This window comes from Arvicola amphibius, chromosome 1 (genome assembly GCF_903992535.2).
Source record: "Arvicola amphibius chromosome 1, mArvAmp1.2, whole genome shotgun sequence".
Lineage (NCBI taxonomy): Eukaryota > Metazoa > Chordata > Mammalia > Rodentia > Cricetidae > Arvicola > Arvicola amphibius.
This window is the reverse complement of record NC_052047.1, coordinates 101,533,746-101,675,638: the sequence shown is the minus strand read 5'-3', so window position 1 is coordinate 101,675,638 and position 141,893 is coordinate 101,533,746. Positions and strand designations below refer to the sequence as shown.

Genomic DNA, 141,893 nt, shown 5'->3' with positions numbered 1-141,893 from the left:
TGGAATCCCTGATCCTGTGCACTGACATTCCATCTGAACTGGTGAGTAAATGCGGACCCTGGGGCAACCTGCCCTGGAAGAGAGCACAGACCCCCTACCCCCACTTCCCTCTGCAGGCTGGTGTCTGTTTCTCCCGTCCCTGTGTCTCCCAAGCTTTCCCTAATGTTCTCAGGTGTCCTGCTCCTGTTCTAAGGCCATCCACCCAAAGGGGTCAGACTCTGGCCTCCAGGCAGGTCTGAGGATTCCTGCAAGGGAGTGCGGGCTTCTTCAGATTGTGACGCAAGGAATAGGTCCTCCTCTGCCACTGGGGAGATCCAACCAGTTTCAGTCACAGCAAAGATTGGTCTAGGACACCAAACGCCTCTGGGCTCCTTTTGAAGGAAGAGATGGGCAGGCGCCAATGCAGGAGCTCCTCCAACAACACGAAAGGCAACATGACATCACCACAATCCAGACATCCCGAAACAACAAGAATTGAACACCCTTCCCCAGAAGATATAGAAGAAACCGACCTTAAACAGTACTTTATGAAAATAATAGAGGACCTTAAACAGGAGGTAAAAAACTTCCATAAAGAAATGGAGATGACAAACAAAAAGGTAGACGAAATAAATAAATCTCTCAAAGATACCCAAGAAAAACAAGAAAAACAAGAAAAAGCAATCAAACAGGTAAGGGAAACAGTACAAGACCTGATAAACGAAATGGAGGTATTGAAGAAAACACAATCTGAGGGACGACTGGAAATGGAAACTCTGAGTAAACGAACAGAAACTTCAGAGACAAGTATTTCCAACCGAATACAAGAGATGGAAGAAAGAATCTCGGACTCTGAAGATACAATAGAGGAAATAAACTCACAGATTAAAGAACTAAATAAATCTAACAAATTCTTAACACAAAATATTCAGGAAATCTGGGACACCATGAAAAGACCAAACCTAAGAATAATTGGGATAGAAGAAGGAGAAGAATTACAACTCAAAGGCCCAGAAAACATATTCAACAAAATTATAGAAGAAAACTTCCCCAACCTAAAGAAGGATGTTCCTATGAAGGTACAAGAAGCCTACAGAACACCAAATAGACTGGATCAAAAGAAAGCATCCCCACGCCATATAATAATCAAAACACAAAACATACAGAATAAAGAACAGATACTAAGAGCTGCAAAGGAAAAAGGTCAAGTAACATATAAAGGGAAACCTATCAGAATTACACCTGATTTCTCAATGGAAACCATGAAAGCCAGAAGAGCTTGGATAGATGTGCTACAGACACTAAGGGAACATGGATGCAAGCCTAGAATATTATACCCAGCAAAGCTTGCATTCACCATTGATGGAGAAAACAAGATATTCCAGGACAAAAACAGATTTAAACAATACGCAGCCACAAATCCAGCCTTGCAGAAAGTAATAGAAGGAAAATCACAAACCAAGGAGTCCAACAATGCCCACAATAACTCAGGCATCTAGCGACCCTTCACCAGCACAACTAGAAGAAGGGAAACACACAAACTCTACTACTAAAAATGACTGAAGTTAACAACCACTTAATTAATATCACTTAATATCAATGGACTCAATTCACCTATAAAAAGGCACAGGCTAAGAGACTGGATACGAAAACAGAATCCAACATTTTGCTGTTTACAAGAAACACACCTCAACCACAAAGACAGACATCTACTCAGAGTAAAGGGTTGGGAAAAGGTTTATCAAGCAAATGGCCCTAAGAAACAAGCGGGTGTGGCCATACTAATTTCCAACAAAGTTGACTTCAAACTAAAATCAATCAGAAGAGATGGAAAGGGACACTTTATACTCATAACAGGAAAAATCCATCAGAAGGAAGTCTCAATCCTGAATATCTATGCCCCTAATATAAAAGCTCCCACTTATGTAAAAGAAACACTTCTAGAACTCAAGGCAGCCATCAAACCACACACACTAATAGTTGGAGACTTCAACACTCCTCTCTCACCAATGGACAGGTCAATCAGACAGAAACCTAACAGAGAATTGAAAGACTTAATGGAGGTAATGAATCAAATGGACTTAACAGACATCTATAGAACATTCCACCCAAATAGGAAAGAATATACCTTCTTCTCTGCGGCTCATGGAACCTTTTCGAAAATTGACCATATACTTGGTAACAAAGCAAACTTCCACAGTTACAAAAAAATATTAGTAACCACCTGTGTCTTATTGGATCACCATGGATTAAAATTAGAATTCAACAACAATGCTACCCCCAGAAAACCCACAAACTACTGACCCACACCTGGGTCAAGGAAGAAATAAAGAAAGAAATTAAAGTCTTTCTTGAATTTAATGAAAACAAAGACACAACATACTCAAACCTATGGGACACAATGAAAGCAGTGCTAAGAGGAAAGTTCATAGCACTAGGTGCCCACTTAAAGAAAACGGAGAAAGCGCTCATTGGTGACTTAACAGCACACCTGAAAGCTCTGGAAAAAAAAGAAGCAGACTCACCTAGGAGAAGTAGAAGACTGGAAATAATCAAATTGAGGGCAGAAATCAACAAAATAGAAACACAGAAAACAATCCAAAGAATCAATGAAACAAGAAGCTGGTTCTTGGAGAAAATCAACAAGATTGACAAACCCTTAGCCAAACTAATCAAACGGGCAGAGGGAGAACACGCAAATTAATAAGATCAGAAATGAAAAGGGGGACATAATCACAGACACAGAGGAAATTCAGAGAATCATTAAATCTTACTACAAAAGCCTGTATGCCACAAAATTGGAAAATGTAAAAGAAATGGACACTTTTTTAGATAAATACCATATACCAAAGTTAAACCAGGACCAGGTAAATGCTCTAAATCGTCCTGTTAGTCGCGAAGAATTAGAAACTGTTATCAGAAACCTCCCTACCAAAAAGAGCCCAGGACCAGATGGTTTCAATGCGGAATTCTACCAGAACTTCCAAGAAGACCTAATATCTATACTCCTTAAGGTATTTCATAATATAGAAACACAAGAGTCATTGCCAAATTCCTTCTATGAAGCTACAGTTACCCTGATACCTAAACCACACAAAGACTCAACCAAGAAAGAGAATTACAGGCCAATCTCACTCATGAACATTGACGCAAAAATTCTCAATAAAATACTGGCAAACAGAATCCAAGAACACATTAGAAAAATTATCCATTACGATCAAGTAGGCTTCATCCCAGAGATGCAAGGCTGGTTCAACATACGAAAATCTATCAATGTAATCCATCATATAAATAAACTGAAGGAAAAAAACCATATGGTCATCTCATTAGATGCTGAAAAAGCATTTGACAAAATTCAGCACCCTTTTATGATAAAAGTTTTGGAGAGATTAGGGATACGAGGGTCATTCCTAAATATAATAAAAGCTATTTACAGCAAGCCGACAGCTAACATCAAATTAAATAGAGAGAAAATCAAGGCCATCCCACTAAATTCAGGAACACGACAAGGCTGTCCACTCTCTCCTTATCTCTTCAATATAGTGCTTGAAGTTCTAGCAATAGCAATAAGACAACATAAGGGAATCAAGGGGATTCAATTTGGAAAGGAAGAAGTTAAACTTTCATTATTTGCAGATGATATGATAGTATACATAAGCAACCCCAAAAACTCCACCAAAGAACTCCTACAGCTGATAAACTCCTTCAGTAACGTGGCAGGATACAAGATCAACTCCAAAAAATCAGTCGCCCTCCTATACACAAAGGATAAGGAAGCAGAGAGGGAAATCAGAGAAGTATCACCTTTCACAATAGCCACAAATAGCATATCTGCGAGTATCTCTAACCAAGGAAGTGAAGGATTTATTTGACAAGAACTTTAAGTCTTTGAAGAAAGAAATTGAAGACGATACCAGAAAATGGAAGAATCTCCCCTGCTCGTGGATTGGGAGGATCAACATAGTAAAAATGGCAATTCTACCAAAAGCAATCTATAGATTCAATGCAATCCCAATCAAGGTCCCATTAAAATTCTTCACAGAGATTGAGAGGACAATAATCAACTTTATATGGAAAAACAAGAAACCCAGGATAGCCAAAACAATCTTATACAATAAAGGTACTTCTGGAGGCATTACCATCCCTGACTTCAAACTCTATTACAAAGCTACAGAAAATAGCTTGGTATTGGCATAAAAACAGAGAAGTTGACCAATGGAATCGTATAGAAGACCCGGATCTTAAACCACAAACCTACGAACACCTGATTTTTGATAAAGGAGCCAAAAGTACACAATGGAAGAAAGAGGGCATCTTCAACAAATGGTGCTGGCATAACTGGATGTCAACCTGTAGAAGAATGAAAGTAGATCCATATCTATCACCATGCACAAAACTCAAGTCCAAATGGATTAGAGACCTCAATATTAATCTGAACACATTGAGCTTGATAGAGGAGAAAGTGGGAAGTACTCTACAACAAATGGGCACAGGGAACCGTTTCCTATGCATAACCCCAGCTGCACAGACATTAAGGGCAACATTGAATAAATGGGACCTCCTGAAGTTGAGCAGCTTCTGTAAAGCAAAGGACATTGTCACTAAGACACAAAGGCAGCCTACTGACTGGGAAAAGATCTTCACCAACCCTGCAACTGACAAAGGTTTGATCTCTAAAATATATAAGGAACTCAAGAGACTAGACGGTAAAATGCCAATTAACCCAATTAAAAAATGGGGCGCTGAACTGAACAGAGAATTCTCAACAGAAGAAGTTCGAATGGCCAAAAGACACTTAAGGTCATGCTCAACCTCCCTAGCTATCAGGGAAATGCAAAGCAAAACAACTTTGAGATATCATCTTACACCTGTAAGATTGGCTAAAATCTAAAACACCAATAATAACCTTTGCTGGAGAGGTTGTGGGGTAAGGGGTACACTCATCCATTGCTGGTGGGAATGCAAACTTGTGCAACCACTTTGGAAAGCAGTGTGGTGGTTTCTCAGGAAATTCGGGATCAACCTACCCCAGGACCCAGCAATTCCACTATTGGGAATCTACCCAAGAGATGCCCAATCATACAACAAAAGCATAGGCTCATCTATGTTCATAGCAGCATTATTTGTAATAGCCAGATCCTGGAAACAACCTAGATGCCCTTCAGTGGAAGAATGGATGAAGAAACTGTGGAATATATACATGCTAGAATACTACTCAGTGGTAAAAAACAATGACATCTTGAATTTTGCAGGCAAATGGATGGAAATAGAAAACACTATTCTGAGTGAGGTAACCCAGACCCAAAAAGATGAACATGGGATGTACTCACTCATAATCGGTTTCTAGCCATAATTAAAGGATATCGAGCATATAAATTTGGGATCCTTGAGAAGATAATAAGAAGGTGAACTCCCCAAAAAAAGATATAGTGATCCTCCTGGATATTGGAAGTAGACACGATCGCCAGGCAAAATTGGGAGCTTGAGGGTTGGGCGAGACTGGGCCAGGGGAAGATGGGGAGAGAAAAGTATGAAGGGGAGAACGGGGGGAGCTCGGAGGAATGCGGTGCTTGGGATATAGGAAGGGTGGATATGGGAGCAGGGAAGCATATATCTTAATTTAAGGAGCTACCTGAGGGTTGTCAAGAGACTTGACCCTAGAGGGGTTCCCAGGTTTCCAGGGAGACGCCCCCAGTTAGTTCCTTGGGCAGCTGAGGAGAGGGAGCCTGAGAAGGCCAGTTCCTATAGCCATACTGATGAATTTCTTGCATATCACCATAGAACCTCCACCTGACGATAGATGAAGAAAATGACAGAGCCCCACATTGGAGCGCCGGACTGAGCTCCCAAGGTCCTGATGAGGAGCAGAGGGAGAGAGAACATGAGAAGGAAAGTCAGGACCGTGAGGGAACCTCCAGCTGGCGACAGATGGGGAAGGTGACTGAGCCCCACATTGGAGCACTGGACTGAGCTCCCAAGGTCCTGATGAGGAGCAGAAGGAGCGAGAACATGAGGGAGAAGGTCAGGAACGTGAGGGGTGCGTTCGCTCATGGAGACGGTGGGACAGAACTAATGGGAGATCACCAACTCCAGTTGGAATGGGACTGATGGATCATGCGACCAAACCCGTCTCTCTGAATGTGGCCAACAGCGGGGGCTGACTGAGAAGCAAAGGACAATGGCGCTGGGCTCTGGTTCTTCTGCATGGACGGGCTCTGTGGGAGCCTTCTCAGCTTGGTCGATCACCTTCCTGGACCTGGGGGGAGTTGGGAGGACCTTGGTCTTGGCATAGAGTGGGGAACCCTGATGGCTCCTTGGCCTTGAGAGGGAGGGAGGGGAGGTATGGGTGGAGGGGAGGGGAGGGAAGGGGGAGAAGGAGGGGAGGGAAGGGGGAGGAGGAGGAGAGGGAGGGGGGAGGAGGAGGGAAGGAGATGGAAATTTTTAAATATAAAAAAAATAAACCATGAGGAAAAAAAAATTTGGAATTCTAGACACCTTTCTTAGTTTAGTCCTCTGGTGCATTTTGCAAAGTCCCGATATTGTATTTTTCCCCATGTTTTAAGGTGCCTTCTGTTCATTTGCCTTGTTTTTGAAAAATTTTGTATTCTTGTTTGTCTCCTGAACTACTGAAAAGGATGTATGACATATTGTTGGTTGCATGAAGGCTTCTTTAACTGATTTGGGGGTGTTTATTATTTCTCCCCCAACCTGCATGTAGCATGTTAAAAAGTACTTTTAATTCAGGAAAAGTGCCAACATCCTCCTGTGGTAATTATTGCTATAATTGAATTAATTGTCCTCAGAAGCTCTCCAGATGATTATTTTAAGAACTTATGGCAAGGTCTATAGTGTATAATGAGTAATAAACACTACAAAAAAAAAAAAACCTGCGGAGGAATCTCTTCAGAGTAAAACAAGTCTGATGAAATCATCATGACACTTTTGAGAATCAGCATCCAGAAACCAAGGACTTGAGCTTTCTCAAGGTCCCTACCATACACTGTTGTTGTTTTCCTTTGGCATTTGGTGTTGAACATTTTGATACAAGTATGGTTAATTATTTAAGGAGTGTGTGTTTACTCTCTGTTTTAAAATAGATTCCCCTTCGAGTGGTTTAACGCCAAAGAAGACTAGACTAATTTACATAACACTGCAAGAGCATCCTAACCCAAGAACACTTTTGTTTACAGAACTGTGAACCTAAGCCATGGTGGTTTATTTATGTAGCGAGTCTTTTTCTGTCCCATCACCGAATTCTCAAATCATGACATGGAAAGTTATTATTTATTATGAAAGCTAAGTGATAGCTTAGGCTTGTTTCTAACTCTTTCTTCTAATATAAATAAACCCATTTCTATGAATCAAAAAAAAAAAAAAAAAGATCTATGGCCAGGTGTGGTGGCGCACACCTTTGACCCCAGCACCCAGGAGGCAGATGCAGGTGGATCTCTGTAAGTTCTAGGCCTGAGGGCGTTAGTGAGATTCTGTCTCAAAGACCAAAAAGACGCAATGATTTGCTAAGACTCCGGAAGAGGAGTTCTTACCAGCCCTTGGGTGGGTCTTACTTTTTATGACTTTTCTTTGAGTAACCACACCCCCGTACTCCCAGGTGTGTCTTCCTGTTTTCTGGGTGTCTCTCTTCCTCTTAAGCCTCGTGTGTAAGCCTATATTAAGGCATCTTGGCTTTGTAGGCAAGCTGAATCCCTGGGCCCACCTAGTGGGAGACAGCTGATTCCTGAAAGTTGGGCTCTGGCCTCTACACACGTGCTATGGGATGAGCCATTGACACACTTAAACAAAATTTAAAATAAGTAAAATCTTTATATGTATACATTATTATATGTGTTCATTATTTTTACAGTGTGCAAGAGATGAGAGGCAGAAACAGAGAGGAGACAGAGAGGGAGTTAGGCATATTGAGGACAGCTCTGTAGAGTCTGTTCTTGCCTTCTCATTTTTTGAGGGTTCCAGGAATTGAACTCAGGAAGTCAGACCTGGCTACAAGTACCTTTACCAACTAAGGCAGCTCACAAGTCGTCCCCCCCCCCCCCACTTTTCTTTTATTAACTCCTAACTTTGCTTATAAATCAGCTAGTCCTAAAATTCTTTTTTGCTTTGCAGCCACAAATCCCAGTTTGGCCTAAGTGGAGGACCCTGAAGTCTGTAAGAACTCATCAGTCTGCTAAGGCCTCTGTCCCCCAAAACACTGACAGCTGGTCCTCTGATACTGGCCTGGGATTAACTGCTCCCTCATTTCCCCAGGTCGCTGCCTCAGCCTGACAGCCAGTCTCCTTGTAAGCACCGTACCAGCTCCTGTGCCTGTAGACTGACTCCCAGCCTCAGTCTTACACCAGCTTGCCAAGGAAAACGCCTGTCCAGCGTCCTCACACAGCCATTGACCTTGGGTGTCCTCAGCGAGATTTCCCCTGCTCTCAACAGCCTGTTTAGCTCTAAGCCAGTCATAACAGTCTTGGCTGTGTTATGCAAGAACTGTGCAAGTTTTTCCTGCCAGCGCTGGAATTCTTTGTCAGGCATGATCTTACTGGAGGAAGCTAAACAATGTCAGAACCCTTGGAACGGTGGGGTCTCAGGGAGGGCACTGTGTTTTGGAGGCATCATGGACTTGTAAGCAATCAGATGCATAAACAAGGCCGATCTAGGGGACAAATGAACAAACAGGGCTGGTTTCCCCCAAAATGGATGCCCCCTCAGGAATGGGCAGCAGGCAGGAACTCAAGCCAAGATGCAACCATGAGAACAGAGGCCCTGGGAATTCACAGACATCTCAGGGAGGGCACTGGGCTCCCGGCAGGCCATGGGAGAGAGGCAGGCGCCAAATCTCCTATTGACCCTGGCTTGACATCTGGGTAACATCTGTTATACAAAAGAGATGTCCCCAGCCAGAAAGCCACAACCTCAGCAAGTCTTTCAAACACCCAGCAGGAAAAGTGGGCGTTCAAGGGTGCTAGATTCTTTCCTGGAGTCCTGGGCTCCGCTACACATCAGACACACCCCAAAATACTCAAGTCTACCAGACATAATGATAACCTAATATTTAACGCTTTCTCAGTATATGCCAGTGAACCATCACTTCATTTTTTATTTATGTGGTGTGTGTGTGTGTGCATGTGTGTGTGTGTGTGTGCACGCGTGCACATGTATATACACATGCCACAGTGCATGGGGGAGGTCAGAGGACAGTGCAGGAAAGTTGGTTCTCTCCTTCCACCCTCTAGGTTCCAAGGATCCAACTCAGATCATTAGGTTTGGCAGCGTGCAGTCTATGTTGTGACTTTGCACAGGAGTTATAGCATAGCAACTTAGGGGATAAGAACTTGGATCCTGGGCCTATGAGACGGCGAACAGGTAAAGATGCTTGCCAGTAAGAGAGACAGATTTCCATAGCGACATTTTAAAAATATTTTATTTACTATGGCACATGTATGGCCTCCATATGCACATACAGACACACACATATGCACACACATACATGCACACACACACAAAAGCACTTATTGTCCTGAGTTGATCATTGCACAGTATATAATATATGCATGAATCAAACCACCACACTGCAACCCATAACCATGTGTGATTATTGCCACACCAATGAAATACAAGTGCACATGCCCTTCCATGGTCAGAGCACAGGAAAGGCTCCAAGAGCCATCATCATTGCTGCTAACAAACAAGTGAACAAAAAGGATTTTTTAACAGATTACAAATAGAGCTGGAGCATGGCTCTGACAGCAAAGTTCCTTCCACACAAACACGAAGACCCACTGTTGGATCCCCAGCACTCGTGTAAACGCTGGATACAGTGTCTGGAACCCCAGTAGTGGAGAGGTGGAGACAGGAGGATCCTTGGCATCAATGAGGTCCAAGTTCACTGAAGGACCCTGTCTCAAAAATATAAGATGGAGGACTAGAGAGACGGCTTAGGAGGTAAGGGCACTTACCACTCGGGCCGAGCACCCAGGTTCAGTTCTCAGCACCCACATGCTGACTGACACAACCATCCACACACCAGATCCAGGGGTCGGATGCCCTCTTTGTCCTCTCTGGCACTGCATACACATGGTACACAAACATATACTCTACACTCACATAAAATAAGCAAATATTAAATATATATAATATATACATATTATCTGTATATGCATATGTTACATATACATATATACTATATATAATAGGGAGCTAGAAAGATGGCTCAGCCATTCAAAACCAGGTTCAATAATTAATAATAATAATACTAATAATACTAATAATACTAATAATAATAATAATGATTATTTAAGAGGACACATGAAGTCGACCTCTGGACTCCACGTCCTTACACGCAAATACACAGACTGTCTTTGATAGGGTACTGATATGCTAAAACACAATGACCAAAAGCAACAGGACATATTTTATCTTACAACTCTCAGGTCCGTCACTGAGGGAAGTCAGGGCAGGGACTCAAGGCAGGAACCTGGAAGCAGGAACTGAAGCAGAGGACTTGGAAGAACACTGCTTACTGGTTTACTTCTTCTGCATTTCTTGCCCTACTTTCTTATACAACCCAGGACCAGTTGGCATTACCTAATTTGGGGTGAACCCTCCCACACCAATTATTAAAGAAAAAAATGCTCCACAGACTTGCATACAGGCCATCTGATGGAGGCAATTTTTTCTTTGAAGTTCCTCATAGAAACCTACACACACACACCCCATGCAGTTTTGGCCCAAGACAAAGAGTTGAAACCAGAGTAAGGAAAATACTCTTTAGAGCAAGAAGTTGATGCAGAATACCAGTTTCAGCATCATCAGAGGACACCACTGCATGGGAACATCCCAGGAAGCATGGAACATTAAGGGGAAATGGGAAGAGAAAGGAGTCCTTGCGCTGCAGTCTGATCCAAGCCTTTCCAGCTGGACTGTAAACATAGCCCAAAGACCATGGCTGAGGAGGTCGTGGATCCTAGGCAGAACTTACTACTGTTGTTTAGCTAAACTAACACGATGCCAAGTTGCCCCATAAGTATTTATATCTATAGATAAACGCTGCTCTCAGCCTCAGTCACAGAAGATTCTCGCAGCAAGGAACACAGAGAGATGCAGAGCTGCTCAAGGTTCTGAGAACAGATGGCAGTTTAAATAAATAAATATAAATAAAAGGTAGACGCTCTATCACTGTCACTCCGTACAGAGCTCAGGGAATGTCCTGGCTGGGTCTTTGTGGTCTTGGTGTGTACAAGACAGCAAGCTGAGCGAGTGACTCTGTGGCCTCTGCTTTCCTTCCTGCCCAACTGCCCTCAGGCATGAGGGCGACCTGAGACTTGTCAGTTGAAGTAAAAACCCTTTCCTCTCCATGTTGTCTTTGGTCATGGTGTTTCTCATAGCAATAGAAACCCTGACCAAGACAGGGACCGTCCAGGAAGCGGATGTGGGAGAATGTACACCTGGAAGGTGGAAAATAAGAGGCCCAGTGCTGCATTCTGGGTATAGCGCAGTTGTTGCGGACTTGACCTCAGAGCAGCCGCGGTCCTGCACTATACTGGGCCTGTCGCCTGTGAATTACGAACTGGGGAGAGGCCCGCAGGGCTATACCTCATCGTACTGAACATTCGTATATTGGCAAATTCTAGGGAAGTGGCAATTACTGTCTTCTGTTCCCTGTTGAACCCACCGGGATCTAATAGATACTTCAAAAGCCCTGATGAAACCGATGGTCCCAGTTAATCTCAGTGGGTCACAGGATACAAGAAAAAAACACAATGGGACTCGGAGGGAAGAGGGCTGCTAGGTTACAAAGGTGGCGGGGTGGGGGGCAGAAGAGTCGGTGTGGGTGAAAGCAACCAGCATGCATTGGACATGGATCAAACTGTCCGAAAAACAATTTAATGAAATTGTTTTTTAAACAAAGGGAGGAAGGAAGAGATTTTGAAGCTGGATAGATGATTCAGTGGTCAGAGTAATTACTGCTCTTGCGAGGACCCAGGTTTGCTTCTCCGTACAGATTACAACTCAACACCCTTTTCTGGCCTCCAAGGGCACCAGGCACCCTTACATACATGCAGGCAAATTTCTCATCTTCATAAAAAAATAAATGAATGTTTCTAAAAGGATAGAGGGAAAATATGCAACACAATTAACATTTTCTATACAGTTTGTCTTCATATGGACAGTATCTCTTATACAGAGTGATATCTCAGCTGGAAATGTCAAGAGAGCAATGAACCACTCCTAAGGCCTTTCTCCTTTTCCAGCTACAAACCTTCAGTTTTCTCGGAACCCCACCAGAAACTCTATTTTCAGCAAAACTTCTTAATCCCCTTGTGCAAGCAACCCTTTGAACAAGAATTACAATCCAAAGCACCTCTCATACCTTAATTTCTTGAAAAAAAGGAGTACTAAAGTGCCCTGTCAAACCTTTGAGATGTAAGTTGAAAACCACCAAAATCACAAGTATGACTGCTATAGTCTAAAACACTTACATTTGACTCTCCCTTAAGAAGCCCGTTAACACTTGGGTGTGTTTTCTCTCTTTCTCTCTCTCTCTCTCTCTCTCTCTCTCTCTCTCTCTCTCTCTCTCTCTCTCTCTTTCTCTCTCCTCCCTCTCTCTGTGTGTCTGTGTCTCTCTCTGTCTCTCTCTTTCGTTTCATTTGTTTGTTTGTTTGTTTTGTTCTTGGTTTTTAAGGGTGGTTTTTTGGTGCAGGGTTTCTCTGTACAACTCTGACTGTCCTGAAACTTGCTCTGTAGACCAGGCTGGTCTTGAACTCATAGAGATCACCTGCATTTGCCTCCTTAGTGCTGAGATTAAAGGCATGCACCACCACTGCCCAGTGACATCTCTCTTTTCTATTAAGCCCTTGCTTAAAACTTTGTTAAACTCTCTTCCAAATAAACTCATATTCTGCTTTTTACTACCTTGTCTTTTGTGGTGTTTTTAGAAAATGGTCCCCAAAGGGAGTGGCACTACTAGGAGATATGGCCTTTTTGGAGGAAGTACGTCACTGTGAGGGTGGACTTTGAGGGCTTTTCCTCAAGCCTCACTCTTTGTGACAGCTAGTTGACTTGCTGTTGCCTGCAAGATGTAGGACTCTCAGCTCCAGCACCACATCTGCCTGCATGCTGACATGTTCTCTGCCATGATGATAATGGATTGAACCTCTGAAACTGTAAGCCACCACCTCAATTAAACGTTTTCTCTTATAAGAGTGGCCAATGTCATGGTTCTCTTCACAGCAATAGTAACCCTAACTATAACAGTTCTGAAATTCTTTTCAGTGGTGATGTCAAGAATCTCATCTTCATCTAAGTGGAGTCTCTAAGAAGAACTATTTAGGTTACAGCAAGGTGTAGCATGGAGCTGTGTCTCTATGCCATCCATACTGGCAATCCCAACACTTAAGAAGCTGGGACAGGAGGGTCATGAACTCAATATCTGCCTGGACTCAAAATGAGAAAGAGGTAGCAGTGTAAAAAGAAGAGGAACAGGAGGAAAAGGAGGAGAAAGGACAGAAGGATGGGAGGAAGAGGAGGAGGAGGAAGCAGCACCCCTGGTCGTGTTCACTCAGCTTTTTCCCAGATTCCCTGCCATATTTCCAATAACAACAGCAATGGTGATAGCCACCACACCACATACTAAGGACAGAATGCCCTGCATTCTTCTCAGTATCCCTCTGTCTTTCTAGAATGTCCCCTGCATTCGTGAAGGTGAAGCCAGGACAGAGCAAATCCCCAGGGCCGCCTCCCTTCCTTCTCCACACCAAAGATGAGCAAATACCCAGCGGTGGGTGAACTGAAGGAGTCTGGGACACTGGAGTTCAGGGAGGGAGTGGGTGGGCAAACTGAAGGAGGCTGCGACACTGGAGCTCAAGGGGGAGTGGGGAGCCAGCACAGGACTGGCTGGCTGGAATGGATGGAAGGAAGCCAAGAAGAGGTGGCAGTGTGTTTACTTTCAAAAGAGTGGGGGGCTATCTGCCATCTCCCACTGTGACCCCAAACTGGGGAACGAGAGAGGTGCCGGAAGAGAAATCAAATATTTCTCTGCTGAGCAACCCCTGGACTTTATCCCAGGGGACTCCACAGCTTTCCCAGAAGATGTGCCTGTCTTGGGACACCCCACCCCCACCCCAGATCAAAGAATGTGATCCAAGGGCTGAAGCAGAACTCCAGTTAAGTGTCTTTCTCTCTGTCTCCATCGGCCCCTTCTTCCTCAGCCCAGACTCCATGCAGCTTGGCCTGATCCTGCAGTCTTCCCTGAAGTTCCTAATTTGGCCTGTCCAAAGTTTGCAACCCCACTGAGCCACCCCAGAGAGAGCTATGGGATGCTAGCCTTGTTTTCAGTGCCCAGGTCCTCAGAAGAGAATAACCAAGAAGAAACGTTTGATGCTTGACCAGACGTCTCTGCCTGCCTGAAATTCCATATTCAAGCCTCCCCTTTGGGTTTAGGCATCATTTCCAGTATTACTTGAAAAAAAATAAAAATAAAACTGCTCTGGAGATGATCCCAAGGAATTGGGGGGGGGGGGGGGGGCAGTACCAAGGGACAAATTGGAAAGCTGTGCAAAGCATGGGAGTATATTGGAAGCTCTGACAAGGGCTGCATGGGATAACCCTAGCCTCTCTTTTGACCACAGTTCCATGGAGCAACACCCTAACCAACCACAGCCCCAATAAATTGCTTGTGAAACCATAGAAGAGATGGGGGCAGTCAAACCCAGCCACACACACACACACACACCTACCTGGTGAAACCATCTCGGGCCTCTTCTTCATCCTTGTCTCTGTCATTTGGCCTAGGTATCTGGACACTTTCAGCTATTCCATGATGGCATCTGCCACCACATTCTACCCAGACATGCAAACTGCACATCCATATACTCACATAGACCCTGCAGAGGCTACGATTCATTAAGGTTATTGCTTATTTCATTGTTAAATTTGTTTGTTGGGTTTAGGGGGGTTGTTATTGTTTCAGGATTTTTTAAATTTTTTTTAAAATTATGTACCAAGGGTGTGTGTGTGTGTGTGTGTGCATGCGTGCATGCGTGAGTATGTGCGTGCATGTGTGTGTTCACGAATGCAGGTGCCTTCAGAGGCCAGAAGAGGGTGTTGAGTCCTCTGGTGACAGGCAGTTGTGAGCCATTCCTTGATGTACAGTCACACCAAGCTACTAGGCATATTTTTCATATGAGAAATAAATAATAGGAAAGGTGGGAGTCAAGTCCACAGCCTTCATTCTCATGTACTGTGATAAATGTATGACAGGAAAAATTTAAGGAAGCGAATCTTGTTTTGACTCAGTTTCTGTAGGTAGAGTCCACCATGGCAGAAGGAATATGAAGCAGCCACTTCACTTACATTGGAAGACCAGAATCAGAAGTGGGTAATTCCAACAAGGCTCACCCAGTGACCCTCTTTCACAAACTAAGCCATGGTCCCAAAGATTCCACAACCTCTTGAAACAGTACCAGCAGCTAGGGACCAAGTGTCCATATCCGTGAGATTGCGGGTAACAGTTCACATTCAAACTATGGCAGCAACGGAAACATGTATGTATCTTACACTCAAGACAATGTCTCAGAGCTGGGTGGTGGGGGCACACACCTTTAGTGGGTCCCTACAGTGGTAGCAAGCACTCACAAATGTTGAACCATCGCAGCAGACACACCTTATCGTTAGTGACAGGGTCTGTCGATGAAGCCAGAACACACCAGTTGGCTAGACTGCCAGTAAATTCTGGGGATCCATTCTCTCTGCTCCCCACCCTGCCCCCTTACCTTGGAACTACAGACATGAGCAACCATGTTCCAGCTCTTATGAGAACGAGTGCTACAGACTCAAATCCTGCCTCTCATGCTTGCACAGTTAATGTCTTACCAGTTCCATAGTCTCTCCAGTCCATGAAGAGTTCTTTTCAGAGATCGTTACTCAAGGGAAGGTGGAACTTATCATTTTGCTGCAGAAAAGAATTTCAGAGGCCAGGTGTGGTGGCACATGCCTATAAGCCCAGCACTCAGGAAGACAAAAGCAAGCAGATCTCTAAGATCGAGACCAGCCAGGGCTACACAGTGAGATGCTGTCTCAAACAAACAAACAACATTCAGGACAAATCAGTATGAAGCACAAAGGAAGTTTAGTAGGAAAAGGGCTTAACACAAATTTAAGACAGACTACTCAGAGAAAGATAAGGTACACCTATTGTGTTATATGAGAGGCCACCCAGACTCCCAAAATAACCACACAGAAACTGTATTAATTAAATCACTGCTTGGCCCATTAGCTCTGGATTCTTCTTGGCTAGCACTTACATATTAATTTAACCCATTTCTAGTAATCTGTGTATTGCCATGTGGCTGTGGCTGACTGGCAATATTCTGACTGGCCCTGTCTCTGGCAGGACTACGTGGCTTCTCTCTGACTCTGCCTCCTTTCTACCAGCATTCAGTTTAGTTTTCCCCACGCAGCTCTGCTCTACCCTATCACGGGTCCAAAACAGCTTCTTTATTAACCAATGATAGTCACAGCATACAGAGGAGAATCCCACATCATGGGTGTAGACTTCTCAAGGGAGAGCCAGTCTTAACATTAGCCATATATACAATTTCGTTGACTTAAAAGTTGCATCTCACCTTCATAGTTCTAGTTATAAAACTTTTCTGCTTCCTCCCACTATTTTGATAAATGAGATTATAGAGTGACTCTAAGGTGCCTGGGATAGGATTTTAATCTGGCAAAATAAAATCCTGGGTCATAGGATTGCACAAAGTGTTTAACATTTGTTCTTTCCTATATATGAAAGTGTTTGTGAAATTTCTAGAAAACCATGGGCTAACAGACAGCTGGGTCAAGAAAGGCCAGATCCATTTGGGCCTTAAGCATGGTGTTGTGGTCTGAATAAAAATGGCCTGCATAGGCCCACAGGGCGAGGCACTGTTAGGATGTGTGACCTTATTGGAGGAGGTATGGCCTTGTGGGAGGCATTGGGGTGGGTTCTGAGGTCTCAGATGCTCAAGTCATGCACAGAGTGCATTCACTTCCTGCTGCCTGCCTATCCAGATGTAGAACTCAGCTCCTTCTCCAGCACCATGTCTGCCTGCATGCTGCCATGCTCCCCACCATGATGTTAACTAAACCTATGGACTTTAAACCACCCAGTTAAATGTTTCCCTTTAAAGAGTTGCCATGGACATGGTGTCTCAGCAATAAAACCCTAAGGCACATGGCCCACAGCTATCCTGATATGGGGTGTCCTTCTGTATATGTGTTACTTTTATTTGGTTGATGAATAAAGCTGTTTGGGCCAATGGCTTAGCAGAGCAAAGCCAGGCAGGAAATCTGAACAGAGAAATAGAGAGTAGGCAGAGTCAAGGAGACGCCATATAGCTGCCAAAGGAGACAGACACCCAGAACCTTTCCAGTAGACCACAGCCTCATGGTGATACATAGATTAATGGAAATGGGTTAATTTAAGATGTAAGAGTTAGTTAATAAGAAGACTGAGCTAATGGGCCAAACAGTGTTGTAACTAATATAGTTTCTGTGTGATTATCAGGTATGGGTAGCTGGGAATGAAGAGCAGTCTCTGACTACACTATCCTGACATTCTTCTTTTTCTATTCTAAAGGAATATCTATATAAACAAACTTCACAGCAAACATGGGTCCTCTGCAAGAGCAGTGAGTGCTCTTACATTTTTATTTTTGAGTCTCATGTATCCCAGACATGACTATAACTCATTATGTAGTTGATGACTTTAATTGAACTTTAAAAATTATCTTACATTCATGTAGTGTGTGTGTGTGTGTGTGTATGTGTGTGTGTATGTGTGTGTGTGTGTGTGTGTGTGTGTGTATGCTCGAGAGCATGTGGAAGTCCCAGGACAACACTTTCAGGAACTGGTTCTCTCCTCCCATGATATGGGTTTTGGGACTTGAATTCAAGTCATCAGTTTCAGCAGCAAGCCTCTTTGCAAACTGAGCCATCACATAGGTTCACGATCTTGAGCTTTTAATCCGACCTCCACCTACCAAGGAAGGGATGGACCACAGCTGGGTGCAATCACGCCCAGTTCTATGCATTGTTGGGGAATCAAATCCAGAGAGTACTGCGTGCTAAGGAAAACACTCTCCCAATAGTCTCTCTCTGTTATTTTGTGAGACAAGCATCTCCTTGAACTTAGAGCTCACTGATTGGGCTATACTTCTCTCCAGTGAGCCCAAAGAATCCTCCTGCAGACTCTGTCTCCCCGGTGTGGGGGCCAGATCATAGATGTCACTACACTTGGCTTTTTTTACATTAAGTGCTGGAACCAAACTCAAATCTGATAAATACTTTCATATATATTCCACGCCACCATCTCTGTTCCTCTAGAGAGTCTAATACACTTCCACGCTCCTAGAGAATCCTCTAAATAGGGTGGCAGTATGGTTTTCTTTAAATGATTCACCTGATCCATTTAACAGATGCAATTTGTCTCAAGATTTAAGAGGCCTCTAAGTCATCTGGGAAAAACAACTAGCAAATGATCTAGGAAGAAATGGAAACACTGGTCATCAGAAAGGGGGTCACGTGGCTGGAGAGGTGGCTCAGCGGTTAAGTGAACTATTCTTCCAGAAGACCCAGGTTCAATTCCCAGCACCCATGGCAGCTTACAACAGCCTGTAGTTCCAGTACCAGGACATCTAACACCGTCACACAGACACACATTCAAACAAAACATCAATGTACATAAAATAAAAATAAATTTTAAAAAACTTTAAAGAAAAAAAGAAAGGGGGTTACTCCTAAGCAACTCACTTCCAGAGGCTTCTGGGATCTACTCCTACCCTGAAAGCAGTGTCTTCAGCATCAAAGCTCTCTCTCCTTTCCTCTGGGGGACCAGTCGGTAGCTTTTAGTTGTTCTTTTCTGGTTGTTCAACACTCTAGAAATGTGTGAGCACAATCATACTCAACTTCTTGTAACTGTTTCTCCATGTGGGAAATGGGCAATGTCTACTGCATAAAGCCGGTGTGACATTAAAACAGGTCTCAAGGCTGTGGTGTCTGTATAACCGTGGGGGTCTCAAGGCTGGGGTGTCTACATAACCATGAGGGTCTCAAGGCTGGAGTGTCTGCATAACCATGGGGGTCTCAAGGCTGGGGTGTCTGCATAGCCATGGGGGTCTCAAGGCTTGGATGTCTGCATAACCATGGGAGTCTGCAGTTGACTCTCAGTGCACACGCAAAAGACCAGGCATGGTGGCACACACTTGTAATCCTAGTACTGGGGAGCAGAGACTGAGGAATTCCTTGGGTCCCACTGGCCAGAGAGTCTAGCCTAATCAGTGAGCATCAGGTCCCAGTGATGGGGACCCTGTCTCAAAGCACAAGGTGGGGGCTAAGGTATAGTCCATGCATGAAGCCCTAGATTAGATTTCCAACACAGCTTAAACCAGTTATGGTGGTACATTCCTGTCATCCCAGCACTTGGAAGGTAGAGGCTGGAGAACCAAGATTCTAAAGTAATTGTTCACTACAAAGGGAGTTTGAGGCCAGTCTGGAATACATAAGACCTAGCCTTTAAAAAAAAATTTAAAAAATACGCCAGGTGGTGGTGGCACATACCTTTATTCCTAGCACTTGGGAGGCAGAGACAGGAAGATCTGGTCATCTTCAACTAAACAAGTTCAAGGCCAGCTTGGGTTATAGGGGACCCTGTGTCAAAAATCAAAACTCAACAAAACCACCGTGTCACCACCCTACCTTTCCTCACCTCATCCTTTCAATATTGCTATTCATTCAGCATGCGACTCTAGGGCATACTCCTGTGAACCACAGAGATGGAAACCACTGTCCCTCCCACAAATAAGGGTGGCCCTTGCCCCCATCAAGGAAACCTCTTCTTGCAACAGATAGAGATCATCCCACAAAAGCACAAGGGATCAAAATGCAGAGTTGTGAAGCCCTGTCCCAGTGGTTACACCTACCAAAACACTGCCACACCTAAGGCTCAGGGAACATTTTGGAGGAAGGGGCAGAAAGACAGTAAAAGCCAGAGCATCAGGGAGCTTGCTCTAAGATTGTGTCTCCTCGTATTGTAAGACGCTACATCCACAAAATCTCACCAGCATAGCTGCCTAAACATGACCTGAACAAGGACGAACATGGTAGGGGGACATCTCGTGGGCGTCAACCCCAGACAACTAAGGGATGCTGAGAACAGAAGGTCTGCTCCAGGGAAGAGCACACCAACTGATCACCTAATAACCTGATACCAAATGGTCAGACCTGAAAATATACATAGACTAACATATGGATGAGCAGGTTGAATTATTAATAAATACACACACATATGTGTGTATATATATATATGAAAAAGAGGCCATGAATTTCAGAAAGTGTGCTAGCAGGGAAGATGTTGGGAGAAGGGGGAAAATAATGTGATTTTATTATAATCCCCCAAATTAAAATATATATTTGAAAATAAATAAATGGAAGATGAAAAAATTCCTTCCCTCATGAAGCTGGTCTTTTGTGAATGAGATGGAATATCAATAAAAACAAACAAGCATTCTCTAAAGTATTTTCGATAGTAACTTCTGGCAAGAATAAAGTAAAGCAGGAAATGGGAAGGGGATGTGGCAGGGTGTGACACTGCAGTGTGAGGTCAGGACAGTGCTTGCTGAGGAAGGGTGGAAAGACAAAATGACTAGACACTCCTTGCGAACACAGCCAGAAGTGGAGAGAGCAAGTTCAAAGGCCCTGAGGCAGAATATGTCCCTATGGAATGGACACTTGCTCCTGGTCTTGTCCTCACAGTCCTAGTGGGGACATCTGGCACAAGTTAGAGATCAATAAAGATGGGGTGAATCAGAGCTCGAATAATGATGGCCCGATCGCACCGTCTTTCCCTGGTGACTACAGTGCCAGGACCTCTCAAATCCCATTCCATCCCGGCTCTGAGATGTGCAGCCCTTGTCCCAGGCTCTCAGGAGGATGAGGCAGGCATAATGGTTGGGCACAGAAGTTCCCAGCCAACATGGGCTATTAATAAATAAGTAGGGTTGGAAAGATGGCTCAGTGGTTTAAGAGCACTGGCTGCTCTTCTAGAGGATCTAGGGTTTGGCCCCCAGCACCCATATGGCAGCTCACAACCAACTGTAACTCCAATCCAGATATCAGATACCATCTTTTGGCCTCCCCAGACACTGCATGCATATGGTGCACAGCCATCAAAATCAGACAAAAGACACATACCGATAAAATAAAATTCAAATCTTTTTTTTTTTTTTGATACAGTGTTTTTCTGTGTAGCCCTGGCTGTTCTAGAACTGGCTCTGCAGACCAGGCTGGTCTCAAACTCACAGAGATTCGCCTGCCTCTGCCTCTCAGGTGCTGGGATAAAAACACTTTTGAAAATGAATAAAAGCAAATGGCAATGCCAGGAAGATGGTTCTGTGGATAAAGCACTGGCTGTGCTAACTCGAGAACGTGAGCTCAGGGCTTCAGGTTCCTGAGTGACCCGACCCCCCCCCCACACACACACACTCTGTCTGCGTGCCTTGCTGTGTATTTCCTCAGTCCCTGATAAGAAAGCCTTTCTTTATAAGGAGGTGGGGATGGGGTAAACTGAGCTCAGATCATCTGAACCCACATAAAAGCCAGACAGGCTACGCAAGAAACTGGGCAAAATGGCTAGATAGACTAAGTGAATCAAAGAGTTTACGTTCATTGAGAGAATCGCCTCAGTAAATAAACTGAAGAGTAATAGAGACACACTCATCAATCTTAGTCCACTACATGCCCCCAACACATGTACCCACGCCACAGACATATGTGTGTATGTATATATACGTATATGTATGTATATTACATACAGACATACATAAAAATACAAGTAATTAAGTTAAAAATCTATAAAAGTCCCAGAATTCCCTGCCAAAGTGCCAAAGGAGATCACTCAGGATAAGATATCATGTCCACCACCACCATCCAATCGATGAAACCACATGTTCCACCCTGGTGGGAAAAGGAGGCCACAAGAAAACACTGGGCCTGTAGTAAGAAAGGGGAAGATGGTTTGGGGGGGGAGCCAAGGTTTTGCATATTAATTAAGGGATGTGGTTTCAAAGCTGATAAGTAGCAGAACCTTGGATCACCTAGGTAGAAGCTACCCAGTTCAAAATAGTCCTGAAAACATCCCCACTGTGAGTCTAGAATCCATCCCCAGAGTCGGGATGGGGAGCTGGAGCAGCCTTAGGCACTGGGAGAACCTGAGGAAACAAAAGCAGTCGCCTGTTCTACAGAGCCAGAGGGTTAGGGAAGGCAAGCCAGGAAAGGGGCCCAGGGATGGATGAGGTTCCAGCTATTGTGGTATCTAAGAGTTAGTTGCCCCTCTGGTCTGGCATGGTGCCCATGCTGTATGCGTGAACCCTAACATTTCCAAGTTTAAGACGAAGTCGAGGTTAGACAGCACACCACCTGTATCCCTAGCTGAACCCAGCACAGAGGGAATGTTTGTGGTTGAAACTCCCCTGCTCCTGCCTGCAACCACCCCTCTTTCTCCCCTCCTCCCTACAAAGCCTGTCATTACCCCATTCTAAGGATAAGTAAACCTAGAATCAGAGACATGAAGTCCAAAGTTCTCTCTGGGGACCAGGCCTGGAATTCTGAGACCTTGGGTAACAGTTTAACACTCCCACAGTCTGGCCTGGGATGAAGCTGCCTGGAATCCCAGCCATGCTCCACTGAACTGCTGGTCCTCTCCTCCATGTAATGACTCCTCTTGGACTAAGCACTGTGTCCCAAAGATGACCACGACAACCCCTGGATGACCTTAGTTTTCACATCTGTAAAATGGAACTGGCTAGGCCCACTCCACTCCTGGAGAGTTAAAGAAGTAAACTCAAGGGCAAATCAAAGACCTCAGACAGGAGCTTTGTGAAGGCCGGGACTCAACTGAGATTTATTCACTCACCCTCGGGCACCGTGCCTGGCACACGGGGAGGTGCCCAATAAATGTTTGCTTGAGCAAGGACCAGCCCTCAATAAATAACAGCTGTTGTTGTCGCGACTAATGGAGACGAGACAATGGGCTCTCCCCTTGTTCCATCCCCTCGCTACCCTCCAACTCATTTTTGTCCCTTCCTTCATGCCCCCCGCAGCCTCCACCTCCCCCTATTCAAACTCTCCTCTCCGCAATCAACTCCCGCCTAACCCCCATCCAAGCAATTCGGGCTCCCCGCCCATCCCCCAACTGTGTGCGTCCTCTCCTCCTCCAACTCTCCATCTTATTCCCCTCACCCCCGCCTTCTATCACCGCCCCTAGCTCCCCACCCCCACTTTCCCCAACTTCCCATCCCAACCCCCACCCCAAGTTCCTCCCCAGCATTTCCACCCGCGCGGGGCGCCCTTCGCAGGGCGGGGTAACCCAGGCTCCGGGGTCTTTGGCTGGGGTCCAGCCTGAGGCCCTGGGCGGCGGCGGCCTCGGCAGCAGCAGCGGGCGGGGTTTGGGGGTTTTTTATAACCCTGGCAGGCTGCTCAGGAAGTGAGTGCCTTCCCGCGCCCCCTCCCCCGGCCACGCCGCCGCGCGCTAGCTCCCTCCCTTCCTGCGGCGAGACTGTGCGGCCACGGTGAACCAGAGGCCCCGGGCACACAGGTACAGACGATCGGGGACCCAGTTGGGCGGCGCAGCCCCCGGAGTGCAGTTACTATGAGTGACTCTGTGTGTGTCGGGGACGAGATGCGCTGCATGGATCCCGCTGTGCGTGTGTTATGTTGGTGCGGGATGTCCCCAAGTGTGCAGAGACAGAACGCCTGTGGGTTGGCTCAGGTTTGGGGCGGGAGAAGGGCGGGGGAGATCGGGGCCAACAGTGTATCCAAAAGGTTGTACTTCTGCGGGTTGTGTGTCCTGGTGACTGTCAGCATTTGGGAGCGACTCTGTGTGGGCAGATTGTTGAGGTGTGTTGAGTGTTTGCTTAACTGAGGTAAACTGGTGTTTATTCTCAGAAAAGTGACCGTGTCCGTGTCCGTGTCGTGTGTGTGTGTGTGTGTGTGTGTGTGTGTGTGGTGTGTAGGTATGTGTGTAGATGCTAAGTGTGTCTGTTTGAATATTTGCATTTCTCTGATGTGGGATTAGTGGAAATGCCTGTGTATATATGTGTCCGGGTTTATTGAATTCTAGTTTGTCTCCTCCTCAGTGAACGTGTAAACTTGTGTACATGTGTAGGGGGGTTGGGTTTCTGTGTTAAATGAGTATGTGTAGGCCTCTAGGCTTGTGAGTTGTCTTAGCTTGTGCACTTAGGCCTCTGATGTACATGTTTGTCCGGGCTTCTGGGTTGCCTGTGTTGTCTGGGTGTGCATGTGAAAATATGTGTTTCTGTATAGGTTTGGGAGTGTGTAGTTGTGTGTGTTTGGGTGTAGTGAACAAGGCTTTCCTGCTATACAGGTGTGGTTGCCCTATAGAATGTGAGTGTGTGCTTGTTTGTGTGTCTGGCTGGGGCTGCCACTTCCCTTCGAGTTGGTCATCTAGGCCACAGTACTCTTAGGCAGGACGTCTCCCTCCTATGTGGAGACTTTCAGACAGACTCTTTAATTAGCAGCTGGTTGGTGATAATGGGGCTGGTGACCAGCACAGCCCCCTCCCCCTCAGGCCTCCTCTCTGGCTGGGCCTTTGTCTGTCTGCTCACCACAGCCAGGCCAGATGTGCAATGCCTGAAGGAAGCCTGCTGCTCCCTGCTGATGGCTGCCTAGGCCCGGCCAAAGACACTTCATCCTCCATTGGGAAGCCTTTTCGGCTGGGTTTCCCAGGCAGCCTGGCCTACGGAGGCCTTGGTGTGCAGTGCTGGTCCCTGCAGGATCCAAGGGATGGGATGGAGCCATAGTTTCCAGGAGGCATTTCCTTCTCCAGACCTCGCCCCCTCCCCCAGGCTGATGGCCTCCCTCCAGCCTGTTAAAGGAGGGGTTTGGGGGGAAGGGACCAAGCCTAGGTGTACACACACACACACACTCACACAGTCATACAAGCACATACACACACTAGTGTAGATACCCCTCTGTGATCTTGTGCCCAGCCAAGCAGGAGACCCCTCTGAGGAACCCATCCTCAGATAGACCTTATCTTTCCCCAGACCTAGTGACTTCCCTTTGGTCTCCTCCATAGCCCCACCTTGGGATCTGGGAGCTGTGCCACTCCTAGCAGTAGTTATCACCCTGTGGACAGGTGACCTCCGCCACCACCTCCCTCAGTCACTCACCCAGCAGAGTCCTTCTACCCCGCCTCTGATCCCCACCTGAGTCAGAAACACTGGATAGCCTATGCAGTTATTGGGAGGGGTGGGAACTCAAAGGCACCACAAGTGGGTTCTACCCTGGTAGGACTAGAACGGGAAAAGGCAGAGGCTGGGAGGCTAGGTCCCTGTCTCATTGCATTGAGACTGCTGCTCCCATGAGTGGAAGTGGGGTAGTGAAGGCCAGAGGGGATCAGAATCAGAATCTTTTTAAAATTTAAATATATTTAAAATACACATTTACTTATATAAATGTGTGTGTGTGTATTTTGGCATGAATTTATATGTACCATGTTTATGTAGGTGCCCGTGGAGGCCAGAAGAGGGCACTAGACTTGGAACTGGTTGTACTCTGCCTAAAGTGGGCACTGGGAGGAAGCGAAACAAAAGTCCTCTGGAAGAGCATTAAGCGCTCTTAACTGCTGAGGCAGTTTCAGATTTAGTTGTCTCCACGGAAGGAGTGGCGAGAAAGAGGCAAGAGGAAAAAGATTTTGCTTTAGGAACTGAAAAAGAATGAAGGCCAAGAGGTAAAACCAGACCCAAGGAAGAGATGAGAAGACTCAGCAAACTTTGAACTCCAAACCTCATCTCAAGGGGCTTGAGATATAGCTCAGTTAGCAGAGGCTTCAGGCCTGGGTTCAGTCCCCAGCTCTGTGTAGACTGGGTATGGCTGCCTCCCAGCACATGAAACGTGGAAGCAAGAGAGTCAGAAATTCAAGTTCTTAGCTACATAGAAAGTCTGAGATGAACCTGGGGTATGTGAGATCCTTTCCTAAAAAATAAATAAACAAACAAATAAATAAACAAACAAACATAGCTCAGGTTAGGGCTGAAGATCAACCTGCCTCCTTCCCTTTGTGCTCCTCCAGCCTGGGTTCTCTGCCTAGTGCCAAACTGAACTGAAGAATCCATAGACAATGATTCCACATTATACTGACTAGTGAGGCCCCCAGAAATGGGGGTTGAGAGGAAGACAAAAAGAACCCACCACCAACTAAGGGTACACATTAGCCTGGCTGAACAAAACTGCAGAGTCTCAAAATATCTCTGAGAGAGCCTCCTATTACTAGAAGGACCCAAGCAGAAGTAGGGAATGTGGCTTTCTCCGCTAGCATCTTGGAGAAATTCCGGCTTCTCTCTCTGCTGCCAAACTGCCCTGTTTGGGGATCGACTCTCAGACTTGGCTGGAATGCAAAGAAAACAAGACAGTGTGTGATTAAGGGGGGGGGGGGGGTTGGATTTGTACAGAAGGGGAGGTGGAGGATGGAGACCAGAGGGCAGGGAAAGGGCTTGGCACAGAGTGGTTAGCCCAGAGAGGTGCCTGCTACAGACTAGCCTGGGGCAGATGCCTGAGAAACAGGCCTGCCATCTGAGAGACCAAGGCTAGAGGGCAACCGAGATGACTCAGTGGGTAAAGTCTGGTGACCTGAGATCGATCTTCTGCTCCCACATAGTGGAAGGAGAGAACCAGCTCCCGAGAGTTATCCCCTGACCTCCATACACACAAAATAAAGAAATGTAATTTTTAAAAATATTAAAGAGCAAAGCTAGGAATGTAGGTTGAAGGTAAAGCCTCTGGGAATACGTGACCACAATGTGGGACATTAACAACCTACCTTTAAGGCAGGTGTGGTGGTGCACATATTTCGTCCCAGCATTAGGGAGGCAGAGACAGGTGGATCTCCGAGCTCAAAGCCAGCCTGATCAAAAGAGTGAGTAGCAGGATAGCCAGGGCTATACCGAGAGGCCTTGCCTGGAAAAACCAGAAGGGGGACATACAAAGTACCTGTAGCCAGGGATCCAAAGCCAGATCCCAAGACAATGGGGGACTTGAAGAAAGCCTGAAAGATCTTAGTGCCTGCCTTGGTCTTAATTATGGGTTGGAAATTCTCCCTGACCATTGCCCTAGCTTTCAAATGACCTGAGTTTTTTGTTTGGATTCAGGGATTGGTTTGCTTGCTTACTTTGTTCTTTTTAAGTTGCAGTTATTTTTATTGTTGTTGTTGTTGTTGTTGTTGTTGTGTGTGTGTGTATCAGACTTAATTGGTGAGTCAAGCTAGGTCTTGCAGGATCTTAAAGGTTTTTCTTTTTCTCCTGTTATTGATGTGTGTGGATGTGAGAACATGGGTGCCACTTTATGCCTATAGAGGTCAAAGGATATTTATTGATTATTGTGTGGACATCAGAGGGCAATTTTCAGGAGTCAATTCTCTTTCCACGCAGGATCTGGGGAGCAAGCTCAGGTTGGTCAGGCAAGTTTCCATAGCAAATGCTTCCATAACAAACTTGCTGAGCCAGCCCAGCGCCCACCGCCCTCAGACGTTTGATTCTGCAGTTCGCTTGCACCCTCTGCTCTCTATGATTAGCTGTCTTTGTCCTCTGAACCTCCGCTTCCCAGTGTCTGCAAACTGGTTTCTCTAGAGAGCACATCACAATCTGAGACACCCTCCTTTCTCCACAGTGAAGTGTCTGTCACTCCCAGGAGCAAAGCTTCAGGAAGATGGGAGATAACCATCCTCGTGTGAGGAGCCATGAGATCATTTTCTTTACCCCAGCCCCACTGCAGCCCAAGCCAGTCATTAGCTGTTGAGTGAATCTGATTTCTACCTCGTTCCAAGGGTGACCCTGGTCCGTCTTCATCACCTCTCATTCATACAAGGAGGGGACTTATTATTCTGAAAGTGAAATTCACCAGTGTTTGTCTTAAAAAATTTTTTCCTGCTGCTATGACAAAATACCCCGACCACAGTAATTTAAGGGATAAAGGGCTGATTTTAGCTCACGGTTCAGGGGTACCAGTCCACCATGCCACAGAAATCAGGTAACCAGGACCTTGTAGCATCTGGACACAGTATATCCACAATCAGAAACCGGAGGCCCAGGCAGGCTGTGGTGGTGCACGCCTTTAATCCCAGCACTGGGGAGGCAGAGGCAGGCGGATCTCTGTGAGTTCGAGACCAGCCCGGTCTACAGAGCAAGCCAAGACAGGCTCCAAAGCTACAGAGAAACCCCGTGTGTGGGGGGAAAGGGAGTACAGAGGCCCAACCCCAGCTCCCTCCCTGTCTTTACTGATTGCATTCATTTGTCGTGTGTGTGTGTGTGTGTGTGTGTGTGTGTGTGTGCGTGCGCGCGCGCGCGCGCGCGCGCGTGCCTACATGCAAGAGAGAGAAAAAACATACATGCACACTTACACACTCATGTGCCACAGGCACAAGTGTGGAAATCGGGGGACAACTTACAGTCAGCTCTCCCTGTTTGCTCTGTGGGTTTGGAAGGTTGAACTCAGGTTTTCAGACTTGGGCACTCGCTCACTTTCTCACAGTCTGGGATCCGGTTACACCCACTTTTAGGTTGTGTCTGTCTTCCCACTTCACCTCCCGGGTGATTCTAGATCATCTGCTTGAGAAGGTGGCTTCTTGCCCTGGTGCGGGTCCCCTCTGAGTGTTGACATGGTGGGGAGGAGGTGGGAGATGAAAACACACTAGAACTACTCGGGAATCTTCTGAAAGAAGTGCCTGGGTCATGGAGAGGCTTCGCCATGGCAAGGGTCTGGCAAGGGGCACCGGCTCTGCTGGGCGATGGGACCAAGGCCCCTCCTGACTCAGTCTCTCTTCCCAGGACACCGGTGATGCTGCCCAGACTGTGAACAGGGGAGGCAGCACTGCAGGGGCTGCCAGCAGCCGGGGCTGGGGAGAGACATGTGGACACGTAGCTCCTATGGCTTCTGCCTGCCAGATCCTCCGCTGGGCCCTTGCCCTGGGGCTGGGCCTCACATTCAAGGTCACGCAAGCCTTCAGGTCTCAAGGTAGGGAGCGCCTTCCAATGGTGGCAGTCTGAAGGGAACAACAGTTGGTCCGTCAGTGGGCTGGGGTTGGGGAAATTCACGTGTCCTGGAGTTTCTAGGTTGAATATCTGGTGTCCTCGATTCCTGAGGCCATCATCTCTGGCCATGCTTCACCACCCCGTCTCTGCTCCCGTTACCTATAGATGAACTCCTGTCCAGTTTGGAGAGCTATGAGATTGCCTTCCCAACCCGCGTGGACCACAACGGGGCAATGCTGGCCTTCTCTCCACCTGCCCCCCGGAGGCAGCGTCGGGGTACGGGGGCCACAGCCGAGTCGCGCCTGTTCTACAAGGTGGCCGCACCCAGCACTCACTTCCTGCTGAATCTGACCCGCAGCCCCCGTCTGCTGGCAGGGCATGTCTCCGTGGAATACTGGACGCGGGAGGGCCTGGCCTGGCAGAGGGCTGCCCGAGCCCACTGCCTCTACGCTGGCCACCTGCAAGGCCAAGCTGGGAGCTCCCATGTGGCCATCAGCACCTGTGGGGGCCTGGTAAGCTGAGGATTCTGGGAAGCAGGGGGAAATGATCACTTCCTCCTGGAAGTTAAGAAAAACATATAATCAACAGAATGGAACAATCATATTTGGGTGTTTTAAAAGTATCTTGAGCTGAGCAGTCCTTTGAGATGCAGCTAAAGATGTGCTTAAAGGAAAAAGTATAACCTCATGTGAGGCCGGAAGTAAAGAGACCTCTTTAGCATGCATGATAAAATCAGTAACAGTAGGTCCACTGAATGGCTCAGTGGATAAAGGTGCTTGCTGCCAAACCTAGAGACATGCGGTCGATCCCCGGGATCCTCATCGTGGAGGGAGAGAATAACTTCCTCAAGTCGTCCTTTGATCTCCACACACAAATAAATATAAAAACACTTTTTTAAGAAATTAGAAAGTTTAGGAGGGATTGAAGGAAGGGGGAGAAATAATGAGATTGTAATTAATTTTTTTTCTTTTAAGGGTGGGGCTGAGTCTCTCAGAAGGGTTTATACACAAGGAGTTGATTTCTCATCCCACCCTGTGTAGCTGCAGTGCTAGGTGGTAGGCAGAGGGAGCGAATTTTGGAGGGCTTCATAGCCAGTCACTCTAGCCAGAAAACAGCAGGTTCCAGATCCAGTGAGAGCCCCTGTCAGGAGGAGATAAAGCAGGCTGATGGCGGTAGACCTCCTCATCTGACCTGTGCATAAGAGCTCAGGCCGAACACCTCTGCATGGTGTGTGTGGACGCGCGCGCGCGCGCACACACACACACACAGACACAAAGTTGGAACACAAACCAGGTGTGTGGTGACACAAGCCCAACCACTTGAGGGGTGGAGACAGAAGTTCTGACTCCTCCTCAGCTACATAGTTGGGTTTCAGACAAGCCTGGGCCACAGAGTGAGTTCCAAGATAGCCTGGGCTACATAAGATCCCACCTCAGAAAAACAAAAAGAACCAAACCAAAGAGGGGCTGGGGATATAGTTCAGTGGTAGAGTGCTTGCCTAGCATGAACAAGGTCCTAGGTTTGATTCCTAGTACTGAAGAAGGGAAGAAGGGATGCAATCATAGAGAGAGGGTCCAGGATATCACAACCTGAACTGAGCTTTCTGTCCCTACCCAGCACGGTCTGATTGTGGCAGGCGAGGAAGAGTATCTGATTGAGCCCCTGCAAGGTGGGCCCAAAGGTCGCCGTGGCCCAGAAGAGAGTGGCCCCCACGTAGTATACAAGCGTTCCTCTCTGCGTCACCCCCATCTGGACACAGCCTGTGGAGTGAGAGGTACTCCTATGTCTTTGGGATAGGCAGGGAGGTAATATGGTGTTATTCCTTTGAGGCGAATAGAAGCAGTAGTCTTTCCTCCACAGAGGTCAGCAAGGTGCTACCTAATTAGGAAAGACGCTGTTGTGGATTCCAGAGCACCTTCATCTGCGAGCAGGGGGCTAGAAAGGATCCTAAGAGGGTGATGCTGTGAGGCGGGGTGTGGGGGGGGGGGGAGTGACAGCTGTCTGTGATAGGAGTTCAGTAGGAAAACCATTCCTTACTGAGAATTATTGTCAGGTCACACAATTCAGCTGCAGCGTGGTCATAGCAGACACTTGAGTGGCTATGCAGCCAAGATGCCAGAAAGAGCTAGGAGTGAGTTCAATGGTAAAATGCTTATCCAAGTTGCACAAGACCCTACAAACTGCACACAAAAGCCACGCTGGGGAGATGGCTTGGTAAGTAAAGCCCTCACCACGCAAGTGTGAGAACCATGGTTCATAAGTTCATATCCCTAAGCACCCAGGCAAGTATGGTCGGCCACCTAAAACCTCAGGGCTAGGAAGACAGAGACAGGGATCCCTGGAGCAGCTGGATACTAGGCTAGATGAACAATGAGCTCTTGGCTCTACTGAGAAACCCAGCTTCCATAAATAAATACAGTAGAGAGTCGTCGAGGAAGGTGCCCAGTGTCAATCTCCTGCCTCCACATGCACAACACAAACTCAAGCAATCCGCTGAAGGGCACAGGCATTGTTCATGCTCTCTGAAGTGAGTACTGGGAAGCTGGAATCAGGGAGGGCGAGAGTTCAGAGCAAGCGCAATCTACAAAGGCTATTAGACAGAAGAGTCACCGCTTTGTCTCCTAGATGAGAAACCATGGAAGGGTCGTCCGTGGTGGTTGCGGACACTGAAGCCACCACCTGCTAGACCCCTGGGGAATGAGACAGAGCGAGGCCAGCCGGGCCTGAAACGATCAGTCAGCAGGGAGCGCTATGTGGAGACGCTGGTGGTAGCCGACAAGATGATGGTGGCCTACCACGGGCGGAGAGATGTGGAGCAGTACGTGTTGGCCATCATGAACATTGTAAGTGCCTTCCCCTTCCTGAGCCTGCAGTCCTGGGGACCTGCAGCCTCTAGGTGCCACTCCCTCACTGCTGATCTGCAACCAGGGGCCAAAACAATAAAGTAGAGAGTGGGAAGAGGGAGAGCAGAGGTCTGTCTAGTGACGAGCAGACGCATCACACTGTCTGGTGACAGATGCTCGAGATGGCCTGCATGGGCGTAAATGCAGCTCTGTCCCCTTCGGTCAGTGGTTTCAATCTTCCTTATGCTGAGACCCTTTAATGCACTTTTTCATGTGGTGGTGACCCCAGCCATAACAGCGCATGGCATGCCTAATACACACAAGGCCCTGCCTGGGATCCCCCAGAGCCTACTCTCTTAGTACTCAGAGGCTGAGCAAGGAGGACTTGCAAGTCAAGGGATTGAGCTATGGAAAAACCTTGTACCAAAAAACCAAAAGAGCACAGGAAAGCAAGTCTGATCTCTCACAGCAGACTGTGGGGAACTTTGTGTAACCTACGTGTATCCTCCCAGAGCCTTTATATGTATATCCTCCCAGAGACAATAATAATGGGAAGTCTGTATGTGTTTAGTACACTGTGATTTTGTGTGTGTGGCATGTATCTATGTGTGTGTGTTCATATGTGTGCAGGCGTGTGTACGTTTGTGTTCACATACATGTGGAGTCCAGAGGTTGTCACTCTCCATCTTATTTCTTTTCAGTCATTTATTATTTTGCATGTATGGGTGTTTGCCTGATTGTCTGCCTTTGCACCATGTGCCTGCATTGGAGCCCCTGGAAATGGAGTTACAGGCGGTTAGAGCTGCCAAGTGGGTGCTAGGGATCGAACCTGGGTACTCAAGAACAGTCAGTGTTCTTAACTCTGTTAACTGGAACTGTCCCTACAGTACCTCCATCTCATTTTTTGAGACAAGGTCTCTCACTAAAAGTGGCTAAACTGGTTGACCCAATGGTGAGCTCCAGGAATCTGCCTGTCCCTGCTCCCTCAGCACTGTTGCTATAGATACAGGTGCTGGGAATCCAAACTCAGATTTCCACTTCTATACAAAAGCACTTTACCCACCTAGCCATCTGACCAGCATGCAAATTTTTGTGAGATAATTTCTTTCTTCTTCCACTGCTCCCTCTTCTCTTTTGTGTCCTTCCACAGGGTCTCATGTAGTCCAGACTCAACTCTTTACATAAGTGAGACAGGCCTTGAACCCAATCTCTTCCTACCCCCACCTTCTAAGTGCAAGTATTAATAATGTGCCATACCCACCCCATTGTACATATAGTTAGTCTGTGCTGTCTGAATCCATGGGATTCATCGTGCTGATCCACAGTGCTGTCTGTACCCAGCTTCTGTACTAGAACTTGATCAAGGTCCTGTACCTCCCTGGTCCTCAAATCCCTCTCCTGTTAGCAGTCTACAATAACTAAAGAGGAAAAGGTCATGGGAGAGCACACAGAATATAGTAAGGTTTGATGAATGGGTTCCTGCTTCACTGAAGCAAAAGAAAGAGCAGGATAGTTCAGCAGGTAAAGGTGTTGCACAAGGCTTGACAACCAGAATTCTATTGACAGAGTCCCACATGGTAGGAGGAGAAAACTGGCCTCCAGAAGTTGTCTGACATCCACACATTCAAGAGCGTGCAAATGTATACATGCACATGCACACACAAATGTAATTTAAAAATTTTAAAGACAAAGTTTAGCAGACTAATAAATGGCACACAATGTTGACATAATATTGTCTCTGTGTTCTGTCCCAATCCCACATCCTTTGCTGGGGCTTTGAAAGTTTCCTAAAACTTGCCAGGCTTCCTGGGGATTTCCAGTAAAGCAAAAGGATAGCCCAAGACTCTCAAGATTGCTGCTTTGCCTGACCTCTGTCACTTGGGTCCACTTAGCCACTTCCTCTTCGTGCCTTACTGCTTCTCCACTGCCTTGGACTTCTACCTTCCTGTACTGATGTTTAGTTGGTACCCTCAGACTGCAGAGGAGTAGGGACACTTGTACATCCTTCGTGCAGCTGCCGGATGTGTAGGTGGAGCCAAGGGGAGATGAGGGATAAAGGAGAGAGAAACTGAATTGGGACAGTCAGAGAGATGCTGGTAAGCAACACAGACTGGAATCTCACCTGTGGCACCGCCAGCCGTGTGCCCAGCATTCTGTACGTCAGCACCCTCATCTTTAAGGTGGGGGATGAGTGGTGCAGGCAGTCCTTATCCAGCACCCAGCATATAGTAGGCACTCAAAGGAAAGATCACTGCTTTTACTCTTCAGTTTCGGGGCAGAGGAACATCCATGAGCTAGGCTCAAGGCAAAGGCTGACACTGGTGTCTTCCTCAGTGGCTCTTCATCTTTTTATATGTACATTTTTTATTTGAACTGTGAGAATTTCATATGTGTAAACAGTGTGTTTTGATCATATCCAACCTCTACTCTCTTCCCCCACAACTCTTCTCCTATTTCCCCAACCATGTCTCCCTCACAAGTTCATCTACTCTCCCCATCCCCTTCTTCTTTTGAAATAGGGTCTCTCACTATGTAGCCTTAGCCAACCTGGAACTCTTCTCTGCCGCCTGAGTGCTGAGGTTTGAAGTGTGCCGCCAGACCTGGTTTGTTTGTTTAACCTGAGTCCAACTAGTTCTTCCTGTATGTGTTTGGACAACCAACCAGGGACTACATCCCTGAAGAAATCTCTCTCTCTCTCTCTCTCTCTCTCTCTCTCTCTCCCCCTCTCCTCCTCCTCCCTCTCCCCACTCCCAGAAACGATCAGCTGACATAGTTCCTCAGCTAGTGGGTGGGGCTTTTGTTCTCTGCCTTACTTTCTGAGAAAAGCTGTTTCACTGAATCGGGAACTTGTACATTCAACTAACCTGGCTGGCTTGTGAGCCTCCAGGTTTATACCTGTGCCTGTCTTTTGTTTGTTTTAATGTGGGTTTGGGGAATTGAACTCAGGTTCTCATGCTTTAATAGCAAGTACTTTGCCAATTGAGCCGTCACCACAGTTCTATCCTGTTGACAGAGGTTTCTGTCCCACCCAGTCCTGCAGCTGTTCAGTCCCAAAGAAATACACAGAGGTCTACTATATTAATTATAAACTGGTTGGCCTATTAGCTCACGCTTCTTATTAACTAACTCTTACATCTTACATTTCCCATTATTCTTGTCTTTGTTAGCCATGTGACTTAGTATCTTTCATCAGTGAGGCATTCTTATCTTGCTTCCTCTGCATCTCAGTGATGACTGCAGACTGACTCTTTCCTCTTCCCAGAATTCTCCTGTTTTCATCGTCCTGCCTCTACTTCCTGCCTGGTTGCCCTGCCTTTACTTCCTGCTTGGCTACTGGCCAATCAACATCTTATTAAAATAATGCAAGTGACAGAATAAAAGACAATTATCCCACAGCACGTCCTCCCCCCCCCCCCCTTTATTTAGCTTTTTGTCCAGATCATTATCCATAATGTTGTGTTTCTTTCTGGCTTGTGTCTACCGCGGAGTCGGAGGAAGAAGGTCCAGGACGCACGACCACGTGCGTGGGAGGGTTGTTTATTAAGGGAAGGGAGTGTTCCACAGTGCGGGAGGGGGCGGAGGGAGGAAGGAAAAAAGGGAGCCGGGGTAGAGAAACGTTGATATATAAAGGGGTTCACGCAGGCGTGGTTGTCTGTTGCGGTGTTCCTGGGAAATGTAGTCTTCCGGTCCGGAGGGGTGAAATTGATCCTTCTGGGAGGTGTGGTCCTTGTCCCATGAGAATCACATCTCCACACTTTTTGGTTTATTAAAAAATTTGGGGGGGGGGGGTTTAGTGGGTAGGGAATGGGGGCGTAGCCCGGTCTCTCATAACTGCTTCCTGCTGACTTTGTGGGCATCGAGGGATTCTTCAGGGGTGTCGAGGGATTTTTTGGGGGGTGTTCGATGTCCTGGTCCCATTCGCTGGCATCCTGGGATGGCTTCGGTGTGTCCTGGTAATGATGTCCTGTTCACTGACGTCCTGGGATGTCCTGGTGGTCCGTGTCCCGATGTCCTGGGATGGCTGATTGAAACCACATCCGTTGGTGTCTTGAGGAACTGGGTTGTCGTTAGGTGCTGGAAAACAAGAATCACATTAGGAAAGGAAAAATTAGGGGGGGGGGGGAATATGAGGTGGGAGCTTCAGGGTTTGAGGTAGTGGGGGGCTTTAGGGTTTTTTGAGGCCAAGAGTGATAAAAATTAAATGATACTTATTCCATTTGAATACTTATTTTGTTCATGTCCAGTCCATTCAGGTGGGTTAAGCTGGCTTCCTAGAACTTAAAGAAAATGCCTTAAAAGAGAAATAAATTTCTAACCGCATTTACCACCTGAATCCCTTGTCTCCGTGGGCGATGATGATTCCTGTAATGACAACTGAGTAGTTATTTAGAATTTAAGCGTGACATTGGAAGTATTTGGAGAGGTCATACATAGGAAAAAGAGAAGGGAGAGGGTGTGTTAGTATAAGAAAGAGTTAAGTGTAGATGGAACCGTTATTCTCCTTGGACTGAAGTTGGTGTCCTCTGGAACTTGAGAGAGCAAGGTCCTGTCTGAGTTACCGTGAACGAGGAATCTTCTTGAGCTGGAGGAGTAAACAGTTTAAGGTGTGACAGGTGAATCCAGTGAGGAAGTCCTTCGAGCTTGGCAGGAATCAGAAGTTCAGCAGCCGCCAGCGCACGTATGCAGGGTGCCCAGCCCCGAGTGGTGAGGTCCATCTTCTTTGACAGGTATGATACAGATGCAAAAGAAGGTCCCAGTTGATGTCCTAAGACCCCAAGAGACTCCTTCTCTGCTACATAAAGAGAAAGGGGATGAGTTAAATCCAGAAGATGAAGAGCTGGGGCTTGAATGAGAGCCCGTTGGAGTCTCTGGAAGGGTTTGGTGATTGAATGGAGGAGGGGCTCACGCAGGGAGCCCAGAGCTGCTTCATATAGAGGACGAGCTAAGAGAGAAAAGGAAGGGATCCAGGAACGCAGGAAACTGGCCACTCCCAGGAACAATAAGACCTCCTCTTTGGTTGAAGGAACTGTAAGAGATTGAATTAGTTTTTTTCTGTCTAGAGTAATAGCCTTTTGGGTTGGGGTTATGGTTAAACCCAGATACGTTACCTCAGTAGTGGACAGCTGGGCCTTAGAGGATGAGACTCTATAGCCCCTTTTGGATAGGAAATTTAGTAGGGCAGCGGTGCCCGTCTTGCTTATCTCCAAAGACGGGCTGCATAGGAGAATGTCATCTACATATTGGATTATTTTTGATTTATGGAGGGACAGTGAAAGCAAATCAGAGGCCAAAGCCTGGCCAAAGAGGTGTGGGCTGTCCCAGAATCCCTGGGGAAGGATGGTCCAGGTGAGCTGCATGGAGAAGTTAGTGTCCGGGTCAGTCCAGGTGAAGGCAAAGATGTTTTGAGATTGAGGGCTAAGGGGAATGGAGAAAAAGGCATCCTTAAGGTCTAGAACTGAAAAGTGGGAGGTTCCTGGAGAAATATTGGATAAAAGTGTGAAGGGGTTAGCAACAACCGGGTGAAGAGGAACAACAGCTGAGCTCCTGTTAGAATTCTTAACAGCCAGTATAGGGGTGTTAAAGGGAGAGGAGGTGGTACGGAGCAGTCTTTTCCTCAAAAGGTCAGAGATAATAGGTTTAAGTCCTCTACAGCTCTGGGAAGAGAGAGGATACTGAGCTTGAGTAATATATCTGGTGGGGTCCTGTAATTGAATGACCACAGGGGAATGGTGTTTAGCGACAGCGGGATTTTGAGTGTCCCATACCAGAGGATCCACCAGGGAGGCTGGAAGAGGAAAAGAGGCGTTAGTGTCAGAAGGCTGGGGGGCCAGGAGGAGCAGCAACTGTGTCGTCAACGAATCTGGAACAAAGCAGGTGGAGGGAGCGAAAGAAATGGAGGCTCCCAGTTTAGCTAAAAGATCTCTTCCCATTAAGGGCACGGGGCAGGTTGGCATGACTAAAAATGAATGAGTGAGAAAAATACCTCTAAACACGCAATTGAGTGGCAGAGTCCGCTGAGGCAAATAGGGCTGTCCCCCTACCCCGACAATAGGGGAATTTGAAGGAGAGGTTGGCCCCCAGAATTCCCTCAGAACCGAATACGTAGCTTTGGTATCCAAGAGGAATGAGATGAGCCTTCCCGATACAGTGAGAAATACCCGTGGCTCCTGGCTGCAGATGACCATGGCAGTCGGGGCGGAGCTCGGGCACCTTCAGTCATCCAAGGCCAAGCCCAAGAGATCCACTTGGGCGTTCTCTGTGTTTAATATCTCTGTATCACCAAGCACATGAGGACAATCTACAAACCAGTGACCTTCCCTGTGATACCTTGGGCAAGGTCCCTTGGGATTGCGTTGGGGATTGGGGCATGCTCGGGCCCAGTGACCCGTCTTACCACATTTGAAACACGGACCCGGTGGATCACGCCCTCCGGGAGGCGGGGGTGGTGCCCAGTTGGGGCGGGATGAATAGCCCATCATGTCGGTTGGTTGAGCAGCTGCAGTTACCATGTGGCAGTGATTGCGGGCCTTGTCATTCCTTGAGTGGTACACCTTAAAGGCTACCTCCAGGATTTCTGCCTGTGGGGTTAAAGGGCCATTCTCCAAACGCTTGAGTTTGGCTTTGATATCCGGGTAGCACTGATTAAAAAAATGAGTCATTAGTATGTTCCTGCCCTCAGTACTTTCTGGGTCCAAGTTTGTGAACTGCAACAGGGCCTTTGTGAGATGGTCCAGAAATGTAGAAGGATTTTCCTTTGTATCCTGAATGACTTCTGAGAGTTTAGAATAATTTACCGGTTTGAGGGCAGCCTTACGTAGGCCTGCCAGGAGACAAGTCAGAAATTGGTCTCTGGCCAGGATGCCTCCTGGGCTGTTATAATCCCAGTGGGGATCCTGTTCTGGGACCGCCTCTGCCCCAAGGGGGTGGGAGGCCAGCGTTTGGTGAACCTCATCCGCGTATTGCCTTGCCTGCTCCCAAACCCGCCTGCGCAGCAGATTATTAGCTAATATTATGTAAACGTCATGGAATGTCAGGTTATACGACTGTGTGATGTACTGGAATTCCTTAATGAAAGTGGTAGGATTAGACGTATAGGAACCTAGCAGATTAGCTATGTGAGAAAGCTCAGACAATGAAAACGGAACGTGTACTTTAATCAGACCGTCTGCACCAGGCACCTCTCACAGCGGCAGGATGGCCGCAGGCTTAATTTGATCCGGATTAGGATCCGGCCCTGTGACTGCCCGCGAACACGTGAGTGGAGGGGTGAAGGAAGGTGCTAGAGCACGGGAATGGGGGGAGCACCGCGGGGCCCTAGAAGACCGAGGAGGCAGAGTAGGGCGGGCAGGCGATGGGGAGGATGTTGCGTCTGAAGGCCTGTGTGACCTTGGCTGAGACCAAGACCGGGACCTGCAGCAAAAAGGGGGAGGGGAGGGAGAGGAGGAGGCGGAGCTGGCCAAGCCAGATGAGGACCTGCTGGGAGGGGAGGGGCAGGGAGAAGAATGCTTAGGTAGGGTTTTCTTAGGTCTGGACCTGGAGGGAGAAAGGTCAGGTGAAGTATTTTTATACTTGAGCTTATGGGGTGTAGCCTCAGGCGGTCTTTCCCTAGACCTGAAAGAGACCTTAGGAGGAAGTTTAGGTGGAGTGTCATTCGCCTGGGCAGAGCGGAGGGAGGCTGTTCTCCTGGGCCGGGGAGGTGGAAGTTCATTGGCTGGATCCATGGCGGGAGTAACTGGTTCTGGATTAACAGCAGGTAGCATGTGGGCAGATGAACAACGAGAAAGGACGGAAGGATCAGTCTTAAGAGCTAGGTAAAAGAAAGCACAGATGTATATTAGCCCCTTACATTTGCCTGTACGGTAGCAGTGGTTGGCTAACTCCCGTAGAATATTGGGGTCGCAGGTGCCGTTAGGCGGCCATTTGCAATTTCCCTCTAAGGAATACGTGGGCCATTTCTTTGAGCATAGGCGTATCAGCTTTGTTTGGCGAACGCTTGGCATTAGCGTGTGGGGCTTGAGTGTTTCTAAAAGCTGCCCCAGTGGGGATGAAGGAGGAATCGGTTTGGACGGCTTGGTTCCCATAGCTAGGCCGTGAACATGCCCGCAAAAAAACCGTGGCACTTCAAGCCTTACAAGGACCGTACCCCGTTAGGCGAAATGGCCCGGCGTCCCGGCCCCACGAGTGGAATGTTAGATAGCCTGGCTGAATTCTCAAGTCAACAATGAGGACCGTACCTCAGACAGGAGGAATGCAGCAAAGGCCAAGCCGCACCGCAGCGGCTGCAGCCATCCCCGGGATGGCAAGGCCACACCGTAGTGGCCACGTGAAGAGACAGAGACGGAGAAGGAAGAAAAGAGAGAGAACCAAGGACCCCGGGCCCTCGGACGCAGGTGGAGTGAGAGGCTTTCGCCGTCTCAGGCACAGGCCAAGCCAGGAACGCAAGCCGGATTAAACGCTGGCGAAGGGGACCAGAGAAGTCCCCCCGACCCTAGGAACAACCAACAAGCTGCCGAGCGCTCAGCGACAACTAGTGTGTTGGCCAGGGTCGTTTGACCAGCTGGAAGGGGAAAACTCACGAATAAGCTGATGGTGGACACGGAGCCCTGTACAGGCAGATGTTGAGCACGTGACCGCAGTCCATAGGGTCTTCGGTCCTCAGGTCCTCAGATGTCCAGGTTCTCAGCCGGTCCCGGCACGGTTTGGAGGATCCAGGCTGGCACCTAGCCCGGAGCTCCAGTCCCGAAATCTGGGAGACGCGGCCGTCGGTTTTGGCACCAATGTTGTGTTTCTTTCTGGCTTGTGTCTACCGCGGAGTCGGAGGAAGAAGGCCTGGGACGCGCGACCACGTGTGTGGGAGGGTTGTTTATTAAGGGAAGGGAGTGTTCCACAGTGCAGGAGGGGGCGGAGGGAGGAAGGAAAAAAGGGAGCGGGGGGTGGAGAAACGTTGATATATAAAGGGGTTCACGCAGGCGTGGTTGTCTGTTGTGGTGTTCCTGGGAAATGTAGTCTTCCAGTCCGGCGGGGTGAAATTGATCCTTCTGGGAGGTGTGTCCTTGTCCCATGAATAACATCTTGTAACCAACACTCTAAACAAAGATAAATATCCATAATCCATTTTTTAGAAATGTGGATGTAGTTTTTCAGGCTACTTCCTGTTGATTGGGGAGCTGATAATTTTATGGGAACCTAAATAAAATTTAGAATTATAATCAAGTTCTAACTGGAGTATTCTCTGAGGCTTGATCGTCTCAGCCAGCAGCCTTGAGGCTGTTCTGGATGTAGAACTCAGAAATCTGGGTCATCTGTTCCTATTGGAGATTTCTCAGGGGGGGGTCTCCCTTGATCAAACCTTATTTTTCTTAATTTAGAATGAATCCACAGGCTCTCATTTCCTGTGGAAACAAAATCAAAACCTCTTCTCCAAAGTAACATATCTTTTGACTTAAATTTTTAAGTCAAGGCATTTTCAAAATATATATGTTAGATTAATCCAGCAGCATTTATAATCAAATATCTTTTAGCAGCTTTTGCTCTTTCCTCAGCCATCAAACAATTTAAAGACAGCATAATAACATACAGTATCCAGACTCTCTGTGTATTTTCCATCTTTATGTAGCTTTATTTTATTTTTTTTTCTTTCTCATGGTTTATTTTTTTTTATATTTAAAAATTTCCATCTCCTTCCCTCCTCCTCCCCCTCCCTCCGCTCCTCCTCCCCCTTCCCGCCCCTCCTTTATGTAGCTTTATTTTAAAGTCTATTTCTTTTATTTTTAATTATTGGCTTTTTGAGACAGGGTTTCTCTGTGTATCTTTGGCTGTCCTGGGTCTCACTCTGTAAATCAGGTTGGCCTTGAATTCACAGAGCTCTGTCTGCCTCTGCCTCCCAAGTGTTGGGATTAAAGGTGTATGTCTCCACACAAAGATCTACTATATTAATTATAAACTGGTTGGCCTATTAGCTCACGCTTCTCATTAACTAACTCTTACATCTTACATTACCCATTATTTTTGTCTGTATTAGCCATGTGACTTGGTATCTTTCATCAGCGAGGCATTTTCATCTTGCTTCCTCTGCATCTCAGTGATGACTACAGACTGACTCTTTTCTCTTCCCAGAATTCTCCTGTTCTCATCACCCGGCCTCTACTTCCTGCCTGGCTACTGGACAGTCAGCGTCTTATTAAAATAATGCAAGTGACAGGATAAAAGACCATTGTCCCCTGTTCTGGGCTCCTCTTAAGACTTGGTCTCTCTTGTTTCTTGGAGGTCAGGTTGCCAAACTTTTCCAGGACTCGAGTCTGGGAAACATCGTCAACATCCTCGTCACTCGCCTTATCCTGCTCACAGAGGACCAGGTGTGGTATCTGGGAAGTGTTTCGCCCTTTCTCTATCCACACCACTACTGCCTGACGTCTCCAGGGTGGTGGGGCATCCATGCACCTCAATCTTCCCATCCCCAGCCCACCCTGGAGATCACCCACCATGCTGGGAAGTCACTGGACAGCTTCTGTAAGTGGCAGAAATCCATCGTGAGCCACAGTGGCCATGGCAACGCCATCCCAGAGAACGGTGTGGCCAACCATGACACAGCTGTGCTCATCACACGGTAAGGGGCAGGGAGGCCTCTCGGGCTGTGGACAATGGAACAGGTGGAAAAAGGATCATTAGAGTCCAAAGAGGGGGACAGTTGGAGGTGGAGGATGGAAGGAACTGGGAACCAAGGAGAACCTGAAAATGGGAAGCTGACATTTGAGCCCTAACCACCCACTCCTTCATTAAGTCACTTGGTAATTTATTGTCAGCATTCTAAGACCAGCTGATTGGTTCTATGGGGGGTACAGCATGAGGCTTAGACATGATTCGACCCCCAGGCCAGTCATGACAACCCAGCACTGGAGAAAGTAGGAGGATCAGGAGTTTGGGGTCAGCCTGGACTTCGTGAGACCTTGTCTGGGGTAGGTGGCAGGCATGAATGTAGTTCAACTGATAGAGTCCTTGAATAGCATTCACAAAGCCCTGGGTTTAATCTCCAGTGCCCTAGAAAACCATGTTATATAAGTACACACTTCAAATACCAGCACTTAAGAGGTAGAGGTGAGGTGGGAAGATCAGTAGCTCAGGGTCATCTTTGGCTATATGAAGAGTTCAAGTTCAACCCGGGCCACAAAAGACCTTGCAGCATACCCTCACACTGTCTTCCCCAGAAGTGATGACTCTGGCATCAGCCTGGGAGGCCACCAAACCTCACTGCCATCTGTTTCCACAGCTATGACATCTGCATCTACAAGAATAAACCCTGCGGCACTCTAGGTAGGGAGTCCGTCAGTGGCAGGCACTGTGGAGGGTGGCCTTGATCCTGGGGTGAGACCTCCTGTGGTGGATAGAACCTAGCCAGTACAATCTTGAGCCCCTTGACCCCTCCCACATTCCCGTTTCCCAGGCCTGGCCCCTGTGGGTGGGATGTGTGAGCGTGAGAGGAGCTGCAGTATCAATGAAGATATCGGCCTGGCCACGGCATTCACCATTGCCCATGAGATCGGGCACACGTGAGGCCAGGGGACACGGGGTAGAGGAGGGTGAGAGGAGCTGGGTGGGTTCCCTCGGTGCCTAGAAGAACTGACACCCCTCTCCTCAGATTTGGCATGAATCATGATGGTGTGGGGAATGGCTGCGGGGCCCGTGGTCAGGACCCAGCAAAACTCATGGCTGCCCACATTACCATGAAGACTAATCCATTCGTGTGGTCATCCTGCAGTCGAGACTACATCACCAGCTTTCTGGAGTGAGCCACATCGCCTGCTCAGCCGGGGCACAGTCTTGTTGGGGGAGCTGACTCCCCCACCCCACCTAGTTGGGAATAACCCTGTGGTCATGGCCTTGCAGTCCCTTGGCATTATAGATTGTTTTCTTGTTATCACAGCTCGGGCCTGGGGCTTTGCCTGAATAACCGGCCTCCCAGACAGGACTTCGTGTACCCGACGGTGGCTCCCGGCCAGGCCTATGATGCTGATGAACAGTGCCGATTCCAGCATGGAGTCAAATCGCGTCAGTGTAAATACGGGGTAGAGAGAGCCTTCCTGCTTTCCTTCCTGGGTAGGGGAGGTGGCCACAGGGTGGGAAGCTTCTCCCGGACACCCTCCCAGGGAAGCAGAGGGGAAGGAGTGAAATGAAGCCCCTACTCCCTGTAAGGACGTAGGAGGACCAGAGTGTTTCCAGATGCCAAGCAGACCAAAAAAGACTAAGAGTATGATACTCAGAATGATCCTGGGCATGGGGGAGGGAGTCAGTCAGGAAAGGGTTTGCTTTGCAAGCCTGAGATCCCGAGTTTGATCAACAGAACAATATATAAGCTGGGGGTGGTGTTTACAAAGCCAGCACTGGGGAGTCCGGGACCAGAGGATCTCCTGGTGCCCAGTGCCTGCCAGTCCCCTTGATACATTCCAGTTTCAGTAAGAAACCTTGTTTCAAAGACAACTGGACAGCTCCTGACGAACAATAGCCAAGGTTGACCTCTGGCCTCAACATGCATGTGGGTCACTCACCCTTGAGCTTGCCAGCACACACATACATGCAGAGGATGGGATGACTTACGGGTCCAGACAGTTAATCTGAGACTGGACTAGGGAGAGCCCCATTCTGTTCCACACAAAAATTTACTTGAGGACTATAGCAACACCAGGTTCTAAGGTCTCTAGGCAGTTCTGAGCAACATGTCCAGGCTTCTTGATGGAAATAGTTTCCCTAGAGATGGGGCTGTCTACTTTACTAGGTAATGAACTAGAGAGAGCCTTCCAGGGACTCTGACCAACTCCTGTGTCTTCCCTGGGGTTCAGACTCTCAAAGTTTCATTTTGGCATCAATAAGGGAGCTGGGGCAAGGGTGGGGGTGTGGCACACACCTTAATCTCAACACACAGAAGGCTGATGGATCTCTGTGAGTTTGAAGTCAGCCTGATTGTCTGACTTCATAACAAGTTCCAGGCCTACCAGTGCTATATACAGTGAGACCCTGTCTCAAAAATATGAGCTGAGAAAAAAAAATATGAGCTGAGTAACTGGGAAGATGGCTTGTTGAAAAGGAAGACCTGCTACATAAACACAAGTGTCTGAGTTCAAATACCAGCACCCATGTGCAGAAAACTGGGTGAAGCCATGTATCTATCCCTAGTACCCATAGTGCTGGGGGGGGGGGGGGGGACAGGAGACGCCTTGTCTCAAGGGATTATGGCAGAAAGTGATACAGTGACTCACCAGGAGAAAAGAACAAGCTAGGGTGGGGGGAGCCCACTTCCTGCTCCTCCACAACTCCTGAGGGCTGAAGAGCTGCTGCCTTCCTACTCTGGTGACAGGTGAGCTAGTCAGCCTCTCCTCTGCTCTGCTCCTCATTCCCGTAATCACATTCTGACCCCCCTCAGCCTTGGCCCTAATGAGCCCAGCCCAGCTCACCGGACACCTCTGTGCTTACACAGCTAGTCCCATAATGACTACAAAAGAGCAGGTGGCTGTCCAGACACTCCTCGCTTCCTCTCACCGGAAGACCAAGAAATGCATGCTGAAGCAAGGGCTATTGACTCGGTGGTTTGGAGATCCCAATGGCAACTCACAACTATCTGTAACTCCAGTGACAGGAATCTGACAGCCTTACACATACATATATGTAGGCAAGATTCCAGTGTACATAAAACAAAAACATAGGGTCTTACTACATAGCCCTGGTTGACTTGGAACTTGCTGTGTAGGTCAGGCTGGCCTCACACTAACAGAGACCCACTTGCTGCTGAGATCCAAGGTCTGTGCCACTGGGCACTGCCAGATATTTTTTTACTCTTGCCCCACCCCCAACACTGATTTGGCTGGTCACCACAGAACCTTTTCAGTAAACCTGGACCCACCTCTAATGTCTTTTGTGTCCTGGAACTTAACATGATAGTAGCTGATGTTTGCCAAGCACTTGGTATGTGCTAAGCATGCGGTAGGCATCATTTAAACTCCCAATAAAGTTACTATCCCGAGGACCAGATGAAAAGCCGGCTCTGGAGAGCCGTGAGTCCAATCACAACTGCAAGGGTACAAGCAGCGGCACTCTGCACGTGTACTTTGAACTCCCCTTTAAGTCAGCCTTTTGCTTCAGTGCTTGAATTTTTCTTGTATGTAATATGTGAAAGGCACACATGCATGTGGAAGCCAGAGGATTGCCTGTGGGAGTCAGATCTACCATAGACTCCAAGAATCAAACTCGGGTTGTCAGGGTGCTTTTACCCACTGAGACATTACGCCAGCATAGATATTTGTCTGTCTCTATCTCCCAATATCTTTCTCACTTTTAGATTTACTTGTATTATGTGTCTGCATGCATGTGTGAGCATGCACAGAGGAGGGTATCAGATCCCTTGGAGCTAGAGTTACTGGTGTTTGTGAGCTGGGATCCTGACTCTGATCCTCAAAATCAGCATCCAGTGTTGTTAACTGCTGACCCGTCTCTGCCCCAGCATTCGCCCCCAGACCACTCCTTGACTTTATGTTTAAAAGGACATTGTGCAGAGGAATTGTCAGAATAGCAGGCTGGAGCTGGGACCGGCAATATGTTAAAACAACCATTTATTTATTTGCTTTTTGAAGCAAGGTCTTCCGTTGGCCTGGAACCCACCTGTCAGGCTGATCACCAAGCCCCAGGGATCCACCCACATCCACCTGTCTTTGTTCTTCCTGTATGTTTGCGCCTGGTCTCTGCAGAGGCCAGAAGACAACGTTGGAGATGCTGTGTGGGTGGGTGCTGGGACCTAAGCCCAGGTCCTCTGCAAGAGTAACAAGTGTTCTTCACTGCTAAGCCATCTCCAGCTCCCTCACTTGGCCTATACCCTAGGTTCTGGGGAGTTAGACTCAGATCCAGATGCTTCTGTGGCAAACACTGTGTCTGCATGTACACCACATGCAGTCCCCAGACCTTGAACCTTTTATATTTGGGGGGAAATATCTTTCTGGCATAACAGAAAATCATTTACTGCATGGAAATTGGTTGATAGGAGCTGGGGTTGATTTGGTAGCAGGCTTGCCTAGCATGTATGAAGCCTGGCTTCTATCTATCCTAGCATTTGTTAGGTGAAAAGTCAGGAGTTCAAGGTCATCCTTGGCTACACAGCAGATGAAGGCCAGCCTGTGCTACAGAAGATCCTTTCTCAATAAGAATATTAGGTTGATATATGTGAAGAATTTAGCTCCTGGTCACGGGTTATCTGTGTCCATTGTTAATCCAATCAGAAGACATTTATGTAAATGATCTCACTGATATTGTCAGAGGCAGCCGGTAGACTGGACATCATATAAATGCCCGGAGAAGGCAGTGAGATGCCAGTGCACAGTTGAAATCTGGAGTGACATAGGAGCTTTTACACATACAACAGTGCCTCCTTGTGGAGTGAAGGCCAAAAGCAACACTGGAATAAGTATCCTTTAAGGAGTCTCAGAAGTGGGGTCGAAGCCGGAAGGGCTTGGTTGGTTTGCTTGTTGGTTTGTTTGTTTTTCAAGACAGGGTTTCTCTGTGTAGCCTTGGCTGTCGCCATGGACATTCTGTAGACCAGGTTGGCCTCAAACTCATAGCGAGCTACCTGTCTCTGTCTCCCAAGTGCTGAGATTAAAGGTGTGCACCACTACTGCCCAACCTGGCTTGATAGTTTTATAAGTGGTCATAATACAAGGCAGGTGAAGCCGGAAAAGCTGGCATATCCTGTGAGTGGCAGAAGTCAGGGATTCTTTGGAGGGGATATTGTTGAAGGAATGTTTAGGATTGAGGGGAGCTGACCCTAGAAGTCCTCTTACAGCCACTGCTTAGTTCAAATCCAAGTTTCTCGTTGGCCTGGAACTCAGGAATTGGCTTGGAAGGGATCTGCTCAAAGGGGATTACTGATGACTAGATTACCGATGGCGAGATTCTGAGAGGGAATGTGAGACGTGGCCATATCTGAATCTGGTGGTGGTTCTCAGCCTTCTTAAAGCTGCAACAAACCCTTTAATACAGTTCTTCATGTTGTGGTGACTGACCCCCAATCATAAAATTATTTTCATTGCTGCTTCATAACTAATTTTGCTACTGTTATGAATCATAATGTAAATGTCTGATTGCAGGATACCTTGTGAAAGAGTCAGTCAACACCCTCCCCTGGGGCCGTGACCCACAGGTTGAGAACCACTGACCTAAAGGGTTAGAACAGTTTTCTGGGATTGCTTTGGTTTTGTGCAGCCTAGGCCTGACACACACACTCACTCATCGCTGGGGGAAAAACGACAGATGAAACTCTTGCCCTGAGCTAGCCCTACTTTTCAAATTGTTCTCTCCTGCATTGTTTCACTCGTCCAATAAAGGAAGTGAAAATCCTTGTCTTCCATAGTAGCTCCCAGATTTTGGAAGGACCTGAATCAGTAAAATACGACACTTACTTCAAAGATCTGAGTTAGACTAGGCTGTCCCGCAGAAGTGGTGTTACATCTAGCTAGTAGCCATGTTTCCTTTTCTGTAAAATTACATTTATTTCTTTTGGGTGTGTTTATTCCATTGCATGTGTGCGGTCAGAGGACACCTTTCAGGAACTGTTCCTTCCTTCTACCATGTAGATCCTGGGAATTAGACACAGGTGTTAAGACTTGGCAGGAAATGCCTTTATCTGATGAGCCATCTTCAGGGCCTAGAGGGGCCTTGTCTTTCTACATCTTGGTTTTCTTACACTGAAACAGGGGTCCCAATGCCTAAGGAAGTCTTTCTAGTAAGTGTAAGTGTTCCATTCGTACTGACAAAAGAGACGTGTCAGGCCATGATCCTAAAGGGGGATCATTAAGACCCAGGAGGGTCCTGGGTCCCCCAAGGCATGCCTGTGGGGGATGATGGGCCTGAGAGGTTTCCTCCCCTCTGCAGGAGGTCTGCAGTGAACTATGGTGCCTGAGCAAGAGCAATCGGTGCATCACCAATAGCATCCCAGCTGCTGAGGGAACACTATGCCAAACACACAGCATCGACAAAGGGGTGAGCAGTGCCTAAGAGCGTTCCCTGGGCCCTGCCTGCCCAGCTTGAGGCCACAGTCCCTGGCATCTTAAGCCATGCCCCTCACATTTGTTTAGTAGGCCCTGGTACTGCTTCTACCTAAGCTGTGTCTATTAACATGCCTCTGGATTCAAGCTGTGATCCAGTGTGTCAGACCACCCTGCCTTCAGATCCAGCCCTTCCTCATGTCACACACCCCCAGTTCCAAAGACTGTGCCTGTAATTTGGGGGATGGTAGACAGAGAAGAGGCATTGAACCCAGAGCTTTGCAAAGTCACACTCACCCCTTTTCCCTCCCCCCCTTTTCACCCAGTGGTGCTACAAACGTGTCTGTGTCCCCTTTGGGTCTCGACCAGAGGGTGTGGATGGGGCCTGGGGCCCATGGACTCCGTGGGGCGACTGCAGCAGGTCATGTGGTGGCGGTGTGTCATCCTCCAGTCGGCACTGCGACAGCCCCAGGTCAGCCTCGGGACCGTCTCCCAACAGCAAGGCCACCCACAGCATCCATCACCCGCAGTCTCACCTCTCTCCACTGTCCCTGCTCCTTCCAGGCCAACTATTGGGGGCAAGTACTGTCTGGGCGAGAGACGGAGGCACCGGTCCTGCAACACCGATGTGAGTTCTCCATAGTCCTGCCCCAGCCATCCTTCCTTACCACCACCCTCACCCCTGCCATCCTATCCCCCTCCCTCCAACCTAGCACCTCCCCTCATCTAGTCTTCAAACTGTTTTCACCATAGATGTCAGCTCCCTCCCTCCCCAACCCTTCTCCAAATACAGTTAGTGTCTTCCCCCTTCACAGCTCAGTTCCCCCAGAATTAAGACCCTACTACTCATTGTCATCCATAAAGCCTGAGTGAGCTTTCTCACCAAGCCAGCATCCTTCCGAAGCCCATCTTGAATGTTTCCCCTCATCACAGTTGCCCTCCGGAGCTTCCCACTGGTTCCTCCTTAAATGTTAGGCTTCCCTCTGGCTAAAGATGACTCTATTGCCTAATCATGAAGATGTTTAAGTGTGCAGGCCACCAAATCAGAAGGGATGCTCAGACATCAGGGAGAGCTTTGGGAATGAGCAGTGGCCTCTGGCCCCATGCATAGAGATTACCAGAGAGGGCATCTACATACCACTCACATTCAAAATAATTTAGTCCTTTTCTGCAAACCAGCTCCATCCTGTCTCAAGAAAAGTTTAAACTCAGAACCCAGGCATCTACCCACAGCTCAGCCTTAACTTAGTGAATCACCCAGGTCCCATCTCATAAGCCAGGTACAGTGGTGCGTGCCTATGATTCTAGCACTTGGCTGAGGCAGAAGGATTTCGAGTTTGAGGCCAACTCAGCTTATCTACAGCAAGAGCCTGTCTCAAAAATAAATACATATAGGGGCTGGGAAGATGGTTTACTTAGTAAAGTGCTTGAATGCAAATATGAGGACCAAAGTTCAGATGTCGAGCACCCAGACGTGAACACAAATATTCACACACACACACCATCTCATACACCTCCGTGGCTAGCATGGGTCATCCATCCATCCTCATTTGGACTCCCGCCACTCTGAGCAACATTTCCTTACCCTGACTTCTTCCTCACACCTGCCCCAGGACTGTCCCCCTGGCTCCCAGGACTTCAGAGAAATGCAGTGCTCTGAATTTGACAGTGTTCCTTTCCGTGGAAAGTTCTACACATGGAAGACGTATCGCGGAGGTGAGTGAGCTTCCCAGAGGCCCTGGAACCACTGAGGATGACAGCAGTTGGCTTATAGATTCACAACGTCTCATTTTTTGCCCAAGTAAAGAATGATATAACTTAGTCCTTGATACAACTCAATGGTATTTTATATGTAGGGGGACATCCCTATCTCCTCTGCCCATGGTGTCAAGTCTGGGGTCTGTTGCTCTTGTCCTTACCTCCCCTCAGGCAGGGAGTTCCAGGGTGACCTGGCTCCAGGTCTGATGGGGCCATGCCCCCCAGGGGGCGTGAAGGCCTGTTCACTGACTTGCCTAGCAGAAGGCTTCAACTTTTACACGGAAAGAGCAGCAGCTGTGGTGGATGGTACACCCTGCCGCCCTGACACCGTGGACATCTGTGTCAGCGGCGAGTGCAAGGTAAAGGAGACTCCAGGGAGGAGGAAAGAGGTTGGGAAGAAGTTTGGGAGAGGGAGAGGTCTCCATGACGCCATCAACCCACCATTGTCTCCCTGTGCAGCATGTGGGATGTGACCGGGTCCTGGGTTCTGATCTCCGAGAGGACAAATGCCGAGTGTGTGGGGGTGATGGCAGTGCCTGTGAGACCATCGAGGGGGTCTTCAGCCCAGCTTTGCCAGGAAGTGGTAAGAATCCTTGCGTCTACTTCCATGGTGTCAAGTCTGGGGTCTGTTGCTGGGATCTGGGTTACCCTCATTATAGAAACTAAAACCAGTAACTCCTTAGACTTTGGGGATCCTGTAGAATATGAATTATAGTAGGGTTTTGGGAACCCCAATGTCCTGGGAGCACAAAATTGCCCCTAATTTTCTTGTTGCTGAGACAAAATACCTCACTAGAAATAAGGAAGATTTCATATGGCTTGCAGTTTTCAGAGACACAGTCCATCATGGGTGCTCATGGTTCTTAGTTCTCTTCTTCCTTTATATGCAGTCTGGTCCTCTAGCCCTGGACCAGTGCTGCCTCTTAGGGTGGACCTTCCCACCTCAGTTAATCCAGTCTAAAATCCACACAAACACGCCCAGAGACACAAATCATTCTAGATCCTATGACATTCACAGTCCGTGTCAGCCCATCACAGGCATAATTAGGAAGGTCTCAGTTACTGGCTTGGGATCTAACTCAAAGAAATTCATATGAATTGGGACTGAGGATCCAGATCTCTCCCTCCACCGTCCTGGGGGCTTCAGGATGGTTCCAGGGAGTCACTTCCCATCCTGTGGGTCTATGGGAGGCCTGTCAGGCTGAGAAAGAGAATGCCCGGGGAGTAGGGATGAGATGGTGAGAGGGTTGTGGAAGGATGACAGTGTGTTACAGAGGGATTGTGACCAGGTGACACATGATCATCAGGGACCACAAGTTGCAGAATGTGTGTGTCATTCTCTAGGCATGGTTAGATTAGAAGTGGTTTTTCGTTTGATTGGTTGGTTCATTGGTTGGTTGATTTAAGAATAGAGCATCTGGCCAGGCAGTGATGGCACCCACCTTTAATCCCAGCACTCGGGAGGCAGAGACAGGTGGATCTCTGTGAGTTCCAGGACAGCCAGGAAACAACAAAACAACAAAAGACTAAAACACCTGGGCTAGGGAGATGTTCAATCAGTATTGTGTTTGTTGTGCAAGCACAAAAACCTAAGTTTGATTCACTGAACCCACATTAAAAAAAAAAGATCTTGGCATGGATCAGATGACTCCATGGTTAAAAGCGCTTACTACATAAGCCTAACGATTTCCAGAACCTAAGGTGGAAGGGAAGACCCAGCTGCCAATGTGTTGTCCTGATCTACCTACTAACACACACGCACACGCACACACACACCCCCCCCCACACACACACACCCCACACACACACACACACACACCACACACACACGCGCACACACCACACACACATGCGCACACACACGCACACACACTAATTACAGCATAGCCTAGACTTAGGTTTGGAGAGGGAGAGTACACAAGTAGAGAGAAGCTGGGCACAGTGGTACACACCTGCAACCCAGCTGATCGAGGGGAGTGTGGCAACGAAGTGAGAAAAGTTCTGGGGAGATACATAGCTTGATCAAGTAATGTGCTTGACACAGGAAAATGAGGACGTGAGTTTGATCCCTGTTACTCACATTAAAAGCCAGGCATGGTGGCATGTGCTTGTGATCACAGCACTGAGGAGACAGAGACAGAAGGCTCCATGAGAGTTGCTGGCCGGCCAGTCTAGCTTAGTCCAAAAGTTCTAGGTCCCGGTGGGGAAATTGCTGCTCAAAAACCAAGGTGGGCTGGACAGCTCAGCAGCTAAGAACGTACTGGTCTTACAGAGAATCAACTTTTGTTCTCAGCACCCACATTTGCTGGCTCACAGCCACCTATAAGTCCAGCTTCAGAGGTTCAGGTGCCCTGTTCTAGTCTACACACATGCACAATACGCACACACTTTAAAACATACTTTTAAAATAGGATCTCACTGTGTAGCTCTGACTGTCCTTGGAACTCATGTAGTCTTGGACTCATAAAGATCCACCTACCTCTGCCTCCGGAGTGTTGAAATAAAGTCATATGCCACTAGCCCCAAGGGAAAGAAAATGAAACAAAAAACAAGAATTAAGTCTACAGTTTCAACTCTTTTTACATAGTTAATAAGTAATTTTTAAATGTTAAGTTTAAAATAAATAAACTTAATAAATAAAAAATAAAAAGTGTTCCTGAGGGACAGTTTCTGAGGCTGACCTACACATACACACACACACACACACACACACGCACCTGAAAACCCATGAACACATACACATAGAATACAGAAAAAAAAGATAGAAAGAAGTTAGATTAGAGGTTAGATGGCAGGGTTCTGCCATTCGTGGTTCTGAGATGTGCAGTAGGGAATAGCAAGAGGAATCAATGTAGGCATCCAGGTGCCCTGGGATAGGCAATAAGCTGTCTCTAAAGAGAAACAAAAAAGGTACTGGGTTGGGAGACAGAATGAAGATCTCATAGGATGTTGAAGTGATAAGAGAATGAGGAAAAAGAGGGAAGTCTGAGGGGTTCTTAGGCCTAAGAACCCCTGATCCCAACCCCTGGAGCGTCCACAGCACCAAGTGCTCTAGTGGTAAGATACTGACTTGACCAGCTGGGCAGCGGTGGCTCACACCTTTAATCCCATCACTAGGGAGGCAGAGGAAGGCCAGCCTGAGTTCAAGGCCAGCCTGGTCTACAGAGTAAGTTCCAGGATAGCCAGGGCTGTTACACAGAGAAACTCTGTCTCACAAAACAAAACAAATAAAAAAGACATGGACTAGACTAGGGAACAGAAATACAACCCAAGGGGAAGGTGATTGCAGGATCCAGAACACATGACAATGTGGGGGTCCAGGCATAGACGCTAAAAATCTTGGGAGAATGGCTGAGCAAAGATGTAGTGGTCACAGATGGGCAGACAATGGTGGCGCCTTATGGTGTTCAAATCTCATTCCCTCTGCCTCAGTTCAACCTCGCTGCTCAATGGGGCATGGGGAATTAGATTCACCCATTCTAAGTCAGACAAATTTGGGTTCAAATCACAGCCAGCCATTTCTTGCCTGTAAACCCCTGGTGAACTGCATAGCTTCCCTGAGCCCCAGTTTTATAATCTGTAAATGAACACAATGAGAGGGGCAGATGGTTTGGTCAGTAACGTGCAAGCAAGGGAACTTAAATTTGATCCCCAGGACCCACACGTGGAAGGAGAAAACAGACCCCTTAAAATTGCCCTCCAATCTACATACACGGTAGTCGTGCATCTGTCCTCTCTCTCTCTCTCTCTCTCTCTCTCTCTCTCTCTCTCTCTCTCTCACACACACACACACACACACACACACACACACACACACACACACACGGGTGTGGGGAGGAGAACATGATGGTTCACATACTTTATAAGGTCCAGATGAATTTGCCACGATATAATCTCTAAGCATGAAGCATGAGGTGGCTAGCTGCAGCCCTAAGTGTGAGGGATGAGGGAGAGGGATGCAGGGGGTGTGGAGGCAGGCTGAATGGATGACAGCTGAACTCCACTACCCAGGGTATGAGGACGTCGTCTGGATCCCCAAAGGCTCCGTCCACATTTTCATCCAATATCTGAACCTGTCCTTTAGCCACCTGGGTAAGTAAAGCTGGGATGAAAATTGTGATTCCATGGGATTTGGAGGGCAGACAGAGTGACTTCAGTTCTGACCCCTGTGCTCTACCTCAGCCCTAAAAGGGGACCAGGAATCTCTGCTACTGGAGGGGCTACCTGGGACCCCTCAACCTCACCGCCTTCCCTTGGCTGGGACCACCTTTCATCTACGTCAGGGTCCAGATCAGGCCCAGAGCCTAGAAGCCCTGGGGCCCATTAATGCATCTCTCATCGTCATGGTAACAATGAAGCTGGGGGCAAAGTCCAGGAGTACCTGAGTGTCCTATGGGGATGGGAATCCATGACACCACCAATGGCTGTTCCCTGTACCCGCAGGTGCTGGCCCAGGCAGAGCTGCCTGCCCTCCACTACCGCTTCAACGCACCCATTGCCCGGGATGCGCTGCCTCCCTACTCCTGGCACTATGCCCCCTGGACCAAGTGCTCAGCCCAGTGCGCAGGCGGTGAGGCCAGAGTGTGGGCCAGGAACCAGCACGGCAGCCACCCTGAGCACCTCTGGGCTGGCCAGGACTGAGAGAGCTCCTCCCTTTCCCCAGGCAGCCAGGTTCAAGTGGTGGAGTGCCGAAATCAGCTGGACAGCTCAGCGGTGGCCCCACACTACTGCAGCGCCCACAGCAAATTACCTAAGAGGCAGCGTGCCTGCAACACAGAACCATGCCCGCCAGAGTAAGTGCACTCCGTGGGACAAGGTGGGAGTGTTCTCTGCAGTCAGGGATCGTCCTCACAGCAGAGTGGAGAGAGAGTGGGTGACGTTAGGGTGAGTGCTGGCGTCTCGGGATGCACAGGGTCAAGTGCTCAGCAGGGTCAGAGGCAGATTGTTGGCTGAATGTATTAGTTCATGCTTGCAGTCTCAGCTCTTGGGAGGCTTAGACAGAAGGGTTAAGAGGTCAGGGCCAACCAGGATTACCTAGTGAAGTGGAGGCTACCCTGAGCTACATAATAATCTTGTCTCAATCCAATGAGTCGGAATCTCAGAGGTGATTCAGTAGTTAAAGAGCACTTGCTTCTTGATTATGAGGAAGTCTGACCTTAGTGTTTACGTTAGATAGATCACAGATGCCTATTCCTCCAGCTCCAAGGGATTCAACACCCTCTTCTGTCCCCTCCCCTGGCACCTACATACACATGTGTGCACACAGACACACATATAAGTAAAAACAAGTCCTTTAAAATTTTATATAACACACACAGAGAGAGAGAGAGACTTGGAAAATGGCTCAGTTGATGTGTCACGAGTGCTTATGTCATAAGAGGACACCCAAGCAAAAACGTGGGCACAGTGGCAGGTTCCTAACCCTAGCTAGGAGAGGGTGGAGACAGAAGATCCCTGGAACTGGAATGGCAGCCAGGCTAGCCAGTCACTGAGCTCTGCTCGTTGAGACCCGCTATCTTTAAAAAAAAAAAAAAAAAAAAAAAAAAAAAAAAAAAGATGAAGTGGGAGTGATATAGGATGATGCTCAAGGTCACCTCTAGCAGTACAAGTGCCACACATGCACATGCACACACGTACAAACATACATACACCAAAAAAACAACTGAAGTACTGAATCGTTCTGCAGCCTGAGTTGTTGTGCACTGTATACAAGCTGGATAGAGCCCTCCCTCCTATCTGAGTTCTGGATATAGGGTAATGGTGATCTCTGAGGGGGGCTGCCCTGCCCTGTGCAGCACTCAGACCATTGCTTCCCCCTCACAGTTGGGTTGTAGGAAACTGGTCACGATGCAGCCGCAGCTGTGATGCTGGGGTGCGAAGCCGCTCGGTGGTGTGCCAGCGACGGGTGTCTGCTGCAGAGGAGAAAGCCCTAGATGACAGTGCCTGTCCACAGCCACGCCCACCTGTGCTGGAGGCCTGCCAGGGCCCAATGTGCCCTCCCGAGTGGGCAGCCCTGGAATGGTCTGAGGTCAGCTTCCACCTTTCTTCCCACCCAACCCACTCTCAGTACAGAAAGCGCACAGGAGCTGGCCTGTTTGCGTGGAAAACCTGCTGAAGCAATCTTATCCCAAGCCCCATTGTTACCATGATCAAGAGAGGTGCACTGTGGGTTCCAAGGCTTCTGGACTTGGGTTTGGTCTGACCCATTGCCTATGAAAGGCGGTCCCAGCCTGGGGCAGGTGGTAAGGCTTGCAGGTAACACAGTATCAGAGACTGGGCTGGAGGACAGCACAGGGACCACCAGTTACCTGTCCATTCCTTGTGTCCCACTGGCCAACACCCACCCTACACTGAATATAAAATACCCCTTCTAACTGCAGTGCACCCCAAGCTGCGGGCCTGGTCTCCGCCACCGAGTGGTCCTTTGTAAGAGTGCAGATCAGCGGTCCACTCTGCCCCCTGGGCACTGCCCTCCCTCAGCCAAGCCACCAACCACTATGCGATGCAACCTGCGCCGCTGCCCTCCTGCCCGTTGGGTGGCCAGCGAGTGGGGTGAGGTAGGTGGGCATGGCCCTGTGGGATAAGGGTAAGGACAGTGCTCTTAGAGAGATGACTTGGTGGCTTCTCTCTTCAGTGCTCCTCACAGTGTGGCCTCGGCCAGCAGCAGCGCACAGTGCGGTGCACCAGCCACACGGGCCAGCCATCCCGAGAGTGCACTGAGGCCCTGCGGCCATCCACCATGCAGCAGTGTGAGGCCAAGTGTGACAGTGTGGTGCCCCCTGGAGATGGCCCAGAAGGTATGTGGACCTCAGGGGAAGAGCGCCAGGCTTTGATAAGCTACAAGTGAGCATTGCCCCCATTTCCTGATTATTAGTCCTTGAGATTCCATTACAGTTTTACTTATTGTTTTTACGAAAAATTCGAGGGTGAGATGGGGATTCATCTACTTGGGGCTCCTGTGAAGGTCAGAGGGCAACACACAGGCAGTTGATTCTGCCCTTCTATCCCGTGAGTCTCAGATTCAAACTCAGATCTCATATGACCAAGCGTGACTTTGAACTCCTGATCCTTCAACCTCTGCCTTCCAAGTGCTAGGGTTACAGGACTTCACCACCACGCCCAGTTTTTGCAGTGCCAGGGGTGGTAGCCAACGCTTCGAGGATGATACTACTTCAAACCAAGCCCAGCTCAGGCACTGTTGATGTTTGGGGACACAGAAATCTGTCACGTGACATGTGAGCTGCAGACAACACTCACAGTTTATACGGGCGTCTCCATACCATGTGCCCTGTTTGGGAGGAGAAAAATTCAGTGCTTACACACACTGTTTTTACACTACACCTTTTTTTAAAAAATATTTATTTATTTATTATGTATACAATATTCTGTCTGTGTGTATGCCTGCAGGCCAGAAGAGGGCACCAGACCCCATTACAGATGGTTGTGAGCCACTATGTGGTTGCTGGGAATTGAACTCAGGACCTTTGGAAGAGTAGGCAATGCTCTTAACCGCTGAGCCATCTCTCCAGCCCCTACACCTTTTTTTTTAACCTAAGTAAAATTTTTTTTCTTTATTTTTTAATTTGGTTTTTTTTTTGGGGGGGGGGGCTGTTGTTTGGTTTTGTTTTTTCAGGACAGGGTTTCTCTGTGTAGCCATGCCTGTCCTGGAACTCACTCTTTAGACCAGACTGGCCTCTGCCTGAGTTTGCAGATATCCACCTACCTATGCCTCCCAAGTGGTGGGATTAAAGGCGTGTGCCACCACCGCCCAGCTATTTTGATTTGTTTTATCACTTTGAGACAAGATCTCATAGACCCTAGTCTTGTTACAGGGAGCTGTTTGTTCGTCCCGGCTTCCCAGAACCAAAATAATCACACGAAACCATATCATTTAAATCACTGCTTGGCCCATTTGCTCTAGCTTATTATTGGCTAATTCTTATATTAATCTAACCCATTTTTATTAATCTGTGTATTGCCACATGGTAGTGGCTTACCGGCAAAGATTTGACATGTCTGACTCTGGCGACTCCATGGTGTCTCTCTGACTCTGCCTTCTTCCTCCCAGCAATCAGCTCCATCCTCCCCGCCCACCTAAGCTCTGCCCTATCACACAGGCCAACACAGTTTCTTTATTCATTAGCCAAGAAAAGCAACACAGAGACAGAAGGACTTCCCACACCACAGTAGCCAAGGATGACCTTGAACTTCTTGTCCCACCTGCAGAGATGACAAGCGTGCACCACCACACACAACTGGTTCTTTTTATTAAATCAGGCCTTGTTACCTCAAACTCCATGCTCAAGCAATCCTCCCTACTACCTAGGACTACAGGCATGTGAGCCATTACACCCAGCTATAGTATTTTTTGTGTGTAAATTTATTTTTGATAGAGGGAATTAGAGAAATTTATTTCCAAACTCTAAAACTAGATGACAACAACAGTTCACCTTCCAACACTGTGTCTTCCCGGTCTGTGAAGACTGCAAATGATACATTCATTCAGGAAGAAGTGCTGCATGAAGGCGATGGAGCCCATTAGGAGCTGCATCCCACTGCTAAGTGGGAATTTGTATCCATAGCCCCCATAGAGGCTGTTAAATGTCAAGGTCTTCATGGTACTCAGCGAGTGCTCTCTCACTAAGCTGTTACCCAGCCTTTGAATTACAAATTCTTTGAGCTGAACTCAAAGGTTTATTGAAAAGCCAAAGGAAACAAATTCTCTTGGCTTCAAAAGCACAACAGGTCTGTCATCTTAAGTTTCAGGGTGGCCAGGGCAGGAGGATTGCACGTTCAAGACCTGCCTATACTACAGAGCAAGCTCCATCTGAGCAATTTATCCAAACACTGTCAAAATAAAACATCAAAGGGGGGCTAGGAAATATAACTCCTAGTGCCTGCCTAACATACTTAAAGCCCTAGGTTCAATTTCCAGCAGAGGAAAAAAGGGGAACCCTAGAATAAGAAACGTTTTTCTCACTGGGAGTATGTCTTGGGCAGCTCCAGATGCTGTATTGAAAATCCTCAAAACAGCCAGACGTTAGTGGTACTCACCTTTAATCCCAGCACTCAGGAGGCAGAGACGGGCGGATCTCTGTGAGTTCAAGGCCAGCCTGGTCTCCATGAGCTAGTTCCAGGACAGGCTCCAAAGACACACAAAAGAAACCCTGTCTCAAAAACAAACAAATAACAACAACAAAAGAAAGTCCTCAAAACAATAACCCGGAGACAAAGGGGCCAGTGCAATGACTCAGTGAGTAAAGGTGGCGCAAACTGAGTTCAATCCCCCAGAACCCACATAACAATGGAAGGAGAGGACCAAATCCAGAGTTGTCCCCTGACCTTCACATGTGTGCTGTGACATGCATACCTGTTCATACACACCACACACCGGATAATAATAAACACATAGAAAATACATAGATTCTCAGAATTAGACTGGTAATGCAAGCATGATTACGTTCCCTCTGTGAAGCATGAGGGAACTGGTGAAGAGGGAAGCGGAGTGGCCAGCTAGAGCTCCCCACTGCTGGAGAAATCGCTGACTGTGATCTCTCTCCCTTCTCTCCTGCCCTTCCCCTCCACCACTGCAGAATGCAAGGATGTGAACAAGGTGGCCTACTGCCCTCTGGTGCTCAAATTTCAGTTCTGTAGCCGAGCCTACTTCCGCCAGATGTGCTGCAAAACCTGCCAAGGCCGCTAGGGGGTGTGCAGCACCACGAGCCACCCTGGAGCACAGACTGGGGGAAACTCCACTGGAGAGGGCCTGGGGGAGGGAGGGAGGCTGGGATTGAAGGGTGAGATGCAGTTGAAAGTTATTTATTGGGTAACCCCTATAGGAGTCCTGGCTAGGGGATGGAGAAGAGCTGGCTACCACAGGGACCCTCTTCTTGTCCAGCTGACGGTGGAAAGAGAGGACTGCCCCTTCTCTCACACATCTTTAAGTCCCCAACACTCCCCCCACCCTTTGATCGGAATATGTACTGTGAAGAGTGAGGGTAGGGAGGGGGTGTGCCGGTGCCCTGCCCCCCAGCACTGTTCTATCCCTCTACTCTGAGCTGGGGGGGATTTATATCTGCTATGGGGCAGTGGGATTAATACCATCTCCCTGTGATCCTCCCCCAGACTAACCAGGGGCAAGATCTACCCCAACCTCTGCCCTGCCTGCCCCAGGGGGAGCCCAACATCCAGGCTACCCCCATCATGGTGCTACAAGCCCTGCCTTGGGGTCCACACGCTCCTCACCAAGAAGCCTTACATCAATAAAGTTCTGTCTCGTGTAGATGCTCGTGAGTGGGTCTGTGTCTCTGTATAGGCATACCATCCAGCCCTGACCCTAGGATCAAAAGGGAACACACAGCTAGGCTTTGGCAACATGTCTCAGTGTGTAAAGGCACCTCCTGCCAGAGTAACAACTATAATCTAATCCCTGGGATCCACATGGTTGAAGGAGAGAACCAATTTCTATAAATTGTACTCTGCCTTCTACAAGCTTGCTGTGGTATGTGTGCTCACACACATGAATGAATAAACAAAATACTTTTAAAAATAAAAAATACTTTTAAAAGCGGGGCATATGCCCACACTTCCTAATTAGTCATCCTTAGCAGAGAGAGAGAACTCTGGCCACTACAAATAAAAAAACCTATCAATTGCCAGATGGTGGCACACCCTTTTTTAATCCCAGTACTCGGGAGGCAGAGGCAGGTGGCTCTCTAAGTTCAGGGCCAGCCTGGTCTACAGAGCAAGTTCCAAGACAGCCAGGGCTAAACAAAAAAACCCTTTCTCGAAGAACAAGCAAACTTATTTTAAGACAAAAGTGCAGTTTACAGAAGCTTTCAAAGATCCAGTCTCCTTGTACTCCCAACCAAATGTGATCATTCTGCCCCTTTCTACATACTGAGCTATGCTACTGCCCCTGGATATTGGAGACAAGTCTTCTCAGCTATGGCCAGGAGGGGACACACCTCCTCAAGAGAGCACAGGATGCAGAGACATCCCAGTCCTCAGACATGAACCAAAGACTGAACACAGTCTGGTTCAGTCTTAGCCACATCCTCAATGGGTGGCATGAGAGGGTGACAACCTCTTTGTTTTGAGACAGGGTTTCTCTGTGTAGCCCTGGCTGTCCTGAAACTCCCTGTGTAGACCAGGCTGGCCTCAAACTCAGAGATCCGCCTGCCTCTGCCTCCCGGGTGCTGGGACTAAAGGCGTGCACCACCACTGTCTGCCTACGTGACCATCATTTATTTCCTCAAATGTCAACAGGAGACTTGTGAGATCTGGTCTTCCAAAGATCAAGGGTTGGGCTGTGTGGTAGGCCCTACATGTTTTAGGTGCTGCTGATAGAGCCAAGTCATAAAATCGGCAAAGTCACAGTTGTGAAAATCCAGATTGGGCCAGGAGCAGTGGTGCGTAGCTTTGGTCCCAGCACACCAGAGAAAGAGGTAGGGTGATTTCTGTGAGTTTGAGGCCAGCCTACTTTGCATAGTAAATTCCAGAACAGTCGGAATTACATATGAGACTGTCTCACAAAAACACAAACAAAACCCACAACAAAATACAGATTTGGGGCCAACAAGGGTGGAGGTGCTGGATAGATGGCTCAGCTAGCTGCTATGAGCACTTCCTGCTGTTCCAGAGGACTTCTGTTCAATTCCCAGCATCCACATCCGATGGTTCACAACTTCCTGTAACTCCAGATCCAGGAGATCCAGTGCCTCTGGCTTATACACGGACACAGACACACAGAGGCCCAAAAATGTGAGCCTATTTCCACTTTGTCTGAAAGTCAGAAAGTTTGAGGTTGCTCAAAATTGTTGACAACAACCAGGGCTACACATCCTGAACTAGGGTGTGGTTACTTGGTTCTTTTGATATTTAAGATGGCCCGTACAGTTGGATCCACCCCACCCTGACCAATGGTCAGGATATTCAAGCATACTTCTGCTCCTTCTTTTGAAATAGAAGGTTTGACCTTGGGAATAGCAACTTCAGAGTTCTTGGTCTAGGGTGGGTTCACTGCCTAAACAACTGAATGCTAATGACTTGAGACATCAAGTATTGAAGCCAGTAACTGTTCTAGTTGTTCTTGTAGCGTGTTAAAGCTTTTGTCTTTTCCCCCTGCGGTATTGAAGTATAAAAGTGTAAGGAAAATTAAACGCAGGCAATTTCAGTATTCACTGGAACTCCCGATACTATCCTATGTTTTCTATTTTATTATTTTCATCCACATCTTCGTCCTCTTTACTAATTTTCTTATCCCCGTGTCCCTACTCTGGTAAGTGGTATTTTTGTTGAAGCTGGTCTCCGACACACACACACTTATGAGTACAATTATTTAAAGTAAATCTTTTTTTTAAGGCCAGATCTGGTGCTAGGAAGATGACCCTTTTCACACAAGCATCAGGACTTGAGTTTGAATCCCCAGACAGACATCCCCATAAAACCAGATAATGGTGGCAAATATCCGCAACCCCAGTGCACCAACATTGACATGGGAGGTAGAGACAGAAGTATCCCCAAAGCTTGTAGGCCAGCAAGCCTGGCTTACACAGTGGAAAGACAGAAAGACACCTGTCTCAAGGTGGGGGCTGACAGCTGTCATCTGGTCTTCACACACACACACACACACACACACACACACACACATGCACCCATACTCAAACACACAAACACAAAGATAGATTAAAATAAAAAAAAGAAGTCCAGATCTAACATACAAAATTAGAAGTCTTACATGGGCATAAGGCTTGTGGTGGCCTCCACTCTCTTTGTCCTTACTAACACACTGGCTTTGAAGAACATTCTACAGGGAGGGTCTTAAGGGGTTTACAGGAGAATACCCAGAGCAGACACATCGGAAACAGCACTTCCCTTTCTTGACTCGGAAGAGAAAGACCTCAATTAGGTGGCCAGTCCTGCAGTCAACTGACTTGCGTGCCTTTTGCTGTAGCCTCTTTTCTTGGGGAGGTAGATGGAGAAGGGACTTTCTCTTGTCTGGCAGTGGCTGCCAACCGTCTTTAACCTATCCCTCCAGGCTCCAAACTCCAACTTCAGCAGGGTCATTGCTGCTAAGGCTCAGAGCATTCCCCCCCCCCCCCCCCCCCCGCCCTCAGCTTCCCTCCCCTGTGGCCATGGCCCCTCCCATCAAAGGAAGTGAGAGAGGGGCTGTTGCAAGAGGAACTGGGGCCAGGAGTCTGTAGAAGGAGTAGATGAAGAAGCAGAGCCATGCCAGAGCCACCCCCAGGAACTCCCTGAGCCTGTGCCCCAGTCACTACAAACAGGAGCCCAGACACCAACCCTCACCATGGTAAGTTCTTCAGCGTTGGCTCTGGGAGTAACGGCCTGGTACCAGAGCCCTGAGCACCCTCAGAAATTGGGGCAATGGTTATGAGAATTGCAGAGCCTTGGGGGAGGGACTCCCACAGTGCAGCACAAGGTGTCCCATTGTCCTCCACCAGGAATCAAGTTCTAAGGGTGTCAGATTGGCTATGGGGACCAAGTCTGCAGAGTAATAGGAAGGGAGAAGGTATCCTTAAGGGGATTACATAGTTTGCCAGGAAGGGACATGTCCTAGATTTCCCTGTGCTTTGAAACAAGCACTTCCTCCTGTCTCGGCCTCTGTTTCCAGAGTTAATGTTTGGAAGTTGGTCTAGAAATGGGAGTGTTTGGGGGAGCTCTCCTTGGAAACATTCATGGGGTCTGTGGGTTTGAGCACTGTGAGTCCACCAGTGGTGAGGCTGACTGTGTCTCACGTAAGGACTGTGGAGTGTGACAGTAGTGCAAGTGGTGACAGGTGGTGTGATTGTAACAGTCTCAGAGGCAGATGGAGGTCCTGAGTGTCAGCTCTAGCACTGAAAATCAGCCATCATCCCCATCATTTAACTTCAGTTAGTATTCCTAAAGAAGAGAAGTTGGAGATGTGGGGTAGGGCGGGAGATAACAAAGGAGGAGAGGGAGGAGGAACTAGATGAAGAAGAAAAGGAGAAAAACAGGAAAGCAGAGGAGATGGGGAGGAGGGATAGAGAGAGGAGGAGGAGACAGGACTAGACAACAAAGCATGGAAGGTACAAGGGACGAGAGGCTGTGTTCTCGCTACTACACCGGTGTGGCAGTGGAGATACTGCAGCCAGAGATGGACTGCTAGTCAGGGCCTGCTGATCATGACGAGGCTGGGGGATGATCAGCATCTAGACATGCCGTCTAGACCCAGGAGCATCATGGCATGCACAATAAAAGCCAGCGATGGTCACACAAATCACCCCCGTGGCTGCACAAGCCCACAGTCCACATCTGCCTTCATTCATTGTCATTCTGTCAGTGGGAATAAGGAATGCTTCCAGGAGCGGGGTAGCTGCTGGGGCCCTTGGCGGGTCCAGCAAACGTGACTGGAGTGGAAGCAGGGAGCTGGGGTGACAGAGCATGTCCAGGAGGGCTGAGGCTGTGCTCCGTCGGTCATGCACAGCCTTGGGTTCCACCCGGAGCATCACATAGCCTGGGCGTGTTGTCCCTGCACTTGGCAGGTGGAAGTCATCCAGGTTTAAGGCCAGCCTGGGCTACATGAGACTCTGTCTTTTAAAAAAAGAAAAACAGGAAGAGATTTGCTGCTTGAAAGGAAGGGAAACCCCTCCTAGGCTGCCAGCACTGTGAAATGCTTAGTCAACGGACTTCTCAGCAGACAAATCTGAGGGGAGAAACGAGTCAAAGTGAACAGTGATAAAACCCGGAGCCAGGTGTGGTGGCTCACCGCTGCAGGCTGAAGCAGAAAAGCATGAATTGGAGGCCAACGTGGACTACCTAGCAAGACCTTCTCTCAATGAAACCGAAATAGATCCGAAGCTGGAGTTCAGCTGATAGTTTCCTAGCATGCAGAGAGCAGTGTTCTATCCCCAGCACTGCATTAACCCAAGTCTGTCAGCCCAGAACTCTGGAAATGCCTGCAGATGGAAGTAAGAATCAGTACAAGGGCATCATCTGCTGCATAGTGAATTAAGTCCTGCCTGGGTCCTAAGAGACTGGCAGACAGGCAGGCAAGAGGAAAGGAAACGAAAGGCAAAGAGGACAGCAAAGAGAAAGAAAAAGACTGACACTATCTACGAGGACTACAGTTGTGTCTGGGAATACTGAGAGCTTCCCAGAGGGTTGCAATGCCAGGATGCTGTTCAAAGAGGGTCTGTTATGGAGCATGCATGCTAAATGCCCAGGAGCTGCTGGTACCTGGGAGGCTCGTGCATTACTGGCTTCAGTGGTAGAGTTGGGTGCAGGTCCTTCCTTCTTGGCAATTCAAGCCACTGGGTATTCCTTGTTGAGTGGGTACTGCTGTGGTTGTAATGGTGAGGGTTGCTGTTGGTTTGTGAAGATTGGTGCTTACAATGGTTCTCATGGGTGGGTTGGAGGTGGTGGTCATCTATGATGGCAGCTGGTGTTTAGTTTTGTTACTTTTTAAGACATATTTCTGTTTTTTTATGTGTACACATCAGTGCGATTGTATGCCATGTGCAAGCAAGTGCCTGGGGAGGCCTGAAGAAGGTATCAGATTCCCTTGAGATGGATTTACTGTTGGTTGTAAGCACCATGTGGGTGCTGGTAACTCAGCTTTTGCTGTCTGAAAAGATATCAGATGTTTTTAAGCACTGAGCCATCCTCTCAGCCTGTGCCAGGGTTTGGTGCTTTAAGTCAGGGCCTCGTGAATCCCCAGGCTGGTCTCGAAGGCACGATATAGACAAGGGATGACCTTGGGAATCGAATCCTCCTGCCTCTACCTCCCAAGAGCTGCGTTGACGAGCATGATTCACCGTGCCCTGCTGTGTACAATACTGGAGATGGAGCCCAGGACTTTCTGCGTGTTAGGCAAGCACCCACCAGCTGAGCCACACCCCATCCATTGTTGTTTAGAGACAGAGTCTCATATGCTGTAAGTCATCCTTGAACTCACTATATAGTCAAGATGACCTTAAACTCCTGAACCTTCTGCCCTCCGCCTACTGAGTGCTGGAGTTACAGACATGTGCCATGATGCTGGAGTCGCTAGTGTTTAATGTTAGTCGCCAGCAGGACACTGCTTCTGCTGGTTATCGGGAGCTTGAATGGTTAATACTCATTTGCCATTGGTTGTCTACTGCTAGCTTCTATTAATGGTGGTCTAGCAACTCACTCTTAGATTTTGCATGGGATATGGTTATGTGTGGTTGTCAATGTCTCTGTGTCAGTGTGAGAGCTCTGTATGTGTAAGGTGTATGTGCTGATCAAACACATGTGAACATCAGATGTCCTGCTTGAATCAGATCGCTCACTGAATCTGGAGTTAGGCTGGTAGTGAAACCAGCAGATGCCTTTGTCTCTACCTCCATAGCACCGGGGTTCTAGGTGAGTCTGTGACCATGGACGCTGCGAATTCAAACTCAGGTCCCCATGCTTGTATAGCAAGCACTCTTACCGAGCCAGTTCCCCAGCCCCTCGGTGTGAGTTTGTTCTCACATTGATTTATTTTGTAAAGGTCAGAGAACAACTTTCAGGGGTGGATTCTCCCCTTCCACCCTTGGGTACTGGACACTGAACTCCGGTGACCAGATTCGGCAGCAAGCACCTTTACCCTCTCAGCCATCTTTCTGGCCCTGGAGTTTTTTTTTGTTTGTTTGTTTGTTTGTTTTTAATTTATTTATTTATTATGTATACAATATTCTGTCTGTATGTATGCCTGTAGGCCAGAAGAGGGCACCGGACCTCATTACAGATGGTTGTGAGCCACCATGTGGTTGCTGGGAATTGAACTCAGGACCTCTGGAAGAGCAGACGATGCTCTTAACCACTGAGCCTAGCCCTGGCCCTGGAGTTTTTATGTCGGTTTATTGTTTTGTGACTGTTTGTTGCTGTCACTGGACACTCCTTATTTATTTACTTTTACTCAGCCTAGCCTCAAACTCACGATCCTCTAAAATGCTGGGACTGCGGGCATGCATCTCCGCTTGCGTCTGTCTGTTATCGTTGGTGCTGGGACTGCGGGCACGCTCTCTGCTTGCATCTGTCTGTTATCATGGGTGCTGGGACTGCGGGCACGCATCTCCGCTTGCGTCTGTTTATTATCATGGGTGCTGGGACTGCGGGCACGCATCTCCGCTTGCGTCTGTTTATTATCGTGGGTGCTGGTTAGTTGATCCTGGCTGGTGGCGAGGGTGGGATATATAAACAACGCTAATGGTGGAATTGTTCGTTGTTTCTGTTTGTGCACTGACTCGGAAGATTATAGCAGTTTCTGTTTGACTTTGTGGGGTCTGAGGGGTGGTATGAGGTGGGCTTCTTTGTTTCATAACAGTAATGACTTGAGGGTAAAGGTGGTTGCTTTAAAGGTTGAGGCATAAAGTGAAGGAGACCGGCGCTGGAGGTATGGTTCACTGGCCTAGCAAGTTCAGGGTCCTAGGATCCATGCCTTACACCACAAAAACAAGTAAAAGACAGAAGGTGAAACTAGAGAGATGGACCAGTGGCTAAGCAGTGCTCTCCTGCAGAGGACCAGAGTTAGCTCCCAGCACATACATCAGGTTCCTTAGGACTGCCTGTAACTCCAGTTCTAGGGATCCAGCTGGCCTCCATGGGTACCCACACACATGTGCACACACATAGCACAAACACATACAGACATGTGAATAAAAATGAAATAAATCTTTCATAAAAGCCAGGAGGAACAAAGAGGTCAGTGGCCAGGGGAATGAACCAAAAAAGGAGGTATTTTAAAAAGAGACCTAACAAAACCCTCAACTGTAGGGCTGGTGTTGTAGTTCCGTTGGTGAGGTGCTTGCCTTCTGTGTATGAAACCCTGTGCTCCATCCCAACGCTATACAAGTCAGAATAGTAGTGTACATCTCTCGTCGCAGCACTTGGGAGTCTCAGAAATCTCAGCAAGAGGCTCAGAAACCCAAGATCATTCTCTGCCATATAGCAACTTTGAGGCCAGTCTGGGCTATATGAGACCCAGTCACAAATAAGCTAAAACAACATTAATTTTTAAATAATATTTATTTCTTGTGAGGAGAGTGAGCCATGGCCCATTTGTGGAGGTCAGAGGAAAGAATTTGTTCCCTCCCTTCATTGTGTAGATCCAGGGCACTGATCTCATGATATAAGACTTGGCAGCAAGCCCTTACCCATGAGCCATTTCACTGGCACAAGATTTTATTTATTTTTAGGTGCCCATAACTAAGCTGGGAGCGTTAGAGCACAGCAGGAATTCATTTTCCAAACGTGGGAGATAGAGCCGGGAATCGGGAGGTTAAGAGTAGCCTAGATGATGAAACACAATCTCAAAAAGAGAAAAAGCAAGGCTGTTGGTGTTACTCAGAGGGTAAAGTGCCCGCTGCCAGCCTGATACTTGAGCTACACCCAGAGCTCATTTCTTCAAGTTACTCTCTGGCCGCAGGCTTGCCGTGTCACACAAGCACACACTCCCAACACTTACACAAATGCATGTCATTTTAATTGTTAAAAAAGCATACCGAGTTAACGAACTCACAGAGGTAACAAGCTATATAAATATGTCAGGCCTTATCCACGTGGAACCAACAACTGACAGGACAAGGGAGAAAGGAGGGGACAGGCAGGCGTCTGCTCTGGGCATCAGAGCCCCTATGCTCCTCTCTAGTGAGCAAAAGACTGAGACCTGCGATCCCCCAACTCCAGCCTCTGGGTGGAGAATTTGAAGAGGTGCAATAGACCCCAGCTGCCTCCAGAAAGACAAAGGTCCTTACCTGTTGGCTGGCCTCCAGCTAAGCCAAAAGGAAATAAACTCACTGGTCCCACATAACACAATCCCCAAGTCCAGTCCTGTGAAGAAGACACTCAGAGCTTTGAGAGGTAGGCATGTTGTTTGCAGAGTTCAGAGGTGCAGCAGGGTATGGTCCAATACCCCCCACACCTGAGGAATGACAGGACAACAATTCTAGGGTCACCCCCTGAGGACCAAGGGTGGGGCACAAGAGCCACAGCTGGATCCAGCACAGCTGCGACATCAGAGTCACATCTCCACGGCTTGCAGGGCCCTGGTGAGGAAGGAAGTGGCTGCTCTATTTCTCTCTAGGCTGAAGTTCTTTCTCATCACCACCCAAGTCTAAGAGAGCTTTGTTACCAGATTTGGGGTCATATCCCATGCTCATACAGGCCAGGTCCAGCCACCAGTCCTCTGTAAGCCAATTGAAACAGCCAGATTAAGAGGGACAAGCAGAAAAAGGAAATTTGTTCAGCGTGGCCTGATGGGAAGAGAGATAAGGAAAAACAATGAGACCACCTGAAGGGACTCTTGGCAGGCTCAGCAATCTTGGCAGGCATGGCTCTGGGAGGCCTCACCCTTCTCCCCCAGTCCCTCTGCCTTGAAAAAAATGGTTAGATTGCATTCCTAAAGCTAGCTAAGGTTTATTCCCTTATTTGGCCACTTCCTCCTCCTGAGGCTGACTACCAAGGTGCTATGAAAATATTAAAGTCCAGCAGTTAAAAGCCCCCTCTGGCTCCCAAACTAACATGCCCAATTAAAATCAAACCTCATCCCAATACGGGGTTTCCCCTTTTACCGTTAAAAACCACCATTTTCCTATGGGCCACATCAGTCTCCTCTGTATCCAGAGATAACCCTTTGTTGCTCCCTGGGACAAGTGCCCCTTGCCCCCTTTTCCTTATTCCCTTCCCCTTCTCCCTCATCCTCTATCTCCTGTTTTTGTCTCTTATTCCCTGACTTTTGTCCCTGTCCTCTGTGCTAAGAACTTGGTCTTGGGGCTCCTGAGCCAATACTGATATCCATACCCCACCCCAGTTAGGTTTAATTAGAGACCAGAGTTATGCTTGTCTGTGTAGTTCCTAGTGAAAGTGTGGTCCTACCTACCACTGACCCATCCATGTCTCTGCTGCAAGGCTATCTAACAAGTCAGACTTTGCTGGCTGGTCCTGGCTTTAAGCTTTCTCTTCTCCCTGCATGATATTCCTAGGAGAAATTCCAGTTTTTTGGGTCCACTGTCAATAGTCTAATAACCAAAGTGAGGCACACAGTGTCATTGTAAGTATGTTCACCCAGCCTAGCCAGTTACAGCTAGCACATCTGGGGTGAATTTCCAAGCTCCATCATGCAGCTCCTCCTGCCTTGGACCCACTGACACACTTGGTGATGAGGAACGTCAGTATTACGTGACAACCTTTGCCATTTGCCTTGTTGAATCTGTGCAGCTGCCCCATGAACCCTACTGTCTTTTCTTGTTTTTCAAATGAGGAAACTAAGGCAGGAAAGCCTAGCAAAGCTGCTGGATTAACAAAAGTGGAAGATGATTTCAGCTTGGCCCCTTTAAGAGGCCACTTCTCTTAGTAGTCACCTTGACTATGGCTTCCCTTTTCTTTTCCTAGAAAATGGGAGCTCACGTAGGACCTCACTGCTGTTATAGCCTCTGAGCATCCTTCTGGTCCTATTTGAACTTGGGCTTACCACTCAAAGAAGCTAGGGACCTGGAGTTTCACACCCACAGGCCCTTGAGGTCAAGTTACAAGTTTAGCCTTGGGTGATATAACCACCTAGCCTTTGCACCCTCTAACATGGCCTCTCCTTGGGGGACCAGCTTCATCAACTTGCAGCACCACTAAGAGCTTCAAGAGCGGGGACCTAAGCTGGGCCTGTACCTCCTCTGAGTACTGATAGAAATCAGGAAGTGTGTTCACTACACTGCAGGGCTTATAGCCTGAGCCCTACAAGAGACACCACCTTGACCACAAACAGTCACGCCCTCAACAGCACCAAGAAGGCTGTCCTGTCATCTCCACCCCACCGCCACCTCCTCCCTCATCCCCCCACCTCCCTTGCAGGCAGAGCTGAAGAGCTAGAGGAAGAATCTGCCTTCACTTCTCACTATAGCCATCTCCAGCCCCCCAGTATCTTTCACAAGAGACAGCAGATTGAGTCATATTTAGCTTGTGGTCAACTGAGACCACAAACCTATTTGTTGTAACTCCCCTCACCCACAGCTCAAGTAAGGAACTTAGGAACACATAGTTTCAGCTTGAACCAGGGAGACAAGGAGTTCTTCAGGGGGCACGGAGAACAGTTTTCCCTCCAGGGTACTTTATTCATTCACTTATTTGATTGGTTAGCTAGGTTTGGGTTTTTTTAATTTATTTTTTACTTTTAAGATTTATTTTTATTTTATGTGTACTTTGCCTACCTGAATGAATATCTGTGTACCACGTGCATGCAATGCCATAGGAGGCCAAAAGAAGGCGTCAGATAACTGGAAGCTGGAGTTGTGAGCCACCATGTGGATGCTGGAAGTCAAACCAGGTCCCTCTGCAAGAGCAGCCAGTGCTCTAACTGCTGAGCCACCCCTTCAGCGCCACCAGACCTCAGAGCCAGTTTGACAAGGTCCTACTCACTATGTAGCTGAGGGTGTTCTTGAACCCCTGACCCTTCTGCCTCCGCCCCATGAATAATGGGGTTCAAGGTGTACACTGTAGAACTTAGTTTATGTCGTGCTGGAGATGGAAGCTAGACAAACACTGCCAACTGAGCAACACCCCCAAACCCCGCCTCCACCTCATGAGAAGCCAGGAGCACACACAAGAATACATGGATGGTTTTATGACATAGCAGAGCTCAGATATTGGAGGAAGGCAGGACAGACCGGGAGTGAATGCCATCAGACAGAAGACAGTGAGCAGTGTGAAGAGGGGGAAGAGCAGAAAGAGGAACCTGGCTGGAAAGGCCAGAGGGGCCAACCACAGCTGGCCTCGCAGCCTCCGACCTAGAGGCACCAGAGTTTTCTGAAAAATGGAGCTAATAATACTTCTACCCTCTGTGTGTTGAAAGGAAAAGTCAAGTAACCCACTTTAAAATCCCCATCACAGAGCTGGAGCCAGGGCTCAGCAGTGAGCAGCAATGGTGCCCCATCATAAGAATGGATGTTAGGAGGCCAGCATCCACATGTCCAATGTCTTCCAGCTCCAGGCCCTGAAGATCCAACTAACACCCACTTCTAGATGTCTGCATGCACGCAGGTGCCAGCACCCAAACCCCTCATAGACACACACTTGGACACCCATTTGTGTATATATACATACAAACACACATACACTAATTTCTTAAGTGTAGTCATGTAGGTAGGTCGTGACTTAGTCATGAGGATGGAGGTCAGCTGGTAGAGGGCTTGCCTCATGTGCACGAAGGCCTGGGTTTGGCCCCTAGCACTTCACAAACCCCAGTTAGTGGGTACAGTGGTGCACATATGTCCTCGCACTACTTGGGAGATAGAGGCGGTAGATCAGAATCACAAGGTCATCTTTGGCTATGTAACAGGTGTGAGGCTGGTCTGGACTATATGATCCTACCTCGATAGATAGATAGATAGATAGATAGATAGATAGATAGATAGATAGATAGATAGATAATTTGCAGCAAGGTCTCTCTATATATCCTAGAACTCACTATGTAGAACAGGCTGGCCTCAAACTCTGCCTCTGCCTCTGAGTGCATGGAATTAAGGGTGTGGCGGTGCCCTTAATTTAAAAAAAAAATAAAATCAAACAAGATGGCTCCGTGGGTAAAAGCACTTGCTGAACAACCCTAGTTCCCCAAGTTCAATCCCCAGAGCTCCATAAAAGTGTCTGGAGAGACCCGAGTCCACAGTGCAGTCCTGCAGCCTTCATGCATGCACACCCATGCATGTCATTCACATATACATACAATGTAATAAATAAACATTTAGAACAAAAGAAGCAAAACAAGAAGCTTAGTAAGGACTGAAAGTGAAACTTAGTGGTAGCACACATAGTACATGTAGGTCTTGAGATTACATTCCTGGCACTGAAAAGTTAGTTAAAAATGATGACACTCAGGATGTCGAAGCAGAAGGGTCAGTAGTTCAAGACCAGCCTGGGCTACATAACAATTCCAATCTATTTGAGACTTCTGAGACAGACCCTGCACCCAAACAAGAGGCTTCCCCTGGGCAGTAAATGAATGCCAGAAAGCTAACCATTTGCTGTGTGCTGTGGTCACCAAACACGAGCCCTTCCCAGCCACTCCACAGAGCTAGAACCCACTCCCTGTCTCGTCAGCCGCTTACACAGCCTGCCTGTCCATACCCCACCCCAACCATCAACACAGAGAATGGCAAATAACCTATGAATGACTCCACCCCTAATTTTCATGATCTGTCCTCACCAACACTTCTGCTGTTCCTGTCTTGCAAACAGGAAGCACTGACTGCTGTGACCCGGCCTCTCTTCCCAGCCTCTGTCCTTCCTCTTTTCAGGCAGATGGGTGATGGTGGGTCCTCATCAGCCTTCCACACCTCCCACTATGACTCCAGGATCTCGCCAACACCCTCCCTGGGGCCATTCTCAGAGTGAAGTCAAGTTTCAGTAGCTCAGATGGCCCTGCTTGTCTGGGATACCTCTGACCTCCCAGGCAGCTCTGTCTTAACCTCTCCAGACAGGTCACCTTGAACAGCTGCACCCTGTTGCACTCCATGAGCTGCTCCTCCCCTTGCCCTGTCTCCTTCAAGTAGAGCTCTTGTATAAAACCTGGTACTCTCTTTTTTGCAGTGCCAGGGAAGAACTCAGGATCCTGTAAGACGAACATAAAACCCAATAAGGAGGGCCTGGGGGCAAGGCTGATGATACTATAATTCTCTAGTCTAGTAAAGGGTAATGTGGCTCAGAGGTGTATCCTCCTACCTAGACTCCCCCCCTCCCCCCCCCCCCCCCCCCCCCCCGTGAGGGGCTGGAGGCAAGGCTCGCGGGAGGAATGCCCATCCGGAATCCCCCAGAGAGGAGCTCAGAGGTAGAAGGCCTGCTTAGCATTGCAAGGCCCTGGGTTTCATCTCATTTCAGCAAGAAAGAAAGGAGGGGGAAAGGAAAGGAATTACGTAATCCTCTGTAACGCAGAGGGAAAGTTGTGGATACTAAAATGTGCCTGCTTACATTTTTATCTGAATGCAGTGAAGCCACCTGATGTGCCCACCTACAAAAGGTCTCAAATGCAGGCTCAGGAGGGCTACTAAGACAGATTGTTGGGGAGTAAGGTGTTTATTAAAAATTTTTAATGTAGCCAGACAATAGCGGTGCAAACATTTAATCCCAGCACTTGGGAGGGAAGGAGGCAGGCGGATCTCTGTGAGTTCGAGGCCAGCCTGGTCTACAGAGCACGTTTCAGGACAGGCTCCAAAGCTACACAAAGAAATCCTGTCTCAAAAAATTAAAAAGAAAAGAAATGGATGGCATTTAAAATAAATATATTATAATAACTGTAAAAAAAATCCAAAACAAACTAAAACCGTGTTGACTCCATGGACAGACAGGCAGAGCTGCAGCACTGTAGCCCAGGCTCTGAGAAGAGTTCAGGCCCCAGGACCAGAGACAGACACCACAGTAAGGTCTCTAAAGAGAGAAAACTAAAGTCCCATGGCACAAGTGGGAGTGGCAGTCGTCCGCTTCTGCGGAGAGAGGAAGTTTCTCAGCGCAAGCCTCCAGCCAGGCTCCCTGGTCCTCAGACAGGAGGCAGGGAAAGGGATGGAGCACGCATGCATGTAACTGGGCTCTTTGATGGAAACTTGTTTCCTCGGGTGAGAAGCCCTAGTACCTGGCGTTCTGCTGGCTAAGGGCTCACGTGTCTCAGGAGGATGCCTGCTGGCATCTGTGCCAGCAGAAGGCTGCTTGAAAGGCACGTGCCTTGTGGAGCAGCTAGATTCTAATGTTACATCCGTTCTCTTTACTCTTTGAATTATTATTTTAATTTTAAAGGTGTGCACATGTTTTGCTATCATGTATGTCTGTGCACTGTGTGAAAGCCAGAAGAGGTCAGTGGACCCTCCAAGCTTGGGAGTTTGGGGTTACAGACAGTTAGAGACCACCATGTGGGTTCTGGGAACTGAAGTCAGGTCCTCTGCAGGCAAATGCTCTCGACTGCTAGGCCGTTACTCCAGCCCTGGAGCTCCCCGGCACTGCATACACCACGTGCGGTTGTGCACTCGTGCTATCTCAACACTTGAGGTAGAGGTGGGAAGATGTCAGGGTCCTGCAAGCCTGGTCTATAGGTGTGAGAGCTCATCTGAATGAAGGAGAGAGAGAGAAGAGGGCGTGGATGAATGGGTAGTGGTGTGAGTTTAGCCAGGACCACACCTCATAGGACTGAACGTCAAAGCAAAAAATTCATCCCTCATTGTTCAGGCTGCGAACTTGAGAGCATTGTTCATGGCTGTAGCTCATGATCTGTACTTCATGTACATATTCTAAAATATATGCTATATACTACATATATATTTAATTTTTTTAATTATACCTATTGATTGACTGACTGAGAGAGTTTGCACATGCGGTAACACACGTGTGGCAGCCAGAGAACCAGGAGCTGGTCCTCTCCTTCCACCACGTGGGTCCCAGGGCTTGAATTCAGGTCGTCGGGCTCAGGAGCAAGCACTTTACACAGTGAGCACTACTGACACCCGATTTTAGAAACAGGGTCTTGACACATATCCCGGCTGACCTGAAACTCGTGGACATTCTCCCAACTTCCCCTCCTAAGTACTGGGATCAGCAGCATGCCACCATGCCTGTCCCGCTGGGAGCTGAGGATGTGACTACAAGCCCAGATTGCTGGGTTTGCTCTCCAGCACTTTATAAATTGTGCTTGGTGACACACTGATGGAGTCTCTGCATGTGTCTGGCAAAGAAGCAGACCTCGGAGAGACGAGTATGAAGACTCGATTCAAATTGACCTCATCAGCCTGGATCAAGACTTCTACAGAGTCTATGACAGGCAGTTCATCATCATCATATTTAAAAAATAGTACAATTTGGGAAAAACGTTTCTTGGTGTAATGCAATCCCTGTTGCACAAGGAAGCGTAATTACAGTGAACCTTGACCCAGGTACATGTCATTTCTTCCAAGATGATGGGGTCTAGAGATAGGCTACTTGTGTTAGCTTGAGGGCCTAGAGAAGGCTCTGGCCCGGTCTTGGTCAGACAGATAACACAGAGGTCATTTGGACTGTTAGCCACTTTTGCTCCTGGTTGTGGGAGCTTGGGGGAGCCCCTGGCTATCAGGGTCATTTAGATTTCTAGGCACCTCTGGTCCTGGTTGTAGGAGCTGGATGAGGCCTGGCCCAACACAGATCACCAGGCTATTAATCACTTCTACTTCCCAGCTTTTCAGATGGAAGAACGGGCATTCCATCTTCCCACTGGAAAGACAATCGTGTGTGCTTAGCATTCCTGGTCACCCTGGAGATCTGTGGGCACAAGGACCTTCATGCTATGCTCCCAACAGCACACACCTATCAATCAAAAACCCAAGAAGTCACATCACATCCACAGTCAAGAGCAGAGAAAGGCAGAAGAGTCATGTTACATAGTGCGTTCAAGGCCAGTGTGATCTACAAGATCTGTCTCAAAGCAAACCAATTATATGTAGCCTGGAAGAGTAGCACAGTGATGGAAAGCCATGACAAGTTCTCTAACACAGAGGCGTGGGACCAAATCTGTCACACGTGTGAGCTACCTTCACAGTACTCTGACATATCCTCCTTCCAGAAACAATGTAAATGAGGAGGGGCTGGTTTTGGCGTACAGCCTCAAGGGAGTTCATGGTGGAGAAGGCATAGCAAGGAGATGACTCCGTTCTCTGTGGCAGGAAGGTAAACAGTGAGGGCATGGGTGGAAAGAGGGACCAAAGAGAAGGCCCAGGAATGCATGTTGCTTTGGACAAGGAGCCTGTAGTGGCCTTATCTACCTCCTGGGTGTTCCTAAGAGGTGAGGAAGATACAGGGTTGTCATCTTTTATTTTTTTGTTTCTGTAATCAAATATCCTGACAAAAGCAACTTTAATGGATGAAGAGTTTCGTTGGCTCAAAGTTCCAGGCTACAGCCCATCATGGGGAAGGAAGTCAAGGCAGAAACCAGAAGCAACTAGTTTGACCACATCCACGGTCAAGAGCATAGAGAACCCAACGTGGTGGCACACACCTTTAATCCCAGCACTCAGGAGGTAGAAGCAGGCAATCTCCATGAGTTAGAGGCTAACCTGGTTTATACAGTGAGTTCTGGGCTAGTAAAGGCTGGAGAGAGAGAGAGAGAGAGAGAGAGAGAGAGAGAGAGAGAGAGAGAGAGAGAGAGAGAGAGAGAGAGATTACTTGTATCCAATCCTCCCTCTGCAAGACTGGTATAATATGAGCCTAGAATACCCCAATGAAGGGCTGGGCAGCAAACAGGTCTGCCCACTTTTATTTTTTTTATTTTTTTATTTTTTTGGTTTTTCGAGACAGGGTTTCTCTGCAGCTTTAGAGTCTGTCCTGGAACTAGCTCTTGTAGACCAGGCTGGCCTCCAACTCACAGAGATCCTCCTGCCTCTGCCTTCCGAGTGCTGGGATTAAAGGCGTGCGCCACCACTGCCCGGCGTGCCCACTTTTATTAATGTAATCAGGACAATCTCCCCCAGATCATACCACAGGCCAAACCGACCTAGACAGTCCCTCACTGAGACTCTTATCAGGTGATTCTAAACTGTGTCAAGCTGGCAATTAAAACTAGCCATTCAGGCTGATCTCTATAAATTCAAGACCAGCCTAGTCTACAGAGCAAGTTCCAGGGCAGCAATGACTGACTACACAGAGAAATGCTGTCTCAAAAACAAAAACAAATAAACCACAACCAAAAACCTAGCCATTGCAGGGGTATCTGAGGAAGGGTGATTCCGAAGCTGTGGTGGAGGTAAGCCAGATACCCCAGCCATGCTCCCCTGAAAGGGCTCACCCTCCAATCTTCCACCCCACCCACAGGGCAGCAAGGAGCGTTTTCACTGGCAGAGTCACAATGTGAAGCAGAGTGGAGTGGACGACATGGTGCTGCTGCCCCAGATCACTGAGGATGCCATTGTGAGCAACCTCCGCAAGCGCTTCATGGATGACTACATCTTCGTATCCTAAGCAGTGCAGGGGCACAGGAGGATGTGGGCAATGGAAGTTAGGATGGTGTCCTGGGACAGGGAAGGCTGCCAAAGGGATGGCAGTGCAGAGGGGCAGATGGAGTCCAGCCCAGGGTTGAGGGGAGGATGAATAATTGGGGGAAAGATGGGCAGATTGAAGGATAGATCAAGTCACAATAGTGCTGTGGTTTGAGATGCTGTAACTGGCACTGCACCTCTGCCTTGGAGCAGCTAAACTACTGTACCAGCAATTCCCCTCTTTCTGCATTCAGCCTTCTTTTCCTAAGAGACTCAAGTACATTCAAGTATCTCACCTCTCTCTCCAAGCAAAGTGGTTCTAGAAAGTCTTGTTGGAATAGACTAAGGAGTTAAAAAAATATTCGAAAGGCAAAGCAAGACACTGCATGGTTCTTAACTACTTGTCAAGACATACATTGGCTCCGTGCTTATCTCTGTAAACCCCTTCAAGCAAATGCCCTACTTCACTGACCGAGAAATTGACCTCTACCAGGGTGCGGTAAGTCCAGGGTTGAATGGATGGAAGTATGCCCACACATACCCTCTGAGGCATCCAGTTCTGGACTGACACCTGACTGCCCCCACCAGGCCCAGTATGAAAATCCCCCCCATATCTACGCCCTCACTGACAACATGTACCGGAATATGCTGATCGACTGTGAGAACCAGTGTGTCATTATCAGGTATAGTAGGTTGAGGAATGTTCTGTCCAGGCATGTCCTCAAACCCCACCCCCAACGGTTTGTCATAATGATGATGTACCTTTATCCCTATTGCTCTGCCCTTCTTTCTTTATATCCCTTGGCTACCGATATGGCTCCTGATACAGTGTATCTATTCATTTTATTATTGCCCATTGGTTCCTCCCAAACACCAGCTCCAGGACTGAGGAGATGGCTCAGTAGGTAGGAATGTTTGCTATTCAAGGGTGAGACCCCTGAGGTCAAATTCCCAGAACTTACATAAAAGCCAGGCATGGACACACCTGTAACTCCAGCACTGGGAGAGATTGAAACAGACAGGTTGCTGGGGTTTTCAGGCCACAAGCCTAGCTCCAGATTCAGGGAGAGACCCTGTCTCAAGGTAATAAGGCAGAGAGTGATGGGGCAGCATACCAGATGTCCTCCATCCAGTCTGTGCGTATGGGCACATGCACATATACCACAGACATATATACCATGCTCATAGCACATACACAGACACATAAAGAAATGTGAGGGCATGGATTTTTAAATTTTATTCATTATTTTGTGTGTATGCGTGTGGGTCCATGCATGTAGAAGTCAGAAGACAACTTCTCAGAGTCGATTCTCTTCTTTCACCATCTGAGGGATTGAACTCAGGTCTTCAAACTTGACGACGGGACCTGAGCCTATATCTACTTATTTATTTATATTTACTGGGGTTGCCAGATGCCACAATGCAAATGTGAAGCTCAGAGGACAACTTTCAGGAATCAGGTCTCTTCCATGAAACTCAACTTGGCAGCAAGTGTCTCTGTGCAGTGAGCCATCTCACCAGCCCCTCCTTTTGGGGGGAGAAGAAAGTATTTTTTATTTTAAAAATTACTATTTTTATGTTGTATGTGCATGATTTGCCTGCATGCATATCTATGTGCCACCTCACGCCTGTTGCTCTCACAGGCTCAAAGAGGCTGCTGAGCCACTTGAAACTGGAGTTATAGTGGTGGTTATTACAACCGTGTAGGTGCTGAGAAGCAAAGCCATGTCATCTGCAAGAGCAATAAGTGCTGTTTAGTCACTAAGTCATCTTTCTAGGCCCTGTTGAATTTCTGAACCTAGAGTAGGGTCTGGTACACTGTGGGTGCTCAGTAAAAGAAGGAAATCATGCATGAATTAATGAATGACTAGGCATTAGAAAAGGTTCTTCCCACTATCCCTGCCCACTAACTCTTCCTTCCTCCCACCACCTCCAGTGGGGAAAGCGGAGCTGGGAAGACAGTGGCTGCTAAGTACATCATGGGTTACATCTCCAAGGTGTCTGGCGGGGGTGACAAGGTCCAGGTAAGACAAGAACAGAAGGGCACGTCAGATCTCCCTCAGTTACACCCATCTGACCCAGACTGATCTCGTTCTACCTGGCTCTACCCTAGCACGTCAAAGACATAATCCTCCAGTCAAACCCACTGCTTGAGGCCTTCGGCAATGCCAAGACGGTGCGCAACAACAATTCCAGCCGCTTTGTGAGTCACTATAACCTCACTTGATCACTCTAGATACACAGTCATACACATGTACAGACATGCACATGCACATGCATGCAAACAATGCACACACCCACGTACACACATGCATGTGCACAAACATGTGCGTGCACACACACACACCACACACACTTGTGTGGCAAGTACTTTACTCACTGAGCCATGTCCCTAGGCCCCATGCTTCTTTTTGTGTGGGGGTGCATGAATGCTTAGGTACACAAGGGTATGTGCACATGCAAATTTATGCACTTGCATGTGAATGCCAGAGGTTGATGTTAGGTGTCTCCCTCACCTACTTTTTCTGTTAATATTTATTTTGTATAGATGAGTGTTTTGAATGTATGTCTATGCACCATGTAAATGTACGGTACTCTTATAAGCCAGAAGAAGGCACTGAAATCCCTGGATTGGAGTAACAAACAGTCATGAACAGACATGTGGGTTCTGGGCATAGAACACAAGTCCTCAGGGTTCGGTGGTTAAGAGCACTGGCAGCTGAGGACCGGAGTTCAATTCCCAGGACCCACATGGCAGCTCACATCTGTCTCTAACTTCTGTTCTGGAGGATTTGATGGCCTCATACAGGCATACATGCAAGCAAAACACCAATGTACATAAAATAAAAATAAATAATTTCCAAAAAATTATCCATAAATTTTTTTTAAAAATTAACCCAGATCCTCTGAAAGAGAATCAATGCTCTTAATTCCTGAACTATAGCCACAGTCCTCTCCCTGTCTTATTTTTTGAAGCAAGGTCTCTCCCTGAATGTGGAGTCACCCAAGAAAGATCTGAGCTTAATCCCCAGAACCCATGTATAAGCTAACTATGCTCTGTGTGGTGGTGGTCCACACCTTTAATCCCAGCACTCGGGAGGCAGAGGCAGACGGATCTCTGTGAGTTGGAGGCCAGCCTGGTCTACAGAGCTAGCTCCAGGACAGGCTCCAAGCTACAGAGAAACCATCTGGAAAAACTAAAAGAAAAGCTAAATATGCTGCAGGCACCTGTAATTCCCACACTAGAAGACAGACAGGAGGATCCAGAAGCAGAATGACCATCCGGTCTAGGCAAATCAGTGAGCTCTAGATTCGATGAGAGGCCTTGTCTCAAGACATGAAGTAGAAGGGCTGGGGCAATGGCATTTAGGAGTGTAAGGACCAGAGCTCAGATCCCAGCACATGAGAAGTGTAGGCAAAATGGTTAGCTAAAACTAGACAGATCAGCAAGCTCCGGGCCTAAGAGCTCTTTCCTTGATGGCAGCAGTCAAGAAAGATACCGATGTTAACCTCTGGCCTTCACCTACACAAGCATGCACGCACCCATGTATGCAACACACGCATGTATTCACACACAAAAGAGGCACAGAAACCTGTGAAATGTGGTGGGGGAGACTTGAGGTGAGCACAGAGCTGAGTGCAGTTAGCAGAGGTTTAGGGCACCACGAGAGATGTACGGGTGAGGATGCCAGGCCCCACAGTCTGAGCAGCCTAGAGGAAAGACACTGGGGAAAGACCAGCTTAGTCAGAACTGAGGAGTGGTCAGCAAAATGGCTCAGCAGACACTGCCACCAAGTTCAATCCTCAGGACCTACATGGTAAAGAACCAACTCCCACAAATTGTCCTCAGATGTGTCTACCGTGTGTTCACCACAGCATCACACACACACACACACACACAGAGAGAGAGAGAGAGAGAGAGAGAGAGAGAGAGAGAGAGAGAGAGAGAGAGAGAGAGAGAGAGAGAGAGAGAGAGAGAGAGAGAATTTAAAAATAAGTGAGTGGATACAAGAGAAAGGCAGGTTCAGATCACAGAAGGAAGAAGAGAAAGGTCAGGCTCATGAGATGCTAATTCTTGCTCCATCCATACTCCAGGGACCTGGGATGGGCTAATGTGCTTCTCTGGGATTCAGGGCAAGTACTTTGAGATCCAGTTCAGCCGAGGCGGGGAACCAGATGGAGGCAAGATCTCCAACTTCTTGCTGGAGAAGTCTCGTGTGGTCATGCAGAATGAGAATGAGAGGAATTTCCACATCTACTATCAGGTGCAGGGAGTGGGCTGTGGGGCTGGAGGCAGAGGGAGACCCGTCTGGATCCCCGGAATGGAGGAAAGCAACGTGGGAAGGGCAGTGTGTGGGCAGGTGGGGCACTGAAAATGGCTGCACCGGGCCAGCTGGAGATGCATGACCTTCCGACATCCTCCAGCTTCTGGAAGGGGCCTCCCAGGAGCAGCAGCAGAACCTGGGACTCATGACACCAGATTACTATTACTACCTAAACCAATCAGACACCTACAAAGTGGAAGGCACTGATGACCGGAGTGACTTCAGTGAGACCCTGGTGAGCACCAACCACCGCTCTGGCTGACCCAGAGAACCTTCTGTGTGAGACACAGACAGGTGCAGGCACTGAATAAAAAAGGGAGATTATGGAGCTAAGGAGATGGCTCAGTGGGTAAGGTGCTTGCTGTACAAGCATAAGGACCTGAGTTCAAACCCCAGAACCCACATTAAAAAGGTGGGTATGGGAGCACATGCTTATATCCCAGCACTGGGGCTGCAGAGACAGGCAGATCCCCAGGGGTCACTGGACATCTGGTCTGGTCAAATCAGTGAGCTTCAAGACTAGTAAGAGACTGTCTCAAAGATAAGGTGAAGAGCTGGGAAGAAGGTTCAGAAGGTAAGAGCACTTGGAAGGCAAGTCCGACGAGCTGAGTTTGGATTTCAAGTGTGTGTAATCCCAGTGACTCTGTGGAGAATGGAAGGGTGAGATAGGAGAATGTCCAGCAGCTCATGAGCCAGCTAACCTAGCTTATGTAGCAGCAATGAGAGTCTGTCTCAAACTGAGTGGGAACATGAGAACAGACAGCCGCAGATTGCCTTCTGATCTCCAGACATGCTGTGGCACACACATGAATTCTCACACAGACACACACACACACACACACACACACACACACACACCACACACGCACACAAGGCAAACCAGGTGGTTGGGGAAATGTAGTCTCGCCTATTTGTCAAGAAAAACAAGGCATATGGTACCTGAGGAATGACCCCCAAGGTTGACCTCTGGCCTTCACACATACATGAACACACATGCAGAGCGCACACACAAAACAAAATCAGGCATCCAAATGTCTGGTCTCCCTAAGTCCATGCCATGAGCCCAAGAGTCTAATTCTGTAGTCAGGATGCTGTGAACCCAGAAATCTAATTCTGTGGTAAGAGTAAAAACCAAACCTGGTGGCATAAGCTGTCCCCATTGTGCCCACAGAACGCCATGCAAGTCATTGGGATTCCAGCCAGTGTGCAGCAGCTGGTGTTGCAGCTCGTGGCAGGGATCCTGCACCTGGGGAACATCAGCTTCTGTGAGGAAGGGAACTATGCCCGTGTGGAGAGCACAGACCGTGAGTGTGGGTGCTGTGGAGAGCTGGGTGTGAGGCTCATGCGTTAGGACTGCTTCTTCCCACTCTGATCCCAAGAGAGCCGTGTTGGTGTCACTGGGGAAGCTCCTATGTCCTGAGAGCCTGACCAGCTGCTTCCTTTCACTTTGGTCTGGCAGTCTTGGCCTTTCCGGCCTACCTGCTGGGCATAGACAGTGGGCGACTGCAAGAGAAGCTGACCAGTCGTAAGATGGACAGCAAATGGGGTGGACGCAGTGAGTCCATTGATGTGACCCTCAATGTGGAACAGGCAGCCTACACTCGCGATGCGCTGGCCAAGGGACTCTATGCCCGCCTCTTCGACTTCCTGGTGGAGGTGAGTGGGGCCAGCACTAGAAAGCGCTGGATGCCGGGCGCCTCACAAGCCCACGGCATTTGGACAGACAAGTGGAAAGGCAGGCTTGACTTGCCCATCTCACCAGTTCATAAGGAGGTGAAGTGCAGCCCCATCGCAGTGGTGGTGACAGAGAAGGCTGGGTGTATTTGAGAGCTAATATGGTTGTCAAGGAGACAAAAGGATAGGTATGGAGCTGGGTGAGGTGAGTGGAGGGGAACGTTGTATGTCAGAGCCAGCGATAATCCCAGTACTAACAAACATGTAACAGCTAGTGGGGCCAGACATGGCGACGCACACCCATGATCTCAGCACTCAGGAGCCTGAGGCGGAGAGAGTTCAAGGCCAGTTTGGGCTGCATAGAATGACCCTATGGTATGTATGTATATGTATTATTTCGAGACAGGATCTCATTATGTAGCACAGAGCCTGGAACTCTCTACGGAGACTAGGCTGGCCTCAAACTCACAGATATTAGCGCTTCTGTCTCCCCAATGCTAGGGTTAAAGGCATGCACTACTATGCTGGACATTTCTTTTTAAGTAGGAGATGTGGAGAGACCTCTGTCGATAAAGTGCTTGCTTTGTGAGCATGGGGACATGAGTTCTGTCTCCAGACCCACATTCAAATGTATTACATTTACTTTGTGTGCATGTGCGTGTTCATGCTGCAACATGTGTGTGGGTGTCAGAAGTTAGCTTGAGGGGCCTGGTGCTCTCCTTCCACCATGTGGGTTCCCGAGATCAAATTCACATCATCCGGACGTCAGCAAGCATCTGTACCTACTGAGCCATCTTCTCAGCCCAGCACTTTTATAGAAGAAGAAGAAGAAGAAGAAGAAGAAGAAGAAGAAGAAGAAGAAGAAGAAGAAGAAGAAGAAGAAGAAGAAGAAGAAGAAGAAGAAGAAGAAGAAGAAGAAGCAGCAGCAGCAGCAGCAGCAGCCAGGCCATGGTGCATTTATAATCTTAGAGCTGGGGGGCAGAAAGTGGCGGATCCCTGTTGGCCAGCCTCGCCTATTTAGAGAGTTCCAGACTTCAAAGAGAGCCTGTATCAAATGAAAAGCTAAAAACAAAAACCAAGATAACTGACAAACAGCAACCAAGGTTTGCTGTTCTCTGGCCTCCACATGCACACAAATGTGTATGTATGTATGTATTATGTATGCACACCCGAACACATACACACGCCTATGCACAAACACAAACTCACACACAAAATTATATGCCAAGCCTCCTCCCCAGTATATTAAGTATGTAAAGCAACTTTTTAAATGTACATTTTTTAATTCCATAAGGTTGCAAAGTGTTCAGTGATAAAAATTCATGAGGTCCTTGGTTCTCTCTCCAACATGACAAATGTACACACGCACACATGCATGTGCACATATACACACATGAGAAAGGAGGGGGGAAAGTTTCTATAAAGTATAGGTTGAACATCCTTAGTTTGAAAATCCCAAAATGCAAAAATACTTCAAAATTCCAAACTTTTGAACACCAACGTAAAACTAGAAGTGGAAAATTCTGTCTCAGATACCATGCGTGGCTCTCAGCTAAAACCCAGCTGTAGGGGCTCAGCAGTTAAGAGAGAGCCAGGCGGTGGCGGCGCAAGCCCTTAATCTCGGCACCCAGGAGGAAGAGGAGGGTGGCTCTCTGTGAGTTCAAGGACAGCCTTGTCTAGAGAGCAAGTTCTAGGACAGCCAGCGAAACCCTGTCTCGAAAAACAGAGAGAGAGGGAGAGGGAGGGGGAGAGGGAGGGAGGGAGGGGGGGAGGGAGGGGGGAAGGAGGGAGGGGGGGGGGAGGGAGGGAGGGAGGGAGGACTGCTCTTGCAGAAACCAGGTTCAATAAGCAGCATCCACGTGATGGCTCACAATCACCAGTAACTCCAGTTCCTGGGGATCATTCGCCCTCTTCTGGCATCTTCTTGAACTGCATGTACGTTGTGCACAGACATTCATTCATGTATGCAAAACACCCATACACATAACATAAAAACAAATAAATCTTTTCTTAAATAAATAAATCTTTAAAACAAAAAAATGTACACTAAAATTAGTGTGTAAAGTATATATGAAGTGTAAGTGAATTTCACGTTTAAACTTGGGTCTTTCTGGGCATGATGGAACACAGCTTTAACATCATCCCACAGGAGGCAGAAGCAGACGGATATCTGTGAGGGCAGCCTGGTCTACATAGTGAGTTCCAGGACTACCAGAGCAACATAGAGTGAGCTTATCTCAAACAAACAAACAAACAAAATTTGATCTTGTGCTCCAAATATTGCATGTTTCTCAGAACTGAAATGCAAAACACTTCTTGCTCTAAACATTTCCAATCACAGATCATCAAACTACAATGCCTTTTAATTAATTAATTTTGTGGTAGTGGAGATGGAATCCAGGGATTAAAGTATACTATGCAAAGTGCCCTACTGCTATTACAAGTGTGTGTGTGTGTGTGTGTGTGTGTGTCTGTCTGTCTGTCTGTCCATCTGTCTGTCTGAGGCAGGGTCTCCAGTCATCCAGGCTGGACTGGAGTGAATTATGACATATATGTCCAGGTTCCCACGTGGTACATCAGGCTCTCTGGCATTGTCATGTCAGGTGGTTGTGGGTGCTGGGTATGGAACTTGTGTGCTCTAGAAGAGAGCCATCTTCCCAGTCCTTCAGATACTTGACTTTACGGCAAGCTCCTGCTCTGCACCCCAGCCTGTCCTGGAACTCAGGCTGGCCTGTCACTCACGAGTCCTCCTACCGCAGCTTCCTGAGTGAGGGTTCCAGGCTGCAGCACCATGTGCAGCTATTGATCCACGCTAGAGATGAGAAAAGTGGGAACAGTGGGAATATTTGACTCTGGAGTCAAGAATTGTGATACTTGTATACTTGGGTTTCCAGCTGGGAGTTAAATACGAGAGAAAATCTGTCGGGAGGGGACAGAGTCACAAGTTTAGCTAGAAATACACCAAGGGGGCTGACAAGGTGGTGAGGTAAGGCATTTGCTGCCAAGCCTAACAATGAGTTCTAGCCCCACAACCCACATGATAGAAGTAGATAATGGACACCTGAAGTTGTCCTCTGACCTCTACACACATGCCCTAGCATGCACACACATACACACACAGAGAGAGAGAAACTATTTATATCAAACTGAGTTCAGATTCCAGCACTCACATAACAAGCCAGGTATGTGAATGATCAACCACAACCCCAGTACTATAAAGGAGTAGGGACAGGAGGATTGCTGGGATTGCTGACTGTCGGCCTCACTCCAGGATTAGTGAAAGACCCTGTCTCGAAGGGATAACCCAGAGCATGAAAAAGAACACCAAGTACCCTCCCCTGGTCTCCACACACGTATGTGCACAAATGCACACAACACACACACACACAAATTAGAAAAAAGCAGTTTTCAAAACATAACAAGAGGGTGCTGCCCGCTGGCCCTGTTTTCATCTGCCCATAGGCCATCAACCGTGCTATGCAGAAGCCTCAGGAAGAGTACAGTATCGGTGTCCTTGACATCTACGGCTTTGAGATCTTCCAGGTTTGGCCTGGGACCTCCCCCCTCCCATCTTCAGCCCAACCCTATTCTACCTATCATCCTGGGCTCACCCAGTGTCTGCATAGTCCACTAACAGAAGGCTCTTTTCTTTCCTCTGCAGAAAAATGGCTTTGAGCAGTTCTGCATCAACTTCGTCAATGAGAAGTTACAACAGATTTTTATTGAGCTCACCCTGAAGGCGGAACAGGTGGGCAGGGCAGTCAAGTGACAGAAGCCAGGACTTCAAGTATAAGGGTCACTAAGCCACTTGGGACCCCACAGACAGTTTACTGTTACTATAACAAAATACCAGACATAATCAGTTTATAAAGAGAAAAGGGAGGCTAAGGATGTGGCTCAGTTGGCGGAGAGCATGCATGAAGCCACCCCCAGCTGGATAAACTGGGTGCGGTGGCACATGCCTGTCATACCAGCACTCAGGAAGCTGGTGCAGAGATGTCTAGTGAGACCCCATCTTAGAAAATAGAGCTGGGTGTAGTAGTGAACACCTTTAATCCCAACACTCACTCACAAGGCAGAGGCAGGTGGATCTCTGTGATCTAAGACAGCCAGGGCTACACAGGGAGACCCTGTCTCAAAATTTAAAAAAAGAGAAAGAAAAGTAGAAGAAAAAGAAAGAAAAAGACAGTTGTTTGAGCAACTGCTCTTTGCCGGGTACTGTTTGACACATGGGTAGAGGAGCTAGGGACAACACGAAATCTCTGTCAAGGACTCTTAAGCATGTATGTAATATAGATCAGTAGTAGAACAGCTTGGCTAGCTGGGTTCTAACCACAGCATCTGAAAAGGAAAACAAATCTGCTTTGATTTCGCCTCTCTTTTCAATGTACAGCCTGAGGCAAAAGAAAGGGCAACGAAAGGTGATTTAAAGTAAATTTTAAAAGGTCCTTAGGCATGTAGCTCAGTGGGTAGAATGGCTGGCCTCCCACACACAAAGCCCTGGGTTCCATCCCCAGAACAAAATACACCAGGTGCTAAGGTGTACAGTGGTCACCCCAGCACTCAAAGGTAGAGGCAAGAGGAGTCATATGATTACATACTGAGTTAGGGGCAGTCTGAGCTACATGAGACCCGTCTCAAAAAAAATAAAAACTAGAGAGTCCAAAGCCCAAAGAGGTCTTCCTGAGCAGGTTATGTTTGCAACCGTTCCCTGGTTCTGCTGAGTCCCAGAGAAGGTGTCACGAAACACCACAGAGTTGGTCTAGGAAAGGAATGAGGGTTCGGGGTATTTACAGCTCCTGCTGGCTGTAGGCCAGTGTGGACAGAGACCAGATGTTAGTGGGGGTAGGAGGGTGGGTGGTACATTGCCTTACTGCACCCCCAGGAGGAATATGTGCAAGAGGGCATCCGCTGGACCCCCATCGAATACTTCAACAACAAAGTCGTGTGTGACCTCATCGAAAACAAGCTGGTGAGGACCGGGCTGACTAGGAGGGGGACTCTTCCAGCCACCCATCCATTGATTTTTCTGTCCACATTTCTTTTATTCATTCAGCAAACACTCCCATACCTAACTTTTTCAGACTCACGGAGATCCCCCCCAAATTATACCACTGTGGGAAAGGAAAAAAGGCATGGGTTCCCTGAACTCCAGAAGGGGGAGGAGAGGAGAAGAGAGGAAAGATGGGAGGCAGAGGGGACGGCATAGGGAACGGGAGGAGAAAGAGGAAAGATCACAATTTGAGCTCGTATTTAGGAGTCCCCTACCAGCCCCCAACTCTCTCAGGGAGGACCCCCAGCCAGGCTGAGCCGAACCTCTGCTCCCCTCAGAACCCACCAGGCATCATGAGCGTGCTAGACGACGTGTGCGCCACGATGCATGCAACTGGCGGTGGCGCGGACCAGACGCTGCTGCAAAAGCTGCAAGCTGCAGTGGGCACCCACGAACACTTCAACAGCTGGAGCGCGGGTTTCGTCATCCATCACTACGCAGGCAAAGTGCGTGGAACTCCCTTCCTGGTGGGCGCCCCCTCACAAATCCCAGGGGTTCCCAGTTGTAAATCCTACCCCCGCCCCGTTACCAAGTTCCTCCTCCAGAGCACCCCCTGCTGACCAGAACCAGGAACTTTCTCCTAAATTGCCTGGACACCTACCTTGTGTCCACTCAGCCAGGGCTGCAGGCACACACTGGCCTCTAATCAGTTTACCCAATTAACAAGGCAGCTCCTAACTGACAAGGCAGATGGAACCCCATTGGGACAACAGGTCAACCACGGTTCTTCTATGCTGACACACATACCCAACGCTCAATATAATCCTCTGACGGAAACACAACCTCTAGTTCCCCAAACCCTTTAACAAACAAAATGGGCTGGAGCCTGTTTGCCTCAGCCCTACATGAGGCTACAGGCACGCACTAGTTTCTGACCCAAGCTATTGCCACCTCTCCAATAGTTTCCTGGCTGTTCCCACAACCTCTGTCATCAGAAGTATTATTTGTGTTCCTCAGCTAAAGCTGCAAAAGCCAGGAGCTAGACCACTAAAAGATCTCACTCAAAACAGCCACCCTGGCCCACCTTCAGGACTGAAGCTCCTTTCCCCAAAAATCCACTGCCCAAACTCCTAATAACCCCCGGTCTCAAGATGGCCACACACATCTATAATCCCAGCACTTGGGAAGGGGAAGCAGAAAAAGAAGGGGTTCAGGGCCATCCTTAGCTACAGGGCTACCTGAGACCCTGTCTCAAAAAAAAGAGACAGAAGGAAGAAAAAGAAAAAACGAAGGAAGGAAGGAAGGAAGGAAGGAAGAAAGGAAGGAAGGAAGGAAGAAAGGAAGGAAGAAAGAAAAAGAAAAAAGATAGAAAAGAGAAAAAAGAAACACAAAAGAAGCCAAAACCAAACATGTATATAAAGCCCATCATGGTGGCTCATGCCTTTAACTCCAGCATCCCAGAGGCAGAGGCAGTCAGATCTCTGTGAATTCAAGGCCATCCTGATATACAGCTGGGCTACACAGTGAGATCCTGTATCAAAAAATAAATAAACAATAAAAAATATTCTGGGAGCTAAGGAAATGGACCAATGAAGTGCAAGCATGAGGCCCTGAGTCTAGATGCCCAGCACCCACATCAAAACCAGACACAATGGCTTGCTCCAACACTGGCAGCCTGGAGACTGGAGACCCCTGGGACTTGTTGGCCAGACAGTTTAGTCAACCAGCAAGTTCTAGGTTCAGTGAGAAATCCTGTCTCAAAACAAAAACAAAACAAAACAAAAAGGTGGAGAAATATTGAGGAAGACAGCCAACATCCCCTCTAGGACTCCACACATGCTAGGACAAATACACAGCCTAACCTCCCTGGCAGCGCCTAGGGACCTGTCCTAGTTTCAATCCCCTTCCACCAAGTTTGGCCTATAAATTCTCTCCTTCCCTGCCACTGATCAAAACTTCAGCCCTGATGCTCAACCCGGTATCTCCTCTTACCTCCAGCTCCAGCCTTCAACCTTCAGCTTCAATTGAGCATCAGACATCTGGGGAGCCAGGCCCCAAACAATAGGTCACACGCTACCATTTGGAATCACAGATGTTTTTCTAACTGCACGTAGCTCCAGTCCTCTCAGCCCTGAGCAGGCCACCTGCCCAGACATCTGCACATGACTCTCCTTGCTCCTCACCAACCCTCAGCACTGTCTCCCTCTAGGTCTCCTATGATGTCAGTGGCTTCTGTGAGAGGAATCGAGACGTCCTGTTCTCCGACCTTATAGAACTGATGCAGTCCAGTGACCAGTGAGTAGTCCTTGTGCAGCCTCTGGGCAGACCCTCAGAAGGATGACGGCCTGGGAACTGCTGTGTCTTCTCCAGAACTTGGTCGTGCTATGGGCTTTGTGACCCTGGTTGTGTGGTCAAGATACAGTTCTGATCTAAAGCTCTGAGGGTGTAACTCAGGATAAGTGATCCCTCCCCCCAGAGTGTGGGAATTTGAACTCCAGATTGAGGACAGAAAAAAAAAGAAGAAACTTCCAAACCTTGATCTACTACAGTGGGTCCCTCCCCAGGGGAAGCCCTGAGTTTAGTTCCCTTCATGTCTCATCTATAGCAACTCCTCACAGTCCTAGCAGTCCAGTGGCTGGTGAAAACATACTCCAGGGGTGGGCACGCAGCTCAGTCGGTATGCTGGGCACGCCCTGGGTTCCGTCCCCAGGACTGTAGAAACTAGACACAGCTGTGCACTCAGGAGGTTGAGGTGGTGAGTTCAGGGCCATCTGGGCTCCATGAGACCCTGCCTCAAAAGGAGAGGGACTTGGGGTGTAGCTCAATTGGTAGATTTCTTGCCTAAAATACAGAAAGTCCTGGATTCCATCAAGGATACCACAGAAAGCCAGATGTGATATCATACACGCGTCATGCCACCACTTGGAGGGTAACTTGTGATCGTCAACTCACTTTTAGAGGTCAGCCTCCACCTCCTTAGTACTCAGACTATTGCCATGCATGACTGTGCTTGGTATATGTGGTGCTGAAGACAGAATCCAGAGCTGTATTCATGCAAAGCAACCACCTACCAACTAATCCATACCCCAGCCCCTTGTTTGCTGTTGCTTTACAACAGGGTTCTCTCTCATGCCATACATGATGGTGTATGCTTCTAATCCCAGCACTTGGGAGGCAAGGGCAAGTAGATCTCTGTGAGTTTGAGGCCAGCCTGGTCTATATAGTGAGTTTCAGGACAGAGCACAGCCAGGGCTATGTAGAAAGACCATGTCACAAGAAAAGAAAGTCTCATATAGCCCAGGCTGGCCTTGAACCTCCTAAGTGCTGGGATGACAGGTGTGCACCCCACATTATACACATGTTTCTGTTGTATTTAACATACTGAGTGACTTGTTGTTATCATGGAATAAGACTAAAAAATGCACATAAATCCAAAGACCCAAGAAACACTGCCAACCCCACAGCCTCTGCCCACATTCAGGGGGAACCCTGTTTGCATCTTGGCACTGAGGCAGCCATTACAACTCTGAGGGAGGCAGGACAATGTCCCAGGGTCTGTCTGCATTCCCATCCACGCCTCTCTCCTCCTAGAGCCTTCTTACGGATGCTCTTTCCTGAGAAGCTAGACACAGACAAGAAGGGCCGCCCCAGTACCGCTGGCTCCAAGATCAAGGTGAGTCTGGTGGCAGGGAGGGCACAGGAAAGGCAAGTTCTGCTTGCCCAGACTCTTTCTCTCCTTGTTCAAGTGTCTGTCTGTTCCCTACGGCTTGGGTTCTCAATGTCTGTAGCACCCTTTGACCTACAGTCTTCCTTCAGCTTGGCAAGAAGGAAGGTGGGCTAAATCTTGGTCCATCTGTCCTTCCTTTTCTTCCTTCTCTCCTTCATTTCCCTTTCCCCATTTCCCTCCCTGTCTCTGTCCTTCCTCTCCCTTTTTCCTTCACTTCCCATCTCTCCCCCTTTCTCTGCCCTCCCTTCCTATCCCCCTACCTCCCTATCCTCTACCTTCTAACTTTCCCTCCCCACCCTGTCTGGCTCTTTTCCCTCTTTCTGTCCCTCCATCTTCCCTTCCTCCCTTCCTTCCTGTGCTTGGGAACAGAACCTAACCATGCATGCTATCCTTGGATGACACTTCCCAGATCACTTCTTTTAAAAGGTATGAACACACACACACACACACACACACACACACACACCACAATAGACTGGTCTAGCTTAACCATTTTAAGTGTGCAGTTCAGTGACATTGGCTAAGTTTACAGTCATCTCCAAAGGTTCTCATCTTTCCAAATACAGGCTCTGTCTCCTTTCACAACTAACTCCCCTGCCCCTGGCTCCTATCATCCTACTTTCTGTCCATAAAGATCTGGTGGTTCTATGGACCTCTTGTGAAGGCATCACCAGAATGTGTTCTCAGGGCTCTCTTCTTCTTCTTCTTCTTCTTCTTCTTCTTCTTCTTCTTCTTCTTCTTCTTCTTCTTCTTCTTCTTCTTCTTCTTCTTCCTCCTCCTCCTCCTCCTCCTCCTCCTCTTCCTCCTCCTCCTCCTCCCTCCTCTTTGCTTGGTTTTTGAGACAGGGTTTCTTTATGTAACAATCTTTGCTGTCATGGAACTCACTCTGTAGACCAGGCTGGCCTTGAACTCACAGAGATCCACCTGCCTCTGCCTCCCCAGTGCTAGGATTAAAGGCACGTGCACCACCACCTGGCTATTCCTTCCTTCTTATGGCTGAATAATATCCCACTGTGTGGATGTACCATATTACATTCATTTTCTCATTCACCATGCAGAAGGGCTGTGTCCACCTTCTGCTGAGGGTGAATAATGCTGCAGAGACCCTGTGGCCCCATCATAAGCCTGCATTCGCAACCATTTGTTGAGGACTTTGTGATGATAGCAGATGCAGGACCCTCACACATACGCACATACATGCTCAGTCCCACTTGGCAGATGGAGATGCCATGGATCAGAAAGGGGCAGCCATGGGTCACACAGTAGAGTTTGAACCTGAATATTTCATGTCACCTCCCCTAGCTGTAACTTGGCCCCACAGCTTTCCCCAGACGACTAAAATTCATTACTCCAAAACCCAAGGCTGACTTGTCCACCCCACCCCATTTGCAAATTCTTTATTTCCAAAGTAGCTGTCCCCTTGAAGACAAACAGGAAGTCTGGCAGTGAGCTGTTCTGGCTTTTCTATTACTCAGTCATCAAACATCTATTAAACTCTAACTATGTGTTAAGCTATGTGGTAAGTGTGGCAGACACTAGAACTCTGAGTTTGGAATTTAATAACTGGGTAGGTGCACAATATTAGCCTTCATGGTGGGAGCTTTGGGAGGTGTGCACACTGCGGCTTGCCTGCTCAGCCTCCCCCCTCTTGGATGAGTCTGTTTCTTCATCAGGGAGAGCCAGGGGGCCTATCCTCAAGCCTTCCTGACTTCTGCCTTTCCCTCTGCCTCAGAAACAAGCCAATGACCTGGTGTCCACGCTGAAGAAGTGCACACCCCACTATATCCGCTGCATCAAACCCAATGAGACCAAGCGGCCCCGGGACTGGGAGGAGAGCAGGTGAACTGACCCCGCCTTTGCATCCAGTACCAAATCTAGGCATGCTTTGGCACAGCCACTCTGACCCACAGACCAAGCACCGGCTTTAGGACCCTTCGCTCTAAGACCGCCTTAGAAGCCTCTAGGGGTCAGTGAGACACACAGCAGGTCAAAGTGTTTGCTGCCAAACTGATGATCTGGATTCAATCCTGGGCTCCACACAATGGAAGGAATGAGACAACATCTGCAAGTTTTTCTCTGATGGCCACATGCATACTGTGGCCTGTGACATGCATGTGCACGCACGCACGCACACACTCTCACACACACACACACACCAATAAAAATAAACTTTAAGAATGTAAAACCTCAGTTATAGATAGAACTGATGGAGGCGCCCCCACCAATCCCCAGGTAACCCCAGACAGACTGTAAGAAAATCCAAACCCAATTTCTCAGACCTAAACTCCAGAACTGATTCTAGAACCAACCCCCAAGATGAGCCCAGACCTACCCTTCAGGTCTCAGTCCAAGATTTGGTTCCCAGATTGATCTGAGACACCGTTTAAACCATACCCAAGCTTCACATGGTGGCTCGTGTATTCTTTCCTTAGCCTTGGGAGGTAGAAGCTAGAGGATCTCATATTCAAGGGAAACCTAGGCTTCACAGAGCAACACTAGCCACAGACGACAAACAAACAGACATATAGATAGACAGATATGTAGACAATAGATAGGCCATATATAGGCAGATGACAGATATAGATAGGTGATAAAAATAGATAACATATATTGATAGAGAAATACATAGCTAATGTATAGATAGGAGATAGATAGATAGATAGATAGATAGATAGATAGATAGATAGATAGATAGAATAGACAGACAGACTGACTGACCGATCCATGAGATGCCCCTACCACAAACCCAGGCCCCATCCCCTTAGTCTGCTCTGGACAGCTCCCACTCTCTGGAACTTAGGCTCCCTCCCCCCCGCAGGGTGAAGCACCAGGTGGAGTACCTGGGCCTACGGGAGAATATCCGGGTGCGCAGGGCAGGCTTTGCCTACCGTCGGCAGTTCTCCAAGTTCCTGCAGAGGTGAGGCCCCATCTTCCTTGCCTTGATTGCCACACCTATTAAATGGCCAACCTCAGGTCTGCTCCAAATCCCCCACACCCTCATGTCTTCTGCCTGCAGGTATGCCATCCTGACCCCTGAGACATGGCCACGCTGGCGTGGAGATGAACGCCAGGGTGTCCAGCACCTGCTTCGTGCTGTCAACATGGAGCCAGACCAGTACCAGATGGGGAGTACCAAGGTCTTTGTTAAGAACCCAGAGTCGGTGAGTGTGCTTGACAGAGGAAAAGTTCTGGGTCAATCCCCAGAACTCACGTAAAGGTGGACAGAGAAAACCATCTGTACAAGCATGTCCTCCTCTGACCTTCACATATGCACCATGGAACTCCTGCACTACACTACCACACTGTCCATACACACACACACATTCACACACAAGCACAAAGACACACACAAAAACACATGCATACACACACACACGAGCACACATGCATACACACAGACACACACATTCAGACACACACACACATACCCACACATTTTAAAAGGTGAAATATAAGAGTATAAGAAAATAAAGAGACTCGGGAGGCAGAGGCAGGCGGATCTCTGTGAGTTCGAGACCAGCCTGGTCTACAAGAGCTAGTTCCAGGACAGGCTCCAAAGCCACAGAGAAACCCTGTCTCGAAAAACAAAAAAAAAAAAAAAAAAAAGAAAAAAAAAAGAAAATAAAGAGGGAGCTGGGCAGTTGGTGGCGCACGCCTTTAATCCCAGCACTAGAGAGGCAGAGGCAGGCAGATCTCCAAGTTCGAGGCCAACCTGGTCTATAGAGTGAGTTTCAGGATAGCCAGGGCTACACACACACGAAAAAAAATACCATCTCAAAAAAATCAAATAAACACACAAACAAACAAATAGGGAAGAGGAGAGTGGGAGGGAGAAAGGGAGACTTGAGGTTGAGGTTGAGGTTGGGGATACAGCTCAGTACAGAGCATTTGCCTAACATGGGTTTCATCTCCAGCAAGAGAGAGGAAGAAAGAGAGAGAATATATGCATTGCTAGGTGTGGTAGTGCACAACACCTAAAATCCCAGCCTTCTAGAGGCTGAGGCAGTAGGGCTGGGAATTCTATGCAGCTTAGTGTCCCACAAAGTTTTAACTGAGACAAAAATTTGACATATAGATCTTGATTTGGGGGAAATGGACCAGATGAGAACAATTAACACATGATGAGTTAGTGTTCAGTTTTTATCAGCATGGGGGTGGGGGGAAGAGACTGAATTATTTGTTGAGTTTTTTTGTTTTTGATAAGGTCTCCTTATGCAGCCCTGGCTGGCCTAGAAGTTGTTACATACACAAGGCTGGCCTTGAACTCACAGAGATCCACCTGTATGCTGAAATTAAAAGTGTGCACCAGCTGGGTGTTGTAGCACATCCCTTTAATCTTGCTGTCACTCAGGAGGCCAGCCTGGTCTACATTGTGAGTTCCAGGACAGCCAGGGCCATGTAGAAAGATTCTGTACAGATAGATAGATAGATAGATAGATAGATAGATAGATAGATAGATAGATGATAGATAGATGATAGATAGATAGATAGATGATAGATAGATAGATAGATAGATAGATAGATAGATAGATAGATAGATAGATAGATAGATAGAAGATAGATAGATAGATAGATAGATAGATAGATAGATAGATAGATAGATAGATAGATAGATAGGCAGGCAGGTAGCAAGGCAGGCAGGCAGATTAGATAGATAGGGTTTTTTTGTTTTTGTTTTTGTTTAGATTTTACTTATTTTATATGTATGGATGCTTTGCCTACATGTCTGAGTACCGAGTACGATGCACATGCAGTGCCTGTAGAGGCCAGAAGAGGGTGTCAGGTCCCCTAGACTGGAGGCATAGACAGTTGGGAGCTGCCATGTTGATACTAGGAAACAAATGGGGTTATCTGGAAAAGCAGCCGGTGCTTTTAACCACTGAGCTCCAGCACTAAATGTTTTTATGGTGGGGGGACTCAGATGACAAGAATGTTAGTGATATGGAAGTAGAAAAACAAAGGCAGACGGGCTGGAAAGATGGTCCAGCAGCTAAGAGCACTGACTGCGCTGCAGAGGACATGCTGGTCCACAGCCTCCCATACCTTTTCCTTCCTTGGGCACTGCATGCTCGTGATACACAGACAGTCACAGACAATCATGTGGGCAAAACACCCATAGATATAAAATAAAAAATAAACAAATCTTTAAATTTAAAAATAAATAAGCCGGGTGGGGTGGTGCGCACCTTTAATCTCAGCACTCAGGAGGCAGAGGCAGGAGACTCTCTGTAAATCCGAGGCCAGCCTGCTCTACAGAGTGAGTTCCAGGACAGCCAGGGCTACACAGAGAGACCCTGCCTCAAAAAACAAACAAAAAGAAAGACATCTTTTAAAAAGAAAAACAAGAGTAGATAAAAATGGCTAAAAGAAAAGGCTGGGTTGATGGAGGAGAGTTATCTGTCTATGTTTCTTTCATTGGTTAATTAATAAAGAAAACTGCCTTGGCCCTTTAAGAGACAGAAAATTAGGTAGGTGGAGTAGACAGAACAGAATTGTGGGAACAAGGAAGTAGAGTTGGGGAGACGCTTCAGGCAGTCTCCATAGGGAGTCTCCATGCTGCTCCTCTCCGAGATGGACGCAGGTTAAGATCTCTCCTGGTAAGCCACACCTCGTGCTGCTACCCAGATTACTAAATATGGGTTAAAGGAAGATGTGAGAATTAACCAATAAGAGGCTGAAACTATGGGCCAGGCAGTGTTTAGAAGAATACAGTTTCCGTGTAATTATTTCGGGTGTAAAGCTAGCCGGCGGCCGGGTGGCGGGACGCAGCCCCGCCGCTTCACACTACACTGGGTGCTGATATGTCTCAGAGGATTAAGCCTCTTGCCAAGCTTGACATCAGAATTTGATCGCTGGTACCCACATGGTGAAAGGCGAGAACTGACTCCCAGAAGTTGTCATTTGGCTGCTACGAGTTCATCACAGCAACACACAGACACATACACACACTCTCACAAATAAATGTAACCTTAAAACTTTAAAGGAGGCCGGGTGGTGGTGGTGCACGCCTTTAATCCTAGCACTTGGGAGGCAGAGGCAGGCGGATCTCTGTGAGTTTGAGGCTAGCCTGGTCTACAGAGCTAGTTCTAGGTCAGATTCCAAAGCTACAGGGAAACTTTGTCTCAAAAAACCAAACCAAAACAAAACAAAACAAAAAAAAATAAAGCCTTTAAAAAGAAAAAGGGATAAGAATGTAGAAAGACTGTGTTTTATGAAAACAAAAACAAGTTAAATGCAATTACAGAAATCAGTCTTTGTCCAGATAGGTGTGTGTGGTGCTGGGATAAAACCCAGGGCCTCCCCACGCTAACCACACATGCCACCACTGAGCTAGTCACCTGACCGTTGATTTGAATTTCACTCTTGTTGGGTGGGAAGTGTTTTACAGAGTCTTCAGGCTTGGACACAAATATTTTGTCCACTAACCTCTTTCCATAGGACCTAATTATTTTTTAAAAAGCAGAGTCCAGTTTTGCTCTCAACGGTACTTCCCAGGCTGGAGAAACGACATAGTTAGTAAAGTGCCTGCCATGGAAGCCTGAGCTTAGTCCTCAGAATTCATGTTAAAGGGCCAGGCTTGGGGAGGCGCACCTGTAATGCTGGTGCTGGAAACGGGAGTGGTATGGGATCACTGGCCAGCTAGCCGATCCGCAAGTCCCAGGTTCAGAGAAAGACCTTGCCTCAAAAACTAAGGTAGAGGACTGGAGAGGTGGCTCAGCAGTTAAGAGCACTGGTTACTCCTCCAGAGGACCCAGGTTCAATTCCCAGCAACTGCATGGTGAGTTACAGTTATCTGTAACTCCAGCTCCAGATGATTTGATGCCTCTTCTGGCCTCGGAGGGCACTGCGTGCACATACTGTACATGCAGACAAGCATATACACACTAAAATAATAATTTAAAAATTAAATAAGCTGGAGAGAAATAGAAGACACCCAGCATCAACCCCTGGCTTCCAAAGGCGTGCATGGGCACATGCACACACGCACACAGAGAGAGAGAGAGAGAGAGAGAGAGAGAGAGAGAGAGAGAGAATACTATGCATGTATGGGTGCTCACAGAGGCTAGAAGAGATGTTGGATCCCATGCAGCTAGAGTCGCAGGGGGCTGTGTGCTGCCTGACGTGGGTGCTAGGAACTGAATCTGGCTCTTCTGCAGGAGCAGTAGGTGCTCTTAACTGCCCTGCCATGTCTGCCCTGCCATGTCTGTCTAGCACAGCACTCCTGTTCTAATTTAATGCAGAGGGGTGTGAGCCCCCAAGTGGGAAGGACTTCTGGGTACAGTCATGAAGAGGATGGGGAAAATGGGACTCAGTTGATAGAGTGCTTCCCTAGAATGCACAAAGTCCTGGGCTTCATCCCTGGCAACCCTTAAACCAGATGTGATGGTGCATGCCTGTCCTCCCAGCACTTCAGAGGTAAAGGCAGTTATCCTCAGCTGCATAGCAAGTGTGAGGCTTCTGTGGGGACTCAGGGACTTGGGAGAGGCCAGGCCCCAACACCCCTCCCTCCCTCCTGTCCAGCTTTTCCTCCTGGAAGAAATGCGAGAGAGAAAGTTTGATGGCTTCGCCCGTACCATCCAGAAAGCCTGGCGGCGCCACGTAGCAGTCCGAAAGTATGAGGAGATGCGGGAAGAAGGTGAGGAGCCTCCATTAGGAGGCTCGGTCTGTGGGCAGGAGAAGTAAAGAGAGGCCATGACTTTCAACCACACATGTGTCTTCGCAGCTTCCAACATCCTACTGAACAAGAAGGAACGCAGGCGAAACAGCATTAACCGGAATTTTGTCGGGGACTATCTGGGGCTGGAGGAGCGGCCTGAGTTGCGCCAGTTCCTAGCCAAAAGGGAACGAGTGGACTTTGCTGACTCAGTCACCAAGTATGACCGCCGTTTCAAGGTAAGACCTGAGTGGGTGTTCTCATCAGAGGCAGTGACTCAGTCACCAAGTATGACCGCCGTTTCAAGGTAAGACCTGAGTGGGTGTTCTCATCAGAGGCTGTGCCTCTGCCTCGCACCCATACCAGAAACACACTGCCCATGGGATCCAGATGCCCTGTCCACCTAGCTTCCAGACATCTTTCCTCAGAGACATGCTCCCACCAGGCTCAGACACACCTATCCACAAGTAAACCCTCCACTGTAGTGAATACTGCTGTCCATCAAACATGACTTCATGGGGCTGGCAGAGTACTTGCTTAGCATGAACCCTGGGTTCTATCCTCAGTACAACACAAACCAGGTATGGTAGCAAATGTCTATAATCCCAGCTCTTGGAAGGTTCAGGATTTCAAGGTCATCCTCTTCTATATAGTGTGTTCCAGGTCAGCCTGAGCTATGTGAAACCCCAAGGGGGAGGGAGACACTATATGTGGCACTATCACACCCACCCGCACTCCCACAGCCGATAATAGAGCCGTCTATCAAACCTGTCCCTGTGTAGCCCAGACTACCTATCCAGCTATCCTTCACCTTGCCCAGAAGCCCATTCCACAGGTCCTCTTCCCTCATTTGGCTGAGACACACCTGTCCCTGGACTCTGATGCCCCTGTCCATACAAACACTCTCACCAAGCCAAGGGATCCTTGTCCACAGGCACATGCCTGACTGTCCCAGAAATCATGACCAAATTAATTTTCATGATTGAATAACCTAATGTAGAAAAATCTCTTCCAGACACGCACAGCTACACATGGCATGTAGCCTGTGGCCGCCCACCACACAAGGACACCTCCATCTCCTCTAGACATGGCATGTAGCCTGTGCCCGCCCATCACACCTGGGTCTAGCTGATCCTCTTCCATAAGACATGCTCGCGCTTGCTGTCTCTGTTAGGGTTTCTACTGCTGTGAAGAGACACCATGGCCATGGCAATGCTTATAAAAAAAACATTGAATTGGGGTGGCTCACAGTTTTAGAGGTTCAGTCCATTATCATCATGGCAGGGAGCATGGCGGTGTGCAGGAGACATGGTGTTGGCTACATCTTGATCAGAAGGCAACAAGAAATGGTCTGTGACACTGGAAGTAGTTTGAGTGTAGGAGACCTCAAAGCCCACCCCCACGGTGACACACTTCCTCCAACAAGGCCACACCTACTCCAAAAGGCCACACCTCCTAATAGTGCCACTCCCTTTGGGGACCATTTTCTTTCAAACCACCACACCTGCTTTCTTAGATTTGTTACTCAATAAAAGACTCTGATAAAAGCAACGTATGGAAGAAAGGATTTATTTGGTTCACAGTTCCAGACTACAGTCTCTCAGCATGGGAGAATCAAAGCAGGAACCTTAAGCAGCTGGTTACATCCACAGCAAGAGCAGAAATCAATGATTGAAGCATGCATGAAGGTAGCTGGCTTGCTCCTTTTCACTCAGCCTGAGGCACAGCTCATGAAATAGTCTTCCCACCTCATTAATGTAATCAAGATAATTTCCCACAGATGTCCCCACATGCCAACCTATTCTAGAGAATCCCTTGACTCTAGATTGTGCTAAGTTGACAAAACCAACCCTCAGGGACCAGCAAGACAGCACAGCAGATAAAGGTACTTGCTGCCAATTTTGAGACCTGAGTTCAGTTCCTAGAACCAAGTTGGCAGAGGGAAAGAACTGACTTCCACAGGTTGTCCTCTGACCTCCATGCCATGTCATTTACATGTCCACACATGCACAGACACATACAAAATAAATAACTGTTAGAATAAAATATAACTAGCCGTATTGTTGAATTTTTGGGCTGATTGGTGCAGTTCTTGTCGGCTGGACCTGGAATCTGAGGACCTCAAAGAATAGGGCAGTCTGATACTGTAGACATCCTGACTTCAGTTTCAGTGCACTCTTATACAAGAATGGAACAAAGAAAGTAATGATCCAACGAAGGTTATTTGTAGTATGGAGGAGGAGCAGGCCACGTCCTGCTTACACCCAAAATAATTACATGGAAATTGTATTAATTAAATTACTGCCTGGCCCATTATTTCTAGCCTCTTATTGGCTAACTCTCCCATATTAGTTTAACCCATTTCTAATAATCTGAATATCACCACGAGGTCGTGGCTTACCGGCAAGATTCTAACCTACGTCTGTCTCAGGCCAGAGATTCATGGCATCTGCCACACTTCCCTTCTTCCCAACATTCTGTTCTCTCTACTCTGCCCACCTAAGGGCTGCCCTATCAAAAGGCCAAGGCAGTCTCTTTATTCAACCAATGAAAGCAACACACAAACAGAAGAACCTCCTACACCAGTTATTTGAGCTCAGAAAAGCATGATCAGAAAAACATGTACCTAAATATCAGTAAGCACATAGTAAATCTTAACAGAGCTGCCCTTTCCCAGGACTTCCCCGGAACAGATCAATTTAACCACAGTTGCCTGGTGCATACAAGAGATGTCTCTGGGAAAGCACAAAAGCAAGGCAGAAGGCCATATCCAGATTCTGGGTACACTGACCAGACTGGGTTCTAGAGATATGTTCTGACATCCAACCAGAATGAACATGTCTTATAAATTAATAAAAATGTTTGTCACAGGAGGCACCAAAAATAAGCATGCACCTGAGGCAAAAGACCCTTTGCCTATTTTGCTGGAGCCTCTTTCACAGTCACTGCTCATCATATGTCATTCTTTGGACAGTGTTTGGGCACATACCTGCCTTCCTATACACATTCATAGACTCGTGTGGTTGGCCTAGAACTTGCAATCCTCCTGCCTTAGACTCCTGAGCACCAGGATTACAAGTGTGTCACTTAGGCTATATACTCCTATTTGCCCCGTAAGTTGTATATACTCCCCTGAGCAATCCATAGCTTTACATAAGCTGGGCTGAGGGTGTGTGGCTCCGTGACAGAGTGTGCGCTTAGCATGCACGAAGGATTCCATTCCCAGCACAAATCTACACACATGCATGCAGCTTTGCAGCCTTTTCCTAGAGCCGCTAACCAACATCTGTTCACCCCAGAGAGGTCAGTCAACAACAGATCACAGAAATGATTCCATTAAGGTATAGCTTGGTGGTACAAGAAGTTTAATCCAGGTTATTTTCAGGAACGTGGCTAAAGGATTGGTTACTTAGAAAAGCATGAGCAACTTAGAATTGGCTATACCACCAGAGGATGCCTCTCATTCTCCCCCAGAACACATGAACTGCCTATAGATCTTCAAGGAGGGATGGGCTACACGAGTCCCTCCTAGCAGCCATTAACTGTCTACAAATCCTCAGGACCCATGGCCTCAAGACTTCCTCACCAAAAGTTAATGGGCCCAATCTTGTGCAAGTCTCTGGAAAGTATATGCTGTTGCAGAGAGGGCAACAGTCATGTCATACCCAGAGGCCAGCCACATCCATCAGGGTGTTTCCTATATCCTGTGCCTGTGGACTGCTTCAGACATCCCTAACCAATATGCCCTCACTTTTATTCTATTTCTTACATGATTTAGCAGCTCACACACCTGCGCTTGGAGGGATTTCCCAGTCACCTCCCCTGCAAGCCCCACCCTTGTCTAGAGTTGGTCGTCTGACATCAGACTGCCCAGGCCCTGGGGCCCAGCCATCAGCCTCCGGCTTTGCCTTTCCACAGCCCATCAAACGGGACTTGATCCTGACCCCCAAGTGCGTGTACGTGATTGGGAGAGAGAAGGTCAAAAAGGGACCAGAGAAGGGTCTGGTTCGTGAAGTCCTGAAGAAGAAATTGGAGATCCAGGCCCTTCGAGGGGTGTCCCTCAGGTAAGGCCAAGTCCCTAGCTCTCTTGCCCCTTCCTGTCACATTCACTTACCCCTGCTTTCAGGATCTTCAACAAACTATTTAATTACACTTTTATTTGGGGAGATGGGCACACAGCCCAGCACAGTGAGGGGAAGTCGGTAGAAATGCATTCCACCATGTGGGCCTCAGGGGATGTAACTCAGGTCCGACCCTACTTTCATGATCTTTGTGTGGAGACAATTTCTGTTCCTCTTTCTATCTGACCTTGGTCCTTCCCAATTACCACCTCTGGGGCTCTTCCTTCTCCCTTCCCCCAATTTGATCCTCAGAGATTGGACCCCACATGTTTTCCTGTACCCTCACTCTGCGCTCTCCTGCCTCTCCGCCAGCACCAGACAGGATGACTTCTTCATCCTTCAAGAAGAGGCTGCCGACAGTTTCTTAGAAAGTATCTTCAAGACCGAATTCGTCAGCCTTCTGTGCAAGCGCTTTGAAGAGGCAGCGCGCAGGCCCCTGCCCCTCACCTTCAGCGACACGTATGCTCCTTAACCCACAGGCAATTTGAGCACCACTCTCTACCTGGTCTATGTGCGGTGCCCCCTACCTACCGCAGGGACCCTGGCACGGGTTGGGTGTGGAAGAGGAACCCTAGCTGGCGCCCCAAAATTCCCTTCTCTCCCCTAGACTACAGTTCCGGGTGAAGAAGGAAGGCTGGGGCGGAGGCAGTACCCGCAACGTCACCTTCTCCCGCGGGATAGGTGACTTGGCTATGCTCAAAGCTGGGGGCCGAGCTCTCACTATCAGCATTGGGGACGGTCTGCCTAAGAGCACCAGTAAGTCCGCGGGAAGCAGAGGTGGACATCGGGAAGCAGAGGTGGACATCGTGGGGGCGAGGCTCTTTTGGGCGTGGTTGATGAAGACCAGTCAACTTTGTGGGGGTGGAGCTAGTTAGGCTGGTCTAGAGAGGCCAAGGTCTCAAGGGCCAAGGTATAGAGGAAGATAACCCGCCTTAGGAAAATGACCACTGAGAGGAAACGTGAAGGGTCGCGGCCATAGAAGCAACCCTAAGCTATCAACAGATGGTGGGGCATGTCCTGAAGTGAGAGAGCTCAAAGAATAAGGAGGGTGAGGGGAAGGTTCAGAAAGGGTGGGAATCTCTACCAGCAACTAACGTGGGAGAACCGATGAGTATGAGCAGAGGCGTGGTCAAATCTGTCTCTGCTGTCTTTCTCTTTTCAGAGCCTACACGGAAGGGGTTAGCCCAGGGAAGACCTCGACGGTCAGCGCAGGCCCCTACTGGAGCAGCTCCTGGGCCCCCCAGAGGTGAGGACTTAGTGACTTACGCTGCCTTTTGTGGACGTCAGAACCTAACAACAGTGACTCAACTCACTATAGCTCTCCCATCTGCAAGAGGCATAATCGGGAATACTTCTAAGATCTGAGCTCTCCCACCATCCGGCACAATCCTAGCCTGTAAACTACGTTTAATTTAGCCAACTCATCATATTTATTCTTACCTCTAGACCTTTACTTAGACTTGGCATCCAAATCCCCACATTACTTACACCCTAGAGGTAGTATGCTTGCTTAGCATGCAGAAAGACATATAAATCTGGGTTTGTCAACTGCACAGGAAGGTTGAGACCCTGTCTCAAAAACATATAGGAGAGCCGGGAAGTGGTGGTGCACACCACCACTTTTATACCACTTTAACACCAGCATGTGGGAGGCAGAGGCAGGAAGATCTCTGTCTGAGTTTGAGGCCAGCCTGGTCTACAGGACTGGCTCTATAGCTACTGAAACCTCCCTCCCAAAAAAGATGCATAGATAGATAGATAGATAGATAGATAGATAGATAGATAGATAGATAGATAGATAGATAGAACATAGAAAGGAAAGAAAGGAGAGAGAGAGAGAGAGAGAGAGAGAGAGAGAGAGAGAGAGAGAGAGAGAGAGAGAGAGAGAGGAAAAGAAAGAAAAAAGATTTGGCTGGGTGTGGTGGTGAACACTAATTCCAGGACTCAGGAGGCAAAGGCAGGTGGAGCTCTGAAAGTTCAAGGCCAGTTTGGTCTACACAGCCAGTGCCAGGCCAGCCAAGGCTACACAGTGAAACCATAAATCAAAGGAGAAGGGAGAGGTGGGAGGTGAGGAGGAGGAAGAGTTAGAGAGAAGAAACGCCTTGGAGGGGAGTAGGAAAAAGTGAGGGAGAAGGAAAAGGAAGAAAGAAAGAAACTCCCAAGTCTTCAAGTGTGTACCGTGGCATGCACCCCACACATACACTAGCAATATATAAAGCCACTCACAAGAGCCCTTCTACGGGTACCCAAGCATCTTGTAAAGCTCCCTGTAGATCCTCCTACCTCCAGGGTCCCTCATTCAGACTCTGTTCTTTTCTTGTTTCTTTTGTTTGTTTTGGTGGTTTGGTTTTTCTTTCTGTTTTTTGTTTGGTTTGCTTTTGGTTTATTGAGGCAGGGTTTCTCTGTGTAGCCCTGCCTGTCCTGGAACTCACTCTGTAGACCAGGCTGGTAGACCAGGCTGGCCTTGACCTTGACCTTAGAGATTAACCTGCCTCTGCCTCCTGAGTGCTGGGATTAAAGGTGTGCACTACTACCCTGGGCTCCTGTTTTTGTTTTTCTCTTTTTTTAATATTTATTTATTTATTTATTATGTATGCAATATTCTGTCTGTGTGTATGCCTGCAGGCCAGAAGAGGACACCAGACCCCATTACAGATGGTTGTGAGCCACCATGTGGTTGCTGGGAATTGAACTCAGGACCTTTGGAAGAGCAGACAGTGCTCTTAACCTCTGAGCCATCTCTCCAGCCCTCCTGTTTTTTTGTTTTTGAGAAAGGATCTTGATGTGTAGTCCGGGAACTTACAAAGGTCTACCTGCCTCTGCCTCCTGAGTGCTGGGTTAAAGGCATCACCATGTTTTTGTTTTTGAGACAGGAACACTCTATGTGGTCCTGGTTGGTAGGACCACCTGCCTCTTCCTCCCCAGGTGCTGGGGTTAAAAGCGAGCATCACCACTCCTGGCCCTCAGACACAGGTCTACCATTCAGGCTCAGATTTTAGCACCAACTCCACAAATGTTCACAGCCACTCATGACAGGTATCTCTATCTTTGTTTCCACCATAGGCATGAATCGAAATGGGGTACCACCTTCTTCCCGGGCGGGGCCCCTACCTCTGGAGATCGCATCTGGAAGGAGTTCCCAGAGACCTCCCCGGGGCCCTCCATCCTCAACCCTAGGAGCCAGCAGACGTCCCCGGGCACGGCCACCTTCAGAGCACAACACAGAATTCCTCAATGTGCCTGACCAGGGTGTGGCAGGGTAGGTGGGGATGGGTGGAGGGCACAGCCCCAGGAGGTGGTTAAGGGATAGAGGAGTATCTATCTGGGGCTGTGATGGAACCCACACTGTCTCCTGCAGCATGCAAAGGAAGCGAAGCATAGGGCAGAGACCTGTGCCAGGTGTGGGCCGGCCCAAGCCCCAACCACGAATCCATGGCCCAAGATGCCGGGCACTGTACCAATACATAGGCCAAGATGTGGATGAGCTGAGCTTCAATGTGAATGAAGTAATTGAGATCCTCATGGAAGGTTTGTATTCCAGGGTAGAGGTGGAGAGTGGGGAGTGTTCAGAACCTTGACATAGTGAGGCAGCTACACATAGCCTTCCCATACATGCAAAAAGCAGGAACAAGGGCCATTGAGATGGTCCAGTAGGTGAAGACTATTGCCACCAAACCTAATGATCTGAGTTCTATCCCTAGGACTCTCACAGTGGACAGAGAGAATGAACTCTTACCTACACACACACACACACACACACACACACACACACACACAGGCTGGAGAGACGGCTCTGTGGTTAAGGCTCTTGTCTTGAAAACATGAGGATCAGAGTTCTGATTTCCAGAATCCCCAGAGCAAGCTGGCTGGCAAGCCTAACCACACCATTGAGCTCTGGTTCTTTCTGAGAGATTCTGCCTTCGTGAATACGGTGGATGAGCAGTGGGGAATGATGACGTAGTGTCTCCACATGCACACCCCCCATACATGGGCACCACACACATGCAAAAACATACAACCATACCATGCGTACACATTATGGAAGAAGAAAGTGTAATTTAAAAAATGTAAAGCCGAGCACAGTGGTGCACACTTACAAAAATAAGGAAACAAGCGGACTGGGTATCAAGCTCATAGCCTCCCAGAGGTGCACAGCCTGGATAACCTGGTCTCTGAATGTCACCTCCTAAAGCACCCAGGGCTGCAGCCTCATTTTATCACAACTCATGCCTAAGCCTTTTTATTATTTTATGTTATTTTGAGACAAGGTCATGCTATGATGCCTTTGAACTTCCTAAGGACGGCCCCCCCTCGGCCTTCTGTGTGCTGAGGTGACAGGAAAGCACCACCACATCAGGGTGTAGGCTTATTTTTGTCAGTAACAACTGACTTTACAAGTCCTTGTTAAGTAGGAAGGAAGCCGAGTCAGGATGGCCCTGCCCAAGTCCTACCTTCATCCCCTGGGGTAACCCCAGAAACACTTCAGAAGTAGATAGCAGGGCCTCCTGGATATCATGGGGACCTGGTTATTCCTAACTACATCTGGGGTTTGAAGGGAGGCGTCTTAAGAAGGAGATTGTCGAGCGCATGGCAGAGATTGTTGAGTGCAAATCAGTGGCACAGAACTTCCCTCATGTACAGGAGATGCTGGGTTTCTCAGTGGGGGGGGGCGAAGGAGAGGATGGAAGGGCAAGAGAGAGAGGGAAGTCGGGCTGCCAAGGATATGGCTCAATCAGTAAGCTTCTCAGCAGCAGAACATTTGCCTAGCATGTACAAAGCCCTGGATTCAATCCCCAAAGCCCTCCCTCCAGATCCAAAGGCTGATAGCCGTTCATAATGTCACATACATATAGTCCAAGAACTTCAGAAACTGAGGATGGAGAGTATAAAGTCAAGCTGGGCTGCTCGGGGAGACAGAACCAGTCTCCAAACAAAACAGAAGTGAGTGTGATAGCTTGTGGGTATAATCACAGTCCTCAGGGGACAGAGGCAGGGGCATAAGGAGTCCAAGGTCAACCTTAGCAACATAGTGCACACATGTCTTCGGGTTTATATGTGTGTATCTTTGAGCATGTGTGCACCGACACATGTCTGTATGTGTGCATCTATGTGTATGTGTGTAGGCGAACATATGTGCATTCTAGTGTTTTATGAAGGTACACACCTGTCATGGTCTACACATAGAGGTCAGAGGGCAACTTAAAATGTCAGTCCTTGTTTGAGACAGCGTCTTTTGTTGCTCGCTACAGTATATGCTAGCTGACCCAAGTGTTTCCAGGGATTCTTCTGTCTCTACCTCCCGTTGCACCATAGAGAAACATGGAATAACAGATGTGTCATGTACCACTGCATCCAGCTTTCATGGGTTCTAAGAAACTCAGGTCCTCACTCATGCATGACAAGTACTTCTCCACTAAGCCATCTCTCTAGCCCTATGCATAGTATGTTTGCAGACAGGCAGAACCATACAATACCATGTCTCCAAAGCAAACAAAATATCCAAGATGATTATAAGATAGAAACAGAGAAAGCATGCTTGCTTTCCCCAGGGTGCACTGGGCATCTCAAGCTTGTCTCTCCCACAGATCCCTCTGGCTGGTGGAAGGGCCGACTCCATGGCCAGGAAGGTCTCTTCCCAGGAAACTATGTGGAGAAGATCTGACTATCCACCTACCAGTCTGCCTGCTTGCCTGCCAGGGAGCCAAGCCCTGCCAGTGGGAGCTTTGATTTCCCTGGCTGCACTGGCCAGAATGCTCAGGCCTGTGGCCTCCAGCCCAGTCAGGGCCCTGTGTGTGGAGGATCACCACTGTCACACCCCATGCCTGGTGCTGGCCTCCCATGGGTTGAATCGCTGTCCAAGTCTCTATTTCATCGTGTGTCCGATAGGATTCGCTGAAGAACCTACCTCCCAACTGCCTTGTGTGTATGAAATGGATCATGTCCTTCCCTGAGAGCCAAGTGCTGTGCTGTGCACAGTCCGGGGTTAGGGGACTTTGACAGTCGGGCTCTCCACCTTTCTCTCATCACTGAGGCAAATAAACACGTCAGGTAAAAACAAGGAGAAAATTCCTGAGTTCTGGGGCTGGGGATGTGGCTTAGTTGGTAGAGTGCTTGCTTCTCAATATGAGGCCCTGGGTTTCATCAGGACCACATAAAATTGGTGGTGCATGACTGTGATCTCAGTACTCAAGAGACGGGGACAGGGAGACCAAGAGAGCAGCGTCAGCCTTGACTATACAGTTGATTTTTTTTTTTTTTTTTTGGTTTTTTGAGACATAGTTTCTCTGCAGCTTTAGAGCCTGTCCTGTAGACCAGGCTGGTCTCGAACTCACAGAGATCCACCTGCCTCTGCCTCCTAACTGCTGGGATTAAAGGCGTGCGCCACCACCGCCTGGCTGAGGGGTCTGTCTTTAGTTAATCCCAACACTTTACTGTGGAAAGTCTCAGCCTTTGAGTGTGTTCATTTTTACTTCCCTGTCCACCCCACTTGGATCCTAGGGTCTTGAGGATGCTAGATAAGCACTCTTTCCTTTGAGCTACACCTCCAGTCAGTCTCATGGTCATGGTGTGTGTAGGTCTGAGCACACCTTTGTGAAGCCAGTTCTCTCCTTCCACCATGTGGATTCCAGGAAGCAAACTCATGTCATCAAGCTTTGTGGTGAGGGCCTTAGCCCACAAAGCCGTCTTACCAGTCCCTAAATATCTGATTTTGAGGATGTCCTGGGCTATATAAGATTTTTGTGTGTGGGGGTGAGGAAACTGCTCAGAAAAGTCCTTCTGCCTCTGCATTTGCCTCAGGAAACCAACCTTGGCTTGTAAAACAAGCACAAGGATGTAGCTGGGCCTCATCAGGCCTCGTGTTGGTCAATGCATTTAATTGTCCTTGAGTGTGGCTGGACCATTCCATCTCTGTGTTCTTCTACACTCCAGTTCAGAAGCACTTGTATAGCATGGGGTTAAATCACAGTACAGAGAAAGAGAAAGAGAGAGAGAGAGAGAGAGAGAGAGAGAGAGAGAGAGAGAGAGAGAGAGGGAGTAATGACTTACTATATAGACCAGGCAAGTATTTTGTTTGGTTTTGGTTTTGGTTTTTCGAGACAGGGTTTCTCTATAGCTTTGGAGCCTGTCCTGGAACTAGGCGTGCACCACCACTACTGGCTCAGGCTAGTCTTGAACTTCTACAAATCTGTCTGCCTTTGCCTCCCAAGTGCTAGAATTACAATTTATTTATTTTAAATAATTTTTTGAGATTATGAAAACAATTACTTCCCTTTCCCCTTCCTAAATACAAAAATACAACCTGCTCAGTCTATAACGTCAATGTATGTATATGCTTTCAGGGGCTGACATCTGGTACTGGACAACCATTGGTGTGCTCCTCCCTGGGGAAGACTGTTTCTCCTGCTCTCAGCATCCCTTAGTTGCCTGTAGCTCTTTTCTGGGGTTGAGGCCTCACAAGCCTGGCCCCCCAATGGCTGTGGAGAAGGAGGAGGGTCAGTGAGATGGCCAGCAGGCCAGTGTGCTCTGTTCATCCTGGCAGAGCCCAGGTGGGCGGGAACAACTGACTATGCAAAGCTTTCCTCTTTCTCCTCCCCCTCCTGCTAACAACAAATAGGTGGCTGCAGAGATGGCTCTGTGGTTAAGAGCACTGACTGCTCTTGTAGAGGACCAGGGTTTGATTTCCAGTACGCACAAGGTGGCTCACAACAGTCCATAACTCCAGTCTCAGGGTATCCAACACCTTCTTCTGGCTCCCCTGGGCACCAGACACACACGGGGTACACATACACACGTGTAGGCAAAATACTTATATACATAAATAGGAATAAAAATATTTAAAATAATAATAATACATAAATTGTTTAAGACCAGCAGATGATTTGGCAAGTAGAGGTGCTTCCTACAATGCTGACAACATGTGCTTGCGTGTTGAGGACCCACATGATGGAGATGAGAACTAATTTCTGCTAGCTGTTCTCTGACCTCTAAATGCACAACATGGTACATGTTTGCCCATACACACATAGCAAAATAAATTAATTACAATTTTTAAATAAATAAATTTTCCTTACCAAAACAAACAAACAAACAAACAACAACAACAAAGGAACATGCTGGGGATGTAGCTTAGTTAGTAGTGTTTGCTTGGCATGCATGAAGGCTTGGGTTCCACCCTAGCAGTGAAATGTGTGAAGGACTAGCCCAACATAAATCATTCTTACCAGTATAGAGGCGTGAAAATATTAAAGACACTGTAGTGATTAGCTGTGGGCTGCTTCCCACCGCCCTGCTCTCGGCCGCCGGCTAGTTTGTGCCCCGAAAAACAACACACAAATTATATTCTTTTAGATACTGCCTGGCCCATTATTTTCTGCCTCTTACTCACATCTTGACTAACCCATATCTAATAATGTATGTCACACCACGAGTGGTGTCTTACCGGGAAGTTTCTAGCGTACGTCCATCTTGGGCTGGAGCTTCATCGCATCTCTCTCTCTGAGGAGAGGCACAGCAGTCTGCCTAACTTAGGAGAGGTGTGGCATCTGACTGAGCCATCTACCTCACTTCCTTCTTCCTGTTCTGTCTACTCCACCCACCTAAGGGCTGGCCAAGGCAGTTTTTGTTTATTAGCCAATGAGAATCCTCCTTCAAGACACAATTCACATGACAGTATGGGGAGGGAGTTTCAATGATTATTCAAATCCTGAAATCCGCATTTATTTTTCAAACAGCTTTTATATCAATGTAAACTGGGGGCAGTAACAAAAGCTTCGTTGGCATTCTGTTTCCTAGGCAGCGTGGAATGATTTACGTCATGTCTTGCTTATGTCCTTTCTGTCAGGTAGGCTGAAAACACCTCTTCCGCAGGTGACCTCATAATTACAATAGAAGAAGCAGAATGACTTCAGCACATCCTGACCACTTTGAGGATGGCGCCAGGTTTGCTTTTCTGTCACAGGAGCTGGGTGACCGTGCCAGATGCACCAGTCTCCCAGCTACTCCATCCGTCAGACAAATGTGGGAAATGGCCTGCCTTCTCAGCTCCTGTTGAAGGAGCATCTGTAGTGATGAGGTGACGGGCCACTTCCCGCCATCCGGCTAGCTTTACCCGAAATAATTACATGGAAACTGTATTCATTTAAGCACTGCCTGGCCCATTAGTTTCGGCCTCTTATTGGCTAATTCTCACATCTTGCTTTAACCAATATTTAGTAATCTGTTTAGCACCAGGAGGTGGTGTCTTACCAGGAAGGATCTTAACCTGCATCTGTCTCAGAGAGGAGAGGCATAGCGACTGCCTGAGGCATCTGCCTGACTCTGCTTTCTTTCTCCCACAATTCTGTTCTGTCTACTCCACCTACTTAATTTTCTGTCCTATTAAAGGGCCAAGGCAGTAACACATAGACAGATGACTCTCCTCCATCATTTCCCCTTTTTCTGTTTAAACAAAAAGGAAGGCTTTCACTTTAACATAGTAAAATTACATATAACAAAAGAGTTATCAAGCAAGAATTACAGTTACAATATTTATATCTATTTTATCTTTTATCATAACTAAGGAAAACTATAACTATCCATTCTTCAACTCCATCAAAGACTCCAGAAGGATATAATATTACCTAAGCAAACAAGGGGAAACCATCAAAGACTCCAGAAGGATATAATATTACCTAAGCAAACAAGGAGTAAGCAACTTCCAAAACTCTAGAAATGACAGAGACATCTCGCTGCCTGGACAGTCACCCTCTGTATCGTTGGGGCATCCATCTTTGGCCTACAGGCCCATAGTATCCAGTAGACATTTCCATGAAGCAGGAAAATTCAAAGGCAGTTCAGTCACTTTCTGCTGTGTCCTGCAGAACGTCTCGCAGACTCTTTCACCAATCAGGAACCCCAAAAGACCATCTCACCTTTAGGCAAGTTCAGCAGTCCTCTCTGTGGGTTCTTTGTGTCCAGTTTATACAACAGTCCAGGCAAGAGCAGTTTCTTGCCCAAATGGCTGACCAACTCCATAAGGAGCCTCTTCGATGCCCATCTTCCTTTTGAAGTAGCTGGTGCTGCCAGGAGCAGACGTGTCTCATTGTCATGAAAAGCCCTAAATTATTAAAACATTAAATGCCATATTTTGTAGTCTTTGAAAGATATGAAGAATGCCTATCTAACTGAAATATATCTTTATATCTAGAAAATCTAATTAACATGACTACAAGATTGACTATTATCAATGATTATCCATTAACTACCTATATTTGCTAATTAAACATTACATTTCTAAAATGAACTACACAATCACAATACCTTAATCAATATCAGAAATACATATACATATAACAAAATTGACCTTAAACTTGTATCAATAAGTCAAGATTTATACCAATGCAAATTATTCATACCTATATCATATCCCCTTTTAAATGTAAAAGAACATTTATAAACAATATTTGGGAATATGGGCACAGATATTTCTCTCCAAACTGCTTCCTGCTGAGTGGGGGCACTGTTAATCAGATCTTTCATGGTGTAACCTGTGTGCCAGGTTCATCTCAGTCATCAGCTGGGTGAAGTAATTTTCTGAAGGTGTTCACAGCAACCTTTCAGAAGGGCGTGGTCTATCATACTATACTGGGATAGAAGCAATCCACAGGGTCTCATCCTCTGTGAAAACAAAAGAAGAAACATGATATCCTTAGATCCAAATTCTGAAGTCAAGATACCTTTAGAACGTATATGCAGGTTCAGCTTAGAAGCCCATTTAATGAAATGTTTTTTGTACTTAGCTCCTTCACAGTCAAAAGTTTTAAAGAAAACACAATAAAATACATAATCCAGACCCTCTGTGAATTTTCCATTTTTACGTGGCTTATTTTTCTTTATTTCTTTTATGTCTGAATCTGTCACACACATATTTTGAACATATTCACCAACACCTCCAGCTGCTGCCACAACCATCCATGTCAAATAAACCTGACGATTTTTTTTCTGTCTTTCTTTTATTGAATGTCCCCATCGAATCTAGCTTGTATTGTCGCTTTATTCTTGGGAATGGGGCCTGCCTTGGTGTGTGGTCAACCTACCAGGGGTCACTGTTCCCTTGATGCTACCTTCCATCTCTGATTCCTACCCTATTTCTGATATTTCTTCTGAGAAGATGACCCCTGGAGGGAGAGGTATAACATACAGGGGCCATTTAGAGCTGAGTATTCAACAGTCTCTTATTCTCTGTATGTTGGCCTATTCGGAAGACCATGTCTGGTTGTTTTTGTTTTCAAAAATAAATTTTAAGTATATTTATTTCATTTTAGGTGTATGAGTGTTTTGTTTGTATGTTGAGCCATCAACTCTCCAGACCCCGACCCTCTCTTTTTAAAAAAGCTCTTACTAGGCAACCATGGTGACACACCTGTGATTCCAGTAACAAAGAATCTGAAGAAGGCTGAGCACAGTGACGCACTTTTAATCCCTGCACTGTGGCCGGTGACACAGTTTTAATCTGGCACTGGGCTATGTCCTTGGGCCTCCTCTTGAATTTGTTGTTATTGTTGGGGAGGTGTTACTTGGAGATTTCTGATTTGTTTGTTTGTTTATGAGATATGGTCTCACTACGTAGCCCTGGCTAGCCTGGAACTTTTATGTAAAGCAGGCAGGCCTTTTCGCAGAGATGAGACTGCTTCTACCTCCCAAATATTGGAATTAAAGATTAAACATTCCTGGCCTGTTTTAGTTTTTTGAGACAAGATCTCACATGACACAGAATAGTATTGAATTCCATGTATCGCTGAAGATGACCTTGAGTTCCTGACTTTCTTGACTCTACTTCCGGTGCTGGGGTGACAAGCACACCTACCACAGGTGGTTTGTGTGATTCTAGGGACAAACCTATGGCTTTGTGCATGGTAGCCAAGCAGTCTACTAACTAAATGGCATCCCCAACCCCTTTCTCAATTTTAATTTATTTTTTCAAAATTTATTTTTATTATTTGTCTATATGTATGTGTGTATCTGTGTGAGTACAAATGCCAGCAGAAGACATGCCAATTTTCAGGAACTCGAGTTAGAGATATTTGTGAGCATCCATGTGAACTTGGGTTCTCTGCAAGAGTTCAACCTTGGAGCCATCTCTCCAGCCCCCATCTTTCTCAGTTCCTAAATGTCTTCTAACCATCTTCTTTGCCTAAGCAGCACATACAGACTCTTAGTTTATCTAGAAATATGTGGTATATAAAGTCTACAGTTGTTTATGACTCAATAAACATCTCTTGAAAGCTTGAATGCATAAGGATCTGGGATCTAAATTCTACTTTATCAACTACCCCAAAACCTATCCTCCAAATGATCACCAGAAAGAGATGCTGTGCCTTCCCCAGTGTAAGTAGCTGTTCCATCCCCCATCCGGCAGGGAAACTCCTAAAGCCAGAAGATCAACAATTCAAAATAGCTTCAGGATGTCCCTGAAACTGACCAAATTCACAGGGACCCCTCCCTGCCAGAGTAAGCAGCACAGGTTGCTGAGAATCACTTTCACAAAAGTCAGTCTGCAAATAGGACTCAGAGCCGCCAACTGTCTGGAAGAGGTTTAGACCAACTAAATCACTTGGAAAGGACATCCTCCAACCTGCTGAGCTGCCTACAGTGTGCTCCAGGGTTCCGGCTTTTGTGCGCTGTCACACATTAAGGGGTGGGCTTTGATGATGCAGCTGTCTCTGAGTCATTTCTCCTTCTGTAAGTAACCCCTCACACATATTCCTATAAGTAACCACAGTAAAAACTCTTGGTTCTCCAAGGTGGGCTCCCTATCTAAGGTGAGTAAACATGTTTGTGTGTCCCTAGAAACGGTATTTGTCACACAACAGCACCTACCACAGCAGCATCAAGTCCTGAGTTCTGAACCCCAGATATTAGGTAAATGCCAGGTAGACACTATGGCCTTTCTGTAACTTCAGCCTCAGATGGTGGAGACTGAGGATCCCCAGAGCAAGACTAGCCATATTGGTGAGATCTGGGCTTTATCGAGAGGTTCTGTCTCACTGAATATGGACGAAGAGTCATGGAGAATTAATCACCACACAAACCTCCAGCCTTCCCATGTATAAGCAACCAGGTACACATGTACCCACACACATGTGCACATGTACCCACATGAAACACCTTCACTAACATGCATGCACATATACATGCACCACACACATGAAAATGGAAAAATAATATTCATCTGTGACGCATCAGAAACCACATTTTCTCTCATTTCCACCTCTCACGGGGCCTACAGGACTACCCAAGTTCTCTTCCTGGCCTCCACACCACGTCTTCATTCTGTTTCCACAGTGGAGAGATCTCCTCACCGTAGCCCAGGAAAGGGGAACTTGTTCCTTGCCAGCTTCCCGAGTGCTCAGCTTTCCCAGGTCTCAAGGCTCAGCTCCAGTCCCCCTCAGACAGGTTCCCCAACTCATCAGCTCTACAGCACTTCTGTTGTTTGTTTTCTTATCTCATGGGGTAGATCCAAGATCAGTTCTCTGCTGTTGTTGATTATTGTCACTCTGTGTCCAGTGGCTGACTCCAGCCCCCCAAGAGCAACACTACTGTCCCTTCCTGGCACATAGTGTGCACTTACAAGGAGTAGAATGGGCGGGAAACCTCATTGCACGACACCAATGCACTTGGGATTCATGTTCACACCTTGCTACTTGTGGGATTTACCTATTCACTAAACCTGAGGTCCACAGTTCTGAATTAGGCTATTACAACAGATTTATTCATGTTTTTTTTTCATTTTTTATGTACATTGGTGTTTTGCTCACATGTACATCCATGTGAAGGCATTGGATCTCCTAGGAGTAGCAGACAGGTGTGAGCTGCCATGTAGGTGCTGGGAATTGAACCCGGGTCCTCTGGAAGAACAGCAGTGCTCTTAACTACTGAGCCATCTCTCCAGCCCCAACAGATTCATTCTTACTGCACACTTGGATACACTGAAAAATTTGAAACTTGCTAGGAAGATGGCTCTGTGCAGACATGAGGGATCAGGGTTCATACTCACAGAATTCATGTAAATGAGGAAGAATTTGGATCCCTGGCACTCCCTGGGTGGAAGACATAGCAGTTTCCTGTAATTGGGGCACTTGGGAGGTGGACACAGAGAATCTTCTGGCAAGTTACACTAGTGGGAACTGGTAAGCTCTAGCTTCAGTAAAAAGACATTGCCTCAATAAATAAAGTGTAGAGCACCTGAGGAAGGCAATGTTTACTTTGGGCCTCCATATGGAGGCTCCCATCTGTGCACACATAGATTCACCTGCATATGTCTGTGTATCACTAAGGATGTAGCTTAGTTTGTGGAGTGTTTGCCTAACACACAGGAAAACTCTGGGTTCGACACCTAGTACCACCTGAAACCCAGTGTGGGAGCATCCAAGTTCAAGGTCAACCTTTGTGTAAGAACCACCCAGACAAATAATAATAACAATAACAACAATAATAATAATAATGTGGTGGTGGTGAGCTGTTGTCAATTTTCAATGAAAAGTAAGCCAATTAAAAGCAAACAGTATGGGAACACTCGTCTGACAGGCTGAGGTGGGAAGACTGAAAGTTTGAAGTCAACCTGACCTGGTATACAAAAAGAAGAAAAAGTACTGCTTTTTGCCTTTCCAGAGTTGGTTATGGGGCATACAGGGAAAGGATGGAGGTGCTCATTTTGCAGGCAAGGACGCTAGGGCCTGGAGAGATTTTTCAGGTAGGAGCTTTACTTCGCTTTTGCAGTTACTGTCACAAAATTCTCCCCTGTCTAGGAGCAGCAGGCAAGCGTCAGCCCCCTCCTCCTAGGAGCGCTCAGGATTAGGCCACACCCCAGATCTCGCGAGATCTGAGAAGCGGAAAAAATGGCGCCGACGTGATCGAGACCCTGTGTCGCCGAGGCAGTCGCCGCTGCTGGTTGCCGGAGCCACCGAAGGCACCCGAACCAGAGGTCCAGCTGAGGGGAGGATGGTGAGCGTGGCATCCGGCACGCGGGCACGGAGGAGCAGCGGGAATTGATAGGGAGCGGTCTGCGGCGCGCACCCCCCACCAGCCCCGCCCCTATATCCGGGTCCCCGCCCGCCGCTGACTGCCCCTTCATTTAGGCCTGGCTTTGCTTGGGCCACGCCCACTCTGCCCGAGATCGGGCCCCTAAACTTCACACATCCTGGCCCTGAGCATCTCCTAGATCCTCTGCACAGCTCTAGCTCGGCCATCGTTGTAGGCCCTGCAGCATCTTCCAAGTTGCTCCCAGGCCGGACCCTCGCCCACTTTCCTAGGCTACGCCTCCGCCCCATGGTGCCTTTCTCCTGGCAAAGTTGGAGAAGGGATGTTAACGATGCTCTTTTATGCATAATCCCTGATATATACCTTCTTCTGCAACTGAAATTAGGAGACAGTAGCTCAGTTTGCTCTCACCTCCCATAACTCATCTTGCTAGTGACTCATAAAGTGGAATGGCTGGGTAATATCTGGCGGGGGTGAGAGAGTTAGAAACCCCGAGTCTTGTGGGCCTTAGGAATGGAAAGACTTCCCTCCGACCTAGGCAGACTGTGAACCCAGCCTTATTCTAGCCACTTCTTGCACCAGGAGGAACCGTCCAAGCCCAGCCCGGACATGCTAGCCACTGCAGAGTCCAGCTCCAGTGAGCCCGACAAGGAGGTGGCATCTCCAGATGTGGTAGCTACAGCCACGCTCTCCTCTGTGGAGGAGCCAGGCCCTAACCCGACACCCATACCACCAGTGTGGGACCGTGGAGGACCTCCTCAGCAGGTTGCCGCTCCAGCCCCAGACACCTGCCAGCCAGGCTCAACCAGCACAGGTGTGGGGGCCAATGAGGACCTGTGGTTGCCCAGAAGACGTCTACCACCAGGTGATCTGTGATGGGGCCTTCATAGGTCCTTCGGTAGGACTGAGATGGTGCAGGATCAGGAATCACCTTGTATCCCACCTAGGGGGATTCCTTACCATTTACTGAGCATCAAGGCTTTGTCAGGTGTAGCAGTCAAACCTATCCAGCCTTTCCAGGCAATTTATTCTAGTAATGGGGGGAGGGGAACTTGTTCAAGGCTTTGAGAATGGGGGGTCAGTAAGGAAAAATTGATGACATCCATTTATTCTGCAGGAAAACAGATACCCTGCTCTAGCCCTGGCTGCTGCCTCAGTTTCCCCAGTATTCGTGACCTGGCACAGCATCTCCGTACCCACTGCCCGCCCACACAATCACTGGAAGGTAGGAGAGGATTTTGGCGACAGTGAGGCCGGTCAGGGTGCAGAAGCAGAAAACCCCCCACCCCCCTCCCGTCAGTCCTGACCACCCACTCCACACTTGCCCTCCGCGTCTCTCTACCAGGCAAACTCTTCCGATGCTCAGCCCTGAGCTGCACTGAGAGTTTCCCCAGCATGCAGGACCTGGTGGCCCATGGCAAGCTGCATTACAAGCCCAACCGCTACTTCAAGTGAGACCTGGACCTTCCGCTCTGTTGATCCCTTTCTAGTCTGTACGGAGGAGGGGCGGGGCATGAACATGGTCTGGGAAAACAGCCCCAGCAGTGCATGGAGGATGGATGTGAATGAGAGTAAGTCGCTCTGACTAAGGATCAGCTGGAGTGGCAAAGTATACATGCTGTGGTTCTGTCCGGTTCCATCTCACTTCTTATATGGAAAACTGGCTGCCCAAGGGAAGTCAGAGCTTGAGGCTCTGAGCTGGAGAGGTCGGGAAGGATTAAGACTTCCATAAGGGAAGGCTTGTAGAGCAGGCTCCTTCATTTGGGCACAGAGTCACAGAGATTTCAACCTAGATACCCTTCCCACATCCTGGTCCCTGGGTAGCAATGACTAGGCCCCTTCCTATTGTTGCCCAGGAGACAGTTCAGTCCTGTGTCTACCCCCAGGTGTGAGAATTGCCTCCTGCGCTTCCGCACTCACCGCTCCCTCTTCAAGCATCTGCATGTTTGTGCAGAGCATGCTCAGAGCCCAGTCCCACCACCACCCCCTGCCCTAGACAAAGAGCCACCCGTGCCCGAGCACCCCACAGACTCTGACCCTTCATCTACTCTAAGTCTGCCTTTCCCATTACTTGAGCCTTTCACCTCTGCCCCCAGTGGGCCCTTCCTTCCCTACTTGAACCCTGCGCCCTTTGGACTGAGTCCCCCGCGACTGCGCCCATTCCTGGCTGCTGCTCCAGGACCTCCAGCTTCCAGCACTGCCATCTGGAAAAAGAGTCAAGGTGAGTGTGGGAACCAGTTGCCTGCAAAGCTGGTTAGGCCCACCTTTATTCCGAACTTTACCTGCCTCTTTCCTGCAGGTGCTGCTGGAAGTCCCAGAAGACCTCAGGGCGGCTCCGATGCGCCCTCAGGTGCGTGCAGGTGACGACCAGGGCAGGGTGGAGGGGCCTTCATCCTGTGCCCTGTGCCGGCCCTGTGTATGCTCGGAAGCAGCAGGGCCTCCTTTGAAATACATGATTTTTACCTTTCAAATGCCTGGCACCTATACCTTCATCTGCGTCGGCGTTGTGTAAAAACTTGCGCTTGTCGGTATCTGAATGGTCCAGGGATGGGAGCCAAACTTGGTGCCTTCAGTGATTGGCAGTCTTGGGCAGTCAAGCCCAAGAGAAAGGACCCTGGATGCTGAGGGGAATGAACGTAGGGAAAAGTCTAATTTGCCGTGGCTGACATCCACCAACCCTGTGGAAAGGTCCTTTGGGGTGGAACCCGGGACTGACGACGGTCTGCCTGCCTGCCTGCCTGCAGGGTACGTGGCCCCCAGCCACATCGTGTGGGAACACACACGTGGCTGCTACTCGTGCATGCAGTGTGACTTCTCCACGGCCTCACGGCCCACCATGACACTACACCTTCAGTACCACCGCCCCAGCACCCCCACAGACCTGGCGCCGGGGTCGTGCCGACTCCCGGGCGGGTAAGGCTGAGGAAGGCTTGAGCATGGAGCCTGAGGCAAGAGATGAGGCCCAGGCTCAGCTGCCACCTCCTCAGCGCCACACAGACCCAATCTCATTTGCTCCTGTGGTGTCACAACTGTCAGAGGGGGAGCATCTCATTCTTTCACAATTCTGAACCAGCTGTGTTGGGCTGGGTTGGAGAGCCTGCAGAGATTTTTGTAATTTGAGGGAGGAAGGGATAATAAAGGAGGCAAGATGAGCCAGCCTGTGCTGTGTCCTAGGTCCCTTGCCCCTCAGATAAGATATTTTTATTAATTTGTGTGTGTGTGTGTGTGTGTGTGTGTGTGTGTGTGTGTGTGTGTGTGAACATGAGTGCAATGCCCATGGAGATTAGAAAAGGGTGTGAGATCCCCAGGCACTTGTGGGTGCTGGAAACCAAACTTGAGTCTCCTGCAAGAGCAGAATGAGGGTGAACTCTTCTCCTGCCCTCCCCTCAAATAAGCAGTAGGCTGCCACCTACTGGGTCCAGGGTACTAACACACCATGGGAGGGGACTTGGAATTGGCTTCACAGAACCTGACCTTCCTCCAATACTTTTGTCACTGTCCACCTGGCACCGCAGCCCTGGAATCCAGGTCTCCAGCTCAGTGCCACCCTAGCCAGCTATAAGTAGGGGCAGACAGTGCCCACCATTCTGTTCCACAACTTCCAGAAACCAGATAAGATAGAATTTTCAGTTGTTTTCCTTTATTTAAAAACCAAAAAACAAGTAGGCAAAGGCAGGCAAATCTCTGAATTTATACAGGGCTAGTTCCTCGAAAGCCGTCTTGAAAAATAAACAAAACACGGGACCATTAAGATGGCTCATCATGTTCAAGTGCTTGCACAAGCAACCCTGATAATGTCAGTGTGAACTGAGAACCCTCCGTGAGGTGGGAAAGAAAATCAACTCTAAAGTTGTCCTCCTAAAGCCTGATGGCCACACCTTTAATCCTAGCATTTGGCTTGATATAAGTGGCAAGTTCCAGCCAAGCTACAGCACAGTAAAACAGAAGGGGAAAAAAAGTTCCAAGGCATGGTGGTATATCCACGCACTAAGGAAGCAGAGATGGGAGGATCGCTTTCTTTTTTCTTAAGTTCAAGGCCAACCTGGGCTACATAGCAAGACCATCTCAAAAAAAAAATTGTGTTTTCTTTTTTTAAATATCAAGAATTAGGAAGGCATTGTGGAAAGCTAGATCTGGGTAAGCTAGAGCCCCCTGATTCTGAGACCAAGGGGTTCACAGGAGTAAAAAAAAAAAAAGCCTTGGTGGCTGTGGTTGATAGGTAGGCAGAGCTGGATGCAGAACTGAACTTTAAAAAAAAAAAGATTTATTTATTTATATTCTATACAGTGTTCTGACTGCATATACACCTGCAGGCCAGAAGAGGGCACCAGATCTTATTATAGATGGTTGTGAGCCACCATGTAGTCACTGGCAATTGAACTCAGGACCTCTGGTAGAGCAGCCCATGCTCTTAACTTCTGAGGCATCTCTCCAGCCCAAAAAGATTGTTTTGTTTTGTTTTGTTTTGTTGAGACAGGGTTTCGCTGTAGTTTTAGAGCCTGTCCTGGAGCTAGCTCTTGTAGACCAGGCTGGCCTCAAACTCAGAGATCCGCCTGTCTCTGCCTCCTGAGTGCTGGGATTAAAGGTGTGCACCACCACCGCCTGACTGGAGAACTGAACTTTATCTTCATCTGCAGACCCCTTTCTGGTGCTGGCGTCTGCCCCAGTTCCAGCTCTAGAGAGTTAGAGGTTCCTATTTAAGAATGTACCAAGGATGGAGATGTAGCTCAGTAAGTGCTTGCCTAGCCTGCACAAAGCTATGGGTTCTACCTCCAGCACCAACACCAGGAGTGCTGATGGAGGCATTCATTTCAGAACTGGGTGGGGAGTAGAGTCTGGAGGATCAGAAATCCAAGTCATCCCAGCTACATATGGAATACATAACACACACATACACAATATGCCAGGCCATGCCTCTCGTCTAGCTCCAGCCAGAGTACCCGGGAAAGCAGTCTTTCACCAGTCCTCAGTGGGACCTACTGCTATCTGGATAGACTCCTGTCTGGGGCTGGAGAGATGTAATACTAGGTACAACCAAGATCTGAGTTCAGATTCCCAGCACCCACTTTAAAACTGGGCATGGTGCCATATGTCTGTGGCCGGGACGGGGCAGAAAGAGCCAGGTCCTGAGGCCTTAGTAGCCAGCCAGTCTAGCTGAAAAAGTGAGTTAACGGTTCTGTTGAAAGACCTTGTCTCGGTGACTGAGGAAGGCATCCTCTGTTAATCTCCACATGTGCTGGCTTGGTTACATGTACTCCCTCACAGACAATACACGCAAACACAGATCCTGTTCTAGCGCAAAGGGATTCTCAAAAAATCTCATATTCCTGTATGGCCATAACTCTTCACAACTGCTGCTTCTGGGAAATATAAGAATCTGGAGAAGAAAAACCGAAAGTCCTCCTTGGTCCCACCCTACTTTGTCCCACTTACTCTTACCTTGTATGCTAACTCTGAGTCAGAACTATGCTTTGTCACCTCTTTTCCAGTCACCAGATGAGCCGGGTCCTGCAAGCCCCACATCACTGTCATAGTCCTGCCTTCTCTACCCAGCTTCACTGTTTGTAGGCTCTAGAGAATGAAGTACAACAACCATACTTTTGGTTTTGAATAAGTGAATTTATTAAGCCAAAGTAAAAGAATAAATAGAAAGCGATTAGTGGGAAGTGGAGACAGGTGGGTAACGGGGACCTCCTGGCCAGCCAGGCTAGCCAAAGAGTGAGCGTCAGGTTTTGTGAGAGACCTTGTCTCAAAAACTAAGTTGGAGAATAAAGGAAGACACCTGATGGCAACCTTTGGCCTCTGTAAACATAAGCACAGATTCATACACCCACACCCACAATAAAGTGGATGTCATAATGCTCGCACTTTGGAGAGACTAGATTTGGAAATGTCTGCTCAGTGATTCTTGTCCCAGGAGCTGAGTACTGGGGACAGAAACCAGGAAACTATAGAACTTCCCCCACACCCATTCACTGCCCAAATCACTAGCCTAGTATCCTCCCTACTTTTCACATACCCAACCTTTGCTCTTCTGAGAAGCTTTGCTAAACACCCTCGCCTCCTCCCCACCCCACCCCACCCCATAACTCCCACAATTCCCAACCTCAAGCTGTGACCCTACAGAGTATTCTGCCTGAGCAAGTGCTCAGAGGCAGAGGTTGACTTGAACAGACTGAGCAAACTCCCGGAGACTTGTCTGCAGGGCAAGATGGTGCAGGGCTACTGCTAGGCAATTACCCAGCCAGTTTTGTCACCTGAGTGATACCAGATTGCTTATCATTACCCTGGCTGAAAGGTGGAAAGTGGCCATGGTCCTGGATCCCAGCTCACAGATCTCAGCAACCTGGGCTGCAGCCTCTCCTTCAAAGAACTCCTCTGACTGCTCCAGGCACACCGTGATCATTTTTTTGGCCCTCAATCATTTCAGGCTTCTGGCTCCATAGTTCACTTCAAGCCAACTGGTCACGGTCATGCAGGCCACATAGAGTGGGGAGGCCCTTGGCGGCTATGCTGGGAGCCTACAGATCACCTTGCATGCATCCCTGCTCCAGAGTGGACAGCCTGGACGATCACCAGCTGTCATTTAGGCCTTTTACTTGTGCTGGCTTTGATTGCCTACAGTGTTTCTGGGTCAGCACATTTGTGTTGTGTGTGCGCATATTGGGTATCACACACAGGAAAGCTGTGAAGCTGCTTCTTCCCCGCCACCTCATGTGGGTTCCAGGAATGGAACTTGGGTCATCTGGCTCATATAGCAAGTGTCTTTACCACCACCATCCCAGCCATCTCACTGGCCCATTGTTTTCTGATGTGAGACTGGGTCTTCAGTTAATTAGCAAACCTGAATTGAATCTGTAATCCACCTGCCTCATCCTCCCTAGTAGCTGGGATTATAGGCATGACTTCTTTCATATCCCTACTGACTCCACTCACCATGATTCTGGAAACTCACAAACACAGACTTGGTTATCCCTGTCCACCTGAGACTCCTATGGGAACTATGACCCAGTATGGAAATACAGAGGCATCAGAATCTTGATGCTTGTCTCCCTGCCTCAACAGTTTGGTCCATTCCCAAGAGTTAAACATGTTCTTGCTAACCCACCAGTCTCATACCATGCAATAGCAGACTTGTCACCTAAGCCAAAACATTCATTTATTTTGTTTTTAAGACCAGGTTTCACTGTGTCTCTTGCTGGACTGGTACTATGAAAACCATGATAGCCTCAAACTATGGGATTTTCTGATCCTCCTGTCTTAAACTCCCAAGTGCTGGTTTTTGTTTGAGACAGGGTCTCTCTATGTGGCCCTGGCTGTCCTGAGACTTGCTCTGTGGATCAGGCTGGCCTTGAACTCACAGAGCTCCGCCTGCCTCTGCCTCTCGAGTGCTGGGATTACAGGCTGCGCCACCCAAGTGCTGTTTTATGTGGTTCTGTAACTCAAACCCAAAGCTTTGTGCATGCTATACAAGTAGCTATCAACAGAACTGCTCAGATTTACTGAGCAGATTTTGTTTCAACAGGGTCTCAATTTTTTTTTTCTTTTTTGAGACAGAGTCTCACTATGTAACCCTGGCTGGCCTTGAACTGTCTGCCTCTGCCCAAGTGCTGGGGTAAAGGTCACACTATGCGCTACTGATAAGATCTCAACTTTGTAGCCTGACGCTGGATATGCAGATCCTCTTGCCTTCAGTCTCCAAAGTACTGAGATTACAGATGTGTGCCACTATACCTAACGAGAACATGTACTTTTGGGAGTAAGTTTCTTTCATTTTTTGAATCAGGGTCTCACTACACAGCTTTGGCTGGTCTAGAACTCACTGGATAGGTTAGGCTAGCCTTAGATTTGTACGGAACCCCCACCTCTGCTCCAGGGGCCTAGAACATGTGCTTTGTATCAGGGTGACTCCAGTGATATCAACACACTTATACTCACCTGTGTACTGAAACCACCCTGCCAGGGCCCAAATAATCCTCCTGTTCAGACCACATCCCAGACAGGTGAAGCCATAGTCTCTGGAAGAGATCCTTCTCTTAACAGCTCAAGAAATTCTATTCTGTTTCCAAACTGAGAATATCTCTACTGAGTGTTTTGTTCCTGTGGACTGAATCTTGCCATCAGGATTCTCCTTTACCTGTGTCTAGGTCCTTCTTTGGATTCTCAAGGGCCGTTTCCATTTTCTTGCAACCCAGTCTTCTGGTTTCTTCTCTCTACTTCCTTTAACCACTGGGAACTTTATGTGTCCTTAAAATCCCCTACCTCCACAGGGGCAATGATATTCCCTCACCTCAGTGGCAAATATTTAACATTATCATCAATGGCAATTGTTAAGCTTGCATGGGTGGCCCATTTATGGTGGTTCTCCAGTTGTTCCTATACTGGGCAGTCTTAGATGCTTGTGTTGTCATATCCAAGGTTATACTGTCTTCGTTTAGGCGGTGTATCCAGCGGGGTTTTTTTTCCTCTTTGCCTTATAAGGTGCACTCCTCCAAGCAGTGCTATCTTTGACTATCTGCTGCCATTCATTCTTATACCCCACCTTACCCCAATCTATCCCAGTCGAGCCTTATGCTAGGTACCCAGGCCTGGCTGGTGAGCATTTGTTACCTGAATAGGGAAGTCCTGTTGAGAGTACATGTGTCGAAACAAGGAAGGTAGATGAAGCAACACAGGACGACAGATATGTCCTCACCATTGCACCAGCCATATCCTAGCTCTAATTCTTTTCAGAGACTTCCTAAGCCCCAGAGCAAACTGTATCATCCCCACTCGGGTACTTTGTCCCTTTGGCTGTCCTGAGTTTGGGCTTGGCCTGCTTCTTTGGAGACCCCAAAGTGTTAAGTAGTAAAGGGGACAATAGGGAATCAAGAGGCTAGTGACGGCTAGTAACTGTGTGCATTAGAGATGTGCTTAGGTATGTTGACCTGAGCTTGGGGACAATAGTAGGCAGGCAGGAACAAGGAGGGGACAGACAGGCCATCTCCGCCTCCTTCCTCCTCTGCCCTCCCCACCCCAACAGCCCCTATTTGATGTGTCAGTCAGTGGAGCAGAAACCACAGATACTTCCTCAAAGCAGCAGCCTAAGCTCAGAGCCCACTCACCCCCTGAAGCCACATCACCCCCTGAAGCTATGGTGAGTCCCCAAGCCCCTAGTGGAAGTCCATTCTGGCCAGAAACAAGGGGCACAAGCAAAAGCTGAGAAACTGGTAAATAGGCCCCATGGGTAGCCCGGCAGATATATAGAGCTGGCAATAGTTTTGAGAATGCAATGCTACAGGCAAAGGCAGAGAACAGCCAAGGCATAGCTTGAACTCTTGTGGATCAAGCTTGGATCTGTGATTGCAAGCGGGGCAGGCTGGGTCTGCCTGGAATGGTATCTCCTCACCCCAGGTCAGCATTTGGGATGAGAACAGAGGCTTCCTGTGGGGTGAATAAGTGGGTCACGCACCTCCTGCCCTAGCCTCCCCCTCCACCACCACCGCTTTGTCCCCAGTCAGTCATCCAAGCTATGCTCTGCTAACCCTTATCTCTATCTAGAGCTGTTGCCTCAACTCAGTAACTAGGGCTTCAACAAAGAAATGTCTAACTCTGAGAAAGAACCACTTCCTTCCCAGAGGTGTTTCGGAATCTCTCCATCTCAGATGGGCTCACACGATTCTGCCCTCCCTGTCCTCCAATCTTTTTGACTCTAGATGAAGGCAGGCTGAGAGGTCCCTCAGAGAAGGTATTGCCTTGTTATCTACTTGTACCTGTAACCTATGGCAAATGGCCAGCTCTGAGAGCACCAGAATATTCTGAACATACCATACAGTACATGCGCTCATGTGGAGAGTCTGCTTGCTGGTTGTGGGTGTTGTGAGCCTTCCTGTGTATACCCACATCTTAGACTGTCTGTAGTCCTGCTTAGACTTTTATTTCTGTAAATATTTACTGAGTACCTACTATGTGCCAGACACTGGGAAGTCATTGATGGTCTAGATGTATGTGAAGGTTGGGTCTTCCTTGATGGCTACCTTCTTTTTCGTGACAGGGTCTCTAACTGTACCCAGAGCCTGTTGACTTAGCTAGCCCAGCTAGCCAGCAAGCCCTAGAGGATCTTCTCTCAAGGCCTCTCAAAGTGCTGCTCCTGGCTTTTTTATGTATGGGTACTGAGGATAGAACTCAGGTAGTCAGACTTTCATGACAAGTACTTTGCCTACTGAGCAATCTCTTTAGCTTCCCAAATAGAACTTGTAACAGTTTAGTCAAACTGGGTGTCCCAGCATGTGGGAGGTGGAGGTAGGAGGATAAGGAGTTTATTCTCCTCAGCTACATAGCAAGTTTGAGGCCAGCCTGGGATATACTAGACACTGCCTCAATAAACAAACAAACAAGACAAAAACGCTAGTCAGTGATGTGGTGTGGCTCAATGCCACAGAGCTTGCTTAGCAAAGTACTGGGCTCCATCCCCAACACTACAAAAATACAAACCCCCAAAACAACCTGGTATAAAGACATTGCAGCAGAACTAATATAAAAAATGTGATAGGTGATGGGAGATATAAAGAGAACAGTTAGGAAGGGCAGCGAAGGTGGACAACTGGGCAAGGGAAACTGATTAAAATAGGATTGTCTCCAAAGGAGCATTGTCGCAAAGACATGGAGGAAGAAGAGGACAGACCCGTGTATTGAGATGTATGCATTACAAACATGATAGAAGCTATGAGATGGGGAGGAAGTTTTTGCTTTCCCTTGAAAAATGAAAACTGAGAGGTTGGGAATGGAGAGATTCAGCAGGCCTGTCTGGGATGAGTCCATCACAGTATTCAGGGCTATGGGGATAGTTCCTCTAGCTGGGGTGGCAGTGAGAAGTGGTTGGATTCCGGATGTATTTTGAAATCGGAACAAAACAGGCTGGGGAGAACCTGGTGGTAAGGCAAGGGGCAAAGAGGGAACCAAATGGGAGCAGAAGGCGCAAAGGTTGAAGATATTGGGAAGTACTTCACTGACTGGAAGTACCGTGTGGGGGTCATGGGCTAGTAGAGGCATCAGGAGCTAGGTCCTGTTAAGAGATGAGGTTAGACCCAGTTTAGGTGGAGGGGTCAGGGGTGTGTGGCTTCCAGGAACCTGAGGAATAGTTCCTACCCAAAAAGAGAAGCTGGCTGAGGTAGAGCTAAGGTTGAGGAAGAAACAACAGTAGAATGGGAGCCAAAGGGAAATGGAGTGTGATGGGTTTGTATGTCTATGACCAACTGTATCTGTAGGTACCTAGTTGTTTCTCCATCTGCTTTCTTGTATGAGACTCTTCCTGAATAATCTGTCTTCTTAGGGAAGCAATCAGGACTTCCGAAACCTCCAAGCTAAGTTCCAGGCCTCTCAAGAGCCTGGAGAACCATCCAGAAAACCCATAAAGCCTGAGTTCAACAAACTCCTGAAGAAGTTTCCACAGACTGAGTTAAGTGAGCAGCCCAGGAAGGCCTCACAGTCTGAGCTCAGCACAGTGTCCTTGAAACCCCTGCAGCTGCAGTTTGCGGACATCCCCAAGAAGGCCTCACAGTCAGAGGGTCTCAGAAAGTCACCACAGCCTGAGTTCAAAGATTTCCCAAGGAAGCCTCTATATCCAGAGTTCACTGGTCTCAAGAAGCCCTCACAGGATGAGTTCACAGATTCCAAGAAGCCCCCACAGCCCCAGTTTGCCAGCCTCCCTAAGCCCTCACAGCCTGAGTTTACTAATCTCCCCAAGAAGCTTCCCAAACTCGAGTTTGGTGAACTCCCCAAGAAGTCTCCACAGCTTGAGGCACCCCAGGAGCCTAGTATATCTACCCAGAAGCCCCTGATATCTGAGCTCAGCAATCCTGCCAGGCCCCCAGTAGAGCTCAAACCTACATTTCCCAAGAAGTTCTGGCAGCCTGAATCCAGTGAGGCCCCTCTGAAGTCCTTGCCATTCGAGTCCAGTACTTTTCCCAAGAAGCCACTGCAGCCTCAGGCTGTTGGTTCCTCTAGGAAGTCCCTGACACAGGTAGAGTCCAGCGAAGTTCCTCAGACATCCAAGCCTGGGTCCAGTGAGTTTTACCCCCACTTGCCAGAGCCTGACATCAGTACCTTTCCCAAGAAGTCCCTGCAGTCTGAGCTCAATGAGAATTTCAAGAAATCTCCATCTCTTCAGGCCACTGGTTGCACACAGTCTCCACAGCAGCCCATGTCCTATGAGGTCCCCCAGACACCCTCCTGGAAGCCTGAGTCATGTAATCCCCCATCTTACTCCCTGCAGCCGGACTTCCATGCATTGCCCAAGAAGCATCCACAGCTCCAGCTAAGTGACCTTACCAGGACATCCTCGGAGCCCGAAGTCTGCAAATTTCCCAAGAAGCCTCAGCAGCCAGCCCCCAAAGTGCTTCCTAAGAAGCCCTCGGAGCAGGAACTGGGTCATCTCCCTAGAACATCCTCGGAGCCTGAGTTCAGCTCGCTCCCCAGGAAGTTTCTGCAGCCTCAACATGGCAAGTTCTTCCAGCCTGACTTTCCCAAGGGTCTGCCCAGAAAGCCTAAACTTCCTGGTTCAGAGTGCTCCCTGCCCTCTGCCTTTGAGGGTTCCAGCCCCCAGTTCCCCCTCAGCCCTGGGTATGGAGTCTCTGGGATACCCAATTGGAGATCAGAAGACTTCCAAGTACAGCACCCACCCCAGCGAAGGCCTTTGCCTTCAGCCAGCAGCCTGGGATCTCCTCCAGCCAAGCCCCCATTACCACCTGTCCCCATCAATATCCAAAGCTTCCGGAGAGCCTCAGCAACGGCCACAGGTGAGTTAGAGTAGGTGGTTCAGGCAGAGGAGGGGGAAATCTCTGGGTAGAGCCACTTCCTTCCCGTTCTCTCTCTTCCACAGCTGTACTGAAGACTGGCTCTTCTGGGACCCACTTCCCAGCCCAACCTCAACAGACCATGCAGTGAGTTTTGGGAGAAAGGGGCCAGGCATGGGTATAAGGCTAAAGAAGGCCCTCATCTCAGGTATCCCTGCAGGAACCCGGACGAAATCTATGAGCTGTATGATGCTGTGGAAGCCACAAGTGACTCTAGTCTCAGCCCCAGAGGCAGAGGTTTGTAGGTGGTCTAGGTGGTTGGCTTGGGTACCCATGAAACATTAGTTACAAAGGCATGCTTGCATGATCCAAGTTTAAGAACACATAAAGTGATCCAGACCAGACTGGATGCTGGTGGGCCAGATGGTAATGAAGGGGATGCCCAGAGGCACCCAAGGAGCCAGGCTTTCTGTAGGTAGAAGCATGTGACAAGAGGCCTGGACAACAATGAAAGAATTGCAGAAACCATAGTTGGCAAACTAGACAAGATGGCGTTATCAAGCAGGGAATGAGTGGCATGCTCCTTTCATATAACCTAGCACTCGTGCAGGAGTCATGGCAGGATCATGGATAAGGAAAGCATCAGGTTCCAAAGCTGGGCAAGGTTAATTACAATGTACAACTGTAACTCCAGCATTTAGGCAGCAGGATGATCTGCCTTGGCTACGCAGCAACCAAGACGAGCCTGGATGAGACCCTGCAAACAAAACCAAAGCAAATGGCACCCACCAGGTTCCTTGCAGTTCATCCCAAGAGAATGTCCCAGCAAGATATATACTCGCAGCAGCAGGTTCTCCTTTCTTCTAAGTCAGTCTGAGGGGCTCCACGATCGGTGTCTCCATGGCAACAGCATGGGGTTTTATGAACGAGCTTTGATGATTTTGTAGCCAAGGGAGTTACCCCATTGCCAATGAAGAAGTTCAAGGATCCGAGACTAGGCCCAGCCAATTGATTTAGAGCTGTGGGGATTCCAGCTAAGCGCCCACCCAACCCCCCCTCCCAGCTATTTCCTGTTTTACTAGCTTACTAGGGCTCCTAGGAGGGTCTTTGGCCTTGGGATGTGCTTGCTCTCACTGTTCCAGCTGGAGGTCCTGATACAAAGCCAGATGCTTTCAAATTCTCCAGCCCTTGCTCCTTTCTGGGCCCTTTTTGTTTGCTTCTGTGGAGGGGAAGCTCTATAGTTGGGGAAGGGTCACTGTTCAAGGTCATGATCAAATATCAGACCCCTGAATTTCTCCTTTCAGTGCAATGTGTGAGCCTTCCTGTAGCACAGAGCCTCTCAAAGTCTGTTTTGAGTATTTCAGAGTGATCTTTCTAGTACCAGAGTGGCCTAGGGACCACCTATTCTTTGGTTCCTTTGAAACATAGCCCCCCTACATCTTTTGTCAATTGGGAACTCACCTGGAGGGGCAGGGTTCAGCCCTGCTCAGAACAAGCTGCAGGATAACCCAGAACCAGAGAGCCCAGTATTGTCATAGTATACCTGTTAACTCCAGCTCCTAGCTATGAGACCACTCAAGGCTGAGGCAGGTCATGAGAAAAGCAGGTGCAGTACAGGTTCTGAGCAGGACCCAGATCTCTGCCTACAGAGTAGAAATCAAGCTCTGCACTGACTCAGTATGACACATACACCCCTCTGTGGGCTATCATCTGAAAGGACAGAGGCAGATAGATCTAGGACAGCCTGGACTATATAGTGAGAACAAAAAATCCAAACACAAAGGCCTACAAATCCATCCCATCTCTACAATTTTAGACAACTTCTCAGCCTTTATTTTCCTCACCAAAATGAACCTTACCTTACCCACAAGGACTGATAAACCCTGAGAAAAGTACAGGAGTAGAGTGGTCAATTCAGGGAAGCCCTGAGGATCCAGAGAGCAAACACAACCCATCAAGTCACTAGGGTAGAGAAAGAGCTAGGGACCTTTGTCCTGACTCTGTCCAATGCCCTCAGATGGAGTGCCGTCTACCCAGCAAGCCACCAGATGGCCTCAGCAGGATGCAGAGCTCAGGTACATGGGGCAAATGGGGTGATTTGGGCTGAGATCTGGGACTCTAATAGAGGATACTTCTTAATCATAAGTACTCCAATGTCTGGGTCTTCTAGGAAGAACGCTACTCAACTACAGCAGCTGCCACCCACAGACCTCAAGCTGCTGAAACAGATCAGGAAGGCAGAGAAAGCTGAGAGAGAGTTTAGAAAGAAGTTCAAGGTGAGAACATGGAGTGAAGAATGAGTCCTGGGATGACTGGTACCCAAGGCCCACGATTTCCATCCTGGGGAAAAAACCAAGAATACAGAAAGTCTTAACATGTTAACATGATGTTCCCCAAGTTTGAAGGTGAGATTGTGATTCAAACAAAGATGATGATTGACCCCAATGCCAAGACCCGGCGTGGGGGTGGCAAGCACCTGGGTATCCGCCGTGGAGAAATCCTGGAGGTGATCGAGTTTACTAACAAGGATGAGATGCTGTGCCGGGACCCTAAGGGCAAGTGTAAGTGTGTTTGGCCCACATCTAGGGAAAGGAGTGAGAGTGCTAAGGTTGAGAATCCATTCTGTCTGCTCTCTCCTGCAGATGGCTATGTACCCAGAACTGCACTGTTGCCCTTGTAAGTACTGGTCCTGCCTGGGTGGAATGGGGAACACCAAGGTTGGCTCCTATTGACAATATTGTGCTCTCTGCCAGGGAAACAGAAGTATACGATGATGTCAGCTTTGGGGGTATGTACAGTGACTCCCATGGGGATACTTGTTATCACGCCTCTGTGGCACAGGATCACTTGAATTCATCTTTCTTTGCAGACCCTCTGGACAACCAACCATTTCCTCAGGGACAGTAAGGCAGACAGACAGGTGGGTTCCAGAACCACCAGCCCAGCCACTGCTCACCCAGGAGCCCTGGATCCTAGCCTGGCAATACCCAATATGCCCACATAAAACCTTGTTAAAACATCCTTGTTTCTTGTCCTCTTCTTTCTGACTAGAACACACAGCAGAACACAGGCACATGTAAGGGACCAAAGGTGAAACAAAAGAAAAATCAATTGCCCACCCAATAGGAAAGGCGCTGCTGAAGACGCACACATACATATCCTAGATGACCAGTAGCTCTGTCCCAAAATTCCTTGTGGGCTTCAGGCATTTGCGTTGCCAAGTGAGTCTATAACAGTCCTTCACTGGAACTCCTGCCTAACAGGACATCAGCATGAAGTATTTCCCAAATAGTGACATTCTTAGTGGTCTTGAACAAAGAAAAGCCAAATTGAAGTGAGCTTCACCCAATGTCTGGGACTCACAGAATAAAGCCACAGGATGATTTTCAGGATTGTTATTATCACTCCGGAGAAGATCCTGGATCTGTACTAGTGTTCCTACTATAACTAGGGTCTGCTCTCCAAACAGTGGGGTCCACAGACAACAGCAACTGGGTGAGATCCCTGGAGGACACAGCTCCCAGGAAGGAAGAAGTACCAGCTGCCCCAGTCTTGCAGAACTCAGATGGCCACCTCTACAACATATACACACAAAAAAAGCAAGCCACTTTCAGGAACTGGTATTTATTATCAAAGTCATATTTGATGTCAACAAGATGCCACAACTACAAAAAAAATTGCGCACATTGCAATCTCAATGCAAACAGTCAAATGGAACCCCAATCATTAAAATATTAATTCAGATCACCCCAAAAAGCAACTGAATTTTTTAAACATCTTTATACATCCAGCCAACAAATTAAAATGGTTAACAAGAAAAAATACAAATTCAGAGGTCTGGTATTGATGTTTAAAAAAGGCAACTGCTTAAGCATTTCTATCGATTCGAACATCAATCTCTCGACCACTCAGCTTCATGCCATTCATCATCCGGCAGGCTCTCTCAGCCACCTCTGGAGATTCAAACTTAACCACACCGCACCCCTTGGACTTTCCGTTCTCCATCTTGATGTCGGCGTACAGCACGTGGCCTGGCACAGGGAGGGAAGAAGAGACCACACGCATCAGGCAAACCCAGAGCTCAGCCTCAGTCTGGGCTCCACTCAGTCCAGATCACCTGTTGGATTTTGGTGACAGAGTCAAAAAGGAGAGAGGCCCTTGCGCATGAAGTGAATGCTCAGAACACCATGTATGGCGCCAGCAACTACAGCCCTCTCCACTCTATTGCCATTGTTCTCCAAGCAGGACAACAGCCTAACCTGCTGTGAAGAACTTGCCAAGAAGCTTCAAATGTTCGCCTTTCTGCTCCAGCAAGTTACAGAGAGGGGCCTATGTGGAGCCAACTTTTGATTAGAATTCTTGAGGCCTGATTGTTGAATACTACTATCTGGTCACAAGGCCATGGCCGATATGATACTTCTATATTGCCCTATGTAAGCCAGGTACACCTAGTGAGTAGCTTACACATATCCATTTATAGACCTATTAAGTTATTAAGTACCCAGGTATGTGTCAAGTACAAAAGAAATGGGTCTATAATAGAGCAGAAGTCAAAGACACATTAGTGCTGTTAGGGCCCATAATTCTTGTGCTAATAATAATAATGGCTTGGGGAGAGATGACACTCCAGTGGCTACTCATGATAAAGTTCTGAAAGATATTAACGAGCAATTCATCAGAAAACATGCCTGCCAAAGCAGGACACAATGGTACATATCTGCAACCCAGTACTTGAGAGGTTAAAGCAAGATTTTTTTTAGGCCAGACTGGAGCTACATGGCAAGACCCAGGTTCAAAAGAAGGGAATGACAAGACAGAACTAAAGGAGGGAAGACAGAAAGGAGAAGAGAAAGGTAGCTCACCTGAAATCCCAGCCCTTGGGAAGTGGAGGTAGGAGAATCAAGAATTCAAAGTCACTGAGGATGTAGCTCAGTGTATACAGTGCTTGTTTAGCATGCACAAAACCCTGGGTTTTAGTCCTAACACTTATACAAACCAGGCACAGTGGCCCACCCATGTAATCCCAGCATTCAGGAGTTAGAAGTTCAAGGTTATTTTTGACTATACAATAGGAAGTTTAAGGGCCACTCTGAGTTCAAGAAACCCAATGTTAAAACAACAACAACAACATAACAAAAGCAAAGCAAAACAAAAAAAGACAAACAAACCAATCAAAACCAAAAACCTGAGAGTTCAAGATAATTCTTGGCTACATATTGATTTTGCAGTCAATTTGGGCTAATTGGATCCTAGTCTCAAAAAGGAAAAAAAAAGGGAAGGATAAAAAAGTAGGGAAAAGGAAAGGTAATCTTCTGGCAAATTCAAGGGAGAAAAGGGAGATAAGTTTCCAGAAGACTGAGTTTGCATTTTCTCAGGGGTGGGGAGAGTGGCATGTTCCAATCTGAGCTTTTGGAATATCTAGTTATAATAATGACTGATGTGAAATTTGCAATGGAGAGAATCAAAGACCAGACAAGAAAGTGGGCTTTGACTCTACAGCTTATACTAAAGAACCATGGGAAAGCACTACTTCTGAATGCTGAGCCATTTCTGAATGAGGAAACAAACAGGTGTTTTGATTGAACTTAACTAAGAATGTGCAATGGTAAGGGAAGACTGCATCGTGGTCACCAAGGAAGCTTTCCAGAAAGGTTGCCTGGGTGTACCTATGAATCCACAGAGACTTTCAGTCTATACTGTGTGCCCAGACCAGACCTACAACTGCTGAGCATATGTATACTCTGGGCAACTAAACCAGCTATGGGCTTCATGGGGGAAAGCAACTTGTCTTGGATTTACTTCTTTTGTTTTTGCTTCTTATAAGTCTGTGACCTTGGGAAGGTGGCTTTCTTTGCTGACTCTTATGTAAAAAGACAATACTGCCTTCTCTCAGAAACTGAGAAGGCGGTGGTGGCATTTGCCTGTAGTTTCAGAACATGGAAGGCCTGAGAGGGAAAAGAATCATGAACCAGCTTAAGTTGTAGCAGAGACAGAGAAACTGTCTCAAAACTAACTAGAGAAGAACAGCATGGATGAAATGAGCACATGGCATGACACATACCAGGACACCCAACACCCGACTAAATAGCTGCAGAGGCAGAACAATGGCAAGGCCATGGACACTCAAGAGCCCATGGACAGTGGCTAAGGCTAAGAAGTAAGAAGGAAGCTTCACTGCTACAACTCAACAGCATCACCAACAAGCCACAACACAGAAATGCACATAGACAGTCTTTCTCAAACAGACACTTACCGCATTCGTTGAATTTGTCTTTTAGCATCTTCCATGTAAAATCAAATGGGAGCTGAGGAAAAAAAAAAAGAGCAGACTAATCTGTGATGCAACCAAATAGTGTACAGACATCACAATAGATACAAGATTATGATTTGAAGGTTGCCATGGGCTGGAGGTGTAGCTTAGGTGCAGGGTGATTTGCCTAGTATATGTATAACCCTAGAGCACCCATGTGCTCCATGCTAGCACCGCCAATGGGGTCAATGCCAGGGCCCATCCCCAGTATTACCCCCAATTCCAAAACAATCTCTACTTCTCATCACAGACAGGCAGGCTGACTTCTTTATGACAATCAGCAGAGAAGAAAACACATCTCTAGCTTATGGGTATATCCTAAGAGCTAAGTGGGCAACCCACAATCCAGTGACAAAATGTAATTCTACAACAACCACCTCTCTCTGAATCACTGTGCCAAGACTAAAGTGTCCCTCAAGCCAAGGGAATCAGAAACCACAAACCTTTAGAGCCCAGTCTACTCTACTGACCCACACATCCCAGGCAAATGCCAGACTACTATAATTTTGTTTCTTTGTGTTTTAGAGACAGGGTCTCACTTGGAAGTTCTTGCTAACCTGAATCTCACAGAGAGCCCACCTAACCTTTATCTCCAGAGTGCAGGAATTAAAAGAATGGGCCATCATGCCTGGCCCTGCGACTATTTCTTCTGTAAACCCTCAACCTCCAGTTCAGTTTTGGGGATGGACAAGTTATATTCCCCATGCTACCCAGTTCTCCCTTCAGCAGGCATCCTTCTGGTCTATATCACTCAGCCCACTGATCTCCCCACCATTCATTCACAACACCGAGGAGCTCCTAAAGAACCACTTACATTTCTCACAAATATCTGGCAAGCCTTCCTGGCTACTCCAGGTGCATGGCCTCCAGCTCCGCCAAAGGAACCTGCGAAGCTTCCTCCAAAGTTGCCCCGCTCCATCTCAATGGCTCGGTCAAAGCTAGCACCGCCAGCGCCACCCATGGCCAGGCCCATCCGCTCAATGCCAGCGCCCAATGCCGGGCCCATGGCAGGGCCCATGCGCTCCAGGCTGTTGGCGCCCATTCGCTCCAGGCCCATACGCTCCAAACTGTTGGCTCCCATGCGCTCCAGGCCCATGCGCTCCAGGTTGTTGGCGCCCATGCGCTCCAGGCCGGTGGCCATACGATCCATCACAGGGCCCATGCGCTCCAGGCCGGCCCCCATGCCTGTGGGCACCATGCGATCCATGCTCAGGCCCATACGCTCAATGGCCGGGCCCATGCGCTCTACACCAGAGCCCATACGATCAATGGTCTGGCCCACTCGGTCAATGGGCGCGGCCATTCGCTCCAGGCCAAAGCCCATGCCGGCACCCATGCGCTCCACGCCAGAGCCAATGCGCTCCATGGTCTGGCCCATGCGCTCAATACTGGAAGCCATGTGGTCAAGACCTAGTGGGCCCATGCGCTCAATGCCAGAGCCCATGCGCTCAACTGAGCCCATGCGGTCCATGACCAGGCCCATGCGCTCAATCTCAGAGCCCACTCGATCCATGCCATGGCCTAGGCCTGCGCTCATGCGCTCCATGCCAGCACCGCCAATGCGGTCAATGCCAGGGCCCATCCTCTCGATCCCAGGGACACTGCCTCCAGCTCCACCTGAAACAGGAATAAAAAGTACAAGCGGAAGTCAGGGACTTGTGTAGGCATTCATATACCAATGCATGCCTGGCTGGGCACTTCAGATCCCAAGTTCAACCACAAATCAGGAAGTCATGCTCAAAATAATTTATTATTAAGAAAACCCAATGTTAGCAACAAGATCTCCACAATCATCCTTTCCACTCCATAGCACAGGTACAAATTTCACAATAAAATTTAAGTAATAAAAATTCACCCTCACTGGGTGTTGGTGTGATACACCGGTTAAACAACAGCACTGGGGACGCAGAGGCTGACTTGGTCTACAAACTGAGTTCCAGGGCAGCCCAGGCTACACCACAGAAAAAAAAACCTGCCTCAAGAGGGGGTTAAAAAAAAAGACAAAATAACAAAAACCAAACAAAAACAATACTCATCATAAAACAAAAACTTCACCTTCATGCTGGTACCTATGACAAACCTGAGTCACACATCAATTCCTGAAAACGTTTTAGTTTCCTCATCAGCAGACATTGAGAAACCCTCTCAAAGAAGCACGCAAAACTTCACACTCAGTAACTCATGATAACTGTTAAGTTACATGGAGACAATCCAAAGCCACTTACAACCTTTATCCTCTTTCAACTTGTTCCTCTTAAGATACCCTGCTGACAGCCAGTCTGGCTGCATTTCCTTAGCGCTTCCAGGGCACAGTGATTACACAGCCATGCAAGCAGAAGGTAAAAAGTTCGTGTACACGTGCACACAAACTGGTCATTTCCTGGGACCTTTCCTTCTGTGCAAGAAATTGACAGCTTGTATATATTTATCTCATTGGTTTTGGAAGAAGAAAGATGCTGACAGCAAGGCAGGGTCGATTCTTGAAGAGGCCAAGGGTCAGTGACCAGTGCACAATGACACTCAACCATGGTGCTTGCAACCCTGGACAGGGACCCATCACTTCACCACGCAGAGCTCAAAACCGAAATTTCATGGTGCCCACCACTCAACACAGCAGTCTAGCCGATGGTTAGCCTACTACTGACCCAAAATGTAAA

General features: G+C 48.0%; 5 protein-coding genes across 12 annotated transcripts in view; 4 read left to right on the top strand and 1 right to left on the bottom strand.

Annotated features, from left to right (window-relative positions):
• Nucleotides 1-23,494: 23,494 nt before the first annotated feature.
• Nucleotides 23,495-60,964, top strand: Adamts10 (ADAM metallopeptidase with thrombospondin type 1 motif 10). 5 transcript variants are annotated; one of them, XM_038346863.1, is made up of 25 exons: nt 23,495-23,611; nt 28,860-29,046; nt 29,229-29,575; nt 30,681-30,837; nt 31,689-31,906; nt 42,178-42,261; nt 42,367-42,512; nt 43,173-43,216; nt 43,347-43,452; nt 43,542-43,688; nt 43,827-43,968; nt 48,812-48,919; nt 49,251-49,396; nt 49,489-49,552; nt 50,538-50,640; nt 50,944-51,041; nt 51,142-51,265; nt 54,694-54,774; nt 54,865-55,028; nt 55,126-55,252; nt 55,346-55,475; nt 56,506-56,710; nt 57,063-57,239; nt 57,317-57,479; nt 60,276-60,964. In XM_038346863.1, the coding sequence occupies exons 2-25, from the start codon at nt 28,959-28,961 to the stop codon at nt 60,383-60,385; spliced, it is 3,279 nt and encodes a 1,092-aa protein (XP_038202791.1). In that variant the 5' UTR covers nt 23,495-23,611; nt 28,860-28,958; the 3' UTR covers nt 60,386-60,964. The 5 variants fall into 5 exon arrangements, with proteins under 5 accessions (XP_038202791.1, XP_038202782.1, XP_038202800.1 ...); XM_038346854.1 differs by having other exon boundaries at nt 50,908-51,041; XM_038346872.1 differs by lacking the exons at nt 57,063-57,239; nt 57,317-57,479; nt 60,276-60,964 and having other exon boundaries at nt 50,908-51,041; nt 55,350-55,475; nt 56,506-56,642.
• Nucleotides 60,965-63,896: 2,932 nt separating this feature from the next.
• On the top strand, nt 63,897-111,193 carry Myo1f (myosin IF). Its single transcript, XM_038328891.1, has 28 exons — nt 63,897-63,994; nt 78,478-78,615; nt 79,051-79,140; nt 79,230-79,324; nt 80,578-80,665; nt 80,755-80,844; nt 82,775-82,906; nt 83,067-83,201; nt 84,138-84,270; nt 84,426-84,622; nt 88,103-88,183; nt 88,302-88,388; nt 89,526-89,612; nt 89,972-90,139; nt 91,843-91,928; nt 93,225-93,306; nt 95,093-95,199; nt 96,179-96,277; nt 96,377-96,521; nt 100,882-100,996; nt 101,084-101,253; nt 104,933-105,078; nt 105,448-105,594; nt 105,743-105,891; nt 106,298-106,381; nt 108,199-108,394; nt 108,494-108,663; nt 110,721-111,193. Exons 1-28 carry the CDS (start codon nt 63,992-63,994, stop codon nt 110,795-110,797), a joined length of 3,297 nt encoding a protein of 1,098 aa, XP_038184819.1. The 5' UTR covers nt 63,897-63,991; the 3' UTR covers nt 110,798-111,193.
• Nucleotides 111,194-120,008: 8,815 nt separating this feature from the next.
• Znf414 (zinc finger protein 414) lies at nt 120,009-123,107 on the top strand. Of its 2 annotated transcripts, XM_038341927.1 has the most exons (7): nt 120,009-120,117; nt 120,736-121,018; nt 121,271-121,378; nt 121,499-121,604; nt 122,040-122,374; nt 122,453-122,503; nt 122,898-123,107. In XM_038341927.1, the coding sequence occupies exons 1-7, from the start codon at nt 120,115-120,117 to the stop codon at nt 123,068-123,070; spliced, it is 1,059 nt and encodes a 352-aa protein (XP_038197855.1). In that variant the 5' UTR covers nt 120,009-120,114; the 3' UTR covers nt 123,071-123,107. The 2 variants fall into 2 exon arrangements, with proteins under 2 accessions (XP_038197855.1, XP_038197862.1); XM_038341934.1 differs by lacking the exon at nt 122,898-123,107 and having other exon boundaries at nt 122,453-122,624.
• Nucleotides 123,108-129,235: 6,128 nt separating this feature from the next.
• On the top strand, nt 129,236-135,945 carry Pram1 (PML-RARA regulated adaptor molecule 1). The gene is made up of 10 exons (XM_038316388.1): nt 129,236-129,289; nt 131,465-132,929; nt 133,013-133,073; nt 133,147-133,223; nt 134,944-135,001; nt 135,097-135,202; nt 135,325-135,487; nt 135,569-135,602; nt 135,680-135,714; nt 135,796-135,945. The coding sequence occupies exons 1-10, from the start codon at nt 129,287-129,289 to the stop codon at nt 135,831-135,833; spliced, it is 2,040 nt and encodes a 679-aa protein (XP_038172316.1). The 5' UTR covers nt 129,236-129,286; the 3' UTR covers nt 135,834-135,945.
• A 589-nt stretch (nt 135,946-136,534) lies between these two features.
• Nucleotides 136,535-141,893, bottom strand: part of Hnrnpm (heterogeneous nuclear ribonucleoprotein M) — a 43,029-nt gene continuing 37,670 nt past the window's right edge. For all 3 annotated transcript variants that reach the window (XM_038323511.1, XM_038323520.1, XM_038323503.1), the window contains 3 exons: nt 140,051-140,853; nt 139,180-139,231; nt 136,535-136,957 (listed from right to left, as the gene is read on the bottom strand). In XM_038323511.1, the coding sequence (XP_038179439.1) occupies nt 136,794-136,957; nt 139,180-139,231; nt 140,051-140,853 (1,019 nt within the window). In that variant the 3' untranslated portion in view covers nt 136,535-136,793. The remainder of the gene's footprint in view (nt 136,958-139,179; nt 139,232-140,050; nt 140,854-141,893) is intronic.

Bases quoted from the DNA above. Each gene is read 5' to 3' on its own strand.
- Adamts10 (XM_038346854.1), top strand. From the start codon at position 28,959: ATGGCTTCTGCCTGCCAGATCCTCCGCTGGGCCCTTGCCCTGGGGCTG. The intron at 49,553-50,537 runs GTGAGTTCTCCA...CACCTGCCCCAG, and splicing joins ACCGGTCCTGCAACACCGAT to GACTGTCCCCCTGGCTCCCA. The intron at 57,480-60,275 runs GTATGTGGACCT...CCACCACTGCAG, and splicing joins CCCTGGAGATGGCCCAGAAG to AATGCAAGGATGTGAACAAG.
- Myo1f (XM_038328891.1), top strand. The intron at 79,325-80,577 runs GTATAGTAGGTT...CACCACCTCCAG, and splicing joins AACCAGTGTGTCATTATCAG to TGGGGAAAGCGGAGCTGGGA. The intron at 84,623-88,102 runs GTGAGTGGGGCC...ATCTGCCCATAG, and splicing joins TCTTCGACTTCCTGGTGGAG to GCCATCAACCGTGCTATGCA.
- Znf414 (XM_038341927.1), top strand. The intron at 121,379-121,498 runs GTAGGAGAGGAT...TCTCTCTACCAG, and splicing joins GCCCACACAATCACTGGAAG to GCAAACTCTTCCGATGCTCA. The intron at 122,375-122,452 runs GTGAGTGTGGGA...TCTTTCCTGCAG, and splicing joins CATCTGGAAAAAGAGTCAAG to GTGCTGCTGGAAGTCCCAGA.
- Pram1 (XM_038316388.1), top strand. The intron at 135,002-135,096 runs GTACATGGGGCA...TGGGTCTTCTAG, and splicing joins CAGCAGGATGCAGAGCTCAG to GAAGAACGCTACTCAACTAC. The intron at 135,203-135,324 runs GTGAGAACATGG...ATGTTCCCCAAG, and splicing joins AGTTTAGAAAGAAGTTCAAG to TTTGAAGGTGAGATTGTGAT.